This window comes from Ahaetulla prasina, chromosome 2, assembly GCF_028640845.1.
Source record: "Ahaetulla prasina isolate Xishuangbanna chromosome 2, ASM2864084v1, whole genome shotgun sequence".
In the NCBI taxonomy this organism is placed as follows: Eukaryota; Metazoa; Chordata; class Lepidosauria; order Squamata; family Colubridae; genus Ahaetulla; species Ahaetulla prasina.
Window position 1 is genome coordinate 8,636,145 of NC_080540.1, and position 115,841 is coordinate 8,751,985.

At 42.9% G+C, this 115,841-nt stretch overlaps 7 protein-coding genes across 22 annotated transcripts in view; 1 reads left to right on the plus strand and 6 right to left on the minus strand.

The window, feature by feature from the left end:
- Positions 1 to 6,282, plus strand: part of CX3CR1 (C-X3-C motif chemokine receptor 1) — a 22,233-nt gene extending 15,951 nt beyond the window's left edge. For all 3 annotated transcript variants that reach the window (XM_058173022.1, XM_058173021.1, XM_058173020.1), the window contains one exon: positions 4,877 to 6,282. In XM_058173022.1, the coding sequence (XP_058029005.1) occupies positions 4,889 to 5,953 (1,065 nt within the window). In that variant the 5' untranslated portion in view covers positions 4,877 to 4,888 and the 3' untranslated portion in view covers positions 5,954 to 6,282. The remainder of the gene's footprint in view (positions 1 to 4,876) is intronic.
- A 4,267-nt stretch (positions 6,283 to 10,549) lies between these two features.
- On the minus strand, positions 10,550 to 18,542 carry LOC131193118 (zinc finger protein 84-like). Of its 2 annotated transcripts, none has more exons than XM_058172977.1 (2): positions 18,454 to 18,542; positions 10,550 to 15,369 (listed from the first exon to the last, which is right to left on the minus strand). In XM_058172977.1, exon 2 carries the CDS (start codon positions 14,772 to 14,774, stop codon positions 13,122 to 13,124), a length of 1,653 nt encoding a protein of 550 aa, XP_058028960.1. In that variant the 5' UTR covers positions 14,775 to 15,369; positions 18,454 to 18,542; the 3' UTR covers positions 10,550 to 13,121. The 2 variants fall into 2 exon arrangements, with proteins under 2 accessions (XP_058028960.1, XP_058028961.1); XM_058172978.1 differs by lacking the exon at positions 18,454 to 18,542 and adding an exon at positions 18,018 to 18,447.
- Positions 18,543 to 21,063: 2,521 nt separating this feature from the next.
- On the minus strand, positions 21,064 to 45,292 carry LOC131193122 (zinc finger protein 84-like). 4 transcript variants are annotated; one of them, XM_058172985.1, is made up of 2 exons: positions 45,065 to 45,292; positions 21,064 to 25,947 (listed from the first exon to the last, which is right to left on the minus strand). In XM_058172985.1, the coding sequence occupies exon 2, from the start codon at positions 25,167 to 25,169 to the stop codon at positions 23,727 to 23,729; it is 1,443 nt and encodes a 480-aa protein (XP_058028968.1). In that variant the 5' UTR covers positions 25,170 to 25,947; positions 45,065 to 45,292; the 3' UTR covers positions 21,064 to 23,726. The 4 variants fall into 4 exon arrangements, with proteins under 4 accessions (XP_058028968.1, XP_058028966.1, XP_058028967.1 ...); XM_058172983.1 differs by lacking the exon at positions 45,065 to 45,292 and adding an exon at positions 39,934 to 40,053; XM_058172984.1 differs by lacking the exon at positions 45,065 to 45,292 and adding an exon at positions 31,745 to 31,859.
- Positions 40,566 to 59,855, minus strand: LOC131189600 (zinc finger protein 271-like). The gene is made up of 5 exons (XM_058165791.1): positions 59,757 to 59,855; positions 54,527 to 56,697; positions 51,911 to 52,010; positions 43,264 to 43,337; positions 40,566 to 41,837 (listed from the first exon to the last, which is right to left on the minus strand). The coding sequence occupies exons 2-5, from the start codon at positions 56,164 to 56,166 to the stop codon at positions 40,571 to 40,573; spliced, it is 3,081 nt and encodes a 1,026-aa protein (XP_058021774.1). The 5' UTR covers positions 56,167 to 56,697; positions 59,757 to 59,855; the 3' UTR covers positions 40,566 to 40,570.
- Positions 59,856 to 72,050: 12,195 nt separating this feature from the next.
- LOC131189601 (zinc finger protein 436-like) lies at positions 72,051 to 72,663 on the minus strand. Its single transcript, XM_058165792.1, has one exon. It carries the CDS (start codon positions 72,661 to 72,663, stop codon positions 72,145 to 72,147), a length of 519 nt encoding a protein of 172 aa, XP_058021775.1. The 3' UTR covers positions 72,051 to 72,144.
- Positions 72,664 to 81,745: 9,082 nt separating this feature from the next.
- Positions 81,746 to 115,320, minus strand: LOC131193112 (zinc finger protein 268-like). 10 transcript variants are annotated; one of them, XM_058172958.1, is made up of 3 exons: positions 113,690 to 115,165; positions 107,197 to 107,359; positions 81,746 to 84,021 (listed from the first exon to the last, which is right to left on the minus strand). In XM_058172958.1, the coding sequence occupies exon 3, from the start codon at positions 83,478 to 83,480 to the stop codon at positions 81,756 to 81,758; it is 1,725 nt and encodes a 574-aa protein (XP_058028941.1). In that variant the 5' UTR covers positions 83,481 to 84,021; positions 107,197 to 107,359; positions 113,690 to 115,165; the 3' UTR covers positions 81,746 to 81,755. The 10 variants fall into 10 exon arrangements, 8 of the variants coding, with proteins under 8 accessions (XP_058028941.1, XP_058028946.1, XP_058028943.1 ...); XM_058172963.1 differs by lacking the exons at positions 107,197 to 107,359; positions 113,690 to 115,165 and adding an exon at positions 115,182 to 115,314; XM_058172960.1 differs by lacking the exon at positions 107,197 to 107,359.
- LOC131189614 (zinc finger protein 84-like) lies at positions 102,350 to 105,229 on the minus strand (the record flags this gene model as incomplete). Its single annotated transcript, XM_058165809.1, has 1 exon — positions 102,350 to 105,229. A coding segment is annotated over one exon (1,335 nt), but the record flags the coding sequence as incomplete, so codon positions are not given.
- Positions 115,321 to 115,841: the final 521 nt, after the last annotated feature.

Genomic DNA, 115,841 nt, shown 5'->3' on the forward strand with positions numbered 1-115,841 from the left:
CCTGCGCAGACTGCACTGGCTGCCTGTGGCCTTTCGAGTGCACTTTAAAGTGTTGGTTATGACCTTTAAAGCGCTCCATGGCTTAGGGCCTGGGTACTTACGGGACCGCCTGCTGTTACCACATGCCTCCCACTGACCCGTACGCTCTCACAGAGAGGGACTTCTCAGGGTGCTGTCCGCCAAACAATGTCGGCTGGCGGGCCCCAGGGGAAGGGCCTTCTCTGTGGGGGCTCCCACACTCTGGAACGAGCTTCCCCCGGGTTTACGCCAAATACCTGACCTTCGGACCTTCCATCGCGAACTGAAGACACATCTTTTCATTCGCGCGGGGCTGGTTTGAACTGAATTTTATTAATTTTAAATTTTTATTAATTAATTTTAAATGGGGTTTTTTAGGCTAGTATATTTTAACCTATCAGGCTAATTTTAAAATAAGTTTCTTAATCTGCATTTTAAATTGTATATTGTATTATTTGTTTTTATTTTTGCCTATACACCGCCCTGAGTCCTTCGGGAGAAGGGCGGTATAAAAATCAAATAAATAATAATAATAATAATAATTAATCAGGCTTTCCCTGAACTGAATTGGACTTTAATACTAGAGAAGACTTGTTAAATTTTGGAAGAATAGCAGGTCCATTGGTTTTTTAAAAATGTTTAATAAAGCACCACATTGCAGTCATGGAGATAACTTGGAGAAAAACTCTGTGGAAGGATCTATTCCTGATTGCATTTACAGAGATGACAAAACTAAGGCAGCCACCAAAAGACCTACAAGTGAATCCTGCGTAAGAAATGCCAGCAAGGAATCATTTAAGGAAGAAATAGAGGTAGCATTGATCTCTCTTGCCCCGCCAAAAGATCAGCACCAAGGAAAACAGGATGTCTTGTTTTTCAAGAAGTTGAGCGAAAACATTTCTCACCAACTTCCCTATTGCTTTGTTGTGGATAATTCCTTTATTAAGAAACTGTCAGCACACCTTTGACTTTAGCTGACCAGCAGATCGGGCACTTTTGTCGTTCTGAATTTTGAAATAACACAGAAGTCGGTTTACCAGTTGCAAAATCAGGAAGAGTGTTAATACCACAAACCACTCCTTTACCCTTCATAGTGTTTCTCCTGAAAACAGATACCAGAACTTTTCTCAAGAATTCATGAGTTCAGTTCTAGCACTTGCCAGTCTAGTTGAAACCCACAAGACAGGTGGGAAAAAGATGAAAGAAGTTGTAAAAACACCCAAGATGCTTACTTTACTAGGCAAATTATGTGCAAAGCTACATACTTTTTGATATTTTCTTTTAGTAATAGTCACCCTGCTCTGAGAGTAGATGTCTGTATTGCTTTAGAGCAGTGGTAGTCAACCTGGTCCCTACCGCCCACTAGTGGGCGTTCCAGCTTTCATGGTAGGCGGTAGCGGTTTTGTCCGATACTGAAGCAATTTCCTTTTTTTTAATTTAATTGACTTTTTAAAAAAATTTCATAGCATTATTTAAAAACATTTTCATTAGGTTTTCATAAAATTCCCTATGACAATTTAAATTTCTGAAAATATACTATTTAACTACAGTAAGTTGTTTTATAAAGATTTATTCTGTCAAACTTAGCAAAAGTACGACATAAAGTATTTGGTAAGTAATTATTATTATATGCTTTAACTTGCTGTAACTCTGTTTTATAAATTTTATAAAGTAAAGTTACTTCCCTACTTTATAAATCACCATTACTGTGGAACCGGTGGGCAGTTAGAAAATTTTACTACTAACAGAGATAAAAAAGTGGGCAGTAGGTATAAAAAGGTTGACTACCCCTGCTTTAGAGTGTGGAGTTTTCTATTTCTATGATTGTTTGCTTGTTTTTCATAAATTTCCTACCCAAAAAACCCAAGGCAACTTGTTGGGAAACAACAATAATGGTAACACAACTGTATCACAACCAATTGTAACACAACTAATGGGAAACTCCAAGGATCCCAACTATGATTAGAGGTGATTTGGGGATATCAATAAAAAGCACCAAATAGGATTGATCTCATCAAGTAGCAGCATCTCTTGATCCAGAAGCTAGGCAGTTGAACCTGGTCTGTAGTGGAATAGGAAAAAAACCAGAGAATCCCAGGGCCATGGGCTAAATTGGGAAATAGAAAAACATCTTGGAAGCAATCAATGGCTAATCACATCCGTACTGTTGTTGTGACCCAGGCCCAAGTAGGTAGTAGGAAACTCAGTCAGTGTAAAAACAAACAAACTTTATTCGAACAGCTGAGAATTACTTCATTCCCAGCGTAGTTCAACTAAATTAAAGCAAATTCCTCGCAACACAATTCCTCAGTCCTATCACCAACCTTGGTCCAATTAGGCAAACTGCCAAAGATTTTTTTTGGCAAAAGTTCAGAAGACACCGATACAAAACAAATGCAACAAGACAAAGCTATCAATGTTGTTTTCTGGCAAAGAGCCCAAACGCTATTGCTGGTCTTTTAAGCCTTATGGGAGGGGCCAAATCTCTTGGCCCTACTTCCGAGTCATCCTCTTTGCTTGAGCTGCTCTTGCCTTCTGGCAGCTCTTCTCATATGTGCATTAGGAACAGGCTCCTCCTGTTCCTCTGCCTCATTACTGTCTGTCTCTGGAGGCTCTGGAGTCTGCACCTCACTCCCCGATAGTCCTGGCCCCACCTCTGCCTCTAATGCAGAGCCTTCCTCCGGGCCTTCCCCAGCCTCCAGGACTGGCCCATGTTCTTGCTCAGGCTCATCGCTGTCTGACACCATTGCCAGCTCCGCAGGCTGCTGGCAGACCACAACAACTGTAGCCAAGAAAAGTGCATGGTAGTAGTTACATTTATTCTACATACTTCTAAAATTTATTAATACTGTATTTCTACTTTGAGGGGGAGGGGAACAGTAACATTTGTGAAATTTTCAGCTTTAAGCAGCAAATAGCTTGCCTCATCTTAGATTTTATGCATCTTATCTAGGTATTTTCGGCTGCTTCATCTGAAGAAGCAGATTTGGGGACAAGCCAGCTATATATGTCCTATCACCCCATTCACTGAGCTTGTTGACTAAGTCTGAAGAAATTTTAACGATTTCCAGATTTCCATTTCCAGATTGCCCATTGAAACTTTAGGGGAGGAAATAGAAAATCTATATTTATGGCAATTACTGCATAACATGAATATCCTCGTAGCCCATGCTTAAATGTGTATGTTTATACAAATTTTGAATCTTCACCAGTGTTCATATATCTCATAGTATACTTATCCATTATTTTGTAGACAGGTCATTTTTAAAAATTTAGTTGGCAGCAATACAAAAGTCATTTCCCTGTGCCTTTTTCCAGGATGTTGTTTCTACCTTCCACTCTATAGCTTTGAGTTTCACTGTTAGTCTCCCATCTATATATTAACTATCCACTTCTGCTGTATTTTTCAAGATTAGCCAAGGTTGGCTAAATATTTCTAATGTTGGAATACAGTATTATATATCTATTATTTTCATAACATAGGACAATAAACATTCATGAAGCTACCAAAAGAGCAGTCACAATATAATCTATTAGAAAGAGTTAAAAGAGATGTCATCTCTCTGAGATCCCTCTGGTCATTCATGGTCCCCCAACTCTTTTTATGTCCCAATCCTCAACCACAATCACCTCAAATCATTAGCAGTTTTTATTTATTTATTTATTTATTTATTTATTTTGTCACAACAGCATATATAAGCATAAGCATGAAAGTAACTATACAATATAGTTTCCCATGATCTACCTTAATAGAACTCACCTGCTATGTCTAAATATTTTTAGATTAGATTAACAGAGTTGGAAGGGACCTTATAGGTCATCCAGTCCAACCCCACTGCTCAAGCAGGAGACCCTACACCATTTTTGACAAATGGCAGTCCAATCTCTTCTTGAAAGTCTCAAGTGATGAAGCTCCCACAACTTCCGAAGGCAAAAGCTGTTCCATTGGTGGATTGTGCTCACTGTCAAAAAGTTCCTCCTCATTTCTAGGTTGAATCTCTCCTTGGTCGGTTTCCATCCATTATTCCTTGCCTGGCCTTCAGGTGCTTTGGAAAACAGCTCTCTGTGGCAGCCCCACAAATATTGGAAGACTTCTATCATGTCTCCCCTGGTCCTTCTCTTCACTAGACTAGCCATGCCCAGTTCCTGTAACCATTCTTCATATGTTTTAGTCTCCAGTCCTCTAATCATCCTGGTAGTTCTCCTCTGCACTTTTTCTAGAGTCTCAACATCTTTTCTATAGTGTGGTGACCAAAACTGGATGCAGTACTCTAGGTGTGGTCTTACTAGGGCTTTCTAGAATGGTATTAGCACCTCACTTGATCTTGATTGTATCCCTCTGTTAATGCAAATTAGGATTGCATTGGCTTTTTTGGCTGCCACTGCACATTGCTGGCTCGTATTTAGCTGGTTGTCCACTAAAACTCCAAGATCAACAGTCCCTGCCAATAAAAAAAAAAAAGAAATGTTGTATTCATATATGTGGCATATATCCTTTTCCATTTCATATTGTAATTCTGCTCACTACAATCCTTGCGCATACTAACAACTTAAATACAACTCTTGACAATCCAGAGGTTGCCCAGACTAAAACATAAAACACAATCCTGCAAAACTTAAATATAATGAAGTCCTACTGAAATCTGTTTGACCTATAAGGTTTTCCTCTGCCTTTTACTCAGAAACAAGTCCCTTCAAATTTCTCCCCAGAACGAATTTAACTAGTAAAATTAAGTTTGACTTAGTAACTTGATAAGGTTTGCCTACATTACAGAAAGGTTCTACAATACAGAATTCCTAGTAGTATTGTATATATATATCCACGTCTGTTTCTCATTTTTATATTTTTATTTTGAAGCATATATTCGCCATGACTGAAGAAGCTATTGAAGTAACGTCTACTTTTTCCTATGAGGATGACGGAGCCACTCCATGCGATAAAACAGACATCCAGATGTTCGGAAAAGTCTTCCTGCCTATATTGTATGGCCTGGTGTTCGCCATTGGGCTGGTAGGAAATCTCCTAGTGGTTCTTACCATTCTGCAGGTCAGACAACAAAAGAGCATCACGGATATATTTTTCCTGAACTTGGCCATCTCTGACCTTCTTTTTGTGATTTCTCTTCCTTTTTGGGCTTCTTATATTATACACGATTGGACACTTGGGACCTTTACATGCCGAATAGTTTCTTCTTTCTATTCGGTGGGCTTCTTTGGTGGCATGTTTTTCATCACCATCATAAGCATTGACAGATACCTGGCTATTGTTTGGGCAACCTGCATTATGAGATCCAGGACGGCCACCTATGGATACCTTACTAGTATATCAATATGGGCTCTAGCGGTTTTCTTTGCAAGCCCCCATTTCATATTCATCCAAGAGTCAGAAAGAAAGTGTACTTCACTGTATCCGGAACATCTTAACGTAATATGGCCTGTTTTCAGCTATTTGGAAATGAACATCATTGGATTTCTTCTCCCAATGTGCATCATGAGCTACTGCTACCTGCAGATCATCAGAACGTTGCTGTCCTGCAAAAACCAGCGCAAACAAAAAGCCATGAAAGTGATTTCACTTGTGGTGATCGTATTTTTTCTCTTCTGGACTCCATATCACATCTCACTTTTTCTGCAGGTGCTGCAGTACTTTGAAGTCTTCGAAAACTGCAGTTCCTTAAGGTTTCTGGATTACACTGTACAAGTGACTGAGACAGTAGCTTTCAGCCACTGCTGTCTTAATCCAATCATCTACGTTTTTGCTGGTGAAAAATTCAGAAAGTACTTTTCCCACTTGGTTCTCAGATGCATTTCATTCACATGCGCCCGCGGGTCTTGCGGCAAATATTGCAGTGGAGTGCCTACTGCTATTCCTGAATGCGCTATGACCAGTAATCATACCCAGAATACCAGTGACCGAGAAACGTCTCTCCTTTGATTGTTAACAATTAAATAGTATTGAATACTGGGGCATATTGAATGATGAACTATTTTATCCAGATTATCCATAGACTTCAGTTTCTCAGTATTCCTAGCACAACAGCTTTTGTTTACCATAGTTAATAGGTCTGTGTTTCAAGTATTGTCTTTATAGGCAGAAATATAAATTTATTTTATTTATGAAGTAACATTATTCTATATTCCTGCTTTAGTATCAGTTTATCCTCTTTATGGGGAATAGCAAACAAGTAAAATTAATAACCAATACTTTTTTATTGTTTACATCCTTGTTTCTTACTATTTATTGTTTAAGCCAGGGGTCCTGAAACTTTTTAAATAGGGGACCAATTCACAGTCCCTCAGACTGTTGTGGGGGGGGGGAAGACTGGCTAGGTGGGCATGGCTAGGTGGTGATGTGACTGGGTGGGCATGGCCAATTTAGCAGTCCATTAAACAATACACACAAAGGAAACTTTCATTTGTTTTGCTCCTGGAGGTGTTTTATTTGCTTTTGTTTGCATGTTGCTCTTTTGGTTGGCTTTTCTTTTTACCAGATTGTTTTTTAAGTTGTTTAGTGGTCCATTTTAGGATACTCAGTTTTGCAGCAATTCTTCTCAGCCCTGAGGAGCTTACAATCAATCTATCTATCTATCTATCTATCTATCTATCTATCTATCTATCTATCTATCTATCTATCTATCTATCTATGTCTCTCTTTCTCTTTCCATACCTCTTTCCACCTCTCTCTCTCTCTCTCCCTCCCTCCCTCCCTCCCTCCCTCCCTCTCTCTCTCTCTCCTGGGGCATCTTCTGCAGAATCTTCCTTCAATCATGGCAGTGCCATGGGATACCTCATTGAATTCCATCCATCCTATTCCCACTCCCACTCCATCCTATAGCTATAGCTATAGCTATTCCATCCCATCCCATTCCTATTCCCATTCCATTCTCTCCTATTTCTATTCCATTCCATGCCCTTCCTGCCTCCCTCTCCAGTCGTCTTCCTTCAGGGGCAGGTAGCCTCACCAGCCACCGCCGGGACTGATGCGTGGTAGCTAAATTCCATAAAGGAAATACAGTAGATTTAAGGAGATCCGGTCAGTAAAAAAAGCAAACAAAAAACCCCCTGCGGAAGAAGCCACCATGGGCAGTAGGGCTGGGCTCACCTGTGGACGTCCCAGTGCGAGTAACGCCCCTTCACTGACACGGCGCGACGCTTCGTGAAGGCAGCTTTGCTCAAACTGGTGTGTGTGTGTGTGTGATCAGCTGTCACAAACGTTTCCTGACTTTTTCTTCACAGATCAAGTTGGAGGGGAGATCTTTGCTTGCTCGGAAGGCCAATTTTCTCTGGCAACGGCAAGGCAATTTGAGTTTTGGGAGAGATTTCAGGCTTGGAACGGGAATCAATCAGGGATCAAGTGAACCTCACTCCTTTCTGTGGATCTGCGCAACGTGAGATTTTTTGAACAGCCGCCCCGGCCCCCATTAAACTAACTCCGATAACTCCGATCTGGATAACTCTGGAATGAAGGATGAGTTTATGAGTGAAAGTGCATTTTACCTAATGGAGGGGAGGGGAGGGGGATGTGCATGGCCCAACTTCTTCCATCCTCCTTGGGAATCCACCCTCCAGGACCTCCTGAAGCCTCAGCCTACCATCCTCCCCCGATCATTAGACCAAAGGCCGACAGGTCCCGCTTTTTATCAGTGGGCGGAGGGGGACTATGCAAAAGGATGCTCGCCTTAATATTAAGGGGCTACCCGGCAAAGGTATTTCATCTCCGACCGGGGCTGCCCTGGTTAGTAGCACTTGGGGCTCTCCCACCACCACCAGGAGCGGCTCACCTGTCAGTCTGGAGCCTCCTGAGGCTCCAGACTCCCGCCCTTCAAACAGCATCCCTCACTGCATGTAGTCTTCTGTAACAACCTCAATTTGCATCTCTTGCCATCCAGATATACAGAGGAAATGGTATAGGTGGCATCTCCCTCCGGCAAGGCTGGCCAAAATGTTTAGAACTTTATCACCGAAGTGTTGGAAATGCAAGCAATTACCAGGCACATATTATCACATGTGATATAATACGTGATGATATGATCCATATACTCCTTTGGCCAATAAAGAATTCATTCATTCACTCAGTGGTATGTCCTTATAGGACACAATATTTTTTTTCCTTAGGAAATTAGGAGGGAATCTGGCTATTTAAGTTCTCCTGTTTGTTTATTCAGAAAAGAGGTTGTTAAGCGTAAAGTGGGGTGGAGGGCATATACGGAAGTGCTGTGCTTGGTGGAAGAGCGGAGGTGTGTATAGGGGGGCTAAATACCTAGGCTTCTGGGAAAGGAGTATGTTTGAAGTCCTGAGAGGAAAATTCTTTTTACCGCCTTTTTTTTTTTTGCCTGGGGCGTTTACATTGCTTTGGCTTTGATTTGCTCGCCCTTTATGCCTCCCCATCCCCTTTGTGGCAGAGATGCGAACCAGCCCTTTTCTCAGGCACTTTGGACAAAGGTGGGGGGAGTGTTGTTGGCCCCCCTGAGCCTCCCTCTGAACTGCAGCCCCCGCTCTAACCTTCCCTCTCTTTCTTTTTCTTTCTTTCTTTCTTTCTTTTTCTTTCTTTTTCTTTTTCTTTCTCTCTCTCCCCCCTTTCTTTTCTTTCTTTTTCTCCCCCCCCCCCGCTCTTCCCATTTGGTGTCAGGGAGGCATATTCAGGTATGGGGGAGCTTCCACCCCTCCCCTTCCTTCTCCGAACAAGCGCCTGAGGCTGTTTAGCCTTGTCACTTCCCTTTTCTGGGAATTTTCCTCTGTGTTAGAGGCACCAAAATAACCCAGATGATATAAGGTCTCCTACTGGAGCAGGGGGTTGGACTAGATGACCTCTGGGGTTACTTCCAGCCTGAATCTCTCCCTCCCTCCCTCTTTCTTTCTTTCTTTCTCTTTCTTTTTTTCTTTTTCTTTTTCTTTTTCTATCTCCTTTCTTTTTCGTTCTCTCTCTCCATCTCATTCCCTTTCCTTTTCCTTCCTTCCTTCCATCCCTTCCTTTCTCCCTTCCCTTCCCTCCCTCCCTCCCTCTTTCTTTTTCTTTTTTTCTTTCTTTTTCTTTCTATCTCCTCTTTTTCTTTTTCTTTCTCTCTCACCTTTCTTTTCTTTCTTTTTCTTTCTCTCTCTCTCCCCCCCCTTCCGTTCTTCCCTTCCCTTCCAGCTTGAAGCTACGTCTAGTTATAATAACGTTTGGGTTATTATCACCTGGATAAGTACATCTGATGGATCAGGGGTCCCCAACCTTTCAGACCTCAGGGACCACTAAATTCATAATTTTAAATCCCACGGACCACCAATATGATCTGCCTAATGACCGGCTGGGTGGGTGTGGCCAACTCGATGTCCAACTCGATGTCACTCATGGTGAGGGGCACCTGACCAGCCTCTACCTGCCCCTCCCCTCCCAGCCACGCCTCGCCTGCCTTCCGGGGCTCCTTTGGGCCCCAACAGGAAGCAGTTGTTGGAGCTAAGCAGCCACTGTGAGAAAGAGTTGGCAAAACAGCTCAGTTCAAATTGGATCTGACTGAGAAGGAGGCTCAGTAGAAGCACCTCACTGAGGAGCATAGGTGAGAGTGCAAGGGCAAATACCTCCTCAAGGCTCAGCGGGCTGAGATGGTCAGCCAGTTCCAGGCCATGAAGGCCCTCCGGTTCTTTGCCACCAGCGGCACTTCCCTCCAGCCTTCACCCAAAGTCCCACACCAGGAGACTGAAACAGACCCCATGTCGGAATTTCTGCCCCCCTCTGACCCACACAAAAAGACCCTGAAGGAGGAGACTCTCTGCAGCAATATCAACGTTCAATGCACATATCTATCCCAGGGACCATAGTTTGAGGACCCCTGATTTAGTGCAACATAAAAAAATGCAAATAATTTTTCTGCAGACCACCAAAATTTTCTCACGGACCAGTAGTGGTCTACAGACCATCAGTTGGTGACTGCTGTGATGGATCTCTCATCCTCTAAAACCTCCCCACCCCCATCCTTTGTGGCAAAGAAATGCAAACAAGCCCTTGTCACAGGCACTTTGGACAAAGTGGGGAACTGCAGCCCCCGCTCTTCCAAAGCCCCTGAGTCCCTGCACCGATTGGCTGGCTGCAAATTGTCCTGGGGGCCCAAAAGCCTGACACAAAATGATGTGCTGGGGCCAAAGACTGGGGGTGGGCCAGCCAAAGAGAAAAGTTTGTGGCTACTAACGCAGAGGTGAAAACCTTAAGGTGAAACAGCCAAGGCGAAGGGTTCGAGCCGAAAAGTCCCATTCCGGTCTCAATGCTGTGACCACCAGCCAGGCTCTCCAAGCAAAGGTGAGGGGGATGGGGGGAGGGAAAGCAGGCAATCCTGACATACAGTGGCACTGCCACGGGGGAAGGGCAGGTGACCTTGATGCATGACAGCACCATCTAATGCAGGGATCTCCAACCTTGGTCCCTTTAAGACTTGTGGACCAACTCCCAGAGTCCCTCAGCCAGCAAAGCTGGCTGAGGAACTCTGGGAGTTGAAGTCCAGATCTTAAAGGGACCAAGGTTGGAGACCCCTGATCTAATGTGTCTTTTGGGCCCACCCAAAAAATGAGACCGGGTCTTATTTTTGGGGAAACACAGTAGTGTCCTCTAAGCCTTTTGCTCAAGCTGTTTGGGAATAAGTCTGAAATCTAATTCCTATGGAGATTGGAAAGGCTGCTCTGAGCAATTCCTCTTTCTAGTGAGATAAAAGATCTGCAAGAATGTAGATAGAGAGAATATTTCATATCTAGATGTGGTGTAGAAGCAAGGAGGGTGGGTGCTTCCAGTTATTGTTCCATGTTTCATTATTCTATTAATAAGATGAAGCTGGAAATCATTTAGCGGCTGTGCACACAAACAAGAGCTTCATAAATGTTTATGGCACAGCACCTAAGTAGTCAGGCTTCACTCTTCAAGGTTCGCTCAGTTACAAAAGTAGGTTTTGGGGAGTTATCCTGCACTCCCATTTCCCTGCAGTTTCCTTGGCAAGGTTTTTTGGAAGCAGATTTCCCCTTTCCAAGGCCTGAGAGGAGGGACAGGCCAAGGTCTCTGAGATGGCTTTGTGCCTAAAGCAAGAGTGGAAATGAGCGTCTCTCAGGTGACCACCAAACTGGGCCCTTTTCCTCCCCACAAAATCTATCCATTCAGCTGTTCCTGCTACTCCAGCCCCAAATTCAAAGCTGCAGATTTCAAGATCCAGTATCCTCCAAAAACACCTATTTACACTTTTCAATCTGAGCTTCAAACTTTGATTCTGTGGAAAAGGACTGTTCGCTTCATTGGGAACTTACGCCTTTTGAACTTGCCCTGTAGACCATCCCTCTGATTCTTAGATTGGCTTTGTTTAATTTTGCTTGATATTTTTATATAGCCCTGTGAATGGGTTCAGTTCTACCTTCATCTGTTATCCAGTTAATAAGAGGTAGATTGAGGTCACCCAGGAAGATGAGAGGATATGGGCAAGAGGTGGCCCATGTTAGTAGTGTGGTTAACATGTTCGCATGTGCAATGTCGTAGTCAGGGGCTCTGTAGCATAGCAAGAAGCGAAGTGTGATGTTAAGGGACAGTTTGCATACAATAGTTTCAGGAAGAGCGAGTTTATGTGCAACTTGAATATTTTTAGATTCAGTGACTTTTTGTAAAAGATAGCCACTCCACCTCCTCTGTGGGTTTCACGATCTGACCGAAAAACATGATACTCTTTGTCTGAAATAATGGAGTCAGGGAGGGATGAGTTCAGCCATGTTTCGCATACAAATATAATGTCAAATGTACCAGTATTTAACAAGAGGAGAAATTCAGGCAATTTGTTTACAATGCTTCTTGCATTTATCAGTTTGCATTTGAGATCTGCAGTGTTTGATGTTGAGGAAATAAGGGGGCGTGCGTACCTAGTTCTGAACGACAGATGGTTGGAGGTTCTGAACAATGGGTGACCTACAAAAAAATTTTTAACCTGTCTTTTTGAATGGTGTTGGTGAAATAAACAATCTTGGAATTCTTCGGTGTCTTCCAATCCTAGCAAAATCAGGATAATCCATCTGCATAGCTAAAATGTCACTTTCACTGCTACAGATACTGTTCCTCTCTTTATTTGAAGGATAATTTTTTGAAAATAAACTAAGGAGCCCTAGCATAGAAGTGAAAAAACAGCACATATCTACCATGTGTTGGGAAGAGAGCTTTGCATTACCTTGTTCCAATGTTTACAGAAACACTCTCTTTTGTTTTTCTTGCTCAAAAGCTATTCATGATTCTTACGCAATGCTGTTTTAGAAATGAAACATTATTCAATTGGACAATTTCCCCCCACATCTCTCCACCAAGGGGTGGGGGAACCACAAAAATATCAGTCCCTAGGTTCTGCTCTCACCCCCCAGCCATCGAAGGCTAACGAGGCTCCTCCAAGCAAAGGAGTTCACAGCAGGATTTCAAAATAAACCTGGAGATCCTGTGCTCAAAACCACAATCCCTTTTCTCAGCTCAATATTCCTATAGCTCTTCTGCATGAAGGTGACCTGCAAGGGGGAACAGCCTTTACATCAGAAATTTTACACTGCTTTTGTCATTGCCCCAAACTTCCTCAATATATTTGCTATTCATATGGTTTCTTCGACTTACGTCCCTCATTCTTGACACAATCTAAATAGACATGCTTGGTGCACTGAATTCCTGGAACTGTTGTGAAAAGATTAACTTTGGAACCCGTCTGCTTCTTCTCTTGCTTTCTCATTATATAAGGAGCCACAATCTGTTAACTAGTCTGAGTGCTCTTATCCTGAAGAGATGCTGGCTGGGGAATTCTGGGGCTGAAAACCTTGAGGACACACAGTGAGAAGGAAGGGACCCTGCATGTGGCATTTCTATCATTTATTATGATAAAAACACAACAGACACTCCCAAAAATATTTTTATAGACTTGTACAATTTCTGCAAAATTAAATTTCCAGCAACTTCTGCTGCTGATGGCCAGATAGCCATTATCAAACTAATATGTCCCATTTTTTTCTTTTCTCCTTCCTGTCTAATACCATGACATATTTGACTACAAAAAAAAGCAAATTATTTGTAGTCAAATTAAGGAGTCAATTTCTCAGCCGTACTTACAATGGGTTGTTAGAAATGAAATTCAAGTCTTCTCTACACTCATAACTGTGGGCCTCATGTGGATTTTCTTATGTCCGATAAGGGTGGAATGTTTCCTGAAACACTGTCCACACTCAGGGCATTTAAATGGTTTCTCTCCTGTGTGTATAAGCACATGATTTATAAGGTTAGACCTAGTACTGAAACCTTTCCCACAATCTGGACACTCGTACGGTTTCTCTCCTGTGTGAGTCCTCTGGTGTATCATGAGCTGGGAACTCTGACTGAAATTTTTCCCACAAACAGGACACTCAAATGGTTTCTCTCCTGTGTGAATCCTCTGGTGGCTAATGAGGTGGGATCTCTCACTGAAACTTTTTCCACAATCAGAACATTCAAAGGGTTTCTCTCCTGTGTGAGTCTTCTGGTGTTTCACTAGGTTGGAATTCTTACTGAAACTTTTACCACAATCAGAACATTCAAAGGGTTTCTCTCCTGTGTGAGTCCTCTGGTGTATCACCAGATCATAATTCCGACTGAAACTTTTACCACAATCAGAACATTCAAAGAGTTTCTCTCCTGTGTGAGTCCTATGGTGTGTCACCAGGTCATAATTCCGACTGAAACTTTTCCCACAATCAGGACATTCAAAGGGTTTCTCTCCTGTGTGAGTCCTCTGGTGTATCACCAAGCTGGAACTGTGACTGAAGCTTTTCCCACAAATAGCACATTCAAAGGGTTTCTCTCCTGTGTGAGTCCTCTGGTGCTTCACCAGGCTGTAATTCTCACTGAAACTTTTACCACACATAGGACATTCAAAGGGTTTCTCTCCTGTGTGAGTCCTTTGATGTATCACTAAGTTAGAATTGTGATTGAAACTTTTCCCACAGATAGAACATTTAAACAATTTCTTTCCTGTGTGAGTCCTCTGGTGTCTCACAAGGTGGCAATTCTGACTAAAATTATTCCCACAGTCAGGACATTCAAAGGGTTTCTCTCCTGTGTGTGTCCTCTGGTGTATCACGAGCTGGGAACTCTGACTGAAACTTTTTCTACAATCAGAACATTCAAAGAGTTTTTTTCCTATGTGAGTCCTCTGGTGTTTCACCAGGCTAAAATTCTCACTAAAACATTTCCCACAATCAGAACATTCAAAGGGTATCCCTTCTGTGTGAATCCTCTGGTGGCTAATGAGGTGGGAATTTCTAATAAAACTTTTCTCACAATCAGGACATTCAAAAGGTTTCTCTCCTGTGTGAGTCCTCTGGTGTATCACCAGGTTGGAATTTTGATTGAAACGTTTTTCACAATCAGGACATTCAAAGGGTTTCTCTCCTGTGTGAGTCCTCTGGTGTCTCACGAGGTGGGAATTTCTAATGAAACTTTTTCCACAATCAGGACATTCAAACAGTTTCTCTCCTGTGTGTGTCCTCTGGTGGCTAATGAGGTGGGAATTTTTGATGAAACTTTCCCCACAATCAGGACATTTAAAGGGTTTCTCTCCTGTGTGAGTCCTTTTGTGTCTCACCAGATTGGAATTTTGACTGAAACTTTTTTCACAATCAGGACATTCAAAAGGTTTCTCTCCTGTGTGAGTCGTCTGGTGGTTCACCAGGCTGTAATTGTGACTGAAACTTTTGCCACAGATAGGGCATTCAAAGGGCTTCTCTCCTATGCGAGTCCTCTGTTGTCTCATGAGGTGTGAATTTCCAATGAAACTTTCACACAATCTGGATACACACACGTGATGTGAGTCCTCTGAAGTATCACCATGTTGCCATGCTCACTAAAGTATTTACCACATTGGGAGCACTTTTATGGCTTTTATACCGTGTGGATCTTCTCGTGCATAATCAGCTATGATTTGCAATCTGTGCTTTTCCTTCAATAGGCGCATCTGTGCAGCTTTTCCACCCCTAATATTCTTGAGGTCAAAAATATGCGTGATCCTTTTTTTTAGTGCAGTTTTGATTAAAGCCTTTTCCTTCCTCCCAAAGCAAGGCCTGTATCACTGTCTACCTTATGTGGCTATCCAGTTGACCTTTTCCTTCCCACTGGGTCCCAGATATTTCCCTCTTTTGCTGAATAAAAAATATTCTCCCTTGACTGTACATGTAATATATCCTTGAGTTCTTCATAATCTACTTATTCCAGTTTGAAATCTTTCTTAATTTTCTCTCTTTTGTCTATCTGACAAGGAGAATGAGAATTCTGTGGTTTTATTTTCCTTCCTTTTCAAAGTTGCTTGTTATTATCAGTTGTCCAGTGTGCTCTTATTGCCATCTCCTTGCCTATAGGATTCAAAGAAAAGTGTAATGTTAATTTTTATTCATTTATCTCTATATAGAAAAGCGAAAACCACTCATGTATTAATCATGAAATCTCCAGAACTGTAAAGCCTACAAACTTGAAATTTGCCACATATGTTCCTCCTGGCTTCTAGGTGCTCACTAAGAAAGGATTTTTCAAAATGACCATCAGAGCATTAGTATTTCCTATATTATTATTAATGTTCTCTGATGCTAAGGAATTGTACTCTCCCTCCCCACCTGAAAAGAAATCTGTTCCAAATGCAAAACACAAGCAGAGGAGTTTCACTTTCAGTTTTAGTTTCACAGCAGCAAGCAGCTTTCCTACAGATCAGTTGAGCTAAGCCATGTCCAGCCTCCTTCCTGTCTCCTTCTTGTTCACACAGCAAATATTGTTTGAGTTTCCAAACACCCCTCAACTCTCTCACACACTGACAGGATGCTAGCCAGATGAATACCGATGGATGCTGCGGGCTGGGACATTCTACTCCGCCTCTGTTCCAACTGCCAGTTGCATTATATTAACACACTCTGATGCTACTGAGTTACACATTCTACATTAAGTTTCAGGCTAAAAGTGTCAATTTATCAAGCCCGAGCACATAATTTCATAGTGAAGCACGGGCGTTCAGCTAGTAATGTTTATAAAGTGGTTGTAGAAGATATGAGAAAAAGAAAAAAGTATACATTACAATGAAAAAGCAAACATGCCACAATGCTAGAATAACCTCTTACATTAATCATGATGTATATACGTCAAATATCAATTTTTCAGGACTGAAAAATATCCCAAACTGGTTACAGTCAAACTTTCTGAGCTAATTTTAGAAACGTGGGGCTTTAATTGATGAAATGAGGCCTCTGCAAGATTTGAAGCACCCGTTTTGCTTATAGAAGTCCTCAGATCCAAATATGGGCAGAAAATACAATCACAACCCCTCTGATAACATCCCGATTCAAGCAGTCCTCACTTACTGACCACAATTGGGACTGGTACCTGGTCACTAAACAGTCCGATCATAAGCATGATGTCACATCACAGTGCCAACTTAAATCTGTTCCACTGCAGTTGTTAAGCAAATCACTGTGGGTTATTAAAGGCAATTTCACATGACCGTGACTTATAAAGGAGCCAGTTTAGCTCAGGCTGGTAAAGCCTGTTATTAAGAACACAGAGCCTGCAATTACTGCAGCCCGGCCCAAGATTGATTCAGCCTTCCATCCTTTATAAGGTAGGTAAAATGAGGACCCAGATTGTTGGGGGGGCAATAAGTTGACTTTGTAAAAATATACAAATAGAATGAGACTATTGCCTTATACACTGTAAGCCGCCCTGAGTCTTCGGAGAAGGGCGGGGTATAAATGTAAACAAAACAAAAAACAAAAAAAAATTCCTGCTGGCATCTCCACTGATTTGCTTGTCAGAAGCTAGCTGTGAAGGTCACAAATAGAGATAATGAGTTGCAGCGGCAATCATATTGGTTGGAAGAACCCAAATTGGTTTCATCTCCTTTTCTTGCACCTTCATAGCCACAGGAATTGCTGACTTGTGGTCAATGAACAAGTGCTACAATGACCACTAATTTGTGGGCCAGGTGTAGTCTTCTTTTACAGTGCTATTGTAACTTTGAAGGCTCAGGGAACAAGTGGTGAGGACTACCTATAAAACTGAACATCCCAAAAAGTCCTCAATAGCTATTTTTTAAAAAGCACAATCAAACCAAGTTAATACATGGATGCAGCACCAGTAGGAAACACCATGCTTACTGGCAAGACATCGAAGTAAAAAAAACCAAGCAGAGCAGCTACAGAAGACCAGCAGAGATGACAGTCTCCAGTCCACCTCTGATTAAGAAGAGCCGCTCCTCCACTCGATCCACAGGTGAGGAGAGCAGACTGTAAGGAGGCACAGAGGAGGTCCGCAAGGCTGCTTGAGAAGAAGCAGCTCCACCTCTCCACACAAAGAACAACTGTGGAAGGGTGATTTAACCAGATGCTGAGTACTATGCCCTATCCAACAAAATGAAATTCAATAGAGAAAAAAAATGGGTTTTACACTTTAGCCAAGAAAAAGCAAATGTCAAGGTACAGCATAGGTACAACCTGGCTCAATAGCAGTAATTGTGAGATGGATCTGGAAGTCCCAGTGGACAATCACCTAAATATGAGCCAATAGTGTGATGCAACGCCAAAAAAGCTAATGCAATCTTAGGCTGCCTAAACAGAGGGATAGAATCAAGATCACATGAAGTGTTAGTACCAATTTATAAGGCTTTGGTAACACCACATTTGGAATACTGCATCCAGTTTTGATCGCCATAATATTAAAAAAGGGTTGACACTACAAGGAGCGCAGAGAAGAGCAGTAGGGATGATTAGGGGGCTGGCGGCTAAAACATATGAAGAAGGGTTGAGTATGCCTGGTCTAGTGAAAAGGAGGAATAGGGGTGACATGATAGCCATCTTCCAATATTTGAGGAGTTGCCACCAAGAAGAGGGGTCAACTTATTCTCCAAAGCCCCTGAAGACAGGACAAGAAACTGGATGGAAACTAATCAAGGAGAGAAGCAGCCTAGAACTAAGGAAAAATTTCCTGAAACTCAGAACAATTAACCAGTGGAACAGTTTACCTTCAGAAGTTGTAGGGGGTTCATCACTGGTGGCTTGAGACTGGAACAGCTATTTGTCTGAAATGATATTGGGTCTCCTGCTTGAGCAGGATGTAGGAATAGAAGACTCCAAGGATCCTTCCAACTATGTTCCTCTGTTACAAACCTCCAGTGACGGAGCAGCCACAACCTCTGGAGGGAAGCTATTCCCAAAGAATCAACCTTCACTTGAAAGAGACTTTTTAACTCTTCCCACCAGCAGAAAATTGCAGCCACCAGTTTCACAGCCTGCAGCCCCAGTGGGCTTCCATTTGGGGAGGGAAGGAACCTGCAGCAGCAGCAGCAGCAGCAGCAGCTGACTTCCTTCAGCCCAGTTGCTTCTCTGCTTCCAGACCCTGGAAGAAACCAAACAGCACTACTTGCTTCCGGATTCTTCTCCAACCTGTCCTCGTCTTACCTCCTGCCAGCTGCTGCTTCAACCCAGGAAAGAGCACAAAAGTCACTCCGCATACCACCTTCTGCCCATGAGTGATCCGGAAGTGCCTCTGCCCTTCTCCTCTCCTCCCATCCTTTCTAGCAATACAGTACTCAGTGGTTTTAACTCCTTTTATTATGTATTATGCACTTTTCAAGGAGAGATGTTGCCTACCTGATCGCCATCTCCAGATAGGAGGCAGAAAAACACGCTTGTCCAATCTCTGTCTAAGGCATTTCAAGATGTTTTCACTGATTAAATGCTATCAAATTGTTTTTGACTTCTAGCAACCGACCTTTGCAACCGAGCCAAGTGAAATAGTGAAATGTGATGTTACTTAACCTTGCGAAGATTAGCTATGTGCTGAGCCCTAAAAAACTGTTGAGTCTTCCTGTGAAGTTGATTTCTTGGTCTGGTCTGTCAAGTGGGGCTGAGCCTGAGGGACCTTTCATGGCTGTGGAGACTGGAACGCGAGTGTCTCCACTCCTAGTCCAGCAACAGCACCTTCACTCCTTTCGCCGCGAGCTGAAGACACATCTATTTATTTGCTGGACTAGAATTTTAAATTTTGAATTTGGTTTTAATGGGGTTTTATTACTTTTATTGCTATTTTTAAATATTCGGCCTTATTTAATAAGTCTTTTAAGTGATGTTTTATTTTGTATTTATATGTATGTTTTTTATCTGGCTGTAAACCGCCCTGAGTCCCTTGGGAGATAGGGCGGTATAAAAATGCGATTAAATAAATAAATAAATAAATAAATAAATAAATAAATAAATAAATAAATAAATAAATAAATGCGATTAAATAAATAAATAAATAAATAAATAAATTAGCCCAAAAAAATTTTTTTTATACCATCAGAACTTGGAATGGTTACTAAACGAGGCAAATGGTAAGTGAGGATTATCTGTATTACAGCCAGAAAAATAACCCATTGCAGTGGATGTCATTTGCTGGAAGCATCATGGAAATAATCGTTGTCGTATCCAGCTGGTGGATCACCCAGAAGGATGTGAAGAATCCTGATGAGAGAAAAAAAAATGTTTGCTCTGGGAGGTCCCCTTCCTCTGGGACTGATGGAGGCATTTGGGATTATGAGCGCCCATAAATAGATGGCTTCGTGAGCCTGAGCTCTTGCCAAGAAGGCATTGCGGGAACCACAGCCATTTCTTAAAAAGCCCTCTCACCATGGTTCCTTCTAATAATCCTCTTCGTTATCCTAGCTCCCTCAACCCGATTGTGATACGATTTAAGTGTCCAGACCCTTAATAATCTTAGTTGCTCTTCTTTGCACCTTTTCCATAATCTCAACATCTTTTTTGTATTGTGGTGACCAGAACTGGATGCAGTATTCTACGTGTGGTCTCACTAGCATAGCGTGAAGCAGTACTATTACTTCTCGTTGTCCACAATCCCTCTGTCGATGCAGCCTAGAACTGTATTGACTCTTTTTAGCAGCTGAAACACACTACTGGCTCATACTTTTCCACTAGAATATCTAGTTTTCTCTCATGCTTAATACTGTTGAGCCAGGTACTACCTTATTCCCTACCTGTACATTTGGTTTTCCCTAAGTGTAGGACCTTACGTTTATTCACCACTGAACTGCATTTTGTTGGTCCAATGCTCATGTGAAGATTCTTCAAGATCTTGAGACCATCTTCTAAAGTATTGGCTCTTCTCCCGAGGTTCCTGGACTCGGACTTCTGGACTTGGATGATTCAGAAAGTGAGGAAGAAGACCTGGCAAGGCCTGCTTCTCCTGGGCCCTCTCCCTCCGTGGCACCCACCCAAGGGGAGGAGGAGGGGCTGGCAAGGCCTGATTCCCCCGGGCCTTCTTCTGATTTGGCAACACCCCAAGAACAATTTTGGCTTGATGCAAGACTGCGCAGACGTGACCGGCGCGTGCAGCAGAGGCGTTGGGACAAAGTCAAAGAATGATGAGTCACGGAGTGACACACACAGAGGCTATAAAAGCAGGCGGCGGAACTTCCTGGCTTTTTGTCTTGGACAAAGCAGTGAATTTGCGCGAGCAAACTGTTTCAATGGAGGGAAGAATATCTTAGTAACTCCGGCCTTATCTATAATTTCCTAGTTATCTCCAGAGACTTGGCAGGTGCATGGGTAGACGTGGCCAGAACATTTATCTATGTAAATAAACTAAAAAAGAAGGCCTTTGACTGACTCTTTGTTGGGAGTATTGGGGGAGGGAAACAGAACACTAGGTGTCATCTGCAAATTTCACCAGTTCCCCTTCTATCCCCTCATCTAAATCATTCATGAAGATGTTGAAGAGTACTGGGCCCAAGACTGAACCTTGAGGTACCCCACTGCCTGCTTCTCTGCATGTAAATCTAGTTCACTGAGGACTATCGACTGAGTGCGGTTTGTCAGTCCTGTGAATCCAGCACGTTCTACCTTACCATGAAGTTGTGGTCCATCTTGTCAAATGTCTTGCTGACATCCAAGTATATTATCCCCACAACATTTCGCAAATCTACTAGTTTACTTACTTTATAAAAAATGGCAATGTTTTTCTGGCATAATCTGCTTTTAACAAACTCATTCTGGCTGAAGTTATAGCTTGTGAATAACTTGCGAAATTCTCAATTTTTTAAAAGAAGGAATAAAAGTACAGAGTACAGAGCCCAGAAGAATCCAAGAGGCATCTCCCAATACCCCAAGTGCCACACTCAGGACCAGCTTTCAAGTTGATCAGTCAAATTCTTCTTATGTTGAAGAAATCCATCCCCATTTAGTCTTTTCAAAACATTTGTCTTTATTCACTGTCTCCATCTATGGTGACCTCAACTTTCATGATGAATCTGGTTCAGAATTCAGAGAATCATCAGGGAAGTCAGACAGATCCTCTGTAATTCTATGATTTCCAAAAGCTACAGACCCATTGGCACAACCAATGGCTGCTTTAGAGGTTGTAAAGTTAAAAGGAACAGCATCACTTGCCTTCAGAGGTTGTGAATGCTCCAACACTGGAAGTTTTTAAAAAGATGTTGCATAACCATTTGTCTGAAGTGGTGTAGGGTTCCCTGCCTAAGCAGGGGGTTGGACTAGAAAACCTCCAAGGTCCCTTCCAACTCTGTTATTCTATTCTAACTTAGTTTTCCAGTTTCAAATGTCTTAATTTCCACCACTCAGACTGGCAGCGATGAAGAAGACCATCCCTGAATCTGGAAAGAATGCCAATCAAAACAGATCCATTCTAATTTTTTTAACTGCATCTAATGAAATGTCATTCTTTCATAGAATTTAGGACTAGGTCAGATAGTAATGCAACAAATAAATTAAGAGTCAAAAGCCTAACTGCAGCTCACATCATCAGAGGCACAGAGTGGCTGGACTGATGTATGACTGAAACAAATTTTAAATTTATAATGAAGAGGGAAGGGAAGCTGAGGAAGACAGATTAGTCATAGAGATGCAGAATGCACAAAAGACAAATTAACAATTGTGTTAGAAATCCATTGTGTGTGTGTAGTCCTCATCACTGAGCAAGAGTTTGGAAATGAGCTTTATGTTACCTTTTTATTATTGAATTCATATATTATTAAACTATTATTAAATTATTAATTGCTACCCATCTCACAATTTGAGGCAACTCTGAACAACTTGCCTTGCTGTAATGTTCATAGCAAAAGCGACAATACCCATTTTCCCCCTTGTCAAAAGCTACTCATAATTCTAACATGATGCATTTTTAAAAAGAAATATTTTTCAATACTGTACATTTTTTCCCTCATGTTAAGGTAGCAAAAAAGAGAGGTTTGTCACTCTTCTGGGCGACAGTGTGGCAAAATAACAGCCACTTCCACAAGTCCATTGCATGGCTCAGGAACAAATCCAGGGCCCACTGAAAATGACCACTGCTTCCAGGACACAGTCATGAGATCCAAGGATGCGTGTCCCTCCCCTTCTCCAACATGAGGATCAGAGATCTTCAAAAGGTAAGGAGGTGGAGGGTATGAGGCCTGGTGGAGTGGGAGTCCACCGTAAGGATTACAGAGACCCAGTAAGAGTGGGAAAAAAACCTGTGAGGACCCTGGGGGGGTAGAAGTGAAAGGATTGGGGGGGACTGTGTGGAGGATGGAAGGGCCAAGGAGACACAAGGGTTGGGAAACAAAGCACAGGGTGTCTTGGAGGGTGGGGGAGGCCTAGGGACAGAGGTGAAATGCTCCCGGTTCGGACCGGATCGCCTGACCCGGTAGCGATGGCAGCGGGTGGTTCGGAGAACCGGTAGCAAAAATCCCCGCGGGCCCCCACATGCCCAGCTGAGCCGCATGATCATCAGAGGTTTGGTTTTTTTAACCTTTAAAAGCATTTTTTCTTCTGCCGAAAAAATGCTTTTAAAGGAAAAAAAAAGCCTCTGATGATCGCGCGGCTCAACTGAAATCGTCGGAACCCTTTAGAAACATTTTTTTCTACAGCCTCTTTGGCCGAAGAAGCTATAAAAAAAATTGCTTTTAAAGGGATCCAGCAGCTCAGTTGGGATTGCCAGAACCCTTTAGAAGCATTTTTTCAACAGCCTCTTTGGCCAAAGAGGTTGTAGAAAAAATGCTTTTAAAAGTTAAAAAAAAAAAAGTTGGCCACGCCCACCGTCACATTACCCCCCCCAAGCTGCGCCCACAGAACCAGAAGTAACAGATTTTACATTTCACCCCTGCCTAGGGATGCCTGTGGCAGGCAAGCCAGGCCCTGCTCTAGGCCTCCAAGAGTTTTCTCCAGCCTTGAGGAAGCCAGTGTTCCACCTATCAACTCGCACATTCAATTAATGGTTGTATCAGGGAGAGCAGGGGGATGCATGTAGTTAAGGAAAGCAGTCTCACTTAACGGCCGTTATAACACACAACCATAATTGCAAGGCCCATAATAGTTGTCTCTTGAGGACAACTTTTATGCTGCCTGGGGAATTCTGGGGCTCAAAATCTGGAGGAAATCAAGGTAGAAGATTGAAACTCCAGATATGGGAATTCCATAATCAATATACAAACACATCACCCAAAAGTCTTTTTTCAGGAATTCCACTACTTCTGCAAAAATGAAATATCCAGAAACTGCTGCTGATAACCAGAAACAATTAGTTAGCCTTTCCACTTTTCTTTTCTCCCCACCTACAAGTGTAATCCTGAGACATGTTTAAGTAAAAAGAATCAGGTCAGAATTCAAATAGTCAATTTCTCACCTACAATTTCAATGGGAAATCACAAATGAAAAATTCAAGCCTTCTTTAAACTTATCTACTTTTGCCTCATATGGATTTCCTTGTGTGCAATAAGGGATGATTTATGCCTGAAATAATATCCACAGATTGGACATTTGAAAGATTTCTCTCCTGTGTGAGTCCTCTGGTGTATCACTAGGTTGGAATTCTGACTGAAACTTTTGCCACAGATAGGACATTCAAAAGGTTTCTCTCCTGTGTGAGTCCTCTGGTGTTTCACTAGGCTGGAATTACGACAGAAACTTTTCCCACAGTCAGGACATTCAAAGGGTTTTTCTCCTGTGTGAGTCCTTTGGTGTATCACCAGATCAGAATTACGACTGAAACTTTTCCCACAATCAGGACATTCAAAGGGTTTTTCACCTGTGTGAGTCCTCTGGTGTTTCACCAGGCTGGAATTCTCACTGAAATTTTTCCCACAGTCAGGACATTCAAAAGGTTTCTCTCCTGTGTGAGTCCTCTGATGTATCACCAGGCTGAAATTACGACTGAACCTTTTCCCACAGTCCGGACATTCAAAGGGTTTTTCTCCTGTGTGAGTCCTTTGGTGTTTAATTAGGTCAGAACTACAACTGAAACATTTCCCACAATCTGGACACTGATATGGTTTCTCTCCTGTGTGAATCCTCTGGTGTATCACAAGGCTGAAATAGTGACTGAAACTTTTGCCACAGATGGGACATTCAAATGGTTTTTCTCCTGTGTGAATCCTTTGGTGTTTCACCAGATTTGAATTACGACTGAAACCTTTCCCACAGTCAGGACATTCAAAGGGTTTTTCTCCTGTGTGCGTCCTTTGGTGTATCACCAGGTAAGAATTACAATTGAAACTTTTCCCACAATCAGGACATTCAAAGTGTTTCTCTCCTGTGTGAGTCCTCTTGTGGTCCTCCAGACTGGAATTCTGACTAAAACCTATCTGACAATCACAGGGTTTATTACCTGGGTGAGTCCTCTGGTGTCTCATGAGGTGTGAATTTGTAATGAAACGTTTCCCACAATCTGGACATTTAAAAGGTTTCTCTCCTGTGTGAGTCTTGTGGTGTATCATAAGGTGGTAATTCTGACCAAAACTTTTCCCACAATCAAGGCATTCAAAGGGTTTCTCTCCTGTGTGAATCCTCTGGTGCCTCATGAGGTGAGAATTTCTAATGAAACTTTTCCCACAATCTGGACATTCAAAGGGTTTCTCTCCTGTGTGAGTCCACTGATGGATCACTAAGTTGTAATTGTGACTGAAACTTTTCCCACAATCAGGACATTCAAAGGGTTTCTCTCCTGTGTGTGTCCTCTGGTGGTTCACCAAGCTGGAGTTCTGACTGAAACTTTTCCCACATATAGGACATTCAAAGGGTTTCTCTCCTGTGTGAGTCCTCTGATGTGTTACCAGACTGGAGTTGTTACTGAAACTTTTCCCACAATCAGGACATTTAAAGGGTTTCCCTCCTATGTGAGTCATCTGCTCTATCACTAGGTTGGAATTCTGAGTGAAATTTTTCCAACAATCAGAACACCCAAATGTTTTCTTTCCTGTGTGAATCCCCTGGTGGCTAATGAGGTCAAAATTTTTATTGAAAATTTTCCCACAATTAGGACATTCAAAAGGTTATGTTTCCTGTGTGTCTTCTGGTGTATCACCAATTTGCCACAATCACTAAAGGGCTTCTCTCTTGTGTGGGTTCTTCCATGAACCGCAACGGAGCTCTTCTGACCAAAGGTTTTGTCCCACTGAGAGTTTGTATTGCTTCTCTACAGTCTGGATCCTCTCATGCAAAATCAGTTGTGATTTGAAAGTTCTCTTTCCCACAATAGGTACATCTATGGAGTTTTTCCACAACTGATAATCCTGAGGAGGTTAAAAATATGGAGGATCCCTTGTTTAGTACTGCTTTGGTTCAAGCTGTTTTTTTTTCCTCCCAGAGCAAGGCCTGCATCAATGTCTGCTCTACGATTGCTTTCCAATTGACCTTTTCCTCACTGAATTCCAGAGATATCCCTCTTTTTCTGAATGAAAAAATAATCTCCCTTGTCTTTTTATGTAATGTATCCTTCCACATAATCTACTTTTTCCAGCTCAGAATCTAATTTGATTTTCTCTCTTTTGTCTATCAGCTGCCGGGAATGAGAATTGTGTGGTTTTTTTGAAGGAAATGGAAAATAGTTTGATTGGTGGATCCTTTTCAAAGTTGCTTGTTATTCTCAGTTGTCCAGAGTGCTCTTATTGCCATCCTCTTTGTCTACAGGATTGAAAGAAAAGTGTAATGTTAATTATAAAATGGTTGCAGAAGATATGAGAAAAAGGAAAAAAGTATACATTAGAACAAAAATGCAAACATGTCAGAATGCTAATTCATGTACCTCTTAAATTAATCAATCATAAAATTCTCCTTGATTTGGATCATATTTTTAGCAGTGCAAAGGGTTATCATCAACTATATATGGAACTGCTGGGGATAGATTATATAATTGCAGACATATGCATACAGAAGTAAATACAGATACACCCACACATGTATAAATGGAGAAAATCTATGTCTGACCAAATGTCCCAAAATGCTTACAGTACAGCCTTCTAAGCTAACTTTAGACATGTGGGGGCTTTAACTGATGAAATGATGTCTCTGCAAGATTTGAGGTACCAGTTTTCCTCATGAAAGTCCTCACCTCCAAATAAGGCCAGAAAACACTGACCACAAACACTCTGGTGACATCCCGATTCAAGCAGTCCTCACTTACCAGCCACAATTGGAACTGGCATCCGCGTCACTAAACAGCCCAATCACTAAGCATGATATCACATCACAGTGCCAACTTACATATTTTCCTCTATAGTTTTTAAGCTAATTACTGTGGGTTGTAAAAGGCAATTTCGTATGACTGTGACTTTTAATTTCCTGCCAGAGTATACCCACTGATTCTGCTTGTCAGAAGCTAACTGGGAATGTCACAAATTGGAAATATGAGAGTCAGATGCAGTGACCCGCATAAATGTGCACCAGTTGGCAGAACACAAATTGGTGCAACTTCTTTTCTTGCACCTTCATAATCACAGGAACTGATGACGTATGGACACTGAACAATTGCTATGATGACCACAAATTTGTGTGGCTAAGTTTAAGTATGCTTTTACACTGCCATTGCAACTTTGAAGGTTCAGGGAACAAATGGTAAATGAGGATTACCTATTCAACTATTAATCTCAAAGGTCTGCAATAGCTATTTTGCTTGTCAGAAGCTAGCTGGGAAGGCCACAAATGGGGATCATGAGTGTGGGATGCTGAAACCACCATATATTTGCACCAGTGGGTAGTACCCAAATTGGTACATCTCCTTTTTCTGCACCTTCATACCCACAGGAACCTCTGACTTGTGGTCAATGAACAAGTGCTACAATGGCTTCGTGGAGAAGCAGCTATGATTAGGCTGCTAACTCCCTAGTCTGTAAAGCTGTCAGGACATCGTAAATCTTGGTCCGATAGCTTGGAATTCTCTCCCTCGGGCAAAGAGGGAGAGATGAGCATTCAGGCTGAAGTTGAGACATCCAAATATAGCCACAGAAGCTTCTGAGGCTTACGGGGAGTTCTCCTTCCATAGCCTGATAAGCTCCTGGCTGGGGGAGCCATCTGCCTTTATGGCAGACAAACGAAGCGTCCAATTTCCACGGCAGGAATTGATTTATGATGGACTGTAACGTGGACGGAGCAGAAACTGGAGTTCTAGCACTTGTTTGTAAGAAGACTGCAAGCCCCTGAGGATATATTTGCTGCGAAGATAGGAGAGAAGAAAGCAAATGGCAGTTTTGTGGAATGTGTGTACTGAAAACGAAAGTTAAAGAAATGCTTACTAACAGCTAGTGTCGAAATAGAAGATATATAGGAAGATACTGACTAAATGGAAGAAACGAGAATTTTATGATTTATATTTTTTCTTCTTCTTTGGGATTATAGTGATTTAGAAGAAAAGTTTTTTTCTAATTTTTTTTTTCTTTTTCTTGGTCCATTATTAAGTTATATTTTTTTTAAAAATGGCTTTTAAGCAAATAGTGCCAAAAGTCATTAAAAACTTTGAAATTTCTTCAGTTCAGATTCAAAAATTAAAAGAAGAAATCAAAAAGGAATTAAGAAATTCTTTACAGGAGTTTTTGGAGAGTCATTTTTTAGAAATAGATCAAAAATTTGATGAAATAGAGAAAGAGATGTTGGATTTTAAGGAAGTGGTGGAAGAGCAGAAGAGGGAAATGAAAATGGTAAAGGATGCAATTGCGCAAATATTAAGCTCTTGCATTCAGATGGAGGATGATCTTGCAGAAATTAATAAAGCTAATTTAGAGTTGCAAAGGAAAATAGAGGAAATTCAAAAAAATCAAAACAATTGGAACTTAGATAATAAGATGGAAGATATACAGGCAAAGGTAGATAGGGCAGATGAAGAAAGAGTAATATTACAATATAGATTAATGGAATATGCTATAAGGGTGAGGGGTTTGAAGCAAAATAGGAAGGAAAATTTAAAAGAGATTTTTACGCAAGCCTTTGCTCAGATAAAGGGTGTGGAGCCGGAAGATTTTGAGATTAATATTGAAAGAATTTATCATGTTAATTCTTGGTGGGCAAGACAAAATAGAGTACCGAGAGATGTGGTTATTTATTTTACGACTAAAAAGGTTAGGTATGAAATTTTGCAAGCCTTTTATAAAAATAAATTTCAAATATTGGGACAAGATATAAAAATGATGAAGGAAATTCCTCCTAAAATGTTAAGAAAGAGAAGAGAATTTGCTTTTTTAGTGGATGAGTTTAAGAAACATCAGATATATTTTTGATGGGAAGTTCCAATGGGTTTGTCAGTGAATTTTAGAGGCAGAAAGTATTTTCTTAATTCAGTTATGAAAGCGAGACATTTTTATATTAATGTTTTAAAGAGTGGGAATCCTTTGTTGTTAGATGCTAAGTTAATTGGTTTGGAAATGATGGAAAATAGAATGGGAGAGGGGAGGAATGTTTAAGATGCGAATATGATGATTATAGTTAATTTTTGGAATCGATTTGTTTAGGATATAAATTATAGGATTTTTATTATTTGCTATTTGTATAGTATAAATCTATGGGATGATATTATTTAATTGTGATGGATGGAAAGTGAAATTTATGAATTTAGATAATGTGGATGTAATGATTTTAACTGTTTACTGTTATATTGTGGATGTAGTTTAAATGATTATTTGTTTTAATTGAGTAGTATTGGAAGATTGGATATTAAATGTTATGACAATTGAAGAAATATATAAGTGATGAAAATTTGAATTTGAGAAGCTGGATTGTAATTTAAGAAATGGACTTATGAAATTTGAAGGAATATACAAGTGGGTGAAAAAAAAATTGAATTTTAGAAGATGGACTAATTTTTAAAATGGACTCTAAGAAGAATGGACATTAAATGTTATGGCAACTGAAGAAATATATAAGTGATGAAAATTTGAGTTCGAGAAGATGGACTGTAATTTGAGAAATGGACTTATGAAATTTGAAGGAATATACAAGTGGAAAAAAAAATTTGAATTTGAGAAGATGGATTAATTTTAAAAATGGACTGTAAGAAGAAGTAATATGTGAAGTTGGCATTGCTTCTTTTCTTTTTTTCTCTTTATTATTCTTTCCTATCTTTTTATTTTTATTGTGAGGGGATCTAAAGTTTTAAATTTTTAAAGGTGGGAGGTTATGTATATTTTGTATACTTTAGTTTGTGATTGTTGGTTATAATACCCGGTATTCGCTCTGGGAAGTCTGGGGGGGGAAGGGGGAGGAGGGGGGGAAAGGGGGGGAAATGATACATGGATTGATTATTAATGTATAGTAATTTTTGAAGATATGAAAATAAAATTTAAAATGATATTGGGGATGCTCGACTGCCATTTCAGAAAGAAAAGGAGAGAAGTAGAAGGAGGAAGAAAGTAGGTAGGAAAGAGTAGAGAAGGAGGAAGAAAGTAGATAGGAAAGAGTAGAGAAGGAGGAGGGGAATAAGAAGGTTAGATAGGGTAAGAAGGGAGGAGTGGGGAAGGAGGAGAGGAAGTAGTAAAGCGAAGGAGATAAAGGATGTTAAAGTAGTAGAGGGTAGAGAGGGAGGTTGTGAAGAAAGGAAGTGGCAATCGGGCAGGCCTGAATCAGTAATAAATGAAAATTAATGATTAATGATGGATAATAGTTTGCACATAAATATGATGTTGGAAAATGGAAATAAAAATTATTTATATAAAAAAAAACAAGTGCTACAATGACCACAAATTAGTGGATCAGGTTTACTTCTTCTTTTACGGGGCCATAGTAACGGAATGCTAAGGGAAGAAGCGGTAAGTGAGGACTGCGTATACAACTGAAAATTCCCAAATGGTCCTCAATAGCTATTTTTTTAAAAAGTGCTTGGTTGAGAACACTTGAACCTGGCTGATACACAGATAGGGCACCAATAGGAAATACTTGTGCTTGTTGGCGATACATGGAAATAAAAAATCCCAGAAAAGACCAGTGCCAGATCAGTACAATATTATTGCCACAAAAACAGCAAGTCCACAATAAAATAACAGAGTTTGAAGGGACCTTGGATGTCTTCTAGTCCAATCCCCTGCTCAGGCTGGAGACCCCATACCATTCCATCTGACTTCACACAAAAAGAAAAACTAGCCCAATCTACCAAAAACAGAATCAATAAAAGACAGACTAGGAATAAAAGATTAAAATAGGCAAGAAAAAGTTAAGAGGACACCTGTCAACTCTAGAAGAATTCTAACCACCAGGACCAGGTTGATTACACCCCAGAGTTCTAAAGGAGCTGGCAGACATGATCTCAGACCCATTGAATTGTATCTTTCAAAGATCTTTCAGCACCAAGAAACTACCAGTGGACTGGAAAAGAGCTAATGTGGTTCCCATGTTCAAAAAAAAGAGGAGGGAAAGGGATCCACAAAACTACACACCAATCAGCCTGACATCAATACTGGGAAGACTGTGGAAAAGATAATCAAACAACAGATTTGTAAATATCTAGAAACAAGCAAAGTTATAACTAGAAACCAACATGAGTTTGTCAAAAACAGATAATGCCAAACAATTTCATTTCATTCTTTGACCAGCGAAATGCTGTGGATTTGGATTTCAGTAAGGCATTTGAAAAAGTCATCCATAACCTAGAAAATGTGGGACAGACACATCCATCCACACAGATGGATTCATAACTGGCTGACAAACCGACCTCAAAGTGTATTCCTTAAAGGAACTACATCTATATGGAGGGAAGTAATTAGTGGAGTACCCCAAGTTTCTGTTTTAGGCCCAGTACTCTTCAGTTGAGATGAGGGAATCCTAGGCTGCATTAACAGAGGGATAGAATCAAGAGCACATGAAGTACTAGTTCCATTTTATAAAGAGCAAGACCTCACTTAGAATATTGACTCCAGGTTTGGTCACTATATTATAAAAAAATGTTGAGACTCTGGAAAGAGTTCAGCAAAAAAGCAACAAAGATTATTAGGCATCAGGAGGCCAAAACATATAAAGAATGGTTGTAAGAACTGGCTAAGAAGAACTAAGTGTGACATAATAGCAGTGTTCCAATACTTGAGGGAAGGCAAAACAAGAAGCAATGGATGAAAACTAATCAAGGAGAAAAGCAACCTAGAACCAAGGAGAAATTTCCTAACAGCGAGAATAATTAACCAGCCTCCAGAGGTTGTGGGAGCTCCATCACTGGAAGGTTTTAAGAAAAGACTGAATAACCATTTGTCTGAAGTGGTATTGGATCTCCTGTTTGAGAAGGGGGTTGGACTAGAAGACCTCTTCCAGCCCTGTTACAAACCCTCCAGTGATGGAGCAGCTAGAACCTCCGGAGTGAAGACAGTCCCAAAGGATCAACTTTACTTTGAAAGAGACTTTTTCAATCTTCCCACCAGCAGAAAATTGCAGCCACCAGTTTCACAGCCTGCAGCCCCAGTGGGCTTCCATTTGGGGAGGGAAGGAACCTGCAGCAGCAGCAGCAGCTGACCTGCTTCAGCCCAGTTGCTTCTCTGCTTCCAGGCCGTGGAGGGAACCGAACAGCCCGACTTGCTCCCGGACTCTCCTCCCACCTGCCCCACCTGCCAGCTCCTGCTTCAACTATGGAAAGAGCACAAAAGCCGCTCTGCACTCAAACTTCCTCCCATGAGTGATCTGGTAGAGGAAATTCCTCTGTGCTTCTCTTCTCACATCCTTTCTAGCAATACAGTACTCTATGGTTTTAACTCCTTAAATTCAATCACAGGCACACAAACACCCCCCATTGTATTATGGGGTTTTCAGCCACGGATGTTGCCTACCTGACCGCCATCTCCTGATAGTGACAGAAAAACATATTTATTTGTCCCATATTACCTAAGGCCCTTGCAAGATGTTTCCACTGATTAAATGCCATCAAGTCATTTTTTAAAAATTTCTAGGTACTGACTTTTGAGCCAAGTGAAACAGTGAAATGTGATGCTATTTAGGTGCTGAGCCCTAAATGTTCATGGAGGTTTTACAGAATTACAGAACAAGCTTTTGCTAGGGGGTGAGATCAATGCCTCTCAACATCTCAAATCTTGTTATGATTGATTTAATGCGACTCCCAAGGATTTAGGACATTGCAGCATCATCAGGCCAGATGCTCCAGGAGAGCCAGCTTGTTAAAATATTTAAATTAATAGCTGTGAAGGGTTAGTTAGACAATGAGTAAGAATACACAGTTATAGGGAATTGGTTGAAGAGAGCTGCCTGAGGCAATCTGAGATGAGATTGGTTGCTGTGAGTGTAAAGGGGGAGTTTCCTTGTTTCCCGCCTTTTTTCCTCAGAGTGTGTTGTCTGTAATTTACCTCATGATGTTCCTGCTGTATTTTTACCTGATGATGCTCCTATCTAGTTTACTGTATATATAGTTGTAATAGATAGAATAGAATAGAATAGAATTTTATTGGCCAAGTGTGATTGGACACACAAGGAATTTGTCTTGGTGCATATTCTCTCAGTATACATAAAAGAAAAGATACATTCATCAAGGTACAACATTTACAACACAATTGATGGTCAATATATCAATATAAATCATAAGGATTGCCAGCAACAAGTTATAGTCATACAGTCATACGTGGAAAGAGATGGGTGATGGGAACTATGAGAAGATTAATAGTAGTGCAGATTCAGTAAATAGTAAATAGACTATTATTCAGTAAATATTCAGTAAATAGACAGTGTTGATGGAATTATTTGTTTAGCAGAGTGATGGCCTTCGGGAAAAAACTGTTCTTGTGTCTAGTTGTTCTGGTGTGCAGTGCTCTATAGCGTCGTTTTGAGGGTAGGAGTTGAAACAGTTTCTGTCCAGGATGCGAGGGATCTGCAAATATTTTCACGGCCCTCTTCTTGATTCGTGCAGTATACAGGTCCTCAATGGAAGGTAGGTTGGATTTATTTAAAACTACACGTTTGTGTCAGCATCTGTGACTCCATTTGGAACCCGGCTATGCAATTCCTGACAGTTTATGGCCCCAGAAGTGCCAGAAGTAAAGTTTTTCTGAGGTAAAAGTTTCTTTGTGAAACTGAGGGAAGTGGAGGATGATTGACCTGTAAAGGCAACACAATGCTATGTGTTACAGGAATGGGAGGAGGATTTCCTGTAGCTTTTTTTTTTTGTCACAACAGTATACGTAAAACATCAACATAAAACAACAACACATCATAAAAGAAAAACATATATATAAGTAGAAGTATGCAATAACTATATTAATTTAATATAATGAAAGGGAACAATAGGACAGGAACGGTAGGCACTTTTGTGCTCTTATGCACGCCCCTTAGCTTCTCTAAAAGATGAATTATCTCTCATGGAACATAAAGATGGAGGTATTTCTGCAGAGAAAGGATCGGTGGACAGTTGTAAGCATCCTCCAGCAGATCTCAATGAGGAGAGGCAAAGGCAAAGCGAAAAAGGGTTTTTCTCATTTTATTTTATTTATTTATTTATTTATTTATTTTGTCACCACAATATATATAAGTATCATACAAAAAGATTATACAGTATATAAACATATATATGAGTAAATATTAGGAGGTATAAGCATATATATATATATATATATATATATATATATATATATATATATATATATATATATATATATATATATATATATAGGTCTTTGGTTGTTGGGTTTTCTTGGAAGCGCGTATATATATATGTCTTTGGTTGTTGGGTTTTCTCCGTGTAAAATTGGAAGTGTCTTGTGGCTCACCCAATTTTACACAGGAGAAACCCAACAACCAAAGACCTATACAAACACCCGTGAAAACCTCAGAAAACATATATATATATATATATATATATATATATATATATATATATATATATATATATATATATGAAGAAGAAAAGAAAAACAATAGGACAGGAATGGTAGGCACGTTTGTGCTCTTATGTACGCCCCTTATGGTCCTCTTAGGAATGGGGTGAGGTCAATAGTAGAAAGTTTTAGCCAGCATCATTTTGTGCTTGGAAGATAGTCAGGTAGTACATGTGTGTGAACTTACATCTGTTAGAGAATGCTCCCTGGCCAAGTAACTCTCACCAGAAAACTTTATTGAACAAGGCTGAAGTTGGGAGAAAGTGCATTGGATCACCTCCAGTTTATGAGGGAAACCGTCCTCGAGTTAGAAAAGCAAGGAATGGTGTTTTTAGAAGTATACAAAATGGATGTTGTGCTTAGTTCCTTTGATGGTGTTTGGGACTTGTTAGTAATAAGCATGATTTAACTACCATGTTTCCACCAAAATAAGACCCGCTCTTGTATTTTTTGGGGAGTCCAAAAGACGCATTAGGGCTTATTTTTGGGGAAACACAGTATCAGGGTGATGTTGTGATCCGGGCCCAGGTAGGTAGTAGGAAACTCAGTCAGTGTAAAAACAAACAAACTTTATTCAAACAGCTGAGAATTACTTCATTCTCAGCGTAGTTCAACTAAATTAAAGCACATTCCTGCCAACACAAATTTCTCAGTCCTATCACCAACCTTGATCCAATTAGGCAAACTGCCAAAAGCCTTTCTTGGCAAACATTCAGAAGACACTGATACAAAAATAAATACAAGAAGATGAAGCTATCAACATTGTTTTCTGGCAAAAAGCCCAAATGCTGTTGCTGATCTTTTTTAAGCCTTATGGGAAGGGCCAATAATCTCTTGGCCCTACTCCGGAGTTGTCCTCTTTGCTTGAGCTGCTCTTGCCTTCTGGCAGCTCTTCTCATGCATGCATTAGGAACAGGCTCCTCCTGTTCCTCTGCCCCACCACTGTCAGTCTCTGGAGGCTCTGGAGTCTGCACCCCACTCCGACGCAGAACCCTCATCTGGGCCTTCCCCAGCCTCCAGGTCTGGCCCACGCTTTTCCTCATTGCTGTCATCGTTGCCAGCTTGGCAGGCTGCTGGCGGACCACAACTAGGGAGCAGCCTAGCCATGTGCCCCACCCCATCAGAGCACATACAAGAGGCAGCACGCATGGGGGAGCCAATGGTGTCCAGCAGCAGGAGGAGCCCACCGGCCTGAGGTTTTGCTTGATCGGCCCACTCTGGGGCTGCACAATGCAGGTGAGTTGATTACCTGTTCAAGCAGCAGGCAGAGGTATACGCACGGGGAGGACACAAGGTGAGAGACAGTGAGACAGAGTGAGTGGATACTCGTCCTCACGGCAACAGTGGCAGAGAGAGGGAGGCACGCAATCCTGATGCTCCGTGCAACTATCTTCTCTGTTGCGACCACGGGCAAGCCAAGACAGAGTGGGCGGGAGGCCGTGGTCATTTAGACCCCCCTCCGCGCCCATGCAATATGATTCTGGCCATGTGAGACCTGATTCTGCTAGTGGGCACAAGTGATGCAGTGGTGGTGGGATCTAAATGAACCCTCTGAATTGTTTACTGAATAAAAAATTAGGCCCAAACCTGCCCTGCCTGAGGTTTTGCTCTCCCTCGGCAACACAGGCACCACACAGATCCCCAAATGTGGCAGCAATGGCTTCCCCCATTGTAATGGTAGGAGAGCTCTCCTAGCACAATCTTATCTCCAGAAGACAAGGATAGAGTTGAATCTAAAGCTTCCAACCTGCAGTTCTTGATCAAAAGCTCTGCTGCTTGCCCAGTGCCACCACCACCCTGCAATCACTTCTGCATGCCCCCACTGCAAGTTGACTGGCGCCTCCCCACCCCACCTCGACAATTGCTTTTGTGAGGACGGGCCAGATGGGGCCAGATGGGGTGATGTCAATCAGTTGCAACTGCTGCTGGCCACCTCCAGACCCCATGCACTCACCGCCTCCTGTGCGCACGCCCAGGGGGAGTGCCCAGCCAGGCTGGGCCGGGGCCAAGGGGGTGGGAGCCATCCGCTCACTATTCCACAGGCCTTGAATTTGAAATGTCTGCTCTATCACTATCAATAGGAGTGGCCAAATTTGCTTTGGTAATTTTTGATTTCTCAAGGTATGATTTTTGTTATTTACTAAAAAGCAAAACAAGTGTTTCAACCATTTAAGCAGTGGGTAGCTGGATGAAGTCACTGAAGCAGTAGGCATGAGCTTAAATGGACTCCAGAGGATGGTAGAGGACAGGAAAGCCTGGAGGAACATTGCCCATGGGGTCGCGATGGGTCGGACACAACTTCGCAACTAACAACAAATGTTTGTAGAGAGGAGGTACACTCAAAGGATATGTCAACTACAAACATAGGTTTCAGCAGTGGTTCAGAAAGAAAGACATAACACATAGAAGAATGAAACCCTATACTCCAGCAGAGAATATAGTTACTGAACGCAGGAGTGGTGGGTTACGGACTATGAAAGATGCATTACTAGCAGATGATGCAGGAATGATTAATCCGTATTGGGGTGAGGAAATGTTAACTGCCAATATTTGATCAATAGACTATGGAGTTCAACAATTAATCAAACTCGATACATGTTCTATGGAAGACAACCATCTTTGGCACTTTTAAGAATCTTTGGGAGCAATGCGTGGGTGCCCATTTCCAAAGAAATTAGGAGGTCAAGACAGCCAAATGCAAGGAAATTAAAATTTATAGTCTATCTATCAGACTCAAAGGCATATAGATTTACAGATGGACACAAAAACATTATCACGTTCTATAAATTTTTCAGAACATGACAATTGGAAACAGATACATGCCAATTCTGAAATTGTAATGCTTGTTATGGGTCTCCAGTGGATGAGCATTCACACAGGCACGCTGAACAAAAATCCAGGATTAGCTCAGGGTCAGAATGTAGCTCAGATAAATGTTTAGAAACTGAGATTTCACTGAAACACCAAGGAGGTCTGAAAGAGCAAACAAAGGTGTTCCTCCAGAAAGTTTTTACAATTGATGTGATAAAAATATGTAACATTTTTATGTGCCTCAAAATTAGAAGAAGTATCTAGAGAAACTACTTTGGAGTAGAAATAAAGAAACTATGAGAAGGAGAGTATGTTCTAAATCAAAAGAAGAAAATATACAATTGTTAAAGGATTTGGCTATTAGGAGCTATTCCAGTGTTTGAAGCTAGCATGGTATGTATACAAATGGCAACAGGTGAGAATAAAAACCAGAAGCAAACGTGTTGACATAAAATATTCTGTCAGAGGAGCAGTAAAAGAAAATGTAATATACCTAATTTATTGTCCATCAGAAGATAATTTGGCTATATTTATTTAATTAAAACTACAAGTCCATGTCAGTGCCTCTGACTCCATTTAGACTCTGGCTGCACAATTCCCCGACATAGCTTCACTCCTACTGGCCAGGGTTGCCAAATCCTAATCCCACCCCACCCCAGAGCAATCACATTCCTCCACTAACCTGCTTTCCAGCCCCAGTCTCCGTCGCTGCATGCATGGCAGCAAAAGAAGTCTGTGGGACTTTTAAAAAAAAAAGATCAATCAGACCTTCCCACACATCACAAAAAAAAAGGAACTCACAAAGTTGGAAGGTCTGATAGAACTTTTTTTTTTACTGGTAGTCCCTTTTGTTGCCCTGTACGGGCGGCGGAGAAGGAGCTGGAAAGCAGGTTAGTGAAGGGATGCTTTGGGGAACTGAGGGGAGCTGGGCAGGAGATGGAAAGCAGGTGTCAGGCTTCCGATTCCTCAAAGCTAACTTTTATTAGAGATGTCATATTGGCACATCAGGAAAAATCCGAATCTGAGAGCTTCCAGGTTTTCTTCACCTGTCGTGTCCCCCTCCCCCTCCGACGACCGGGTCTAGGAAGTCCGTATCAAGCGTGGTAACGAAGCCTCTGCAGCTTGTCAAATTCCTTCAAGGTTTATCAGGGCAGGCAGGAGTCCAAGTTGTGACTTCAGCAATAGCAGCAAACTAGATGAGACTTTGCTTGACTCAAGGTTGGAATGCCAAAAGCAGGTCCTTTATATAGGCTGTGGGGTGTGGCTCCATAACTCAGCATTTATTCAGGCCTGCCCCTCCCTTCCTTCTGCTGGCATCACCTCTCAGATCTCCGGAAGCGAGGATCCTCCCACTTTGAATTCTCTTCAGCTGGATCTGCTATCAGTAATTCCAGCACGTGGCTGGCTTCCTGCTCACATGCTGTAGGAGTGAGGTTTATCAGGTTTATTTGTTCATTCCTGGAATCCTCTCCGGCCATGGGGCCAGGGCTGGGGGCTGGAGGCATGACAGGCCGTTCATTATCAGACTCGGAGTCTGATAACAGGCCCGGGTGTAGATGGGAGGGGCCCGGCTGAGGAGAGGAGGGAGGACGAGGCACAACATCACCCAAAAAGAAGTTCAAGACCTTGCCCACTTCTCCCACATGTCCACCACTGCTCCAATCAGTTCCTTCAAGTACAGAAGACAACCTCCACTTTCTTCTCTGCACAGCTGTCAGACACCATGGCCTTGAACCTCTCTGCAATTTTGTTATGGCTAATTCTATTTCACTCATGCAATCCCCCCTCCCAACTTCCTATGGTAGAATTGTGGCAGGCCTGGATCCTGAAGGCACCAAAGTTATATGGCTTCCAGGCCTGACAGCAGGTGGCAAGGCAACTACCGAGGGCTCCAGGCAACCAGTGGTGGAATGCAAGTGGCGGCTGCCACCACCTCATTCTGCCAGCATTACAGCTCTGCCTTGCTCAGCCTCCTGCTCTGTTGCAGCAGCGAGCTAGGACAAGAAGCTTTGGCCCCCATCCCCACCACCACTGCCTTGCTTAGTGGCTGTAGCACTGGTGCGTTGCTCAGTCTCCTGTTTGTTGCAGCAGCAAGTAAGACGCTTTTTTCTCCACCACCACCCCATTGTCTTGTTTTGTCCTCCACTGCATCACCAAATTTCATCCTCCACCTGCCCCCACTGCCTTGTTTTGTCCTTTATCCCCACCACCAAGGTTTTTGGAAGTGGATTCCCCCTTTCCTAGACCTGAGAGGAAGGGCAGGCCAAGATCTCCAAGATGGCTTTGTGCCTAAAGCAGGACTGGAACTGAGCATCTCTCTCACTCTAGTCTGACAATCACCAGACTGGGCCTTCTTCCTTCCCACAAAATCTATCCATTCAGCTTTTCCTGCTACTCCAGCTCCAAATTCAAGGCTGCTGTTTTCAAGATCCAGTATCTTCCAAATAGCACACATTTTACACCTTTCAATCTGAGTGTCAGCCTTGGAGGCCATTTTTTCTTTTGGATCTGCAGGGCTGCCACACTTAGTGCTGTGGCAAACTGGGAGGGAGGTTGCATGGAGTTGGCATTAGTATTTAGCCATAACATTCTTTTCTATGAGAATCAAGGACGTTCAGCCTGCATCTGGAGTGGCGTAACTGGGAGGCATCTCCAGTTGGGACGATGGATTGATTGGACCATGTGATGGACATGTGGGTGCAGAGGAAGGGACTTCGACTTTCCTTTAGGTGGGGAAAACCCGGGAGCTTTCAGATTCAGGTTTCCCAGATGTGCCAATATGATATCACTAATAAAATGGAACTTTGAGGAACTGCTGGCCTCTGAGTCTTCTTTGGTTGGGGGTGTTACTTGGACACTTTCTTTTTTCTTTTTTTCTCAAAAGCTATTAATGATTCTTACGCAATGCTGTTTTAGAAATGAAACATCTACTGTACAATCTTTTTGTCACATCTTCCCACCAAGTGGGGGGGAAACACCATAAAAAATATCAGCCTCTTGATGCGCTCTCACTCACCAGCCATTGAAGACTAACTAGGAGGCTCCTCCAAGCAAAGATCACAGCAGGAGTTGCAAATAAACCTGGAAATCTTGCATTCAAAACCACAATCCCTTTTCTTCTCAATTCAATTTTCCTATAGCTCTTCTCCATGAAGGTCACCTGCAAAGAACAGCCTTTACATCTGAAATTTTACACTGTTTTTGTCACTGCCCCAAATTTCCCCAATATATGTGCTGTTCATATTTTTCTTCAACTTGCGTGCCACATTCTTATCAAAATCTGAATAGACATGCTTGGTGCACTGAATTCCTGATAAGAAAAGACTTTGAAATCCTTCTGCTTCTTCTCTCATTTTCTCATTATATGAGGAACCACACATGGCATTTCTATCATTTATCATGATAAAAAAGAAAAGAAAACTCCCATTTTTAAAAAAAAATTACATAATTTCTGCAAAAATAAATTTCCAGCAACTTCTGCTGCTGATGGTCAGGTAGCCATTATCAAACTAATATGTAATAACCCATGTTTTTCCTCCTTCCTGTCTAATACTATGACATATTTGACTACAAAAAATCAGGGAAAGTCTTTGTAGTCAAATTAAAGAGTCACTTTTTCAGCTGAACTTACAATGGGACATTAGAAATAAAATTCAAGTCTTCTCTATACTCATCACTTTGGGCCTCATGTGGATTTTCTTGTGTGTGGTAAGAGTGGAATGTTTCCTGAAACACCGTCCACACTCAGGGCACTTAAATGGTTTCTCCCCTGTGTGTATAAGCACATGATTTAAAAGGCTAGGCCTAGTACTGAAATCTTTCCCACATTCTGGACACTCGTATGGTTTCTCTCCTGTGTGAATCCTCTGGTGTTTCACGAGCTCAGAATTCCAAAGGAAACATTTCACACAATATGGACACTGATATGTTTTTTCTCTGGAGTGAGTCCTCTGGTGTGTCAGCAGTCTAGAATTGCAACTGAATTTTTTCCCACAATCAGGACATTCATATGATTTCTTTTCTATGTGCATCCTCTGGTGTTTCAACCGGTTGGAATTGTGACTGAACTGTTTCCCACAGATAGCACATTCAAAGGGTTTCTCTCCTGTGTGACTCCTTTGGTGTAACACCAGGTTGGAATTGTGACTGAAACATTTCCCACAATAACGACATTCAAAGAGTATCCTTTCTATGTGAACCCTCTGGTGGCTAACGAGGCGAGAATTTCTATTGAAACTTTTCCCACAATCAGGACATTTAAAGGGTTTCTCTCCTGTGTGAGTCCTCTGGTGTATCACCAGATTGGAATTTTGACTGAAACGTTTTTCACAATCAGGACATTCAAAGGGTTTCTCTCCTGTGTGAGTGCTCTGGTGTCTCACTAGATGGGAATTTCTAATGAAACCTTTCCCACAATCAGGACATTCAAAGGGTTTCTCTCCTGTGTGAGTCCTCTGATGAATCACCAGGCTTGAATTCTGACTGAAACCTTTCCCACAATCAGAACATTCAAAGGGTTTCTCTCCTGTGTGAGTTGTTTTGTGTGTCACCAGGCTTGAATTCTTACAGAAACCTTTCCCACAATCAGAACATTCAAAGGGTTTCTGTCCTGTGTGAGTTGTTTGGTGTATCACTAGGCTTGAACTCCGACTGAAACATTTACCACAATCAGGACATTCAAAGGGTTTCTCTCCTGTGTGAGTTCTCTGGTGTCTAACCAAGCTAGAATTTCCACTGAAACATTTCCCACAGTCAGGACATTCAAAAGGTTTCTCTCCTGTGTGAGTCCTCTGGTGGTTCACCAGGCTGTTATTGCGACTGAAACTTTTGCCACAGATAGGGCATTCAAAAGGTTTCTCTTCTATGCGAGTCCTCTGTTGTCTCATGAGGTGTGAATTTCCAATGAAACTTTCACACAATCTGGACACTCATACGTGATGTGAGTCCTTTGATGTATCACGATGTTGCCATGCTCACTAAAGTATTTACCACATTGGGAACACTTTTATGGTTTTTATTCTGTGTGGATCTTTTCATGCATAATCAGCTGTGATTTGTAATCTGATTTTCTCACAATAGGCACATCTATGGAACTTTTCCATCACTTATATTCTTGAAGTCAAAAATATATGTGATCTCTTTTTAGTGAGGTTTTGATTAAAGCCGTTCTTTTTCCTCCCAGAGCAAGGCCTGCATCACTGTCTACTCTATGTGTGGCTCTCCAAGTGACGTTTTCCTTCCCAGTAACTGCCAGCTATTTCCCTCTTTTGCGGAATAAAAAATATTCTCCCTTGACTTTTCATGTAATGTATTCTCGAGTTCCATATGCTTTACTTATTCCAGCTTGACATTTTTCTTAGTTTTCTCTTTTGTCTATCAGCTGCTAGAGAGCAGAATTGTGTGGTTTTCTGAAGGAAATGGAAAATATTTTGATTTCTGGCTTGATTTATTTTCCCTTTCAATGTTGCTTGTTATTCTCAGTTGTCCGGAGTGCTCTTAGTGCTATCTCCATTGTCTATATAAGATTGAAAGAAAAGTTTAACTTTAATTGTGTATGAAAAAGTTGCAGAAGATGTGAAAAAAAGAAAAAAAGTATATATTAGAAATAAAAAGCAAATATGTGACAATGCTAGAATTACTTCTTACATTAATTATGATTCATTTGACAGATGGAAGACTACCAAGATTCAATTTAAAATATCCATTCAATCATGAAATTCCCTAGTTGACTTGGATCAATCGCAAATTCTTAGCACTGCAAAAGGTTATCAAAAAATATATCTGGAAGTGCTGGATATAAATTATATAATTGCAGATATATGCATACAGAGAGAACTACAGGTGCCTACAAATGTATATATGAGGAAAATCCATGTTTTTCAAGCCTGAAAAATGTCTGAAATGGTTACAAACCATCCAAGCTAACTTTAGAGATGTGGGGCTTTAATTGATGAAATGATGCCTAAAGCTGCTGCAAGATTTGAAGTACCAGTTTTGCCCATGGAAGTCCTCAGCTCTTAAGGGCAGAAAATACTGTTTATAATGACGTAGATGACATCCCAATTAAAGCAGTCCTCACTTTGTGAGCGCAATTGTGACTGGCATTTGTGTCGCTAAGCAGCCCGATCATGAGCATGATGTCACATCACAGTGTCAACTTAAATCTGATGCTCTGCAGCTGTTAAACAAATAGCTGTGGGTCGTTAAAGGGAATTTCACATGACTATGACTTGCAAATTCCTGCTGGGATCTCCACTGATTGTCAGAATCTAGCTGGGAAGATCACAAATGGGGATCATGAGTGTGGGATGCTGAAACCATCAAATCTGTGCACCATGCATTGTACCCAAATTGGTGCATCTCCTTTTCCTGCACCTTCATTGCCACAGGAATTGCTGACATGCTGTCAATGAACAAGTGCTACGATGACCACAAATGTGTGGACCAGGTGTAGTATGTCTGCTTTTACAGTGCCATAGTAATTTTGAAGACTCAAGGAAGAAGTGGTAAGTGAGAACTACATATACAACTGAACATCCCAAAAGTTCCTCAATAGCTATTTTTAAAAAAGTGCTGGATTAAGTAGAGTTGAACCTGGTTAATACAGGGATGCGGCACCAATCTAAAACACCTTGCTTCTTGGCAAGACATGAAGGCAAAGAAACAAAAATCCCCAAAAAAGACCAGTTGCAGTTTCAGTCCAATCTTGTTTCCAAGAAACAGCAAGTCCATAACAGAATAACAGAAGTGGAAGGGGCCTTGGTGGTCTTTTAACCAATCTCCTGCTCAGGCGGAAGACCCTATACCATTCCGGACAAATGGCTGTCCAATCTTGCCTTAAACCTTCCTGACAAACCTAGATAACAACGTTGTCATCCAAAAGGTAGAGGAGGAAACTAGGGGTCTCCTATAGTGACCTAAAGCCCAGTCCAGCACAATACTAGTGAAAAAGAAAAATAAGAAATCTAAAAGAAAAGAGTCAGATAAACTGAAAGACAAAAGGATAATTATAAAAATGGAAAGAGGGACATACCAGCATTTACCCTGAATCTACAAAAATGAAATCAGGAAAGCTAAGGCTCAGAATGAACTAAGACTTGTCATAAATGTCAAAAATATTTTTAAAACAAAATTTCAACATGTAAAATACAAGAAAAAAGTGAAGGAAACAATAGATCCACTAATGGGAGAAGATGACAAGGAAGTGACTGGCAGCAAGGAGAAAGTGGGGCTACTTAATTCATTATTTGCATCTGTTATTGTGCAAAAAGAAAAATTGTTCAACCCACCAAAAACAGAAATGTAAAAGACAGACTAGGAATACGAATTAAAATAGGCATGAAAATGGTAAGAGATCGCCTGTCCATTCTAAATGAATTCAAATCATCAGGATTCATTACATTCCAGAGTTCTGAAGGAATTGGCAGACCTGATCTCAGAACTATTGAACCACATCTTTCAAAGATCCTCGAGCACTTGTGAACTACTGGAAAAGAGCCGATTGTCATGGCTTTGTCAGATCCCAGTTCTGAGGAGGAGGAAGAACCAAGATTGTCTGATGGGGAAGGCATGGTCCCCTCCAAATGAGTGGAGGGTCCAGGGGCTGAGGATGAGGCAATCCCAAGGCTGTCTGGCAATGCGGGGAGGTGGCTGACCAGAGAGAGAGAGAGCCGCCTGCAGGAGCGGAGGAGCTACAGAGGACCAGCAGAGATGACATGCGCCAGACCACCTCTGATTAGGAACATCTGCTCCACCCACCCCGCTCGATGCACAGGTGAGGAAAGGACAGCCATTTGTCTGAAATGATATTGGGTCTCCTGCTTGATCAGGGGGTTGGAACAGAAGACCTCCAGGGTTCTTTCCAGCTATGTACCTCTGTTACAAACCCTCCAGTGATGGAGCAGCCTCAATCTCTGGAGGGAAGCCATCCCCAAAGCATCAACCCTGTCTTGAAAGAGACTTTTTAAATCTTCCCACCAGCAGAAAACTGCAGCCACCAATTTCATAGCGTGCAGCACCAGTGAGCTTAAATTTGGGGAGGGAAGGAACCTCCAGCAGCAGCAAGTCCTTCTCTGCTTCCAGACCGTGGAAGAAATCAAACAGCACTACTTGCTTCCGAATTCTTCTCCAACCTGTCCTCATCTTACCTTCTGCCAGCTGCTGCTTCAACCCAGGGAAGAGCACAAAAGCCACTCTGCACACCACCTTCCGCCCATGAATGATCCGGATATTCCTCTGCGCTTATTCTCTCCTCTCATCCACTCTAGCAGTATGGTACTCGATGGTTTTAACTCTTTTATTATGTATTATGCATTTTTCTGGCATAAATGTTGCCTATCTAACTGCTACCTCCTATCCTGATAGCAGGCAGAAAAACACGCCTGTCCCGCCTCTACCTAAGTCATTTGCAAGATGCTTTCGCTGATTAAATGCTATCAAATCGTTATTGACTTCTAGCAACTGACTTTTGCAACTGAGCCAAATGAAATAGTGAAATGTGGAAGATTAGCTATGTTGCTGAGCCTTAGAAGTTAGTGAAGGTTTTAGAAAATTACACAATCAGCTTTCTTAGGTGTGACTCTCAGTAGAAATCAAAGCCTCTCTACATCCAAAAACTTAAAAGAGTGACTTCCTGTGCTTCCCAAGGATTTAGGACATTGGCAGCACCATCAAGCCAAATGCTTTGGGGAAGAGAGCTTCACTCTTGCTGACCAAAGCTGCATCCAAAAGCACCAACCACAGATCTTCATTCCTCAAGGAGGAAATTTTTTATCTGCTAAATGCTAAATGCTAAATGCCATGTGCTTCTGTATATTTGCTTGCACTGAAGTCTCCATTAGGTCAGAGAGAGAAAAATATGCAGCAAACCATAGAAAATGGAACCTAAGAAAGAGGGGCTGATTGCCTCTATATGGTAGAAGAAATGTTCTCCCCCCAAAAAAATTGTAAAAAAAGAGGCAAAAATAGAATAGCCCATCAAATCACATAACTAAGCTAACATCAAAAACATCATTAAAAAAGGACAGCAAAGAATGTTCTTTCTGCGCCAACTCAGTAAGCTCAAACTGCCCAAGGAGCTGCTGATTCAGTTCTACGGAGGAATTATTGAGTCTGTCATTTGCACCTCTATAACTGTCTGGTTCGGTTCTGCAACCCAACAAGAAAAACACAGACTTCAGAGGATAATTAGAACTGCAGAAAAAATAATTGCTACTAACCTGCCTTCCATTGAGGACCTGTATACTGCAGGAATCAAGAAGAGGGCCGTGAAAATATTTACAGACTCCTCGCATCCAGGACATAAACTGTTTCAACTCCTACCCTCAAAACGACGCTATAGAGCACTGCACACCAGAACAACTAGACACAAGAACAGTTTTTTCCCGAAGGCCATCATTCTGCTAAACAAATAATTCCATCAACACTGTCAAACTATTTACTGAATCTGCACTACTATTAATCTTCTCATAGTTCCCATCACCAATCTCTTTCCATTTATGACTATATGACTATAACTTGTTGCTGGCAATCCTTATGATTTATATTGATATATTGACCATCAATTGTGTTGTAAATGTTGTACCTTGATGAACGTATCTTTTCTTTTAGGTACACTGAGAGCATATGCACCAAGACAAATTCCTTGTGTGTCCAATCACACTTGGCCAATAAAAAATTCTATTCTATTCTATTCTATTTCACAATGTCTGTTGAATCTGATTCATAATGCGGAGAGTCATCAAGGAAGCCAGATAGATCCTCTGTAATGGTATGATTTTCAAAAGCCTACAAATCCACTGGTACAACCAATGGCTGCTTTAGAGGTTGTAAAGTTAAAAGGGAAACCATAGCTTAGTTGTCCAGTTTCAAATGTCCTACTTTCTATCACTCAGACTGGCAATGATGGAGAAGACCATCCTTGAATCTGAGAAGTATGCCCTTCAAAACAGATCCAGTTTAGCCGTTCTAATTCAACTGTGCCTAATGAAATGTCATTCTTTCATGGAATTTAGGACTGGAGCAGATAGCAATGCAACAAGTAAATTTAGAGGCGGAAACCTAACTGCAGCCTACATCATCAGAGTCACTGAGTGCATGGGCTGAAATATGACTTGACACTGAAATTCTAAATTTATAATGAGGAGGGAAGGGAAGCTGAGGAAGGCAGATTGGTCATAGAGATGTGGAATGCACAAGAGAGAGATTACAAGTTAATAATTGTAGTGTGTTAGAAACCCACTGTATCTGTGGAGTCCTCATCACTGAGCAAGAATTGGAAATGAGCTTTACATTACCTTTTCATAATTAAATGCATTTATTATTAAACTTAATCACTGCTCATCTCACAGTCTGAGACAACTCTGAGCGTCTTGCCTTGCCCTAATATTCATAGCAACATTGACAATACCCATTTTTTACATGTCAAAAGCTACTGATAATTGTTACGTAATCCATTTTTAAAAACATTTTCAATACTGTACATTTCCCCCCTCATGTTAAGGTAGCAAAACAGATTTGTTACTCTTCTGCGTGACAGTGTGGTAAAACAACAGCCACTGTTGTGACCCAGCTCAAGTAGATAGTAGTAAATGCAATCAGTTCAAAAACAAACAGACTTTATTAGAACAGGTGAGAATTAACTCATGCTCAGTGTAGTTCAAACTAAATCAAAGCAAATTCTTCGTAACACAATTCTTCAGTCTTAGTCTAATTAGGCAAACTACCAAAGGCTTTTCTTGGCAAAAGTTCAAAAGCAGAAGACGCCGACAACAAAGAAATGCAGCAAGACAAGGAGCAAGGCTATCAACGTTTCCCAAACGCCATTGCTGGTCTTTAAACCTTATGGGAGGGGCCAATCATCTCTTGGCCCTATTCCCGAGTCGTCCTCTTTGCTTGAGCTGCTCTTGCCTTCTGGCAGCTCTTCTCATGCGTGCATTAGGAACCGGCTCCTCCTGTTCCTCTGCCTCACTACTGTCAGCCTCTGGAGGCACCGGAGTCCGCACCCCAGTCTCCGATGGCCCTGGCCCCATCTCTGCCTCTGATGCAGAGTCCTCATCCAGGCCTTCCCCAGCCTCCAGGACTGGCTTATGTTCTTCCTCAGCCTCATCGCTGTCTGACTCGTTGCCAGCTCTGCAAGCTGCTGGCGGACTACAGCAGTCGCTTCCCAAAGTCCACTGCATGGCCCAGGGACAAGTTCAGGGCCCACTGAAATAGTGGCTGTTTCCAGGACACAGTCATGAGATCCAAGGATGCGTGTCCCCACTCCTTCTGCAACATGAGGCTCAGAGATCTTCAAAAGGTAAGGAGGTGGAGAGTGTGAGGTCTGATGGGGTGGGAACCAGGGATAAGGATTATAGCCCATCAAATCACATAACTAAGCTAACATCAAAAACATCATTAAAAAAGGACAGCAAAGAATGTTCTTTCTGCGCCAACTCAGTAAGCTCAAACTGCCCAAGGAGCTGCTGATTCAGTTCTACGGAGGAATTATTGAGCGCACCCGGAAGGGTCCATTTGCACCTCTATAACTGTCTGGTTCGGTTCTGCAACCCAACAAGAAAAACACAGACTTCAGAGGATAATTAGAACTGCAGAAAAAATAATTGCAACCAACCTGCCTTCCATTGAGGACCTGTATACTGCAGGAATCAAGAAGAGGGCCGTGAAAATATTTACAGACTCCTCGCATCCAGGACATAAACTGTTTCAACTCCTACCCTCAAAGCAGCTATAGAGCACTGCACACCAGAACAACTAGACACAAGAACAGTTTTTTCCCGAAGGCCATCATTCTGCTAAACAAATAATTCCATCAACACTGTCAAACTATTTACTGAATCTGCACTACTATTAATCTTCTCATAGTTCCCATCACCAATCTCTTTCCATTTATGACTATATGACTATAACTTGTTGCTGGCAATCCTTATGATTTATATTGATATATTGACCATCAATTGTGTTGTAAATGTTGTACCTTGATGAACGTATCTTTTCTTTTAGGTACACTGAGAGCATATGCACCAAGACAAATTCCTTGTGTGTCCAATCACACTTGGCCAATAAAAAATTCTATTCTATTCTATTCTATTCTATTCTATTCTATTCTATTCTATTCTATTTCACAATGTCTGTTGAATCTGATTCATAATGCGGAGAGTCATCAAGGAAGCCAGATAGATCCTCTGTAATGGTATGATTTTCAAAAGCCTACAAATCCACTGGTACAACCAATGGCTGCTTTAGAGGTTGTAAAGTTAAAAGGGAAACCATAGCTTAGTTGTCCAGTTTCAAATGTCCTACTTTCTATCACTCAGACTGGCAATGATGGAGAAGACCATCCTTGAATCTGAGAAGTATGCCCTTCAAAACAGATCCAGTTTAGCCGTTCTAATTCAACTGTGCCTAATGAAATGTCATTCTTTCATGGAATTTAGGACTGGAGCAGATAGCAATGCAACAAGTAAATTTAGAGGTGGAAACCTAACTGCAGCCTACATCATCAGAGTCACTGAGTGCATGGGCTGAAATATGACTTCACACTGAAATTCTAAATTTATAATGAGGAGGGAAGGGAAGCTGAGGAAGGCAGATTGGTCATAGAGATGTGGAATGCACAAGAGAGAGATTACAAGTTAATAATTGTAGTGTGTTAGAAACCCACTGTATCTGTGGAGTCCTCATCACTGAGCAAGAATTGGAAATGAGCTTTACATTACCTTTTCATAATTAAATGCATTTATTATTAAACTTAATCACTGCTCATCTCACAGTCTGAGACAACTCTGAGTGTCTTGCCTTGCCCTAATATTCATAGCAACACTGACAATACCCATTTTTTACATGTCAAAAGCTACTGATAATTGTTACGTAATCCATTTTTAAAAACATTTTCAATACTGTACATTTCCCCCCTCATGTTAAGGTAGCAGAACAGATTTGTTACTCTTCTGCGTGACAGTGTGGTAAAACAACAGCCACTGTTGTGACCCAGCTCAAGTAGATAGTAGTAAATGCAATCAGTTCAAAAACAAACAGACTTTATTAGAACAGGTGAGAATTAACTCATGCTCAGTGTAGTTCAAACTAAATCAAAGCAAATTCTTCGTAACACAATTCTTCAGTCTTAGTCTAATTAGGCAAACTACCAAAGGCTTTTCTTGGCAAAAGTTCAAAAGCAGAAGACGCCGACAACAAAGAAATGCAGCAAGACAAGGAGCAAGGCTATCAACGTTTCCCAAACGCCATTGCTGGTCTTTAAACCTTATGGGAGGGGCCAATCATCTCTTGGCCCTATTCCCGAGTCGTCCTCTTTGCTTGAGCTGCTCTTGCCTTCTGGCAGCTCTTCTCATGCGTGCATTAGGAACCGGCTCCTCCTGTTCCTCTGCCTCACTACTGTCAGCCTCTGGAGGCACCGGAGTCCGCACCCCAGTCTCCGATGGCCCTGGCCCCATCTCTGCCTCTGATGCAGAGTCCTCATCCAGGCCTTCCCCAGCCTCCAGGACTGGCTTATGTTCTTCCTCAGCCTCATCGCTGTCTGACTCGTTGCCAGCTCTGCAAGCTGCTGGCGGACTACAGCAGTCGCTTCCCAAAGTCCACTGCATGGCCCAGGGACAAGTTCAGGGCCCACTGAAAATAGTGGCTGTTTCCAGGACACAGTCATGAGATCCATGGATGCGTGTCCCCCACTCCTTCTGCAACATGAGGCTCAGAGATCTTCAAAAGGTAAGGAGGTTGAGAGTGTGAGGTCTGATGGGGTGGGAACCAGGGATAAGGATTATAGAGACCCAGTAGGAGTGGGAAAAAAACAGGTGGGGACCTTGTGGCGGGGGGAAGTGAAAGGATTGGGGGGACTGTGTGGAAGAGTGAAGAACCGATGGGACACAAGATTAGGAAATAGAGCACAGAGTGTCTTGGAGGAAGGCCGAGGTCAGCGTTCCAGAAAACTCTCTCGCCAAGTGAAAACTCCAAAGCATGCATCTTTCAAAGTTCTTTTACTAGGATAGGTAAACTGGCACATCTGGGAAAATCCGAATCTGAGAGATCTGGGTTTTCCCTCAGTAAATCAAAATCCCCCAAAACACCCCCAACTCCTCTGCCGATCACATGCTCCAATCACCGTCCCAGATGCAGGACTGGCCTGACCTTGACCGGCAGGAAGAATGTTATTATGCCTAATGGGCCCCTCTATTAAATCCCCCCTCCTACTTTCCCAGACATGAGAAAGTGACAGCACGGAAGCTTCAGGCCTAGTATGGCTTCCAAAGCTGACAGCCAACGGATGTCTGTGGCAGGCAAGCCAGGCCATGCTCTATGCCTCCAAGAGTTTTCCCCAGCCCTGAGGTAGCCAGTGTTCCGCTTAGCGACTCACACATTCAATTAATGACTGTATCAGGGAGAGCAGTAGGATGCATGTAGTTAAGGAAAGCAGTCTCACTGAACGGCTGTTATAAAATGCAACCCATAATAGTTGTGTCTTGAGGTCACCACAAACAGGTAGTTAGCCATTTTCCACTTTCCTATTCTCTCCACCTACAAGTCTAATCCTGAGACTTATTTGAGTAAAGAGAATCAGGCCAGAATTCAAATACAGATAGTCCTCAACTTACAACGGTTCATTTAGTGACTGTTCAAAGTTACGGCATCATTGAAAAAAGTGAGTTATGACCATTGTTTACACTTACGACCATTGCAGGCACTAACTTAACAACTGCTGTGGTTTACTTAACAGTTGCAAGAAAGGTCGTAACATGGAGCAAAACTAATTTAACAAATGTCTCAGTAACATAAATTTTGGGCTCAATTATGGTCCTAAGTTGAGGACTATCTGTAGTCAATTTTTCACAAATAAATGAAATTCAAGCCTTCTCTACACTTATCTGCCTCATATGGATTTCCTTGTGTGCAATAAGGGAGGATTTATGCCTGAAGTAATGTCCACAGACTGGACATTTGAAAGGTTTTTCCCCCGTGTGAGTCCTCTAGTGTCTCACCAAATCAGAATTCTGAATGAAACTTATTCCACAATCTGGATATTCATATGGTTTCTCTCCTGTGTGAGTCCTCTGGTGTATCACTAGGGTGGAATTCCAACTGAAACTTTCCCCACAATTAGGACACTGATACGGTTTCTCTCCTGTGTGAGTTCTCTGGTGGTTCACCAGGCTGGAATTCTCACTGAAAGACTCCGTAAGACGGGAGTCTTACGTTTTCACTCCAAGACGCTAAGGGGGGAGAAAAGAGAAACCAAGGAGGGATCTACCGTGGCCGTGCCCCATGACGTGATGGGGGCAATGACAGAACGGATAGAAGGGGAGGAGAGGATACCTAAGGAATACTGGGACTTGCGAGAAGTCTTTAGTGAGAAAGCATCAGATGTTTTACCTCCCCATAGGCCTACTGACTGCGCAATAGACATACTTCCAGGGGTAAAGTTTCCAAAACCAAAAGCTTATCCCATGACCCAAAAAGAATTGGGGGAGCTACGTAAATTTATAGACAAAAACTTAGAGCGGGGATTTATCCAACCGGCTAGGCCTCGTGTGGCCGCACCAGTGATGTTCCGAGAAAAGAAAGATGGCTCTTTTCGTCTTATTGTTGACTATAGAAACCTTAACGCGATATGCGCCGAAAACGTATACCCCATGCCGCTCATGAAAGATATGTTAGCGCATCTAGCGAAAGGAAAGTTTTTCACCAAATTAGACCTATGAGAGGCTTACTACAGAGTTTGTATAAAGGAGGGGGATAAATGGAAAACCGCTTTCAACTGCCCTCTAGGATGCTTCCAGTTTCGAGTACTGCCGTTTGGACTGCAGGGGGCGCCCGCAGTTTTCATGCAACTAATAAATGAAATACTCCATCAACATTTGTTTAAAGGGGTTCTTGTCTACCTTGATGATATACTTATCTATACAGAAACAATGGAAGAACATATTAAACTAGTAAGAGCAGTCCTCAAAAAGTTATCTGCAGAACTTTATTGCAAGCTATCCAAATGTGATTTCCATCAAACAAAAATAGATTACTTAGGGTACCGCATATCGGCGGATGGATTAAAAATGGACCCAGAGAAAGTGAAAGCTGTCTTGGAATGGGCCCCCCCCCCACACACGCAAACAGCTGCCAAGTTTCTTGGGATTTGCGAACTTTTATTGTCAATTCATCCCCTCCTTTGCTCAAGTTGCTTTGCCAATCACCAACCTCTTAAAAACTAAAGGAGATACAAAACCCAAACTATCATTACCTCTCGAATGGTCAATGGAATGTCAAGCAGCGTTTGAAAAATTGAAACAACTATTTGCTGCTGAACCTATTTTAAAACACCCCGACATGGATGTTCCTTTTGTGGTACAAGCAGATGCTAGTGATGTAGCGGTCGCGTTTGCTCCAAAACAATGCCGATGGTAAACTACAACCTTGTGCTTTCACTTCTCAAAAATTGACTGAAACTGAAAGAAGGTGGGCTATTTGGGAGAAAGAAGCATTTGCAGTTCATTGGGCTCTTCGCACATGGAGACAATTCTTAGAAGGTTCTAATCATCCTTTTGAAGTTTGGACTGATCACAAAAATCGGGAAGCGCTAAAAACTCCTAGAAAACTATAAAATAAGATCCCCTGAGAACAAATACCAAGTTGGAGATAGAGTTTATCTCTCCACCAAATATTTACAAACCACTCAAAAATCTAAAAAACTGGGACCTAAGTATGTGGGACCTTTCCCCATAGTGAAACTCATCAACCCCGTGACTGTACAGCTAGAATTACCAAAAACACTTAGAAGAATTCACCCCGTTTTCCATGTGAGCTTGCTGAAACCAGAACACACGTCTACTTTCCATACGAACCATACACCCCCTCCTATACCAATTCTCATAGAGGGTGAACAACATTTTGAAGTAAAAGAAATCTTGGATTCAAGAAAACATAGAAATAAAATTCAATATCTTATTGCTTGGAAGCACTTCCCTTTGTCCCAAACTGAATGGGTGAACAAGGAAGATGTTCATGCTTCAGAAAAGATAGCACAATTCTATAAAAAATATCCTGACAAACCCTAACTTTCTCTTTTTCTTTCTAGGACTGACGTCCTTGTTGCAGGAGGGCTGAATGTCAGCCTCCACTCCAATCCTCACATCTTTTTGTACTCTTTATATTCAGTTGTTAGATTGCATGGGGTTTTATGTGTAAGGTAAATAGCGCTTGGATTCAGGTTAAGTAGAGAGGGCCCTTTAAGAGTGTCGGTCTGACATAATTAAGGAGGGAGGGGAGATTGATGTTTTGAATTCAACAGGAATGCTAGAGCGCGAACTTTCAACGGACATTGCATTCCTGATATGATTGACAGCAAGAGACCTGCGGAAGAAGATTACCACGGGGCCCCGAGAAGGAGCTGGCATTGGATCAGACCTGATGACCTCTTGGGGGAGAGGAGGGAGTAACAGGGGGGATATGGAATGTTAGCCATATTTTGTCTCAGATCCAACTTTATACTGCTGCAGTCCAGATGTACCTAGTAAAAGTACTTTTCTTTATTTGCAAATGAAGTCAAGGTGTATTCTTTCCTAGGTATAATCAGAGGCAGCCTGACACTTTCCCCACAAACAGGTCATTCAAAGGGTTTCTCTCCTGTGTGAGTCCTCTGGTGTTTCACAAGGTTGGAATTCTTACTGAAACTTTCCCCACAATCAGGACATTCAAAGGGTTTTTCTCCTGTGTGTGTCTTCTGGTGATTTACCAGGTGGGAATTCTGACGGAAACTTTTCCCACAATGAGGACATTCAAAGGGTTTTTCTCCTGTGTGAGTCCTCTGGTGTTTCACCAGGTGGGAATTCTGACTGAAACTTTTCCCACAATCAGGACATTCAAAGGGTTTTTCTCCTGTGTGAGTCCTCTGGTGGTTCACCAGGTGGGAATTCTGACTGAAACTTTTCCCACAATCAGGACATTCAAAGGGTTTTTCTCCTGTGTGAGTCCTCTGGTGTATCACCAAGCTGGAACTGTGACTGAAGCTTTTCCCACAAATAGCACATTTAAAGGGTTTCTCTCCTGTGTGAGTCCTCTGGTGTATCACCAGGTTGGAATTCTCACTGAAACTTTTCCTACAATCAGGACATTCAAAGGGTTTTTCTCCTGTGTGTGTCGTCTGGTGATTTACCAGGTTAGACGTTTGACTGAAACTTTTCCCACAGATAGGGCATTCAAATGGTTTTTCTCCTGTGTGAGACCTCTGGTGTTTCACAAGGTTGGAATTTTTACTGAAACTTTTCCCACAATCAGGACATTCAAAGGGTTTTTCTCCTGTGTGTGTCCTCTGGTGATTTACCAGGTTAAAGGTTTGACTGAAACTTTTCCCACAGATAGGGCATTCAAAGGGTTTCTCTCCTGTGTGAGTCCTCTGGTGTTTCACCAGGTTGGAATTCTGACTGAAACTTTTCCCACAATCAGAACATTCAAAGGGTTTCTCTCCTGTGTGAGTCCTCTGGTGTATCATGAGGTGGCAATTCCGACTGAAACCTTTCCCACAATCAGGACATTCAAAGGGTTTCTCTCCTGTATGAGTCCTCTGGTGTATCCCCAGGCTGGAATTATCTCTGAAACTTTTCCCACAATCAGGACATTCAAAGGGTTTCTCTCCTGTATGAGTCCTCTGGTGTATCCCCAGGCTGGAATTATCTCTGAAACTTTTCCCACAATCAGGACATTGAAAGGGTCTATCTCGCGTGTGATTCCTCTGGTGTATCACTAGGCTGGAATTTTCACTGAAACTTTTCCTACAATCAGGACATTCAAAGGGTTTTTCTCCTGTGTGAGTCCTCTGGTGTATCACCAAGCTGGAACTGTGACTGAAGCTTTTCCCACAAATAGCACATTTAAAGGGTTTCTCTCCTGTGTGAGTCCTCTGGTGTATCACCAGGCTAGAGTTTTGACTGAAACTTTTCCTACAATCAGGACATTCAAAGGGTTTTTCTCCTGTGTGTATCCTCTGGTGATTTACCAGGTTAAAGGTTTGACTGAAACTTTTCCCACAGATAGGGCATTCAAATGGTTTTTCTCCTGTGTGAGTCCTCTGGTGTCTCACAAGGTGGCAATTTCTAATGAACCTTTTCCCACAGTCAGGACAGTCAAATGTTTTCTCTCCTGTGTGAGTCCTCTGGTGCATCATCAATTTGCCATGCTCACTAAAGCATTTACCATATTTCAAGCAGTTGTAGGGCTTCTCTCCTCTGTGGGTCCTTCCATGAACCATAACAGAGCTGTTTTGACCAAAGGGTTTGCCTCAGTCAGAGTGATTGTATAGTTTTTCTCTTGTGTGGTTCCTTTCATGCATAATCAGCTGTGATTTGCAAGTTGTATCTTTTCCAAAATAGGCATATCTATGGAGTTTTTCCACAACTGATAATCCTGAGGAGGTTAAAAATATGGAGGATCCCTTGTTTAGTGCTGCTTTGATTCAAGCTGTTTTTTTCCCCCTCCCAGAGCAAGGCCTGCATCACTGTCTGCTCTACGTGGCTTTCCAATTGACCTTTTCCTCCCCACTGACATCCAGAGATATCCCTCTTTTTCTGAATGGAAAAATAATCTCCCTTGTCTTTTTATGTAATGTACTTTTTCCTGCTCAGAATCTAATTTGATTTTCTCTCTTTTGTCTATCGGCTGCCGGGAAGGAGAATTGTGTGGCTTTTTGAACGAAATTGAAAATAGTTTGATTGGTGGATCATTTTCAAAGTTGCTTGTTATTCTCAGTTGTCTAGAATGCTCTTTTTGTCATCCTCTTTGTCTATAGGATTGAAAGAAAAGTGTAATGTTAATTATAAAATGGTTGCAGAAGATATGAGAAAAAGGAAAAAAGTATAAATTAGAACAAAAAAGCAAACATGTCAGAATGCTAACTCATGTACCTCTTACATTAATCAATCATAAAATTCTCCTTGATTTGGATCATATTTTTAGCAGTGCAAAGGGTTATCATCAACTATATCTGGAACTGCTGGGGATAGATTATATAATTGCAGACATATGCATACAAAAAGAGATACACCCACACATGTATAAATGGAGAAAATCTATGTCTGACCAAATGTCCCAAAATGGTTACAGTCAAACCTTCTGAGCTAACATTAGACATGTGGGGGCTTTAACTGATGAAATGATGCCTAAAATCTCTGCAAGATTTGAGGTATCAGTTTTTCTCATGGAAGTCCTCAGCACCAAATAAAGCCATAAAACACTGTCCACAAACACTCTGGTGACATCCCAATTCAAGCAGTCCTCACTTACTAGCCACAATTGGAACTGTCATCCGTGACACTAAAAAGCCCAATCGCTAAGCATGATGTCAGTGCCAACTTACATCTGTTCTTCTAAATCTTTATTTAGAAAGGATTGAGTCCTATCGGCCCATTTCTTTAATTAATCAGGATGCAAAGATATTTACTGCTATTATAAGTAATAGATTAAGTAGATTTATAGATAGATATATAAGTTACAACCAAGTAGGTTTCGTGAAGGGCAGATATATGAGTGATATTGTTAGAAGAGTATTAAATATTATAGATGTAGCTGAACATAATGGTGATAAAATTGGTATAGTATCATTGGACATTTTTAAAGCTTTTGATTCCGTACAATGGGAAGCTATTAAAGTAATGTGGAGCTTTAGCTTTGGTAACAAATTTATACATGTTATTTCAAATTGTATCAAAAAGTAGTGCAAGAGTGAAGGTGAATGGAATATTAACTGAAGAGATAAAATTAGAAGCAGGTACGAGACAAGGATGTCCTTGTCCCCAACATTATTTTATTGGCTATGAACTCTGACAAAAATGATAGAAAAAGATGAAGAATTAGAAGGATATAAGGGATATAAGATAAATTTGTATGCGGATGATACTTTAATTATTTTGAAAAATATAGAGAAAGACCTGAAAAAGATATATAAACACATCTGTTCTTCTATAGTTTTTAAGCTAATTATTGTGGGTTGTAAAAGGCAATTTCATATGACTGGAAAGTTTAATTTCCTGCCAGAATATACCCACTGATTTTGCTTGTCAGAAGCTAGCTGGGAAGGCCACAAATGGGGATCATGAGTGTGGAATGCTGAAACCACCATATATTTGCACCAGTGGGTAGTACCCAAATTGGTGCATCTCCTTTTTCTGCATCTTCATACCCACAGGAACTTCTGACTTGTGGTCAATGAACAAGTGCTACAATGACCACAAATTAGTGGATCAGGTTTACTTCTTCTTTTACGGGGCCATAGTAACTTTGAATGCTCAGGGAAGAAGTGGTAAGTGAGGACTGCGTATACAACTGAACATTCCCAAATGGTTCTCAATAGCTATTTTTTAAAAAAGTGCTTGGTTGAGAACACTTGAACCTGGCTGATACACGAATGGGGCACCAATAGGAAATACTTGTGCTTGTTGGCGATACATGGAAATAAAAAATCCCAGAAAAGACCAGTGCCAGATCAGTACAATATTATTGCCACAAAAACAGCAAGTCCACAATAAAATAACAGAGTTTGAAGGGACCTTGGATGTCTTCTTGTCCAATCCCCTGCTCAGGCTGGAGACCCCATACCATTCCATCTGACTTCACACAAAAAGAAAAACTAGCCCAATCTACCAAAAACAGAATCAATAAAAGACAGACTAGGAATAAAAGATTAAAATAGGCAAGAAAATGTTAAGAGGACACCTGTCCACTCTAGAAGAATTCTAACCACCAGGACCAGGTTGATTACACCCCAGAATTCTGAAGGAGCTGGCAGACATGATCTCAGACCCATTGAATCGTATCTTTCAAAGATCCTCGAGCACTTGTGAACTACTGGAAAAGAGCTGATGTGGTTCCCATGTTCAAAAAAAGGGTGGGGGGAGGGAAAGGGATCCGCAAAACTACACACCAATCAGCCTGACATCAATACTGGGAAGATTGTGGAAAAGATAATCAAACAACAGATTTGTAAATACCTAGAAACAAGCAAAGTTATAACTAGAAACCAACATGAGTTTGTCAAAAACAGATCATGCCAAACAATCTCATTTCATTCTTTGACAAAGTAACTAAATTAGCGGACCAGGGAAATGCTGTGGATATGCTATATTTGGATTTCAGTAAGGCATTTGAAAAAGTCGTCCATAACCTAGAAAATGTGGGACAGACACATCCATCCACACAGATGGATTCATAACTGGCTGACAAACCGACCTCAAAGTGTATTCCTTAAAGGAACTACATCTATATGGAGGGAAGTAATTAGTGGAGTACCCCAAGTTTCTGTTTTAGGCCCAGTACTCTTTAGTTGAGATGAGGGAATCCTAGGCTGCATTAACAGAGGGATAGAATCAAGAGCACATGAAGTACTAGTTCCATTTTATAAAGAGCAAGACCTCACTTAGAATATTGACTCCAGGTTTGGTCACTATATTATAAAAAAATGTTGAGACTCTGGAAAGAGTTCAGCAAAAAAGCAACAAAAATTATTAGGGGTCAGGAGGCCAAACTTCCTAACAGCGAGAATAATTAACCTGCCTACAGAGGTTGTGGGGGCTCCATCACTGGAAGGTTTTAAGAAAAGACTGAACAACCATTTGTCTGAAGTGGTACTGGGTCTCCTGTTTGAGAAGGGGGTTGGACTAGAAGACCTCTTCCAGCCCTGTTACAAACCTCCAGTGATGGAGCAGCTACAACCTCCGGAGTGAAGACAGTCCCAAAGAATCAACTTTAATTTAAAAGAGACTTTTTCAATCTTCCCACCAGTTTCACAGCCTGCAGCCCCAGTGGGCTTCCATTTGGGGAGGGAAGGAACCTGCAGCAGCAGCTGACCTGCTTCAGCCCAGTTGCTTCTCTGCTTCCAGGCCGTGGAGGGAACCGAACAGCCCGACTTGCTCCCGGACTCTCCTCCCACCTGCCCCACCTACCAGCTCCTGCTTCAACTATGGAAAGAGCACAAAAGCCGCTCTGCACTCAAACTTCCTCCCATGAGTGATCTGGTAGAGGAAATTCCTCTGTGCTTCTCTTCTCACATCCTTTCTAGCAATACAGTACTCTATGGTTTTAACTCCTTAAATTCAATCACAGGCACACAAACACCCCCCATTGTATTATGGGGTTTTCAGCCACGGATGTTGCCTACCTGACCGCCATCTCCTGATAGTGACAGAAAAACATATTTATTTGTCCCATATTACCTAAGGCCCTTGCAAGATGTTTCCACTGATTAAATGCCATCAAGTCATTTTTTAAAAATTTCTAGGTACTGACTTTTGAGCCAAGTGAAACAGTGAAATGTGATGCTATTTAGGTGCTGAGCCCTAAATGTTCATGGAGGTTTTACAGAATTACAGAACAAGCTTTTGCTAGGGGGTGAGATCAATGCCTCTCTACATCTCAAATCTTGTTATGATTGATTTAATGCGGCTCCCAAGGATTTAGGACATTGCAGCACCATCAGGCCAGATGTTCCAGGGGAGCCAGCTTGTTAAAATATTTAAATTAATAGCTGTGAAGGGTTAGTTAGACAATGAGTAAAAATACACAGTTATAGGGAATTGGTTGAAGAGAGCTGCCTGAGGCAATCTAAGATGAGATTGGTTGCTGTGAGTGTAAAGAGGGAGTTTCCTTGTTTCCCGCCTTTTTTCCTCAGAGTGTGTTATCTGTAATTTACCTCATGATGTTCCTGCTGTGCTGATAGAATAGAATAGAATAGAATAGAATAGAATTTTATGGCCAAGTGTGATTGGACACACAAGGAATTTGTCTTGGTGCATATGCTCTCAGTGTACATAAAAGAAAAGATACGTTCATCAAGGTACAACATTTACAACACAATTGATGATCAATATATCAATATAAATCATAAGGATTGCCAGCAACAAGTTATAGTCATACAGTCATAAGTGGAAAGAGATTGGTGATGGGAACTATGAAACGATTAATAGTAGTGCAGATTCAGTAAATAGTCTGACAGTGTTGAGGGAATTATTTTGGCAGAGTGATGGCCTGGGAAAAACTGTTCTTGTGTCTAGTTGTTCTGGTGTGCAGTGCTCTATAGCGTTTGAGGGTAGGAGTTGAAACAGTTTATGTCCAGGATGTAGGGATCTGCAAATATTTTCACGGCTCTCTTCTTGATTCAGTACAGGTCCTCAATGGAAGGCAAGTTGGTAGCAATTATTTTTCTGCAGTTCTAATTATCCTCAGTCTGTGTTTTCTTGTTGGGTTGCAGAACCGAACCAGACAGTTATAGAGGTGCAAATGACAGACTCAATAATTCCTCTGTAGAACTGGATCAGCAGCTCCTTGGGCAGTTTGAGCTTACTGAGTTGGCGCAGAAAGAACATTCTTTGTTGTCCTTTTTTAATGATGTTTTTGATGTTAGCTGTCCATTTGAGATCTTGTGATATGATAGAACCCAGAAATTTGAAGGTTTCTACTGTTGATACTGTGTTGTCAAGTATTGTGAGAGGTGGAAGTATGGAAGGGTTTTTCCTAAAATCTACCACCATTTCTACGGTTTTGAGTGTGTTCAGTTCCAGATTGTTTTGGTTGCACCACAAGGCTAGTGATTTACCTGATGATGCTCCTATCTAGTTTACTGTATATATAGTTGTAATATATAGCTGGATTTATTTAAAACAAGTTTTTGTCAGCATTTAGAACCTGGCTATGCATTCCCTGACAGGTTATGGGCCCAGAAGTGCCCTGAAGAGCCAAAAGTAAAGTTTTTCTGAGGTAAAAATTTCTTTGTGAACCTGAAGGAGGTTGAGGATGATTGGCCTGTAAAGGCAGCACAATGCCATGGGAGGAGGATTTCCTGTAGTTCTTAAAGGAGATGAATTATCTCTCAGGGAACATGAAGATGGAGATACTTCTGCAGAGAGAGGATCTGTGGACAGTTGTAAGCATCCTCCAGCAGATCTCAATGAGGAGAGGCAAAAGCATCATTTTGTGCTTGGAAGATAGTCAGGTAATACATGTGTGTGAACTTACATCTGTTAGAGAATGCTCCCTGGCCAAGTAACTCACCAGAAAACTTTATAGAAAAAGGCTGAATTGAGAGAAAGTGTGTTGGATCTCCTTCAGTTTATGAGGGAATCCGTCCTTGAATTAGAAGAGCAAGGAATGGTGTTTTTAGACGTATACAAAATATATGTTGTGCTTAGTTCCTTTGATGATGTTTGGGACTTGTTAGTAAAAAGTGTGATTTAACCACATTTCCACCAAAATAAGACCCAGTCTTATATTTTTTGGGGGGGTTCAAAAGACGCATTAGGATTTATTTTTGGGGAAACACAGTATCAGGGTGATCAGCCCAGCCACGTGCCCCACCCCCCCGGAGTACATACAAGAGGCAGCATGCATGGGGGCTAATGGTGTCCAGCAGCAGGAGCACCCTATAGGCCCCTTGATCAGCCCACTCTGGAGCTGCACAATGCAGGTGAGTTGATTACCTGTTTAAGCAGCAGGCAGAGGTATAGGCATGGGGAGGACACAAGTTGCAAGACAGTGACACAGTGGATACTCATCCTCACAGCAACAGTGGCAGGAAGAGGCAGAGGCACAAGGTGGGAGGTTGTTAAGTCCGGACAATGAGGAGGCAGGAGACAGTCATTGGTGACAACAGCTCTTAAATTTATTGTGAGAACCCAGCAAACGAAATAGCAGAACAGTCCTCCTTATAAAGCATTTGGGCTGAGGCACCAGTCAATCAGAAAGGTGCTTTTTCCCACCCAAAATTCCCTCCAATACTTCAAATACATAACACTCCTCCCCTCCCAGAACACACTTAGTTCAGTATTTACATATTATTTACAAATGTAATCACGCAGGTAGCCAGGGCGTTCCCTGTAGTATTTAGTATTAGTATTTATTAGATTTTTATACCACCCTTCTCCCGAAGGACTCAGTGCAGTTCACAGCCACAATAAAACAATGACAATTTACAGATAAAAACAGAAATTAAAAAACTTATATGTTTTTTAAAATGTTATACCATTAAAAACCCCTTAAAATTTATATCGAATATAAATATTAAAATTCAAACCCTTTAAAATTTTAAAATTTAAAATTCCTAAGCCAGTCCCGCGCGAATAAACAAATGCGTCTTCAGCTCGCGGCGAAAGGTCTGAAGGTCAGGTTGACACAAGCCAGGGGGAAGTTCGTTCCAAAGGGTGGGAGCCAGAGAAGGACCTTCCCCTGGGGGCCGCCAGCCGACATTGTTTGGCAGACAGCACCCTGAGAAGTCCCTCTCTGTGTGAGCGTACGGGTCGATAGGAGGCGTTTGGTAGCAGTAGGTGGTCCCGTAAGTACCCTGACCCTAAGCCATGGAGCGCTTTAAAGGTAGTAACCAGGACCTTAAAGTGCACCCGAAAGACCACAGGCAACCAGTGCAGCCTGCGCAGGAGTGGTGTTACATGGAAGCCGCGTGCGGCTCCCTCTATCACCCGCGCAGCTGCATTCTGAACTAACTGGAGCCTCCGGGTGCAGGGGAGCCCCATGTAGAGAGCATTGCAATAATACAAGTGAGAGGTAACCAGAGCGTGAGTGACCGTGCATAGGGCATCCCGGTCAAGGAAGGGGCGCAACTGGCGGACCAGGTGAACCTGGTAAAAAGCTCTCCTGGAGATGGCTGTCAAGTGATCTTCAAACGACAACCGTTCATCCAGGAGAACACCCAAGTTGTGCACCCTTTTCATTGGGGCCAATGATTTGCCCCCAACAGTCAGCCGGCATCCACAGCCACTCCGTCTTGGAGGGATTGAGCTTGAGCCTGTTTCTCCCCATCTAGACCTGTACAGCTTCCAGGCACCGGGATAGCTTCGTTAGGGTGGCCTGGGGTGGAAAAGTACAGCTGCGTATCGTCAGTGTACAGTTGGTACCTCACCCCAAAGCCACTGATGATCTCACCCAGCAGCTTCATATAGATGTTGAACAGGAGAGGTGAGAGAATCGACCCCTGAGGCACCCCACAAGTGAGGCACCTCGCGGTCGATCTCTGCCCCCCTGTCAACACCGTCTGTGATCCGTCAGAGAGATAGGAGGAGAACCACCGATAAACGGTGCCTCCCACTCCCAAACTCCCCAACCGGTGCAGCAAGATACCATGGTCGATGGTATCAAAAGCCGCTGAGAGATCTAATAGGACCAGGGCAGAGAAACAACCCCTGTCCCTGGCCCTCCAGAGATCATCCACCAACGCGACCAAAGCCGTCTCCGTACTATATCTGGGCCGGAAGCCAGACTGGAACGGGTCTAGATAGACAGCTTCATCCAGGTATTGGGGTAGCTGACATGCCACCACACTCTCTACAACTTTCGCAACAAAGCGAAGGTTGGAGATCGGACGATAATTTCCCAAAACAGCTGGGTCCAGGGAAGGCTTCTTGAGGAGGGGTCTCACCACCGCCTCTTTCAAGGCAGCAGGGAAAACCCCTTCTAACAAGGAAGCATTAATAATCCACCGGAGCCAGCCTCGTGTCACCTCCTGTGTGGCCAGCACCAACCAGGAGGGGCACGGGTCCAGTAAACATGTGGTGGCATGCAACCTCCCCAACAACCTGTCCACGTCCTCGAGAGCCACAGGGTCAAACTCATCCCAAACAATCGCAACAAGACGAGTCTCCGCCCTCTCACCTGGATCATCCCAATTTTGATCCAGACCATCCCGGAGCTGAACGATTTTACCGTATAGATAACCATTAAACTCCTCGGCACGTCCCTGTAAGGGGTCATCCCGCACCTCTTGATGAAGGAGAGAACGGGTCACCCGAAACAGGGCGGCCGGGCGGTTATCTGCCGATGCAATGAGGGAGAAAACGTAGGAACGCTTCGCTTCCCTCAATGCCACTAGGTAGGTCTTAGTATAAGACCTAACTAGTGTCCGGTCAGCTTCGGAATGGCTGGACCTCCAGGTATTCTCTAGGCGTCTTCTCTGGCGTTTCATCTCCCTCAGCTCCTCGGAGAACCAGGGGCTGGTTGAGATCTACGCCGGGTCAGAGGCCGCAAAGGCACGACATGGTCTAAAGCCCCAGCCGTGGCCTGTTCCCAGGCCGCAACTAGTTCTTCAGCCGTGCCATGGGCCAGATCCTCAGGGAATGGCCCAAGCTCCGTCAGGAACCTCTCCGGGTCCATCAGGCGCCTGGGATGGAACCACCGTACTGGTCCCATCTCCCTGCGGTGGTGGGTAGCGGTCCGAAAGTCCAAGCGAAGGAGAAAATGATCTGACCATGACAACGGCTCTGTTGCTAAATCTCCTAAATCCAGATCATTTAACCACTGTCCAGAGATATAAATCAGGTCCAGTGTGCCTCCCCCAATGTGAGTAGGGCCATCAACTACTTGTATCAGGTCCAAGGCCGTCATGGAGGCCTTGAACTCCCGAGCCGCCGTCGATGACAAGCCGGTCGATGGCAAGTTGAAATCCCCCATGACCATAAGTCTGGGGGTCTCAACCGCCATCCCGGCAAGCACCTCCAACAGCTCGGGCAGGGCTGTAGTCATGCAGCAAGGAGCCAGGTACGTGATCAACAAGCCCATCTGACCCCTATGACCCCACCTCACAAAGAGGGATTCACAACTGGCTATCTGAGGCACAGTGGACTCCCTCGGCTGTAGACTTTCCCTAATAACAACCGCCCCCCCACCCCTACCTTGGGCCCTTAGTTGATGGAATGTTCGGAAACCCGGAGGGCACAGTTCGACAAGGGGAGCACCCCCCTCCGTGCCCAACCAGGTCTCCGTAATGCCCATAAGGTCTGCGGACCCCTCCTGAATAAGATCACAGATCAGGGGGGCTTTGTTAACCACGGACCGTGCATTGCACAACATCAACATCAAGGTGTCGCTGGACCTCATCGAACTCAGATAAGTCCCGCGTTTGCCCCGGGTTTGAGTCAGCTGTGGATTCAAACATTGGATAGTCAGGGCCTGTTTCTGGACTTTTGGTTGTTCTTTTTCTTAATTGGTCTATGTGGCGCTTCCAAACCCGGCCATCCTCTATCTCTACCCGATACGATTTGGGTCTGGTTGTTTCAATGATTGTCCCCTTTACCCAATTTGGGCCTTCTCCGTAATTGTGTACTCATACTGGGCTTCCCACTGTCATTTCTCTTGTTTTACCGTTTGTCCCTTTGTACCCGTCTGGGGTGTAGTTTGGATTTAACCGGTCTAATGGGCACCTAAGCTTCCTGCCCCTCAGTAGCTCTGCTGGGCTGCGGCCAGTTGCTACACAAGGGGTTCTGTGTTGTACTGCTAGGAAGGTGTCAATTTTTAATTGCCAATCGCCTGGCCTGATTCTGGACAATGCTTCCTTTGCACTCCGTACGAAACGTTCTGCAAGGCCGTTCGTTGCAGGGTGGAACGGCGCCGAGAGGACATGCCGGATGCCCTCTTCTGCCAAGTACCCCTCAAACAGGGTCGCTGTGAATTGAGGGCCGTTGTCGGAAACTAGGGTGTCGGGTAACCCGTGGGTTACAAATAGGCGCCGCAGGACTGAGATTACGGCCTCGGCTGTCATGGATCTCATAAGAATGATTTCCAGCCATTTGGAATAGGCATCGACTACCACTAGGAATGTTTGCCCATGGAAGGGGCCGGCAAAATCGATGTGGATCCTAGACCATGGGCCCTGGGGTCTCTCCCACTCCCGAGTTGGGGCCGTTGGTGGTAGTGGTCTGGACTCCTGGCAGGCTTGGCATTTTCCTACCCTGTCACTAATCTCCGTGTCCATCAAGGGCCACCACACATAGCTCCTTGCTAAACCCTTCATTCTCACGATCCCAGGGTGGCCCTCGTGCAGGAGTTCCAAAACTTTTCCTCAATTTCTCTGGGATCACCACTCTATCCCCCAGAGCAGACACCTCCTTGAGCCGACAACTCCCGCGTTTCTTTACATATTCCTTAAACCGCTGCGCCCAGCGGCCATCCTCTTGCACCCAACCAATTACAGTTCTTATTGTAATGTCCTTGTAGAAGCCCGAGCCACCTCCTTGGAAGTGACTGGACCCGAGTCCAAAGAGTCAATTAGCAGGACGGTGTGCCCGGAGTGGGGTCTTCGATAGTCTCTGGTAGTGGGCATCTGCTCAAAGCGTCTGCATGCCCTAACTCTTTCCTGGCCGATGCAACAATTTGTAGGAATACGCAGCCAGAAAGATAGTCCATCGGGTCAGTCTAGGCGAAAGTGCCACGGGTGTTGGGATGTCGCCGCCAACAGACCTAGTAGGGTCTATGGTCTGTGACGATTTGAAATCACGGCCAAATACATATTCATGGAACTTCTTTACCCGGAAACTATGGCCAAGGCTTCTCTATCTAGCTGACTATAGTTTCTTTCAGCCGATGACATTGTTCGGGAGTAAAATGCTATAGGGCTTCTGTGCCATTTGGCAACCTGTGGCTGAGCACAGCCCCACCCGTGAGATGCATCACAACTAACACCAATGGCAGCGTGCCATTGTATTGAATCAGTAGGCTATCGCTAGACAGAAGGTTTTTACTGCTTGAATGCCCTAGCTTCCGCCTTTCCCCAAGACCACACAGCTGTCTTCATTAGTAATTTGTGTAGCGGTTCGCTATGGTCGCCTTATTTTTAAAAATACCGTAAAGTTGACCAGACCTAAGAATGCCTGTAACTCCGTTTTGTTTTGGGGAGCTGGGGCCTTCCTGATTGCCCTAACCTTGCTCTCAGTGGGGTGGATTCCTTCCTTGTCTATCCGATAGCCCAGGAATTCCACGGATCCTACCCGATCTGGCATTTATTCAGTTTGACTTTGAGACCGGACGGAAAATGCCCAAAACTTTTCTCAGCCGTACTAATTCTTCTAGATTGTCGGCGGATACCAGTACGTCATCAAAGCACGGTACCACCCGGGAAGTCCCTGCAATAGCCGCTCCATTAGGTTCTGAAATAACCCTGGTGCCACACTAACCCCAATCTGTAACCGGGTGCATTTAAAAGCACCCCTGTGCGTTACTATCGTCTGTGCTTCCTCCCTGTTGCTATCTACGGGTAACTGCTGATAGGCTTGGGCCAAATCTAGCTTATGAAGACCTGGCCTTGCCCCAAAGAGTGCAGTAAGTGTTGTACTACTGGGGCGGTAGCACTCTTTGCAACGCTTTATTAAGCGTTGCCTTGTAGTCAGCACAAATCCGGACCGACCCGTCCGGTTTGATTGGGGTGACTATGGGTGTCTCCCACTTTGCATGGTCAACTGGCACTAGTATTCCTGGCTTACTAGTTTGTCCAGCTCCCGGTCAATTTTGGGCTTTAGGGCGACGGAACCCTCCTAGCCTTTAACCGGATAGGGCAACCTGTGGGTCAAGGTTAAAGGAGATCGGGTCCCTCGTACTTGCCCAAACAGTCTTTGAAGACGTCCCGAACTCCTTCATTAGTTCGTCTTTTAGGTCGACTTCGTTTCGAAGACTCCGTCACTCCCATGCCCAATGCCGGAACCAGTCCAGTCCCAACAAGCTCGGCAAGGTTCCGTCGACCACGGTGATGGGCAGGGTCTTGTTGTGCTGTCCATACTTGACTTGGACGGACGTTACCCTCGAACGGGATGCGATTTCCTTGGTAATCTTGTACCCTTAGTTTCTGTGGTTGCAGCTTGCGTGCGATGGCTGGCAAACGTTTCACGAGTGTCCCAGGACATGATCGTGATCGATGAACCGTGTCCACTTCCATTCGGCACGGCACCCCTTCAATGTGCGTTTTAGTAAAATCTTTTTCAAGGCGCTGCGGCTGCTTGGCCTACTCTCACGGCAGTCTGATTAAGTTTCGCGCCTTTTTGAATCGACCAATCACGGGCCTCTTCGCTGTTCAGCGCTCTGATTGGTCGGTTTGAATTTTTGGCGGAAGGTTGGGGCGCTCGACAGGCCTGCGCTATGTGCCCTTCCTTTAGCACCACCCAAGTCGCATCCTTAAACTTGCAGTCTTGTCGTTGTGTTGTCCTCGCAACTCGCGCGATCGCCCGGTCTTCTTTCTCTGGCCTCCCGGTGTGGAAGACTTCTTCCTCTTCCTCGCCTTCCTCCTCGGCCTGGACTTCCTCATTGTGGACGGGGTTGTTTTCGCCCAGTCCCGGCGATCGGCGTTTGCAGGGTTTCTGCCGCTTGGGTGGACATCTCATGAGCCCTGGCTCGCCCAAGGCGACTGCCAGTGTTAGGTTGCTTTTGGACAGCAGCCGCCGCATAATCGGATGTCTCTGACCCCGCAAATGAGTTGGTCGAGCAATGCGCCTTCCAAGTCTCGATATTCGCAATGGTTGGCGGCTTTTCTCAGCGCTGCCATGTACACGCGAATCGATTCGCCTCTCGTTGCATCCGTTGCCGCAATTCGAACCTTTGAACAAATTTTGAGGGCGTGGTGTGTAGTGAGCCAAGGGCGGTCTGCAGGGTTTGCCACGGCACCGACTGTACGGCGTTGGCTCAGCGACTCTGCGGTGTCGAAAACTTCCGAACCGCAGTGGCTTAGGAAGCACGCTCTTCCTGTTCGGAGACCCCCTGGAGTTCGTTTGCTTCGAGGAAACACTCGAAACGAGCCATGTATGACCCCCATTTTTCTTTGGCTGGGTCGAATGGCGCTGGCGGTGTATAGCTGGACATCGTTGCTATCCGCCCTTATTTTGCTGGGTTCGTGTATTCCTGGTTAGCTCAGCTCTTTCCTGGCGCTCTTTTGCCTCGAGATCCCACCTTCGTCGCCAGTGTTAGATTCGGGCAATAACGAGGCAGGAGACCAGATGAGTGGCAACAGCTCTTTAGTTTATAGTGAACCCAGCAGCGAACAACAGAAAAACCCCTCTTTATATACAGTTCAGTTGGAGGCAGCGGCCAATTAGCAACGTGCTATTTCCCGCTCTAATTTCCCTCCAAAACTCTTAAAGATACATTACAGGTTGAAATAAACAAAAGCCCATATATGGTCTACTCTTATCATACACCTTCTGGATACACATGTTACTTTCGATGCCCCCTCCTCTTTGCCACATAGTTACTGGAACAGGTTACAAGAACAGTTTGTAGAAATATTTCTGCACTTCCCCGAAAGCTATAGTGACCAGATTTTAACATTGGTAAAGTGGGACACCATTGATGGGGGGGTGGGGGAGGGTGTTCTAAATATTTTTAGTACCGGTTCTGTGGGCGTGGCTTATTTTGGGGTGTGGCTTGGTGGTCATGTGACTGGGTGGGCATGGCTATGGGCATAGAAACTACTCAGAGGGCCGTAATAGCTCAGGCTGTTAGAAGCCTGTTATTAGAACACAGCAGCCTGCAATTACTGCAGGTTCAAGCCCGGCCCGAGGTTGACTCAGCCTTCCATCCTTTATAAGGTAGGTAAAATGAGGACCCAGATTGTTGGGGGCAATAAGTTGACTTTGTATATAATATACAAATGGATGAAGACTATTGCTTCACACATTGTAAGCCGCGCTGAGTCTTCGGAGAAGGACGGGATATAAATGTAATCACCATCCTCACATTTATGCCCATTGCAGCATTTTTAACAACCATGTCACTTATTTCACAACTGCTTCTCTTCACCACGGTTACAAGATAGGGTGCAAAATGTAAAATGTGAGGACAGTTGTAGGTGTGAGGACCAGTCAAAAGTGTGAGGACAGGTCAAAAAAAACTTTTTCAGTCCTCCGAGTAGTCCCTATGCACAAAATGCTGCAACAGGGATAAATGATGACCGGTCATAAGTGTGAGGACTGGTCAAAAGTGCGAGAACCTGTCAGAAATCACATTTTTCAGCCGTCTGGGTAGTCCCTATGCACATAAATAAAGTGACCAAGGTTGGAGACCCCTGCTTTAGAATGCAAGATTATGCACTACAGTAAATTCCCGTCAAAGATTTAGAGGCTTTTTAAAAAAAATCATAAGACATAACAGCTATGAAAAAAAAAAGACACCAAAAATGAGTGAAAGGAAATATTTAAATTTTAATGTTTAAAATTTAGAAACTTTGAAACATGTTTCAAGTTTGGAGCTGGAGCCTCAGGCCAAAAGAGGTTCTGGGTTTCTCCTCACCCCTGACCTGGTCCTGGTTGTGGGCGTCCTTTTGCAGAGGGGTCATATGCAAAGTGACCCACTAGAAAAAATATATATAACCAGTCCTCTGAATTGTGTTAGTGAAATGAACAAACCTGCAATTCTTTGGTGTCTTCTAAACTCAGCAAAATCAGCTCATTCATTTGCATGGCTAAAATTTCAGTTCCCTGCAGCAAATATTCTCTCTTTACTTCTACGGATTATTTGGAAAATATTAAAAAGAAGTCCTGAGAGAGGAATGAAAGAAATAAAAATATCTCCCGTGCGTTGGGAAGACAACATTACATTATCTTACACCCACATTCACAGCAATGCTGACAATACCCATTTTTTCCCATTCTCAAAGCTATTTAAAGAGCCACACAATGCTTTTTTAGAAATCAAACATTTTGTACCATATAATTTGTTTCTCACAGCTCCAACACCAAGGCAGTTGCAACTAATAAAGACAAATAAGCATCTTGCTGCTTGCTACCACCAGGCTAACAAGCAGGCACCTCCAAGAAGAAAAGATCACAGCAGCGATTGTTAATGAACCGAACAGCCCTGTACTCAAAACCACAATGCTGCTTCTGCTCAAGCTACAAGCTACTCTCTGCATATTTTTTTACAATGTATTCTTTAGAAACTTCAGCAACTTATTGGGACCACTCAGAAACATTGCTTATGACTCACATAAATTTTGTGCAGAGGATATGCTGGCTAGGAAATTCTGGCCTCAAAACTGAAAGACATTCAGGATGCAGAAGGATGAAACTCTGAATGTTGCATTTCTATGTTCTATAATGCTCAATTTGCAAATTGCACCATTTCTGCTAACGTAAATATACAGTTATTTCTGCCGATGGCCAGATATGTACTGTTCACCTTTATCCAACTAGCATTTTCCATTTTTTCGCGCTCATCCTTGATGTCTCATGATGAGACCTTTGACTAACAAGAATCAGGCCACAAAGTCAGTAATCAGCTGTTCATCTTGACTTCCAACAGGATAAAAAGGTAAAGGTTGGCAGAAGCTGGGATTAATAACGGGAGCTCACCCCGTTAACGGGAGCTCACCTTGTTACACAACAGCACTAGGGATCCGAACCACCGAACTGCTGACCTTTCGATCAACAAGCTCAGCTGTCTTAGCCCCTGAGCCACCGTGATAGGATACTAGAAATGAATTTCAAGATTTCTCTAAACTTATCATCTCCTGCATCATGTGAATTTTCTTGTGTGCAGTAAGGGGGGAATTTTTTGTGAAACATCGTCCACAATCCAGGCATTTGAATGGTTTCTCTCCTGTATGTATACCTACATGATTTATAAGACTAGACCTAGTGCTAAAATCTTTCCCACAATCTGGACACTCATATGGTTTCTCTCCTGTGTGACTTCTCTGGTGTATCACCAGGTCTGAATTCCGAAAGAAACTTTTCCTGCAATCCGTACACTCATATGGTTTCTCCCGTTTGTTAAGCTTCTTGTGTGTCATCAGATGAGAATTCTGACTGAAGCTTTTCCCACAATCTAGACACTCATATGCTTTCTCTCCTGTGTGAGTCCTCTGGTGTATTGCCAGGCTGGAATTTCGACTGAATTTTTTTCTATAATCTGGACATTCATATGGTTTCTCTCCTGTGTGAGTCTTCTGGTGTATCATCAGATGGGAATTCCAACGAATTTTTTTCCACAAACCGGACATTCATAGCAGTGGTGGGTTGCTACCGTTTCTCCCCGGTTCTTGCAAACCGGTAGTAAATATTTGGAGTAGTTCGGAGAACCGGTAAATGCCACCTCTGCCTGGCCCCGCTCCTAATCTATTGCTGCCTCCCAAGTCCCAAGTCAGCTAGAAGGAAAAAACTCAGGGCTCACTTGACAAAGAAGAGAAAAAAAAACCCAAGACACCATTGCTTTAAATTGAGAAGACAAGAAGCCTCCCATCTGATTGACTAGAATGAAAAAATCAGGACTCGCTTCTCAGCCAGGAGATCACTTGGCAAAAAGAAGGGGGGGGGGAAAAGATGCTGTTGCTTTAAATTGAGGAAGGAGAAGGCTACTTGCAGAAGCAGCTCGTTTCTGGGTCAGCTGAACAACAAATTGGATAAGAGGAGGAATTCTTATATGGTTCTATGTTTTTGAAGTTTTGGGGTTTGTGCAACATGTGTTTGGGCGATTGCCATTGTGAAATATCCTGTCTTGAATGAGTTTTCTGCCTGCTTGTAAACAGAGCCGAACTTCCGGGTTCCACTTTCTATGATCTCTAAGCACTGGTAGCTGTTTTCTGCTTACAATATGCAGCTTGATTTTTTCCTGCTTATGTGGGAGCCTTTTTTTATTTGGGAAATGAAGAGGGGGGAGTTTGATTCTCTCACAGAGAGATTAGTGGGGTGGGGAGGGAATGGGGATTTTGAAGTAACCTTCCCCTGGAGTGGGGAGGGAATGAGGATTTTAGGCTTGCTGTCAAACATCAGCCATAATACTAATAACTGTTTTGAACAATGTACAGGTTGTATTACACGAATGGCTATTTTATATGTGAAATTATGACTGAAACCTATATTGGTTCTCACTGTCAGGAAGTTTCTCCTTAGTTTCTCCTTAGGTTGCTTCTCTCTTTGTTCAGTTTCCATCCATTGCTTCTTGTTTTGCCTTCTGGTGCTTTGGAAAATACATTGTCCCCCCCCACTTCTTTCTGGCAGCCCCTTAAAAGTCTGTTGCCTATCACACTCTTGGGCAAAGCATGTGAGCCATTTCCTCCTTTCAGTGGTCCATGAAAGTGCATCTAGAATATGTAGATAATAAAGTTGAAAAAAGGTGAACAACATTTTTGCAGAACTATAGATACGTTGAGGCTGGGTGTGACAAGGACTGGCTAGGTGTGAAAGGAATGGGAGGGGCCAGGCGAGGCATCCCGTGACATGACATTGAGTTGGCCACGCCTCCCCAGTCACATGACCATCAAGCTACATCCACTGTCACATGACCATCAAGCCATGCCCACAAAATAAGCCACACCCACAGAACCAGTAGTGAAAAAGTTTAGAACCCACCCGATTCATATGGTTTCTCTCCTGTTTGTGTTGTCTGGTGTATCACAAGGTTGGAATTCTGACTGAAACCTTTCCTACAATGTGGACATTCTCCATAGTGCCATTCCTCCGGTGAATTATCAGCTTGTCCTGCTTGCTATAGATTTTGCTGCATTGGGAGCTCTGGTAGGGGTCCCCTCTGGTGTGAGTAGTCCTTTCATGAACAACCAGGGAGCTGTTCCGACCAAAGCTTTTGCTGCACTGGGAGCATTGATATGGTTTTTCTCCAGTGTGGATCCTCTCATGCATAATCAGCTGTGATCTACAATCTGTGCTTTTCCCATAATAGGCACATCTGTGGTCCATCTTGTCAAATGTCTTGCTGAAGTCCAAGTATACTATCTTTACAACATTTCACAGATCCACTAATTTAGTTAATCAAAAATGGCAATCTGTTTTGTTTGTCTGGCATCATATATTTTTAGCAAACCCATTCTGGCTTCAGTTACAGTTGCCCATCATTTCTATTTCTCCAGAAGCATTAGTGGAAAGAGAAACAGAAGTTTACTTTAATTAAATAAGTTGTGAAATTCCCAAACTTTTAAAAGAAGGCATAAAATCAGGCGGCATGGAGCCCAGAAAAACCAAGAGGAGGTCACAGGAATCTCCAAATGAGTGCCACACTCAGGACCAGCTTTCAAACTGATCAGCCAAGTTCTTCTTATGTTAAAGAAATTCATCCCCATTTGGTCTTTTCTTTTTTTTATATAAAAAAAGTTTTATTTTTACATTCATATCAAATCATCCAATGTACAATTATATACAATTAGTCGGGCTTGCCCAGTCACCACCCCCCTTTTTAACTCTCTTCCCTCTTCTACCTTCTTCTGCCTTCTTTCCAAACCTTCCTCTCCTTCTCTTATCTACATCCTCCTCCTCCACCCTATACCTTCCTTCTCCTCTTCTACCCCTCTTCCTTCCTCTTCTCCTCTTTCCTACCTCCTACTCTCTCTTTTCTCCTCCTCACCGTTCTAAATGGTAACTGGGCAGACCCGACCCTACATTAATTATATTTATACATCTTCAATAATCCCTGTACATTAACCATCACTCCATCTCAAGCCTCAACCCCCAATTCCCTCCCCATACCCCCGCCCCCACCCCGACTTCCCAGAACAAAATGCAGGGTATCAAAACTAACAATCATAATCTAAAATAATTCCTAAATTATAATCTCTAGTCTCCACACTTAATCACACTCTCAATTCCCCTCTCCTTCAAAAATATATCTAATACAAAATATTTCCTAAATTTATTCATATGCTATTCGATATTTTTTATCTGATACTTATTTTGAATATAATCAATCCACATTTTCCATTCTAACATATATTTTTCTTGCGTATAGTCTTTCAAATAAGCAGAGATTTTTGCCATTTCTGCCATATTTGATACTTTAAGTGTCCATTCTTCAAATGTAGGTAATTCTTCTTTCTTCCAATATTGAGCAATCAAAAGTCTTGCGGCTGTTATTAAGTTCAAAATCAATTTAGTCTCTATAGCTGTACAATCCATAATTATTCCTAGTAAAAAGAACTGCGGGGTAAACTTAATCTTCTTTTTCAAAATATTCTGCATAATCCACCATACTTTAATCCAAAATGCTTTAACTTTTTTACAAGTCCACCATATATGGTAATAAGTGGCATCTTCACAATCGCATCTCCAACATTTAGCCTGTACATTAGAATACATACATGACAACTTTTTGGGGTCTAAATGCCATCTATAAAACATCTTATAAAAATTTTCTCTCATATTTTGCGCTTGTGTAAATTTCACATTCCTCACCCAAATTCTTTCCCAAGTTTCCAACATTATCGGTTGCTGAAAATTTTGTGCCCACTTAATCATACAATCCTTAACCAGTTCAGTCTCTGAGTCTATTTCTACTAATACACTATACAACCTCTTAATATGCTGTTGGCCTTGATCTCTCATTTGTTTTAACAAATTATCCTCAGTTTGCTTAACACCTATTTTTTGATCTAATTTCCATCTAGCTTGTAATTGTCCATATTGGAACCATGTATAATTTTTCCCTTCTTCCCCCATCTTTTCTCTGGATTTTAATTGTAATTCCCCCTTTTCCATACAAAGAAGTTCTTTATAGGTAACTACCTCCATCTTTTGATATATATTTATATTTTCTATCATGTGTCTCAGGATTGCCCATATTGGAATCTTTCCATCTAATTTATATTGATATTTCCTCCAGACCCTCAATAATGCATTTCTAATTATATTATTTTTAAATATTTTATCTACTTTCTTATCATATAATAAATAGGCATGCCACCCATATAACAAACCATAACCTTCTATATTCAAAACTCTTTCCTCAGTCAAATTAATCCAATCAGTAATTAATGATAAGACAACTGCTTCATAATACAATTTTAAATTAGGCATTTTAAGACCCCCCCTTTCCCTTATATCCTGCATTATTTTTAATTTTATTCTTGGCTTTTTGCCCATCCATACAAAGTCATTAACCCCCTTTTGCCATTCCTGTAATTTGATGTCATTCTTAAGCACCGGTATCATTTGAAACAAAAATAGAAATCTGGGCAAAACATTCATTTTTATAGCCGCTATTCTTCCCAACAGGGATAGTTGTAACTTCTTCCAACTCTCCATTTCTTTCCATACCTTCCCATTTGGTCTTTTCAAAGCACTTGTGTCTGCTCACTGTCTTTGTCATGGGGACCTCAACTTTCACTGTAACTTTGTTGCTGGCAATCCTTATGATTTATATTGATATATTGACCATCAATTGTGTTGTAAATGTTGTACCTTGATGAACGTATCTTTTCTTTTAGGTACACTGAGAGCATATGCACCAAGACAAATTCCTTGTGTGTCCAATCACACTTGGCCAATAAAAAATCCTATTCTATTCTATTCTATTCTATTCTATTCTATTCTATTCTATTCTATTCTATTCTATTTCACAATGTCTGTTGAATCTGATTCATAATGCGGAGAGTCATCAAGGAAGCCAGATAGATCCTCTGTAATGGTATGATTTTCAAAAGCCTACAAATCCACTGGCACAACCAATGGCTGCTTTAGAGGTTGTAAAGTTAAAAGGGAAACCATAGCTTAGTTGTCCAGTTTCAAATGTCCTACTTTCTATCACTCAGACTGGCAATGATGGAGAAGACCATCCTTGAATCTGAGAAGTATGCCCATCAAAACAGATCCAGTTTAGCCGTTCTAATTCAACTGTGCCTAATGAAATGTCATTCTTTCATGGAATTTAGGACTGGAGCAGATAGCAATGCAACAAGTAAATTTAGAGGCGGAAACCTAACTGCAGCCTACATCATCAGAGTCACTGAGTGCATGGGCTGAAATATGACTTGACACTGAAATTCTAAATTTATAATGAGGAGGGAAGGGAAGCTGAGGAAGGCAGATTGGTCATAGAAATGTGGAATGCACAAGAGAGAGATTACAAGTTAATAATTGTAGTGTGTTAGAAACCCACTGTATCTGTGGAGTCCTCATCACTGAGCAAGAATTGGGAAATGAGCTTTACATTACCTTTTCATAATTAAATGCATTTATTATTAAACTTAATCACTGCTTATCTCACAGTCTGAGACAACTCTGAGCGTCTTGCCTTGCCCTAACATTCATAGCAACACTGACAATACCCATTTTTTACATGTCAAAAGCTACTGATAATTGTTATGTAATCCATTTTTAAAAACATTTTCAATACTGTACATTTCCCCCCTCATGTTAAGGTAGCAAAACAGATTTGTTACTCTTCTGTGTGACAGTGTGGTAAAACAACAGCCACTGTTGTGACCCAGCTCAAGTAGATAGTAGTAAATGCAATCAGTTCAAAAACAAACAGACTTTATTAGAATAGGTGAGAATTAACTCATTCTCAGCGTAGTTCAAACTAAATCAAAGCAAATTCTTTGTAACACAATTCTTCAGTCTTAGTGTAATTAGGCAAATTACCAAAGGCTTTTCTTGGCAAAAGTTCAAAAGCAGAAGACGCCGACAACAAATAAATGCAGCAAGACAAGGAGCAAGGCTATCAATGTTTCCCAAATGCCATTGCTGGTCTTTAAACCTTATGGGAGGGGCCAATCATCTCTTGGCCCTACTCCCGAGTCGTCCTCTTTGCTTGAACTGCTCTTGCCTTCTGGCAGCTCTTCTCATGCGTGCATTAGGAACCGGCTCCTCCTGTTCCTCTGCCTCACTACTGTCAGCCTCTGGAGGCTCCGGAGTCCGCACCCCAGTCCCCGATGGCCCTGGCCCTGGCCTCTGCCTCTGATGCAGAGTCCTCATCCGGGCCTTCCTCAGCCTCCAGGACTGGCTTATGTTCTTCCTCAGCCTCATCGCTGTCTGACTCGTTGCCAGCTCTGCAAGCTGCTGGCGGACTACAGCAGTCACTTCCCAAAGTCCACTGCATGGCCCAGGGACAACTTCAGGGCCCACTGAAAAGAGTGGCTGTTTCCAGGACACAGTCATGAGATCCAAGGATGCGTGTCCCCCACTTCTTCTGCAACATGAGGCTCAGAGATCTTCAAAAGGTAAGGAGGTGGAGAGTGTGAGGTCTGATGGGGTGGGAACCAGGGATAAGGATTACAGAGACCCAGTAGGAGTGGAAAAAAAACAGGTGGGGACCTTGTGGCAGGGTAAGTGAAAGGATTGGGGGGACTGTGTGGAAGAGTGAAGAACCGATGGGACACAAGATTAGGAAATAGAACACAGAGCGTCTTGGAGGAAGGCCGAGGTCAGCGTTCCAGAAAACTCTCTCGCCAAGTGAAAACTCCAAAGCATGCATCTTTCAAAGTTCTTTTACTAGGATAGGTAAACTGGCACATCTGGGAAAATCCGAATCTGAGAGATCTGGGTTTCCCCTCAGTAAATCAAAATCCCCCAAAACACCCGACTCCTCTGCCGATCACATGCTCCAATCACCATCCCAGATACAGGACTGGCCTGACCTTGACCGGCAGGAAGAATGTTATTATGTCTAATGGGCCCCTCTATTAAATCCCCCCTCCTACTTTCCCACACATGAGAAAGTGGCAGCACGGAAGCTTCAGGCCTAGTATGGCTTCCAAAGCTGACAGCCAAGGGATGTCTGTGGCAGGCAAGCCAGGCCATGCTCTATGCCTCCAAGAGTTTTCCCCAGCCCTGAGGTAGCCAGTGTTCCGCTTAGCGATTCACACATTCAATTAATGGCTGCATCACGGAGAGCAGTAGGATGCATGTAGTTAAGGAAAGCAGTCTCACTGAACGGCCGTTATAAAATGCAACCCATAATAGTTGTGTCTTGAGGTCACCACAAACAGGTAGTTAGCCATTTTCCACTTTCCTATTCTCTCCACCTACAAGTCTAATCCTGAGGCAATGACAGAACGGATAGAAGGGGAGGAGAGGATACCTAAGGAATACTGGGACTTGCGAGAAGTCTTTAGTGAGAAAGCATCAGATGTTTTACCTCCCCATAGGCCTACTGACTGCGCAATAAACATACTTCCAGGGGTAAATCTTCCAAAACCAAAAGCTTATCCCATGACCCAAAAAGAATTGGGGGAGCTATGTAAATTTATAGACAAAAACTTAGAGTGGGGGTTTATCCAACCGGCTAGGCCTCGTGTGGCCGCACCAGTGATGTTCCGAGAAAAGAAAGATGGCTCTTTTCGTCTTATTGTTGACTATAGAAACCTTAACGCGATATGCGCCGAAAACGTATACCCCATGCCGCTCATGAAAGATATGTTAGCGCATCTAGTGAAAGGAAAGTTTTTCACCAAATCAGACCTACGAGAGGCTTACTAAAGAGTTCGTATAAAGGAGGGGGATGAATGGAAAACCGCTTTCAACTGCCCTCTAGGATGCTTCCAGTTTCGAGTACTGCCGTTTGGACTGCAGGGGATGCCCGCAGTTTTCATGCAACTAATAAATGAAATACTCCATCAACATTTGTTTAAAGGGGTTCTTGTCTACCTTGACAATATACTTATCTATACAGAAACAATGGAAGAACATATTAAACTAGTAAGAGCAGTCCTCAAAAAGTTATTATCTGCAGAACTTTATTGCAAGCTATCCAAATGTGATTTCCATCAAACAAAAATAGATTACTTAGGGTACCGCATATCGGCGGATGGATTAAAAATGGACCAAGAGAAAGTGAAAGCTGTCTTGGAATGGGCCCCCCCACACACACGCAAACAGCTGCCAAGTTTCTTGGGATTTGCGAACTTTTATTGTCAATTCATCCCCTCCTTTGCTCAAATTGCTTTGCCAATCACCAACCTCTTAAAAACTAAAGGAGATACAAAACCCAAACCATCATTACCTCTCGAATGGTCAATGGAATGTCAAGCAGCGTTTGAAAAATTGAAACAACTATTTGCTGCTGAACCTATTTTAAAACACCCCGACATGGATGTTCCTTTTGTGGTACAAGCAGATGCTAGTGATGTAGCGGTCGGAGCCGTTTTGCTCCAAAACAATGCCGATGGTAAACTACAACCTTGTGCTTTCACTTCTCGAAAATTGACTGAAACTGAAAGAAGGTGGGCTATTTGGGAGAAAGAAGCATTTGCAGTTCATTGGGCTCTTCGCACAGGGAGACAATTCTTAGAAGGTTCTAATCATCCTTTTGAAGTTTGGACTGATCACAAAAATCGGGAAGCGCTAAAAACGCCTAGAAAACTATAAAATAAGATCCCCTGAGAACAAATACCAAGTTGGAGATAGAGTTTATCTCTCCACCAAATATTTACAAACCACTCAAAAATCTAAAAAACTGGGACCTAAGTATGTGGGACCTTTCCCCATAGTGAAACTCATCAACCCCGTGACTGTACAGCTAGAATTACCAAAAACACTTAGAAGAATTCACCCCGTTTTCCATGTGAGCTTGCTGAAACCAGAACACACGTCTACTTTCCGTACGAACCATACACCCCCTCCTATACCAATTCTCATAGAGGGCGAACAACATTTTGAAGTAAAAGAAATCTTGGATTCAAGAAAACATAGAAATAAAATTCAATATCTTATTGCTTGGAAGCACTTCCCTTTGTCCCAAACTGAATGGGTGAACAAGGAAGATGTTCATGCTTCAGAAAAGATAGCACAATTCTATAAAAAATTTCCTGACAAACCCTAACTTTTCTCTTTTTCTTTCTAGGACTGACGTCCTTATTGAAGGAGGGCTGAATGTCAGCCTCCACTCCAATCCTCACATCTTTTTGTACTCTTTATATTCAGTTGTTAGATTGCATGGGGTTTTATGTGTAAGGTAAATAGCGCTTGGATTCAGGTTAAGTAGAGAGGGCCCTTTAAGAGTGTCGGTCTGACATAATTAAGGAGGGAGGGGAGATTGATGCTTTGAATTCAACAGGAATGCTAGAGCGCGAACTTTCAACGGACATTGCATTCCTGATATGATTGACAGCAAGAGACCTGCGGAAGAAGATTACCACGGGGCCCCGAGAAGGAGCTGGCATTGGACCAGACCTGATGACCTCTTGGGGGAGAGGAGGGAGTAACAGGGGGGATATGGAATGTTAGCCATATTTTGTCTCAGATCCAACTTTATACTGCTGCAGTCCGGATGTATCTAGTAAAAGTACTTTTCTTTATTTGCAAATGAAGTCAAGGTGTATTCTTTCCTAGATATAATCAGAGGCAGCCTGACACTTTCCCTACAAACAGGTCATTCAAAGGGTTTCTCTCCTGTGTGAGTCCTCTGGTGTTTCACCAGGTTGGAATTCTTACTGAAACTTTTCCCACAATCTGGACATTCAAAGGGTTTTTCTCCTGTGTGTGTCCTCTGGTGATTTACCAGGTTATAGTTTTGACTGAAACTTTTCCCACAGATAGGGCATTCAAAGGGTTTCTCTCCTGTGTGAGTCCTCTGGTGTCTCACAAGTTGGAAATTAGTAATGAAACTTTTCCCACAATCAGGACATTCAAAGGGTTTTTCTCCTGTATGTGTCCTCTGGTGATTTATCAGGCTAGAGTTTTGACTGAAACTTTTCCCACAATCATGACATTCAAAGGGTTTCTCTCCTGTGTGAGTCCTCTGGTGTATCACAAGGTAGGAATTCTGACTGAAACTTTTCCCACAATCAGGACATTCAAAGGGTTTTTCTCCTGTGTGTGTCCTATGGTGATTTACCAGGCTAGAAGTTTGACTGAAACATTCCCCACAGATAGGGCATTCAAAGGGTTTCTCTCCTGTGTGAGTCCTCTGGTGTTGCACCAGGTTGGAATTCTGACTGAAACTTTTCCCACAATCAGGACATTCAAAGGGTTTTTCTCCTGTGTGAGTCCTCTGGTGTTTCACCAGGTGGGAATTCTGACTGAAACTTTTCCCACAATCAGGACATTCAAAGGGTTTTTCTCCTGTGTGAGTCCTCTGGTGTATCACCAAGCTGGAACTGTGACTGAAGCTTTTCCCACAAATAGCACATTTAAAGGATTTCTCTCTTGTGTGAGTCCTCTGGTGTTTCACCAGGTTGGAATTCTCACTGAAACTTTTCCTACAATCAGGACATTCAAATGGTTTTTCTCCTGTGTGAATCCTCTGGTGTTTCACAAGGTTGGAATTCTTACTGAAACTTTTCCCATAATCAGGACATTCAAAGGGTTTCTCTCTTGTGTGAGTCCTCTGGTGTTTCACCAGGTTGGAATTCTGACTGAAACTTTTCCCACAATCAGGACATTCAAAGGGTTTCTCTCCTGTGTGAGTCCTCTGGTGTCTCACAAGGTGGGAATTAGTAATGAAACTTTTCCCACAATCAGGACATTCAAATGTTTTCTCTCCTGTGTGAGTCCTCTGGTGTTTCACCAGGTTGGAATTCTGACTGAAACTTTTCCCACAATCTGAACATTCAAAGGGTTTTTCTCCGGTGTGAGTCCTCTGGTGTTTCACCAGGTGGGAATTCTGACCGAAACTTTTCCCACAATCACGACATTCAAAGGGTTTTTCTCCTGTGTGAGTCCTCTGGTGTATCACCAAGCTGGAACTGTGACTGAAGCTTTTCCCACAAATAGCACATTTAAAGGGTTTCTCTCCTGTGTGAGTCCTCTGGTGTATCACCAGGTTGGAATTCTCACTGAAACTTTTCCTACAATCAGGACATTCAAAGGGTTTTTCTCCTGTGTGTGTCCTCTGGTGATTTACCAGGTTAGAGGTTTGACTGAAACTTTTCCCACAGATAGGGCATTCAAAGGGTTTCTCTCCTGTGTGAGTCCTCTGGTGTTTCACAAGGTGGCAATTTCTACTGAAACTTTTCCCACAGGCAGGACAGTCAAATGTTTTCTCTCCTGTGTGAGTCCTCTGGTGTATCATCAATTTGCCATGCTCACTAAAGCGTTTACCACATTTCAAGCAGTTGTAGGACTTCTCTCCTCTGTGGGTCCTTCCATGAACCATAACAGAGCTGTTTTGACCAAAGGGTTTGCCTCAGTCAGAGTGATTGTATGGTTTTTCTCTTGTGTGGTTCCTTTCATGCATAATCAGCTGTGATTTGCAAGTTGTATCTTTCCCAAAATAGGCATATCTATGGAGTTTTTCAACAACTGATAATCCTGAGGAGGTTAAAAATATGGAGGATCCCTTGTTTAATGCTGCTTTGATTCAAGCTGTTTTTTTTCCTCCCAGATCAAGGCCTGCATCACTGTCTGCTCTACGTGGCTTTCCAATTGACCTTTTCCTCCCACTGACTTCCAGAGAGATCCCTTTTTTTCTGAATGAAAAAATAATCTCCCTTGACTTTTTATGTAATGTATCCTTCCACATAATCTACTTTTTCCAGCTCAGAATCTAATTTGATTTTCTCTCTTTTGTCTATCAGCTGCCGGGAGAATTGTGTGGTTTTTTGAAGGAAATGAAAAATAGTTTGATTGGTGGATCATTTTCAAAGTTGCTTGTTATTCTCAGTTGTCTAGAATGCTCTTTTTGTCATCCTCTTTGTCTATAGGATTGAAAGAAAAATGTAATGTTAATTATAAAATGGTTGCAGAAGATGTGAGAAAAAGGAAAAAAGTATACATTAGAACAAAAAAGCAAACATGTCAGAATGCAACTCATGTACCTCTTACATTAATCAATCATAAAATTCTCCTTGATTTGGATCATATTTTTAGCAGTGCAAAGGGTTATCATCAACTATATCTGGAACTGCTGGGCATAGATTATATAATTGCAGACATATGCATACAGAGGTAAAAAGAGATACACCCACACATGTATAAATGGAGAAAATCTATGCCTGACCAAATGTCCCAAAATGGTTACAGTCAAACCTTCTGAGCTAACATTAGACATGTGGGGGCTTTAACTGATGAAATGATGCCTAAAATCTCTGCAAGATTTGAGGTACCAGTTTTCCCCATGGAAGTCCTCAGCACCAAATAAAGCCATAAAACACTGTCCACAAACACTCTGGTGACATCCCAATTCAAGCAGTCCTCACCAGCCACAATTGGAACTGGCATCCATGTCACTAAAAAGCCCAATCGCTAAGCATGATGTCAGTGCCAACTTACATCTGTTCTTCTATAGTTTTTAAGCTAATTATTGTGGGTTGTAAAAGGCAATTTCATATGACTGGAAAGTTTAATTTCCTGCCAGAATATACCCACTGATTTTGCTTTAGCTGGGAAGACCACAAATGGGGATCATGAGTGTGGGATGTTGAAACCACCATATATTTGCACCAGTGGGTAGTACCCAAATTGGTGCATCTCCTTTTTCTGCATCTTCATACCCACAGGAACTTCTGACTTGTGGTCAATGAACAAGTGCTACAATGACCACAAATTAGTGGATCAGGTTTACTTCTTCTTTTACGGGGCCATAGTAACTTTGAATGCTCAGGGAAGAAGTGGTAAGTGAGGACTGCGTATACAACTGAACATTCCCAAATGGTTCTCAATAGCTATTTTTTAAAAAAGTGCTTGGTTGAGAACACTTGAACCTGGCTGATACACGGATGGGGCACCAATAGGAAATACTTGTGCTTGTTGGCGATACATGGAAATAAAAAATCCCAGAAAAGACCAGTGCCAGATCAGTACAATATTATTGCCATAAAAACAGCAAGTCCACAATAAAATAACAGAGTTTGAAGGGACCTTGGATGTCTTCTAGTCCAATCCCCTGCTCAGGCTGGAGACCCCATACCATTCCATCTGACTTCACACAAAAACAAAAACTAGCCCAATCTACCAAAAACAGAACCCATAAAAGACAGACTAGGAATAAAAGATTAAAATAGGCAAGAAAATGGTAAGAGAACACCTGTCCACTCTCTTAAGAATTCTAACCACCAGGACCAGATTGATTATATCCCAGAATTCTGAAGGAGCTGGCAGACATGATCTCAGACCCATTGAATTGGATCTTTCAAAGATCTTTGAGCACCAAGAAACTACCTGTGGACTGGAAAAGAGTTGATGTGGTTCCCATGTTCAAAAAAAGGGTGGGGGGAGGGAAAGGGATCCGCAAAACTACACACCAATCAGCCTGACATCAATACTGGGAAGATTGTGGAAAAGATAATCAAACAACAGATTTGTAAATACCTAGAAACAAGCAAAGTTATAACTAGAAACCAACATGAGTTTGTCAAAAACCGATCATGCCAAACAATCTCATTTCATTCTTTGACAAAGTAACTAAATTAGCGGACCAGGGAAATGCTGTGGATATGCTATATTTGGATTTCAGTAAGGCATTTGAAAAAGTTGTCCATAACCTAGAAAATGTGTGACAGACACATTCATCCACACAGATGGATTCATAACTGGCTGACAAACCGACCTCAAAGTGTATTCCTTAAAGGAACTACATCTATATGGAGGGAAGTAATTAGTGGAGTACCCCAAGTTTCTGTTTTAGGCCCAGTACTCTTCAGTTGAGATGAGGGAATCCTAGGCTGCATTAACAGAGGGATAGAATCAAGAGCACCTGAAGTACTAGTTCCATTTTATAAAGAGCAAGACCTCACTTAGAATATTGACTCCAGGTTTGGTCACATAAAAAAATGTTGAGACTCTGGAAAGAGTTCAGCAAAAAAGCAACAAAGATTATTAGGGGTCAGGAGGCCAAAACATATAAAGAATGGTTGTAAGAACTGGCTAAGAAGAACTACGTGTGACGTAATAGCAGTGTTCCAATACTTGAGGGAAAGCAAAACAAGAAGCAATGGATGAAAACTAATCAAGGAGAAAAGCAACCTAGAACCAAGGAGAAACTTCCTAACAGTGAGAATAATTAACCTGCCTCCAGAGGTTGTGGGGGCTCCATCACTGGAAGGTTTTAAGAAAAGACTGGACAACCATTTGTCTGAAGTGGTACTGGGTCTCCTGTTTGAGAAGGGGGTTGGACTAGAAGACCTCTTCCAGCCCTGTTACAAACCTCCAGTGATGGAGCAGCTACAACCTCCGGAGTGAAGACAGTCCCAAAGAATCAACTTTAATTTAAAAGAGATTTTTTCAATCTTCCCACCAGCAGAAAATTGCAGCCACCAGTTTCACAGCCTGCAGCCCCAGTGGGCTTCCATTTGGGGAGGGAAGGAACCTGCAGCAGCAGCAGCAGCTGACCTGCTTCAGCCCAGTTGCTTCTCTGCTTCCAGGCCGTGGAGGGAACCGAACAGCCCGACTCTCTCCCGGACTCTCCTCCCACCTGCCCCACCTACCAGCTCCTGCTTCAACTATGGAAAGAGCACAAAAGCCGCTCTGCACACCAAGTGATCTGGTAGAGGAAATTCCTCTGTGGTTCTCTTCTCACATCCTTTCTAGCAATACAGTACTCTATGGTTTTAACTCCTTAAATTCAATCACAGGCACACAAACACCCCCCATTGTATTATGGGGTTTTCAGCCACGGATGTTGCCTACCTGACCGCCATCTCCTGATAGTGACAGAAAAACATATTTATTTGTCCCATATTACCTAAGGCCCTTGCAAGATGTTTCCACTGATTAAATGCCATCAAGTCATTTTTTAAAAATTTCTAGGTACTGACTTTTGAGCCAAGTGAAACAGTGAAATGTGATGCTATTTAGGTGCTGAGCCCTAAATGTTCATGGAGGTTTTACAGAATTACAGAACAAGCTTTTGCTAGGGGGTGAGATCAATGCCTCTCTACATCTCTAATCTTGTTATGATTGATTTAATGCGGCTCCCAAGGATTTAGGACATTGCAGCAGCATCAGGCCAGATGCTCCAGGGGAGCCAGCTTGTTAAAATATTTAAATTAATAGCTGTGAAGGGTTAGTTAGACAATGAGTAAGAATACACAGTTATAGGGAATTGGTTGAAGAGAGCTGCCTGAGGCAATCTGAGATGAGATTGGTTGCTGTGAGTGTAAAGGGGGAGTTTCCTTGTTTCCCGCCTTTTTTCCTCAGAGTGTGTTGTCTGTAATTTACTTCATGATGTTCCTGCTGTGTTGATTTACCTGATGATGCTCCTATCTAGTTTAGAATAGAATAGAATAGAATTTTATTGGCCAAGTGTGATTGGACACACAAGGAATTTGTCTTGGTGCATATGCTCTCAGTGTACATAAAAGAAAAGATACGTTCATCAAGGTACAACATTTACAACACAATTGATGATCAATATATCAATATAAATCATAAGGATTGCCAGCAACAAGTTATAGTCATACAGTCATAAGTGGAAAGAGATTGGTGATGGGAACTATGAAACGATTAATAGTAGTGCAGATTCAGTAAATAGTCTGACAGTGTTGAGGGAATTATTTGTTTAGCAGAGTGATGGCCTTCGGGAAAAAACTGTTCTTGTGTCTAGTTGTTCTGGTGTGCAGTGCTCTATAGCGTCGTTTTGAGGGTAGGAGTTGAAACAGTTTATGTCCAGGATGCGAGGGATCTGCAAATATTTTCACGGCCCTCTTCTTGATTCGTGCAGTATACAGGTCCTCAATGGAAGGCAGGTTGGTAGCAATTATTTTTACTGCAGTTCTAATTATCCTCTGAAGTCTGTGTTTTTCTTGTTGGGTTGCAGAACCGAACCAGACAGTTATAGAGGTGCAAATGACAGACTCAATAATTCCTCTGTAGAGCTGGATCAGCAGCTCCTTGGGCAGTTTGAGCTTACTGAGTTGGCGCAGAAAGAACATTCTTTGTTGTCCTTTTTTAATGATGTTTTTGATGTTAGCTGTCCATTTGAGATCTTGCGATATGATAGAACCCAGAAATTTGAAGGTTTCTACTGTTGATATTGTGTTGTCAAGTATTGTGAGAGCTGGAAGTATGGAAGGGTTTCTCCTAAAGTCTACCACCATTTCTACGGTTTTGAGTGTGTTCAGTTCCAGATTTTTTTGGTTGCACCACAAGGCTAGTCATTCGACCTCTTGTCTATATGCGGATTCGTCATTGTCTCGAATGAGACCAATCACTGTTGTGTCATCTGCGAACTTCAGTAGCTTAACAGATGGATCATTGGAGATGCAGTCATTGATATACAGAGAGAAGAGAAGTGGGGAGAGCACACAGCCTTGGGGGGCCCCTGTGTTAATTTTACAGGTATTTGATGTGATCTTGCTTAGCTTCACCTGCTGCTTCCTGTTTGTTAGGAAGCTTGTGATCCACTTACAAGTCTGTTCCGGTACCTGTAGCTGGTTTAGCTTAGTTAGAAGAATGTCTGGAATGATGGTATTGAATGCTGAACTAAAGTCTACAAAAAGGACCCTTGCATAGGTCTTTGGAGACTCAAGATGTTGTAGGATGTAGTGCAGAGCCATATTAACAGCGTCATCTGTTGATCTATTTGCTCGGTATGCAAATTGCAAGGGGTCTAACAGCGGATCCGTGATGGTTTTCAGGTAGGAAAGCACTAGCCTTTCAAAGGTTTTCATGACGACAGATGTTAAAGCAACTGGTCTGTAGTCATTCAGTTCCTTGATGGTGGGCTTCTTCGGCACTGGGATGATGGTAGAGCGTTTGAAGCAAGAAGGAACATAACACATCTCTAGTGATTTATTGAAAATATGGGTGAAGATGGGGGCCAATTGGTCAGCACAGACTTTTAAGCAAGAAGGAGTTATCTTGTCTGGGCCTGGAGCTTTTCCTGGTTTTTGTCTGTGAAATAGGTCCTGCACTTCCTTTTCTGTGATCACTAGGGGTTGTGAACCCAATGGGTTGGCGTCAGTTGTAGGAGGCTTGGCTGTTGTTGGTGTGTCTGAGATGGGGGTTGTGGAGATAGGTGGCTGCAGTTGCCTTTCAAACCTGCAGTAAAACTCATTCAGGTCATCTGCCAGTTGTTGATTACCTTCAGCCTGGGAAGGAGGTTTGCCATACCTGGTGGTATTTTTAAGAGTTTTCCACATGTTTGCTGGTTCATTTGCTGAAAACTGATTCTTTAGCTTTTCAGAGTAGCTTCTTTTTGCTGCTCTTATCTCCCTTGTTAGTGCATTTCAGTGATTGTACAGCATTTTATCACCTTTTCTGTAGGCTTCCTCTTTGGAATGTCGTAGCTGCTTAAGTTTAGGTGTAAACCAAGGTTTGTTGTTACTGTGTATTCGCAAGTTCCTTGTAGGTACACATAGGTCTTCACAGAAGCTGACATATGATGTTACAGTATCTGTGAGTTCATCCAGGTCTGCAGAGGTATCTTTAAAAATATTCCAATCAGTGCAGTCAAAACATGCCTGTAGCTTTAATTCTGATTCCTCCGTCCAGGTTTTCACTGATTTAATTATTGGTTTTATGGCTTTAAGTCTTTGCCTGTAAGCAGGTACAAGGTGAATCATGCAATGATCAGAGTGTCCTACAGCTGCACGTGGTAAAGACCGATAGGCATCTTTTAGTGTTGTGTAGCAGTGGTCTAGAGTATTCTTGCCTCTGGTGGGACAATCGACATGCTGAAAGTATTTTGGTAGTTCTTTCCTTAAGTTTGCCTTGTTTAGATCTCCCAAAACAATGGCCAGTGAATCAGGGTGTTTGGCTTCAGCCTCCATGATTTGGTCAGCTAGAGTTCGTAATGCCTTGTTTACACAGGCTTGTGGTGGGACATAAACAGCAATTAGAAGAAATGAGGAAAATTGATTTTAATTTTAAAGGAGGGGAGGAAAAGGACGGGCTTCCGCGCATTCCATCAGCCGAGGGCTTAGGGTAGGGGTGGGGGGGTGGCGGTTGTTATTAAAGAGAGTCTAGAGCCGAGGGAGACCACTGTACCTCAGATTGCCGGGTGTGAATCCCTCTTTGTGAGATGGGGTCATAGGTGTCAGATGGGCTTGCTGGTCGCGTACCTGGCTCCTTGCTGCGTGACAGCTGCCCTGCCCGAGCTCCTGGAGGTGCTTGCTGGGGTGGCAGTGGAGACCCCCAGACTTTTAGTCATGGGGGACTTTAACTTGCCATCTTCCGGTTCGTCATCAACAGCAGCTCGGGAGTTCATGGCTTCCATGACGGCCTTGGACCTGACTCAAGTAGTGGATGGCCCCACTCACATCGGGGGAGGCACACTGGACCTGATTTTTATCTCTGGTCAGTGGTTGAAGGATCTGGACTTGAGAGATGTAGTCACAGAACCTTTGTCATGGTCAGATCACTCTCTCCTTCGCCTGGACTTTCTGACCGCCACTCAACACCGCAGGGAGACGGAACCACTACGTTTGTTCCGTCCCAGGCGCCTGATGGACCCGGAGAGGTTCCGGACGGAGCTTGGTCCGCTACCTGAGGGTCTGGCTCACGGCACGGCCGAGGAACTAGCCGCGGCCTGGGAACGGGCTGCGGCTGGGGCTTTAGACCGTTTCGTGCCTTTGCGGCCTCTGACCCGGCGTAGATCCCAACCGGCTCCTTGGTTCTCCGAGGAGCTGAGGGGGATGAAACGCCGGAGAAGACGCCTAGAGAGTTCCTGGAGGTCTAGCCGTTCAGAGGCTGATCGGACACTAGTTAGGTCCTATACTAGGACCTACCTAGTGGCACTGAGGGAAGCGAGGCATTGCTACGCCTCCTCCCTCATTGCGTCGGTAGATAACCGCCCAGCCGCCCTGTTTCGGGTGACTCGTTCCCTCCTTCACCAGGGGGAGCGGGATGACCCATTACAGGAACGTGCTGAGGAGTTTAACGGTTATCTATACGATAAAATCGTTCAGCTTTGGGACGGTCTGGACCAAAATTGCGGCGATTCAGATGGGGCGTCTGAGGGTGGTCTTGGTGACATTGTTTGGGATGAGTTCGACCCTGTGGCTCCCGAGGACATGGACAGGTTGTTGGGTAGGTTGAATGCCACCACGTGTTTACTGGACCCGTGCCCCTCCTGGTTGGTGCTGGCCACTCAGGAGGTGACATGAGGCTGGCTCCAGGCGATTACGAGCGCTTCTTTGTTGGAGGGAGTCTTTCCGGCCGCCTTGAAAGAGGCGGTAGTGATGCCCCTCCTCAAGAAGCCTTCCCTGGATCCGGCTGTTTTAGGTAATTATCGTCCGGTCTCCAACCTTCGCTTCGCGGCGAAGGTTGTAGAGAGTATGTGGCATATCAGTTTCCCCTACACCTGGATGAAACTGTCTATCTAGACCCGTTCCAGTCCGGTTTCCGGCCCGGTTACAGCACGGAGACGGCTTTGGTCGCGTTGGTGGATGATCTCTGGAGGGCCAGGGATAGGGGTTGTTCCTCTGCCCTGGTCCTATTAGACCTCTCAGCGGCTTTTGATACCATCGACCATGGTATCCTGCTGTGCCGGTTGGAGGGATTGGGAGTGGGAGGCACCGTTTATCGGTGGTTCTCCTCCTATCTCTCCGACCGGTCGCAGACGGTGTTGACAGGGGGGCAGAGGTCGACCCCGAGGCGCCTCACTTGTGGGGTGCCGCAGGGGTCGATTCTCTCGCCCCTTCTGTTCAACATCTATATGAAGCCGCTGGGTGAGATCATCAGTGGCTTCGGTGTGAGGTACCAGCTGTACGCTGATGACACCCAGCTGTACTTTTCCACACCGGGCCACCCCAACGAAGTTATCGAAGTGCTGTCCCAGTGTTTGGAAGCCGTACGGGTCTGGATGGGGAGAAACAGGCTCAAGCTCAATCCCTCCAAGACAGAGTGGCTGTGGATGCCGGCATCCCGGTACAGTCAGCTGAGTCCACGGCTGACTGTTGGGGGCGAGTCATTGGCCCCGATGGAGAGGGTGCGCAACTTGGGCGTCCTCCTGGATGAACGGCTGTCTTTTGAAGATCACTTGACGGCCGTCTCCAGGAGAGCTTTCTACCAGGTTCGCCTGGTGCGCCAGTTGCGCCCCTTTCTAGACCGGGATGCCTTATGCACGGTCACTCACGCCCTCGTGACGTTTCATCTGAATTACTGCAATGCTCTCTACATGGGGCTCCCCTTGAGGGGCATCCGGAGGCTTCAGTTAGTTCAGAATGCGACTGCGCGGGTGATAGAGGGAGCCCCTCATGGCTCCCGTGTGACACCTATCCTGCGCAGACTGCACTGGCTACCTGTGGCCTTCTGGGTACACTTCAAGGTTTTGGTAACCATCTTTAAAGCGCTCCATGGCATAGGGCCGGGTTACTTACGAGACCGCCTACTGCTACCGAATACCTCTCACCGACCCGTGCGCTCTCACAAAGAGGGACTCCTCAGGGTGCCGTCAGCTAGGCAGTGCCGTCTGGCGACACCCAGGGGAAGAACCGTCTCTGTGGGGGCTCCCACCCTCTGGAACGAACTCCCCCCCAGGACTTCGTCAACTTCCGGACCTCCGAACCTTCCATCGCGAGCTTAAAACACATTTATTTATCTGCGCAGGACTGGATTAGATTTTAAATTTATACTGGTTTTAATGGGTTTTATTATTTATATTGCTTTTTAATAATTCGGCCATGTAGAATAAGTTTTTTAACTGTTATTTTAGTCTGTATTTATATGTACTTTTTTACTTGCCTGTGAGTCCCTAGGGAGATAGGGCGGTATATAAATGTGATAAAATAAATAAATAATAATAAATAAATAAAAGGTTCGGCCAGCAATGGTTCGGCCACAGTTGTCTTGTCTTTTAAAAAGACCACATAAAAGTTCAATAGTCCTAAAAAGGCTTGTTAGCTCCGCTTTGTTTTTTGGAGGGGGTGCCTTCCGAATTGCCCCCACCTTGCTCTCTGTTGGATGGATACCAGCCTTATCTATTCGATATCCTAAAAATTCGACTGAGGGCATGCCAATTTGGCATTTGTTGAGCTTGACTTTAAGTCCAATAGCTCTGAAAATGGTCAGCACTCTTCGCAGTTTTCCCGTAGTTCCTCCAAGTCACTAGCTAACACCAAAACATCATCAAAATAGGGACCCTGCAATAAAAGTTCCATGAGATTCTGGAACAGTCGAAGAGCTAAGCTGACCCCAAATTGGAGTCTGGTGCACTTAAATGCACCCCTGTGTGTTACTATTGTCTGTGCCTCGGCTGTGGTTTTATCTACAGGCAACTCCTGGTATGCCTGAGCTAAATCCAATTTTGCAAAAATTTGCCCTGGTCCCAGCAAATGCAGCAAATGTTGGACTATGGGGACAGGGTATGCGCTTTTCTGCAATGCCTTATTCAGTGTTGCCTTGTAATCGGCACAAACGCGGACAGATCCGTCTGGTTTAACTGGTGTGACTATAGGTGTCTCCCACTTTGCATGGTCGACCGGAATCAGGATGCCCTGTTGCAGTAGCTTGTCTAGTTCTTTTTCAATTTTAGGTTTTAGGGCAAAAGGAACCTTGCTGGCCTTGAGCTGAATCGGAGCTATTTTTGGATCTAAATTAAATGAAATGGGGGTCCCCACATACTTGCCCAGGCTGTCCCGGAATACATCTTCAAATTCCTGGAGCAGCTCCTCCCTCAGGTCGCCTTCAACACTGTAGACTCCTGTGATGCCCATCCCAAAGGCCCGGAACCAATAGAGACCTAGTAAACTAGGCAAATGTTCATCTTCGATGGTGACTGGTAGCGATTTCTTATATTGTCCATACTTTACTCGAACTGTGGTGATGCCTCGGACAGGGATCTGGTTTCCTTGATAATCCTGGACTCTTAGTCTCTGAGGTTGCAATTGGCATTTCGCGACACTTGGAAGGTCTTTGGTGTCCCAGGACATGATAGTGATCGATGATCCGGTATCAACTTCCATTTTACACGGCACCCCTACTATGCAGGCTCTTGTAAAAATCTTTTTTTCTGGTTTTGTTGAGGCTTGGCCAACTCGAACTGTGGTGTGGTTGGACTTCGCGCCCTTTTTGTTTGAGCCAATAGCTGGCCGTTTCACAGAGTTTGGATTCTGCTGATAGGCTGGTTTACATTCAGCTCTGGACTTTTGGTGGCATGGCTGGAGAGCTCAACACACATGTGCTAGATGCCCTTTTCTGTCACATCTACGGCAGATGGCTTCTTTAAACCGACAATTTTGTCTCTGTTGATGACCTCCCCAGGTCATTTCTTTCTGGTTGCCCCGTTTGGAAAACTTCTTCCTTGCTCTCGCCGTCACACTCAGACTGGATTTCCTCACTGTGGACTAGTGTCGCTTTAGGGGGTGTACTTGACAACGTTGGTCTCTGTAATGTTTCAGCAGCTTTAGTGGAAAGTTCATGTGCTCTGGCTCCATCCAGGGCAATATTGAGTGTCAGGTTAATTTTGGCGAGGAGCCGCCTCTGCAAAAGAATGTCCGTTACTTCGCAAATGAGCTGTTCTAAAAGAGAGTCCTCGAGGTCCCTATATTTGCAGTGAATGGCTGCTTTTCTTAAGGCAGCCATGTAGACACTGATCGATTTACCTTCGCATTGGACTCTCTGTCAGAGTTCATATTTCTGCACGAACTTCGATGGCACCGGAGCTTAAAGCACTCTGAGCGTCGTCTGTAACACTGGCCAGGGCAGCGATTGGACGGGTGTTGGCTCCGATAACAATTCGGCATCAAATACTTCTGGCCCGCAATGGCTCAAGAAGTATGCGCGCTTCCGATTGTCCGATACCCCTTGCAACTCGTTGGCCTCGAGGAAACACTCAAAACAAGCCAAGGTCAGATGGCGCTGGCAGCATGTAGTTAGTCATTTCGATTTGTTTCTATGTGGCCGCCCTATAACTGGCTGGGTTCTAAGCTAATTTCCAAATCAGCTCTTTTCCGGTCTCACTGCCAACCTCATCCCACCCTTGTCGCCAATGTTAAGTCAGGCAATGAGGAGACAGGAGACAGTCATTGGTGACAACAGCTCTTAAGTTTATTGTGAGAACCCAGCAAATGAAATAGCAGAACTGTCCTCCTTATAAGTCACATTTGGGCTGAGGCACCAGCCAATCAGAAATGTGCTTTTTCCCGTCCAAAATTCCCTCCAATAATTCAAATACATAACAGGAGGCACACAATTCCAATGCTCCGCATGGCTGCCTGCTCTGTTGCAACCACAGGCAAGCTAAGATAGAGTGAGCAGGAGGCTGTGGTCATTTAGACCCCCCTCCATACCTGTGCAATATGATTCTGGCCATGTGAGAGCTGATTTTGGTAGTGGGCAAAAGTGGTGCAGTGGTGGTGGGATCTAAATGAAGCCTCTGAATTGTTTACTGAGTAAAAAATTAGGCCCAAGCCTGCCCTGCCTGAGGTTTTGCTCTCCCTCAGCAGCACAGGCACCACAGATTCCCAAATGTGGCAGCAATGGCTTGCCTCATTGTAATGGTAGGAGAGCTCTCCTAGAACAATTTTATCTCCAGAAGACAAGGACAGAGCTGAATCTAAAGTTTCCACCTGTGGTTCTTGATCAAAAGCCTCTGCTGCTTGCCCAGCACCATCACCACCCGATAGCTTCTGCATTCCGCCACCACTGTAAGTTGGTTGGCGCCTCCCCCCAACCCCGGCAATTGTTTTTGTGAGGCTGGGCAAGATGGGGCCAGATGGGGTGATGTCAATCAGTTGCAACTGCTGCTGGCCACCTCCAGACCCCATGCACTCGCCGCCTCCTGTGTGCACACGCAGGGGGAGTGCCCAGCCAGGCTGGGCCAGGGCCAAGGGGGTGGGGGCCATCCGCTCACTGTTCCACAGGCCTTGAATTTGAAATGTCTGCTCTATCACTATCAATAGGAGTGGCCAAATTTGCTTTGGTAATTATTAATGTCTCAAACCATTTAAGCAGTGGGTAGCTAGATGAAGTCACTGAAGCAGTAGGCATGAGCTTAAATGGACTCCAGAAGATGGTAGAGGACAGGAAAGCCTGGAGGAACGTTGTCCATGGGGTCGTGATGGGTCGGACACAAGTTCGCAACTAACAACAACAAATGTTTGTAGAGGAGGTACAGTCAAAGGATATGTCAACTATAAACAGAGGTACAGAGTTCATGTCTAATAGGTTTCAGCAGTGGTTCAGGAAGAAAGACATAACACATAGAAGAATGAAACCCTATATTCCAGCAGAGAATGTAGTTACTGAATGCAGGAATGGTGGATTACAGACTATGAAAGATGCATTACTAGCAGATGATGCAGGAATGATTAATCCGTATTGGGGTGAGGAAATGTTAACTGCCAATATTTGGTCAATAGACTATGGAGTTCAGCAATTAATCAAACTCGATACATGTTCTATGGAAGACAACCATCTTTGGCACTTTTAAGGATCTTTGGGAGCAATGCGTGGGTGCCCATTCCCAAGGCAATTAGGAGTCAAGACAACCAAATGCAAGGAAATTAAAATTTATAGGCTATCTATCAGACTCAAAGGCATATAGATTTACAGATGGACACAAAAATGTTATCTCATGTTCTATAAATTTTTCAGAACATGACAATTGGAAACAGGTACATGCCAATTCTAAAATTGTAATGCTTGTTATGAGTCTCCAGTGGATGAGCATTCACACAGGCACGCTGAACAAAAATCCAGGATTAGCTCAGGGTCAGAATGTAGGTAAGAGAAACGTTTAGAAACTAAGATTTCAGTGAAGCACCAAGGAGGTCTGAAAGAGCAAACAAAGATGTTCCTCCAGAAAGTTTTTACAGTTGATGTGGTAAAAACATGTAACATTTTTATGTGCCTCAAAATTACAAGTATCTAGAGAAACTATTTTGGAGTAGAAATAAAGGAACTGTGAGAAGGAGAGTATGTTCTAAATCAAAAGAAGAAAATATACAATTGCTAAAGGATTTGGATATTAGGAGCTAGTCCAGTGTTTGAAGTTTTTTAAGGTATGGATGGTGATAGTAGCCGCTTCAGCTATTGGCTTGAAGGTCTGTTGCATAGAGGAAGCTGTAATAAAATAACCCCAATGTATATTTTAGTGATTCCCTTTTAATTCAGGAACTCCCAAAAAACTACTGAGATTGCTTCCCAATATTCGTTTCTTGTCCTGCCCTCTGGTGCTTTGGAAAATAAATTGACTGCCTTCTCTTTGTGGCAGCCCTTCAAATACTGGAATACTGCTATCATGTCTCCCCTGGTCCTTTTTATTACTTGAAACTTATCCAATTCCTGTAATCTGTTGTGACCCAGGCCCAAGTAGATAGTATTAGACGCAAACAGTTCAAAAACAAACAGCCTTTATTAGAACAGCTGAGAATTAACTCATTCTCAGCATAGTCCAAACTAAATCAAAACAAATTCTTCATAACCCAAATTCTTCAGTCTTATCACCAACCTTGGTCTATTGTGGCAAACTGCCAAAGGCTTTTCTTGGCAAAAGTTCAGAAGCAGAAGATGCCGACAAAAAATAAATGCAGCAAGACAAGAAACAAGTCTATCAACATTGTTTTCCGACAAAGATGTTGTGCCTCGCTGCCCCCCCCCCCTTGCCGCAGCCAGGCGCTTCTCATCTCCTGCTATCTCAGCCAGAGACTGATAGTACAGAAGAATGTCCTGGCATGCCTCCAGCCCCCAGCCCTGGCACCATGCCCGGACAAACCGAGCAAACAAACCTCCTTCTGATAGCATGTGCGCCTGAAGCCAGCCAAGAGCTGGGATTACCGGCAGCTGGGGACAAAACGATGCAATGGATAGATCCACGCTTCTGGAGAATGGAGAGGCGATGTCAGCAAAAGGAAGGGAGGGGCAGGCCTGGATAAGTGCTGAGTCATGGAGCCACACCCCATGGCCTATATAAAGGATCTGCTTTCTGGCATTCTCTGAGTCAGGCAAAGTCTAACTTGGATTGCTGAAGTCACATCCTGGTCTCCTGCCTGCCCTGAGAACTCTGACAGAACTTTGGCAAAGCTGCAGAGGCTTTGCAGCCACGCTTGATACGGACTTCCCCGACCCGGCCGTCAGAGGAGGAGTGGGACACGACAAAAGAGCCCAAGAGCCTTTGCTGGTCTTTTAATTTTAAGCCTTATGGAAAGGGCCAATCATCTATTGGCCCTACTCCCAAGTCGTCCTCTTTGCTTGAGCTGCTCTTGCCTTCTGGCAGCTCTTCTCATGCGTGTACTAAGAACAGGCTCCTCCTGTTCCTCTGCCTCACTACTGTCAGCCTCTGGAGGTTTCGGAGTCTGCACATCACTCCCCAATGAACCTGGCCCCATCTCTGCCTCTGACACAGAGCCCTCATCCAGGCCTTCGCCAGCCTCCAGGACTGGCCCATGTTCTTCCTCAGCCTCATCACTGTCTGACTCAGCTGTCAGCTCTGCAGGCTGCTGGCGAACCACAACATAATCATTCGTCATATGTTTAGCAGCTAGAATTGTATTTGCAAGGAATTGGAAAAATGAGAAATTGCCATTGCAAGATGAAATTATTAAGAAAATAATGGACTGTGCAGAAATGAGTAAATTGACGTTTGTAATTAGAGAACAGGAAGATAAGCGATTTTATAAAGTATGGGACTTATTTTACCAATGGTTAGAAAGGAAATTATGATAAAGATTTCTGTTTTTAATAAGTTAAAAATTATTGATGATAATGAATTGGATATAAATGAATGATATAATTGTTTTAAAATGGATAAAATAGGATGATAATACAAAATATTGTTCCAGAATGACTATTCAGAAATTAATTGATTAAAATATTTGATTAGTTAGATGATAAAATGGATGATTAAATAAGTTAATGATAATTGTTGTTTGCACAAAAAATGTAATTCACACACTGACACATTGCATTGAAATTTGAATGGAAGATGTCTTTGTATGTTTTTAAAAAAATCAAAAAAAATCAAAAAAAAATTCAGCCTATTGGAGGAGTGTCACGACGAGGCCAGTGTCGCAACGAGATGGACATGAACCCTGGGAGCTCCGGGGGGAGCGCAAAAATCCCATCGTTATGGGGGTCCGTAATGGACCATAGTTGTCCTGCAGGGACAGCGAAGAAAGAAGGAACCGCCGGAGCGAACAGGTAAGTTGCAAATTCCCTGCAGCACCGGCCTTTCATCCTTTGACCCAGCGATGAGGTACCGCAGCCATTACAAGCTGCCAAAGTCTGGACGGCCACAAAGATTGTGCAGGAGGTTGAAGCGGTCAATTGGACAAAATATTGAAGGCGGGTGAGTGAACATCAACTCATGGTGAGGCATTTCAAAACTGATTTTTGCAACAAACCTACAAAACCCTGGAATAGCAGCTAAATTGACAAGGACTGTTAACACAATTGATTAAAAGAAATGGAAACAGTACCCAAAGACCTGACAAAATTTTGGCTTTGAAATTGAAATCTAGAGCCTTTAAACAAAAAGAGAAAAATAGAATTTATAACTGAAGCTGGAATTTGGACAATCTGGAAATTTTTAATAATTGATTAATGAATATAAACAGGGAAAAAAAAAGGGGGGGAAATTGGACTTGGATGGAACATCTCCGATTTCCTCTACTCTTTATGGATTTGAACTAAGCAAATTATTAAATTGAAGTCATGGATTTTAAATGGGATAAATTGGAAAAAGGGCAAAATAAGCTGAAACAAAACAAGGTGCAGCCCTAACTAAAGGAAACAAAATGGATAGTTTTGCTAATTGTGGACATCGAAAGGCAGAAGAGGAATTACAAGCACTTGGTCATTGTTGAAAACTTTTATGACTGAGATAAGAATGGTGAGAATTTCAAAGGAGCTTTCTATCAACAAGCTGTTTGACCTTCACAAGAATAAGAGCTACAACTTCAAAGAATGAAGCAGAGAACAACTAAAAACAAGAGAAACACACAAGTGATCTTCAAGCAAGGAATATAAAAAATAACTGTAAGACTCGATGGAAAATAATGATTTAGAATAAACTAGAGCTGTTTTTAGCAGTGACAGTGAATAAAGAATTTATGAGGTTAAAATATAAATTTAAATGACCAAACAGAGGTTGTTAGAGATATAAAGAAAGGGGAAGAGGAAGAAAGGAGATTTAACAGAAATATAGGATAATCTAAGAAAATATGGAATTTTAAGTGAATAAATGTTGAATTGAAACAGTTTAAAATTAAAACTTCTAAGAGATGAGAATATACAAGTATAAGCATGAAACTTTTTGAAATAAGAGAAATATTTGCTCCTTTTTACTTTTGCTTTTTTTTAATACAAGCTTGAGAATAATAAACTTTAAAATCTTCATTGATAAAGAAATGACTGATATTGAAGCTATGGAAATAGGCAGAATTTACTGAAATATAGGATATATTCTGTTAAAGCAAGGACTTTAAAGAGAAACAAGAAGGGAACTAATATAGGTTAAGATTGAAATACTAATGATGTTGATGAACGTATCTTTTCTTTTATGTACACTGAGAGCATATGCACCAAGACAAATTCCTTGTGTGTCCAATCACACTTGGCCAATAAAATTCTATTCTATTCTATTCTATTCTATTCTATTCTAAAGTGATGAGAATTAAATATATAAGAGATTGTTTGGAAATATGAAAGAGATGAGAATTAAATACACAAGAGATCTTTTGAAATAATGAATGTTAGCTAGTATTATTTTGTTTTTTTCTTTTTGTTTTTCTTTTGATAAAATCAAGATTAATGTTTTTTTTTTAAAAATGTGTTTATGGAAACGTAATGGAATTATAGATGTTGATGATATAAAGACTGAAAAGAAAGAAACTTGTAATTGGGAATATAGGGTTTTAATTTAGATGGGAGAGACAAGAAGGGGGGCAAAAAAAGGGGGGGCTAGACTTGATTAAAGAGTTAAATTCAGGACAGAGGGTTAGATTAAATTTTGTATTAGAGATATGCAAATAGTGAAATTAAAAAGGGGGGAAGGGAAATACATTTTAAAAAGTATACAAGAGGGTGGTGAAAAATGGAATTCGGTTTGACTATGTACTTGGCTGATATTTTTGTTCCAAAAGTATACTATATGTGGTTTGCTTCAAAAAAAATTAAAAAAAATCCAAAAAAAAAAAAAGTATCAGCCTCTTGGTGCACTCTCACTCACCAGCCATTGAAGGCTAACAAGGAGGCTCCTCCAAGCAAAGATCACAGCAGGAGTTGCAAATAAACCTGGAGATCTGGTGCTCAAAACCACAATCCCTTTTCTTCTCAATTCAATATTCCTATAGCTCAGGGGTAGTCAACCTTTTTATACCTACCGCCCACTTTTGTATCTTTGTTAGTAGTAAAATTTTCTAACCGCCCACCAGTTCCACAGTAATGCGCCGTGTATCATCATCTGCACATGCCTCTCGTGTATCGTGGATTGGGTTTGGGGGGGGGCGCCAGCTACTAGCTCTGCTTGTCTGTTACAGCTGGGCCCTGTGGGGGGGAGATGCATGAGCTATTCTGGGACAAGCCTCTTTTATTTGCGGTCGCATTATAGCGCCATTTAGTTTCACTTATGTAACATGAACTAAACATGTGCAGGTGATACTAATAGTATATTTTCAGAAATTTTAATTGTCACGGAGAATTTTATGAAAACCTAATGAAAATGTTTTTAAATAATGTTACAAATTTTTTTTAAAAAGTCAATTAAATTAAAAGAAAGTGCTTCAGTATCGGACAAAACATCTACCGCCCACCATGAAAACTGGAACGCCCACTAATGGGCGGTAGGGGCCAGGTTGACTACCACTGCTATAGCTCTTCTTCATGAAGGTCACCTGCAGGGCAGAACCACCTTTACATCTGAAATTTCACACTGCTTTTGTCACTGCCCCAAATTTCCCCAATTATATTTGCTGTTCATATTTTTCTTCAACTTGCATGCCACATTCTTGACAAAATCTGAATAGACATGCTTGGTGCACTGAATTCCTGGAACTGTTAAGAAAAGACTTTGAAACCCTTCTGCTTCTTTTCTCATTTTCTCATTATATGAGGAACCACACATGGCATTTCTATCATTTATCATGATACAAAAGGGAAATAAAGCTTCCATTTTTTTAAAAATGTGTTTATGGAAACGTAATGGAATTATAGATGTTGATGATATAAAGACTGAAAAGAAAGAAACTTGTAATTGGGAATATAGGGTTTTAATTTAGATGGGAGAGACAAGAAGGGGGGCAAAAAAAGGGGGGGCTAGACTTGATTAAAGAGTTAAATTCAGGACAGAGGGTTAGATTAAATTTTGTATTAGAGATATGCAAATAGTGAAATTAAAAAGGGGGGAAGGGAAATACATTTTAAAAAGTATACAAGAGGGTGGTGAAAAATGGAATTCGGTTTGACTATGTACTTGGCTGATATTTTTGTTCCAAAAGTATACTATATGTGGTTTGCTTCAAAAAAAATTAAAAAAAATCCAAAAAAAAAAAAGTATCAGCCTCTTGGTGCACTCTCACTCACCAGCCATTGAAGGCTAACAAGGAGGCTCCTCCAAGCAAAGATCACAGCAGGAGTTGCAAATAAACCTGGAGATCTGGTGCTCAAAACCACAATCCCTTTTCTTCTCAATTCAATATTCCTATAGCTCAGGGGTAGTCAACCTTTTTATACCTACCGCCCACTTTTGTATCTTTGTTAGTAGTAAAATTTTCTAACCGCCCACCAGTTCCACAGTAATGCGCCGTGTATCATCATCTGCACATGCCTCTCGTGTATCGTGGATTGGGTTTGGGGGGGGGCGCCAGCTACTAGCTCTGCTTGTCTGTTACAGCTGGGCCCTGTGGGGGGGAGATGCATGAGCTATTCTGGGACAAGCCTCTTTTATTTGCGGTCGCATTATAGCGCCATTTAGTTTCACTTATGTAACATGAACTAAACATGTGCAGGTGATACAAATAGTATATTTTCAGAAATTTTAATTGTCACGGAGAATTTTATGAAAACCTAATGAAAATGTTTTTAAATAATGTTACAAATTTTTTTTAAAAAGTCAATTAAATTAAAAGAAAGTGCTTCAGTATCGGACAAAACATCTACCGCCCACCATGAAAACTGGAACGCCCACTAATGGGCGGTAGGGGCCAGGTTGACTACCACTGCTATAGCTCTTCTTCATGAAGGTCACCTGCAGGGCAGAACCACCTTTACATCTGAAATTTCACACTGCTTTTGTCACTGCCCCAAATTTCCCCAATTATATTTGCTGTTCATATTTTTCTTCAACTTGCATGCCACATTCTTGACAAAATCTGAATAGACATGCTTGGTGCACTGAATTCCTGGAACTGTTAAGAAAAGACTTTGAAACCCTTCTGCTTCTTTTCTCATTTTCTCATTATATGAGGAACCACACATGGCATTTCTATCATTTATCATGATACAAAAGGGAAATAAAGCTTCCATTTTTTTTTTAAAAAAAAACATAATTTCTGAAAAAATAAATTTCTAGCAACTTCTGCTGCTGGTGGCGAGGTAGCCATTATCAAACTAATATGTAATAACCCATTTTTTTCATCCTTCCTGTCTAATACCATGACATATTTGACTACAAAAAATCAGGGAAAGTCTTTGTAGTCAAATTAAGGAGTCGATTACTCAGCCAGACTTACAATGGGACATTAGAAATAAAATTCAAGACTTCTCTACACTCATCACTTTGGGCCTCATGTGGATTTTCTTGTGTGTGATAAGAGTGGAATGTTTCCTGAAACACCGTCCACACTCAGGGCACTTAAATGGTTTCTCCCCTGTGTGTATAAGCACATGATTTAAGAGGCTAGACCTAGTACTGAAATCTTTCCCACATTCTGGACACTCGTATGGTTTCTCTCCTGTGTGAGTCGTCAGGTGTCTCACCAGGCTGGAACTCTGACTGAAATTTTTCCCACAATCAGGACATTCAAAAGGTTTCACTCCTGTGTGAATCCTCTGGTGTTTCACGAGCTCAGAATTCCAAAGGAAACTTTTCAAACAATGTGGACACTGATATGTTTTTTCTCTGGAGTGAGTCCTCTGGTGTGTCAGCAGTCTAGAATTGCAACTGAAATTTTTCCCACAATCAGGACATTCATATGATTTCTTTTCTATGTGCATCCTCTGGTGTTTCAGCCGGTTGGAATTGTGACTGAACTGTTTCCCACAGATAGCACATTCAAAGGGTTTCTCTCCTGTGTGACTCCTCTGGTGTAACACCAGGTTGGAATTGTGACTGAAACATTTCCCACAATAAAGACATTCAAAAAGTATCCCTTCTATGTGAACCCTCTGGTGGCTAATGAGGCGGGAATTTCTATCGAAACCTTTCCCACAATCAGGACATTTAAAGGGTTTCTCTCCTGTGTGAGTCCTCTGGTGTATCACCAGATTGGAATTTTGACTGAAACGTTTTTCACAATCAGGACATTCAAAAGGTTTCTCTCCTGTGTGAGTGCTCTGGTGTCTCACTAGATGTGAATTTCTAATGAAACTTTTCCCACAATCAGGACATTCAAAGGGTTTCTCTCCTGTGTGAGTCCTCTGATGAATCACCAGGCTTGAATTCTGACTGAAACCTTTCCCACAATCAGAACATTCAAAGGGTTTCTCTCCTATGTGAGTTGTTTTGTGTGTCGCCAGGCTTGAATTCTTGCAGAAACCTTTCCCACAATCAGAACGTTCAAAGGGTTTCTGTCCTGTGTGAGTTGTTTTGTGTGTCGCCAGGCTTGAATTCTTACAGAAACCTTTCCCACAATCAGAACATTCAAAGGGTTTCTGTCCTGTGTGAGTTGTTTTGTGTATCGCCAGGCTTGAATTCCGACTGAAACATTTGCCACAATTAGGACATTCAAAAGGTTTCTCTCCTGTGTGAGTCCTCTGGTGGTTCACCAGGCTGTTATTGCGACTGAAACTTTTGCCACAGATAGGGCATTCAAAAGGTTTCTCTTCTCTTCTATGCAAAATGGAAAATATTTTGGTTTCTGGCTTGATTTATTTTCCCTTTCAATGTTGCTTGTTATTCTCAGTTGTCCAGAGTGCTCTTATTTCTATCTCCATTGTCTATATAAGATTGAAAGAAAAATTTAATTGTGTATAAAAAGGTTGCAGAAGATGTGAAAAAAAGAAACAAGTATACATTACAAATAAAAGCAAACGTGACAATGCTAGAATTAACTCTTACATTAATTATGATTCATTTGACAGATGGAAGACTACCAAGATTCAATTTAAAATATCCATTCAATCATGAAATTCCCTAGTTGACTTGGATCAATCGCAAATTCTTAGCACTGCAAAAGGTTATCAAAAAATATATCTGGAAGTGCTGGATATAAATTATATAATTGCAGATATATGCATACAGAGAGAACTACAGGTGCCTACAAATGTATATATGAGGAAAATCCATGTCTTTCAAGCCTGAAAAATGTCCGAAAATGGTTACAAACCATCCAAGCTAACTTTAGAGATGTGGGGCTTTAATTGATGAAATGATGCCTAAAGCTGCTGCAAGATTTGAAGCACCAGTTTTGCCCATGGAAGTCCTCAGCTCTTAAGGGCAGAAAATACTGTTTATAATTTATTTATTTTATTTATTTATTTATTATTTAAATTTTTATACCGCCCTTCTCCCTAGGGACTCAGGGCGGTTTACAGCCAGATAAAATGACAGTACTATTACAAAATAAATACTATTAAAATACCACTAAAAAACTTATTCAAATTGGCCGCAATTAAAATTTAGCAAATAATAAAACAAAATAATAAAATAATGACGTAGGTGAAATCCCAATTAAAGCAGTCCTCACTTTGTGAGCGCAATTGTGACTGGCATTTGTGTCGCTAAGCAGCCCGATCATGAGCATGATGTCACATCACAGTGCCAACTTAAATCTGATGCTCTGCAGCTGTTAAGCAAATAGCTGTGGGTCGTTAAAGGGAATTTCACATGACTATGACTTGCAAATTCCTGCTGGGATCTCCACTGATTGTCAGACTAGCTGGGAAGGTCATAAATGGGGATCATGAGTGTGGGATGCTGAAACCATCAAATCAGGGGTGAAATGCTCCCGGTTCGGACCGGCTCACCCCATCCAGTAGCGATGGCGGCTGCTGGTTCGGAGAACCGGTGGCAAAAATCCCTGGCCCTGCCCCCCCTGCCTCTGCTGAGCCGCACCATCAGCAGAGGTGTCGTGTCCCACTCCTCCGCTGACGGCTGGGTCCGGGAAATCCGAATCAGGCGTGCCTCTGCAGCTCTGTCCAAAGTCCTAGCAAAGTCCTCAGAGCAGGCAGGAGACCAGTAAGTGACTTCAGCAAGATAAGTTTGACTTTTTGCCTGACTCAGAGACTGCCAGAAAGTAGCTCCTTTATATAGGCCATGGGGTGTGGCACCATGACTCAGCACTCATTAAGGCCTGCCCCTCCCTTCCCTCTGTAGCCTCCGCCTCCAATCTTCTGATGCGAGGTCACACCAATCAGCTGTTCTGGGAGTAAACCTCCTCAGGCTCACCTGCTGTGGAGGAGGGGAGGGTCTAGCTGCTCCGTTTGCCTGGGCATGGAGTCAGGGCTGGGGCAGGGAGATTCTCCTTCTGCAGTTTGTGTGGGCATGGAGCCAGGACTGGGACCGGGAGGCATACATTCCTCAGTGTGCGGGAGCAGGTAAGAAGGCCCCGGCTGCTCTGAGGGCGGGCAAGACACAACAAGAGGGGGGTTTTTTTTACTTTTAAAAGCAGGTTTTTCTTCAGCCAAAACATGCCTTTAAAAATTAAAAAAAGGCCTTTGAAGATCCCGCCGCTCAGCTGGGATCGGCAGAGCTTTTAAACTTTAAAAAAAATTTTTTTAAAAGGCTCCTCTGCCGATCTCACCTGAGTTCCTAAGGTTCAGCAGAACCTTAAAAAACATGGTTTCTGTAGAAAACATGTAGAAAACCTCCCTTTAAGAGATTCTAAGGCACTTACCTGATTACTGATCCAACGTATGGCTTTTTTCCCAGCCCGAAAGCCCAGTTTCACTTTCAGCACGAGACAGAATCAGTTGCTTAGCTAATCTATTTCATCACTGAGCAACTAATGCTGGCTGGCTTTGCTGGCTGAGGAACTCTGGGAATTGAAGTCCACAAACCTTAAAAAATAAAATAAAATAATAAAATAAAATATTTCTGCAGCTTTCTGAGATTTGGTGTGTTTCTGTAGTGTTTCATTCTAACTACACAAATACACAAAATCTCAGAAAGCTGTATGTGGTATTCTGTGTATGTGTGTGTGTGTTTGTCTGTTGTGTTGTGTGTGTATGTAAAGTGTGAAAGTTGGGTTTTGGTACCTCTTATTGTTTTTTATATTTTATTATTTTTATTATTTATTGTTATTGGCCATGCCCACCCAGTCATCTGACCACCAAGCCACGCCCACCGATTAAGCCAGGCCTACAGAACCAGAAGGGAAAATTTTTAGATTTCACCCATGCATCAAATCTGTGCATCATGATTAGTAATATACGACCTTATTCAGGGGGGCGCCGCGGACCTCATAGGCGTTACGGAAACCTGGCTGGGCACGGAAGGGGGCGTGCCCCTTGTTGAGATGTGCCCGCTGGGTTTCCGTGCATTCCATCAGCCGAGGGCTCAGGGTAGGGGTGGGGGGGTGGCGGTTGTGATTAGAGAGAGTCTAGAGCCGAGGGAGACCACTGTACCTCAGATTGCCGGGTGCGAATCCCTTTTTGTGAGATGAGGTCATAGGTGTCAGATGGGTTTGCTGATCACGTACCTGGCTCCTTGCTGCGTGACAGCTGCCCTGCCCGAGCTCCTGGAGGTGCTGGCTGGGGTGGCAGTTGAGACCCCCAGACTTTTAGTCATGGGGGACTTTAACTTGCCATCTTCCGGCTCGTCATTGATGGCAGCTCGGGAGTTCACGGCCTCCATGACGGCCTTGGACCTGACCCAAGTAGTTGATGGCCCTACTCACATTGGGGGTGGCACTCTGGACTTGATTTTTGTCTCTGGTCAGTGGTCGAGAGATCTGGACTTGAAGGAAATAGTCATTGAACCTTTGTCATGGTCAGATCACTCTCTTCTTCGCCTGGACTTTCTGACCGCCATTCACCACCGCAGGGAGACGGAGCCGATACGTTGGTTCCGTCCCAGGCGCCTGATGGACCCGGAGGGGTTCCGGACGGAGCTTGGGCCATTTCCTGAGGGTCTGGCTCACGGCTCGGCTGAGGAACTTGTTGCGGCCTGGGAACGGGCCGCGGTGGGGGCCTTAGACCGTGTCGTGCCTTTGCGGCCTCTGACCCGGCGCAGGTCCCAACCGGCTCCTTGGTTCTCCGAGGAGCTGAGAGGGATGAAGCGCCGGAGAAGACGCCTAGAGAGTTCCTGGAGGTCTAGCCGTTCGGAAGCTGATCAGACACTAGTGAAGTCCTATACTAGGGCTTACCTAGTGGCATTGAGGGAAGCGAGGCGTAGCTACGCCTCCTCCCTCATTGCATCGGCAGATAACCGCCCAGCCGCCCTGTTTCGGGTGACTCGCTCCCTCCTACACCAGGGGGAGCGGGATGACCCGTTGCAGGGACGTGCTGAGGAGTTTAACGTTATCTATACGATAAAATCGTTCAGCTTCGGGATGGTCTGGACCAAAATTGCAGTGACGCGGGTGAGACGGCTGAGGGTGGTCTTGGTGACATTTTATGGGATGAGTTTGACCCTGTGGCTCCCGAGGACATGGACAGGTTGTTGGGTAGGTTGAATGCCACCACGTGTTTACTGGACCCGTGCCCCTCCTGGTTGGTGCTGGCCACTCAGGAGGTGACACGAGGCTGGCTCCAGGCAATTACGAGCGCTTCCTTGGTGGAGGGAGTCTTCCCGGCCACCTTGAAAGAGGCAGTGGTGAGACCCCTCCTCAAAAAGCCTTCCCTGGACCCGGCTGTTTTAGGTAATTATCGTCCGGTCTCCAACCTTCGCTTTGCGGCGAAGGTTGTAGAGAGTATGGTGGCATATCAGCTTCCCTTACACCTGGATGAAACTGTCTATCTAGACCCGTTCCAGTCCGGCTTCCGGCCCGGATATAGTACGGAGACGGCTTTGGTCGCGTTGGTGGATGATCTCTGGAGGGCCAGGGATAGGGGTTACTCCTCTGCCCTGGTCCTATTAGACCTCTCAGCGGCTTTCAATACCATCGACCATGGTATCCTGCTGCGCCAGTTGGGGGGATTGGGAGTGGGAGGCACCGTTTATCGGTGGTTCTCCTCCTATCTCTCCGATCGGTCGCAGACGGTGTTGACAGGGGGGCAGAGGTCGGCTCCGAGGCGCCTTACTTGTGGGGTGCCGTAGGGGTCGATCCTCTCGCCCCTTCTGTTCAACATCTATATGAAGCCGCTGGGTGAGATCATCAGTGGCTTCGGTGTGAGGTACCAGCTGTACGCTGATGACACCCAGCTGTACTTTTCCACACCGGGCCACCCCAACGAAGCTATCGAAGTGTTGTCCCGGTGCTTGGAGGCCGTACGGGTCTGGATGGGGAGAAATAGGCTCAAGCTCAATCCCTCCAAGACTGAGTGGCTGTGGATGCCGGCATCCCGGTACAGTCAGCTGAGTCCTCGGCTGACTGTTGGGGGCGAGTCATTGGCCCCGATGGAAGGGGTGCGCAACTTGGGCGTTCTCCTGGATGAACGGCTGTCTTTTGAAGACCATTTGATGGCCGTCTCCAGGAGAGCTTTTTACCAGGTCCGCCTGGTGCGCCAGTTGCGCCCCTTTCTAGACCGGGATGCCCTATGCACGGTCACTCATGCCCTCGTGACGTCTCGCCTGGATTACTGCAATGCTCTCTACATGGGGCTCCCCTTGAAGGGCATCCGGAGGCTGCAGTTAGTTCAGAATGCCCCTCGTGGCTCCCGTATGACACCAATCCTGCACAGACTGCACTGGCTACCTGTGGCCTTCCGGGTGCGCTTCAAGGTTTTGGTAACCACCTTCAAAGCGCTCCATGGCATAGGGCCGGGTTATCTACGGGACCGCCTACTGCTACCGAATACCTCTCACCGACCCGTGCGCTCTCACAGAGAGGGACTCCTCAGGGTGCCATCAGCTAGGCAGTGCCGTCTAGCGACGCCCAGGGGAAGGGCCTTCTCTGTGGGGGCTCCCACCCTCTGGAACGAACTCCCCCCAGGACTCCGTCAACTTCCGGACCTCCGAACCTTCCGTCGCGAGCTCAAGACACATTTATTCATCTGTGCAGGACTGGCCTAGATTTTAAATTTATAGGGGTTTTAAATTGGTTTTAATATTTATATTTATATTTAAAAATTTGGCATTAGAATAAGTTTTTTCATGGTTATTTTAATGTGTATATAAATGTTTTATTTGCCTGTGAACCGCCCTGAGTCCTTCGGGAGATAGGGCGGTATACAAATATGAATAATAAATAAATAAAATAAATAAATAGTACCCAAATTGGTGCATCTCCTTTTCCTGCACCTTCATGGCCACAGGAATTGCTGACATGCTGTCAATGAACAAGTGCTACGATGACCACAAATGTGTGGACCAGGTGTTGTATGTCTGCTTTTACAGTGCCATAGTAATTTGGAAGGCTCAAGGAAGAAGTGGTAAGTGAGAACTACATATACAACTGAACATCCCAAAAGTTCCTCAATAGCTATTTTTAAAAAAGTGCTGGATTAAGTAGAGTTGAACCTGGTTAATACAGGGATGCGGCACCAATCTGAAACACCTTGCTTCTTGGCAAGACATGAAGGCAAAGAAACAAAAATCCCCAAAAAAGACCAGTGGCAGTTTCAGTCCAATCTTGTTTCCAAGAAACAGCAAGTCCATAACAGAATAACAGAAGTGGAAGGGGCCTTGGTGGTCTTTTAACCAATCTCCTGCTCAGGCAGGAGACCCTATACCATTCCAGACAAATGGCTGTCCAATCTTGCCTTAAACCTTCCTGACAAACCTAGATAACAACGTTGTCATCCAAAAGGTAGAGGAGGAAACTAGGGGTCTCCTATAGTGACCTAAAGCCCAGTCCAGCACAATACTAGTGAAAAAGAAAAATAAGAAATCTAAAAGAAAAGAGTCAGATAAACTGAAAGACAAAAGGATAATTATAAAAATGGAAAGAGGGACATACCAGCATTTACCCTGAATCTACAAAAATGAAATCAGGAAAGCTAAGGCTCAGAATGAACTAAGACTTGCCATAAATGTCAAAAATATTTTTAAAACAAAATTTCAACATGTAAAATACAAGAAAAAAGTGAAGGAAACAATAGGTCCGCTAATGGGAGAAGATGACAAGGAAGTGACTGGCAGCAAGGAGAAAGTGGGGCTACTTAATTCATTATTTGCATCTGTTATCGTGCAAAAAGAAAAATTGTTCAACCCACCAAAAACAGAAATGTAAATGACAGACTAGGAATACAAATTAAAATAGGCATGAAAATGGTAAGAGATCGCCTGTCCATTCTAAATGAATTCAAATCATCAGGACCAGATTCATTACATTCCAGAGTTCTGAAGGAACTGGCAGACCTGATCTCAGAACTATTGAACCACATCTTTCAAAGATCCTCGAGCACTTGTGAACTACCGGAAAAGAGCCGATTGTCATGGCTTTGTCAGATCCCAGTTCTGAGGAGGAGGAAGAACCAAGATTGTCTGATGGGGAAGGCATGGTCCCCTCCAAATGAGTAGAGAGCCCAGGGGCTGAGGATGAGGCAATCCTAAGGCTGTTTGGCAATGCGGGGAGGTGGCTGACCAGAGAGAGAGAGCCACCTGCAGGAGCGGAGCAGCTACGGAGGGCCAGCAGAGATGACATGCGCCAGACCACCTCTGATTAGGAACATCTGCCCCACCCACCCCGCTTGATGCAGAGGTGAGGAAAGGAGAGTGGAGAGATGCACAAAGGAAGTCAGGAAGGGGGCTTGAGACGAAGCAGCCCCACCCCTCTTCACAAGAAAAAGCTGGGGAAGGATGAGTTAACCAGATGCTATGTTTATTGGGAACACATGCTTGTTTTGATGTGCACCTTCCCCACTTTGTTGGATCCTGTCTCTTGAACTTTGGACTATGTTTTTGGACTCTGAACCTCACACATTGCTTGTGGACTTTGGACTTGACTCTTGGACTGTGCTTTTATTGTTGGAACTCTGGACTTGTAGGTATTGTTGCTTCCTCTGCCTCATGGTCAGCCGGGACCTAGTTTGTAGAGAGGAATTCAGGCTGAGGGTTGGGTCACAGCTTCACAGGCACCATTAGTGGGTCGTTTGATACTGAGCAATAAAGGAAATAAATAAAGCTTATTCTTTTATAAATTGTAACAAATGTAATACCAAAGTGTGAGACTATCTGACTTCTGTTTCCTGACTATGCAAAGTGACTACAAATGGTAATCAGTGGAGACAATTGTATTATGACTTGCTAAGAGCTCCCCAGGAAGCAGGAACTTATGCCTTGGGCAAAAATCGCTATCAGGAGATAGGAACATCTGCCCAAGGTGAAAATTATAAGTAAATAAGAAAAGATATTAGTGGATGGATGGAAATTGTCAAGATGACCCTTTAAAGTGTAAAACAACTAAAAGGATGATCTAAGAATAAGGGGGAAATGGGACGGCTTCTTAGGCATGGCGTTGATTGTGATGGTGTATAAAATGTATAGCTTGAAAACTGCTTTTTGTGCTCTTCGGACTCAATCCTTTTGGAAAGAGGCTGTGCTTGCAACCACTTTTTCTTTTTTTCTTGTCATATTTTTCTCCAATAAATCGTTGATTTTGTTAACCAGACTTGTCTTGGAGTTGTGAGTATCAAATTTGGGGGGTTTAAATCTCACAGCAATAAAGTGCTCAGTATCAAACTAAGTGATAAGTAAGCAATAAACAGACGCTACTTAAACCCTGCCTTGCCAGCCTGACTTGGGTAGATGTAGTTCCTATCTTCAAAGAAGGGGGGGAAATGGATTCACAAAGCTACAGACCAATCAACCTGACATCAATGCTTGAGAAAATCCTAGAAAAGATAATCAAGCAACAGATCTGCAAACACCTAGGAGCAAGGAAACTTATAACCAGAAGTCAACATGAGTTTGTTGAAAAAATATCATGCCAAAGAAATGTTATTTCATTCTATGAGAAATCATCTAAATCAATGGATCAGCAAAATGCTGTGGATATAGTATACTGGAATTTCAGTAAGGTATTTGATAAAGTAGACCACAATCTACTTCTTGATAATTGAAGCCATCCCCAAAGCATCAACCCTGTCTTGAAAGAGACTTTTTAAATCTTCCCACCAGCAGAAAACTGCAGCCACCAATTTCATAGCGTGCAGCACCAGTGAGCTTAAATTTGGGGAGGGAAGGAACCTGCAGCAGCAGCAAGTCCTTCTCTGCTTCCAGACCGTGGAAGAAACCAAACAGCACTACTTGCTTCCGAATTCTTCTCCAACCTGTCCTCATCTTACCTTCTGCCAGCTGCTGCTTCAACCCAGGGAAGAGCACAAAAGCCACTCTGCACACCACCTTCCGCCCATGAATGATCCGGATGTTCCTCTGCGCTTCTTCCCTCCTCCCATCCTCTCTAGCAGTATGGTACTCGATGGTTTTAACTCTTTTATTATGTATTATGCATTTTTCTGGCATAAATGTTGCCTATCTGACTGCCACCTCCTGTCCTGATAGCAGCAGAAAAACACGCCTGTCCCGCCTCTACCTAAGTCATTTGCAAGATGCTTTCGCTGATTAAATGCTATCAAATCGTTACTGACTTCTAGCAACTGACTTTTGCAACAGAGCCAAATGAAATAGTGAAATGTGAGGCTACTTATCTTAAGAAGATTAGCTATGTTGCTGAGCCTTAAAAGTTAGTGAAGGTTTTAGAAAATTACACAATCAGCTTTCTTAGGGGTGACTCTCAGTAGAAATCAAAGCCTCTCTACATCCAAAAACTTAAAAGAGTGACTTCCTGTGCTTCCCAAGGATTTAGGACATTGGCAGCACCATCAAGCCAAATACTTTGGGGAAGAGAGCTTCACTCTTGCTGACCAAAGCTGCATCCAAAAGCACCAACCAGAGATCTTCATTCCTCAAGGAGGAAATTTTATATCTGCTAAATGCTAAATGCCATGTGCTTCTGTAAATTTGTTTGCACTGAAGTCTCCATTAGGTTAGAGAGAGAAAAATATGCAGCAGAGCCTAGAAAATGGAGCCTAAGAAAGAGGGGCTGATTGCCTTTATATGGTAGAAGAAATGTTCTCCCCCAAAAAAAATTGTAAAAAAACAAAAGGCAAAAATAGAATAGCCCATCAAATCACATAACTAGCTAATCTACAAGCTAACCTTTTTAGAAGGACACCCTACAATGCCATTTTTAATGCAGATTTAATAAGGTATGGATGGTGAGGATAGTGGCTATTGGTTCTGGGCTCTGTTGTATATAGGAATCTGGAATAAAATAACCCAAAACTTTTAGTGGGGTTTCCTTTTCTCATCATGAGGAACTCATGATGGCATAAAAATCCCTTCCTGGGTAGCATGTCTCTTGCTGTTCTAATGCTGGCGGGTTAACCTTATTATCTCCTAAAGGTCATGTACTGTTTTTAGAATTTGGGTGTAGGGGGGTGTAAATTTTAATCCCATCTGTGGAAGTGAAGGTGTTCTGTTTCTTAATAGGCTGGCCCAGTCTTTCTTCATGGCCATCTCTAAAGACTTCAGGAATCTGCTGGGGGCTATTAAAAAAGACTGAGGCTGCTGCCTTTAAGAACGTTTCTCCATTTCTCCTTTGGGGAAATATAATATTCTGCCTCTTTTAATATTCCCCAAAATATCTAGGAGGAAGAATCCTATTTCTCTGATGTTAGTTTTAATGTGTCTTCTATCTATATTTTAATTCACTTAAGTGCTCTACACTTAATCTTTAATTATGACAAACTATTATTTTTATGCCCAGATTCATACCCATGCCTCCTTTTCTTGCCTTCTGGGGGTTTTGTTGTTCCCATCAGACACTTCCAAGGAAAAAAAACTTGCACTCTGCAATGAACTCTTGCAGTAGCCAGCACAGCCATAAACTTTCAAGTTCTTCTTTTCCCTGTCTAGTGAGATCCAAATTCAGATATCCACTCGATAGGGAAATGTACTCATTGACTTGGATCAATCACGAATTCAACCCAATTCAGGTAGTCCTCACTTACTGACAGCCATTGGGACCAGCAAGTCTATTTCTAAATGGCATGGTCATTAAGTATGACATCACTTAACCATGCCAACTTACAGCATCTGTTCTAGCTGTGGTCATTAAGTGAATCACCATGGTCTGCTCAGTGCAGTGTAACATGACTGTGACTTGAAGCTTCCTGTCAATTCCCAATTCATTTTGTTTGTTAGAAGTCAGTTGTGAATGTTCCAAATGCTGAGTCCGTGACTGGGGGACACAACAACAGCAAGTGCAAGCTAGTGTCACTCCCACGTAACTGAGATAGCCACAACATTGAGGAACACTTTAAAGTCGTCTTTTTAGCACAACCGTAGCTTTGAAGACTGAGTCGTAAGCAATAAGGGAGGCGTACCTATAAAACTGAACATCCCAAATGAGCTCAACAACGATTTTTTAAAAAA

Bases quoted from the DNA above. Each gene is read 5' to 3' on its own strand.
- LOC131189601 (XM_058165792.1), bottom strand. From the start codon at position 72,663: ATGTCCGGTTTGTGGAAAAAAATTCGTTGGAATTCCCATCTGATGATA.
- LOC131193122 (XM_058172985.1), bottom strand. From the start codon at position 25,169: ATGACTCACATAGGAGGGAAACCCTTTAAATGTCCTGATTGTGGGAAA.
- LOC131193112 (XM_058172963.1), bottom strand. From the start codon at position 83,480: ATGGTTCATGGAAGGACCCACAGAGGAGAGAAGTCCTACAACTGCTTG.
- LOC131193118 (XM_058172977.1), bottom strand. From the start codon at position 14,774: ATGAGACAACAGAGGACTCGCATAGGAGAGAAGCCCTTTGAATGCCCT.
- LOC131189600 (XM_058165791.1), bottom strand. From the start codon at position 56,166: ATGGTTCATGGAAGGACCCACAGAGGAGAGAAGCCCTACAACTGCTTG. The intron at 52,011-54,526 runs ACCTGTTTGTGG...GGAAAGTTTCAG, and splicing joins GGAGAGAAACCCTTTGAATG to TTGGAATTCCACCCTAGTGA. The intron at 41,838-43,263 runs GTACAATGCATG...ATGAGTGTCCAG, and splicing joins AAGGAGATGCACCAATTTGG to ATTGTGTGAAAGTTTCATTG.